The 121,896-nt window shown below is 42.0% G+C and overlaps 1 long non-coding RNA gene and 1 pseudogene across 1 annotated transcript; both read right to left on the bottom strand.

Moving 5' to 3' along the window:
* Nucleotides 1-51,676: 51,676 nt before the first annotated feature.
* Nucleotides 51,677-111,844, bottom strand: LOC139021221 (uncharacterized). Its single transcript, XR_011473412.1, has 3 exons — nucleotides 111,786-111,844; nucleotides 111,091-111,145; nucleotides 51,677-51,826 (listed from the first exon to the last, which is right to left on the bottom strand). It is a non-coding gene; the product is annotated as an uncharacterized lncRNA (long non-coding RNA).
* LOC139021359 (U2 spliceosomal RNA) lies at nucleotides 108,808-108,932 on the bottom strand (annotated as a pseudogene).
* Nucleotides 111,845-121,896: the final 10,052 nt, after the last annotated feature.

Below are 121,896 nucleotides of genomic sequence, written 5' to 3' on the forward strand. Positions count from 1 at the left end.
TATTGAAGAGTAATGATCCCGATGTCTGCTTCTCCATGTTGATGACATGCTATAGGGATTTAACTCTTGTTTATATCAATTATCCTGTGATAACATTGGTTTGGTTCTACTTACTTCACCTAAAGTCACAGAACCTATTGACAACATTAAGTGAGGACTTACATATATGTATATATGGAAGTTTATGGGGAATTGTGGCAAATACTCTGAATGAGATCACCCAATAGTCCTTCCCTTCTCCCTTAGCTCTGTAGAGTAAAATCCTGTGGTACCATGATGCACCCACAATCACAACTAATACTTGGCTCTCATATTTTCCCCAGTTCCCCCCTGAAGGTTGATGTTCTTTACTTCTTCCAGGGAAGAGATGTGGCTAGGGAGTGACTGAGATTTCCTCAGTTCAGTGGATGGTGTGCTAAATACTACTAATGTTTCACTGTTGTTTCATAACAGTGCAGATAGACTCAAAAATATTGCTTTTCTTAACCTCAAAGCAATACAATCCTGCATTTTATGCAGTTACATTTTGGACCTCACTAATCAAATTAGAGCTAAGTTTTACCTCAGTCACTTCTTCAGCCTCCCTAGGTTTGGTCATGTGACATAGTTCTAACCAATCAGACCTAAACATCAATCTGTTGGGAAGGTTTAGGAAAAAGCATCTTTTCTTTTTAAAAAAGAGGCATATGCCCTGACCGGTTTGGCTCAGTGATTATAGCATCAGCCAGAGGACCAAAGCATCATGGGTTTGATTCCCAAACCTTGGTTGCAGGTTCTTTCCCCGGCCCCATTGGGGGCACAAGTAGGGGGGTGCAACCAATTGACGTGTCTCTCTCATATCAGTGTTTCTCTCTCTCTACCTCTCTCTCTCTTCCCCTCTCTTCTCCCTTCCACTCTCTCTAAAAATCAATGAAAAAAATATCCTCACTCCTTAGGTGAGGATTTAAAAAACACATACATACATACATACATACATACATAAAATAAAACAGAGGCATATGCAGCTGCTGCCATCCACCCTCTCCCCTACCCCCACATCCCTTCTATTGCAGACTTGGAAGAGGATTTGCTGCTGTAGCTGGGGTGGCCAACTCACCAGCAAAGGCAGAAAGATAAGAAAACTGCAGAGGCAGCAGGCCTGACATAACTGAGCTGCTGTGCTGAAGCCAGCAGCTGCCTACCCCAGAATTCAAATTATGCAAGAAGAATAAACATTTATATATTTAAGTCACTCTTAGTCAGAGTTTCTGTTACTTGCAGCCAAAATTATTACTGATTAAAACAGAGATGGACTGGCTTTCCTGCTGAAGTGGGTGTAAAGGTATGAGGATTGCATTTTGGTATTCTACTTTGTAGAATTGTGGAAGAAAAAATATATAAATATTCAGATCCCTAGTATAAAGTCAAACATCTCAACTACTTACAGATGAGTAACCCAAGGCTCAGGGACAGAAGTGATTTGCCTATGGCTCCATATGTGATGGGGACTAGCCTTGGGTAAAGGGTTAATACATTCACACATTTTTTATGTTGCAAATGAGGCTGAGAATGGTAAATACAGACTTCTCCCAATTCCCAGCTCTATAACTTTGATTGTCTTACTCTCAACTTAGCTTTCAATTCACTAGACTTATTTTATCTCAATTTGCCTCCCACTTAGCCAAAAGCATCTCCCACAACCAAAAGTTATATATCAGTTTCATTACTTTTTCCTGTCATAAAGCAATACCGACATTCCTCCACAAGAACCCTGTGAAACAGCTGTTTCAATTAAGTGCTTCTCAGGTATTTGAAGAAAATTCTAATGGTGGTAATGGTTATACGCTGTATATGAGATCTGATTCCTTGCTCTATCCTTTTCTTTTCTATTACAAAAACCATTCACCCCACAAGCAAGCTCACACTATTCTTAACAGTGTATTCTTGGAAACAAATCTGCCGAGAAAGATGGCCAAGAAATGGCACTTGATATAATAAAAAATATATATCTAACCATTAAAGATAGTCCTATAGCTGGAGTGTTTAGCTTTGGTAGTGGGAGGGGGGGAACGTGTTATCTCTATCTCTCTCTCTCTCTCTTTCCATAGACTACAGCGGTACATTTTTCTAATTATGTTCCCATTGAGTGGCCTCAACAAAGCTGCATCCTGTTGTAGCTCAGTCCCCAAAGTGCTGGAGAAAACTTTATGCTACTAAATTGCCACAGCAAAAGTGATGGAAGTCATTAATAGCTCTGATAATGCAGTCATTAAGGTTTGTATTTCGGCTTAGGGAGATTGTTTCTAATGAAACAATGGTTTACTAAACTGCAACCATTAACCATATCACACAGGATGAATCTCTACCTGTGGACACTGTCTGGTACAGTCATTGGGAGTAGAGTTGGCAGTGAGGCATGCCTCAAGTATTTGGAAGTGATGACCTTGTATCACAAATCGAGTACTAAGTCAACACGAAAGGATTAGAGCCAATATATGAAAGGGGGGGTCCCATACCAGTAAACTATTAGGGGAACAAAGATATTATAAATCCTTAGAAGTGATGTCAATCAGGAGAGGAGATGTTCATCAGAAAAAGAGATGGTCTGAAACGGAAGCATAGGCCAAAAGAGTAGCAATGGCATGTGTTGAATCACCTAGCCAGATTTGACCAGGGGAGAGGAGTCTTACCCAGCAGACCTGCAGCATCACAATTTTTTAAATTTATTGGGTGACATTGCTTAATAATATTATATAAATTTCAAATATACATCAATTCTATAATACATCACCAGTATGTTTTATTGTGTGCTCACCACCAAAGTCACCATATATGGCAAATGCCATTTTTGCATTTCGATTTGAAGTTACCAAATCAGAATAATTTTGTGAAAGAACAAAAAAATAGCTTCTTTAGATTCACTTGCTGAAGCCATCTATTCCACCATTAATTTTCAAAAACAGAGGATTTATCAACTTTTGAAAGTGGATCATTTCTTGCTCCATGTACTGAAGAATGGGCAAGAACAATGGACAAGGCACGATGGTGTAGAGTTTGGACTGTGGTCTGTGAATTCTAATGCCTGAGTTTACATTTTGGCTTCACCTCACTCCCCTCCTCTGCCAAAGCACAGCCTTGAACTATATAAGATCTTAAGTCCCTTCCAGGGCTAACATTCTGTGATGCCCAGAGGAAAGGGAGGAAAATGCTGTCTAGAGTGAGCACTGGCTTTGGCCCTTTCTGCAACTTAATTCCTCACACCCCCAGGAAGTTTGCAAATGAGTCCTGAGGTGATTGAGCATGTGCATGTATCAGGCCTCCCTAATTAATACCCCAGCCATTCCTTCATGCCAAAGTAAGCTTTGCACTGATGTTGCAACATGTGTGGGTAGGGAAGGAAATGACTAATTTGTATCATTTGGAGAGGAAACTCTTGTCACTTGATGTTGTCCTTAAACTGAGAGGGTCTCACCTCCTGCTGAAGATGTCTACAGGGTTGTCATTCTCCCATCCAAGTACTAACCAGGCCGACCCTGCTTAGCTTCCGAGATCAGATGAGATCGGGCGCATTCAGGGTGGTATGGCCGTAGACAGGGTTGTCATTCTCAATGTTGTTATTTATGCTGGTCGCCCACCACAGATTTGGAGACTTCCACGGGTTGCAGGATCACTATGCAGCACAGATCTATTGAAGCTAATGGCAGCTGGGTAAGAACCTAAAGCAATTGCAGAGGTGCTGTGAAAGGGAAAGAAAATTGAGATGGATGGTGAATGTGGGAGGTTTGGATGGACCAAGAAGCCTCAACAGGGATCTCGAGCAGAGATGCCTCACTGACAGAACCTATGGAGATAAGTACCTACGCCCACAGTGGCACCTGCAGGGTTCACTTGCAAAGGTAATAGCAACATTTTCTGTCCAATCTTGTTAGGAGAAACATTCCAACCCCAAACAGTAGAAATCACATCTCAGAAGCTTCGTCAGCAGAGAAATACCTACCATATATTAACATGTCTTGCTCTACATGGCAAATGAAAAATTAACCCAAGCCCAGCAAACAGCTAATCTTTAAGCAGAGCCATACATTATGAATTCATTTTTTTTCTTGGCACTTAGGAAATAAGGAAAGTATTGAAAAGGAGGCCTTGCCTGAGACATGCATGACACTGAGGTGTAATGAACTTGACTGAGACAAAGGCCGCCCTGAATTTGCAGAACATCACAGGTATAGATATACAAACATATATGCATATACATAACAAGGACAACAAGTGCTTAAAGAAAAAGCTGTTTTCCCAGCATGGAAAAAAATAATTTCTCAGCATGAAAAGCAAACAAAGAGCTCCTTGCAGAAATAAAACTGCTATGCTTATTCTTGTAAGTATCAGATAATAAGTACAACCACCTACCATATTTTAAGGCAGAGATGATTATGATGATTGGAGTTTAGAGTTTTCTGGGATAATGAAAGCAAGCATTCAGTGGACCATCTGGTCAGTAGATGGCTTCTGGCCCAAGCTGACTGCACCTAAGTTGATGGGAAATCCTTTTATAGATTTTGCTGCTGTTTCACGTTGTAGCAAATAAGGACCCATGATGGCAAGAGCATAATATTTTGGAATGGGACATAATGACAACCTGCAGATTGAAGGGGGGTGGCTTTCATTTTGGAAAAGATGCTTACAACCCACCATATTCAAAGTGGAGGTGGCAGATGGGGAAAAGGGGACTAGGTTCCTCGCCTGCAGGGTTCAATGAATGGACAGGGCTGCTTTGCCAACGAGCTGATAACTCCAGATAACTTGGCAGGCTTCTACCAGAGTCATCGCTAAGAGGGCATGAAAAAAAAAAACAGAGTGCAGATTTTAATATGGAGGGGAGGGGATTTTATGTCTAATATGAAAAACAATCATAAGTGATTGGGTTGTGGACATCAGTCCTTTGTAATATTTTTACATGCATCACTTTTTAACAAATACACAGACCTCATCAGTGCTTCCTACAAAGGCATGTTTCCTTCTGTCACTCTGAACTTCAGGAAAGAAAAACTCCACTCAGGATACTTTGCTTTGTCTAAAGTACAAACTTCGGCTCATCTCATCTCATTCATTACATGGTAAGAATCATTATGCTGCTTATGTAGATTTGTTTCTAATTCAACCAACGACAGCTCTGAAATCTAGCAGTCTCAGAGGTCTATCAGAAATATTGTTGTATTAACTATATTCTTCTTGCCATGATTAAACCACACAGTATTTTGAGTGACTATCTCTCAGTGTGATCATCAGCTATGAAAAAAGATGTAGGAATGTAAAGGCATTTTCAAGTCTCTTTCTAGGAGGAGTGCATTTCATTTTTCAAAGAGACTCAGTATTTTACAGCTGGAGGCACCACAAATTATCTAATTTAACTTCTTTATTCTACAAATGAAGATGAAATTCAGTTATGAGATATATAAGTAGAAATGTTATTGAGCTATTCTCCTTCCCTCGTATAGTGTTCCTTTTAAAATGTCTTATCAAAGTAGTACTTGATCATTAAAATAGTATAGAAGATTATCAATAAAAACAATAGGAGCCAAATTCCACCCCTGTCCAAACCAAAGTCTGCTAACTACTTAACTTTAAATAATATGCTAATAACTAGATTCTTTAATTCCTTGATTTTAAAAATTATTAAATGACTTGTCGTTAAAAATATAACTACCCACTTCAACTACCCTTTTTCTACTTCAAAATTTTATAGTATTGTTACTATTATTAAAACATCTAGTAATATTTTGTAGCATTAAATGATATACTAAGATATCATGTCTTATTTCATCTATGTGTTACAGTTTTTCTTGATTCTCTACATATAAGATGAGGATGTGCCTATCCAAATCTCTGTCCTTCCAAACACCAATTCCTGTCCTCAGATGCTTATGTTTGCACTATATTCTGTAACCATAATTATTTGTAGGTCTTTGATGTTTCTAATGAATTGATTTTTAGAAAACCAGTGACAGACAATGTTGTTGTTTCTTTGCTCCCATGGAGCCAAGTATTTCTAGGATTACATTTCATTTCTATGGTTCCTGCTGAGGAGACAACCACGTACCACACTAAGAAGGATGTTTCAAGAATCTAGGTCAATAGAATCTCACCCTGCATCCAGGTCTCAACATCATGTCACATTTTAGTTTGCTTCGTATTTTCACGATTACTTTCTCATTAGGCTTTTGTTTTTCCTGGAGTTAGTAATCATATTTTCTTTTTCAGAGAAGTACATGTGTTCTTTATTGTATTCCTTAGACTTTTCTTTCTAATGCTTAGAAATCATTCCATTTTTCTTCTTGAGGATATTCTTAGTTAGTTGACTTCCTTTATAAAACATATCCATTGCTTTCAAGGCCTACTGAAATGTCTTTCAACTATGATTTCATTTCATTGGACTCTGTATCATTCAGTGTCCAGGCCAAAAAACAAAACCAGAAACCACTTCAGATAATTAAAGCAGTGCGGACTGAAATACCTTTTGAAGTAATTCATTACTAAAGCACTGGAAGGACAGAAAGAGCACAAGGAAGAAGGTGGTATTACCTAGAGATAGTAACTGCAGTGGGAGCTCCTGAATCCACACTCCCCTCTGCCACCAAGAAGCCCACAACCTCTAATACCTTGATGCTCCAGGAACATATACTGCATGGGTGCTGTTGGAAGTCATACCAGTGTGGCTGGCCCACTTGTGTTAAAGCTACTGAAGTCACTGCCAGAATCAGAAGGTCTTCTACCTTCCCCTATATTTTCATTTCATTCAAAATCCTTCCATTGGATGAAACAAACCAGAACCCAGCTGTCAATGAAGACTCAAAAGGTAATTTTCAACAGAGGATCAGTGTAGGGCTCAGAGTCACATACAGTATCTGGGATAGACTTTTGGGTTAGTTCCACCATTTTTTGATGGCTTACATATTTCACTTCTTATAGTTTAAAAATGTTTAATTCCTTAACTAATTCCTCAGAAAATATGCCTGGAAGGTATATGTACTGAGTCTTTGCATGTTGGGAAATGTTTGATAGTTTGGTTAAGTATAGAATTCTAGGTTCAGAATAATTTTCACTTAAAACTGTAAGACATTGATCTGTTGTCTTCTAGAATCCTATATACCTCTCTTGAGAAATCAGTTACAAGTCTGGTCCTCATTTCAGAGTTTTTAACTGTTTTTTCTCCGGGGGAGGGAGGTATAGCAATCCCTCAAAATCAATTTTTCGTCAAACTATATCCTAAATATATTCAATTATTTCTGTCTCTCAGGAGAGATCTGCCATCACCCTGGAATAGAACAATAAATTTCTCAATTGGATTATGGCAATAGCCTCCTAACTGCTCTGTTTCCACTCTTGGCCCCACCTCCCAAGAATATATTATCCACAGAGCAGCCAGAGTTACCTTTTAGAAATGTAAGTCAGTTAATGTCATCCTTCCAATTCAAAAGATTTTGTGGCTTCCTGTATCAATGATCTTTAGATATAGGACAAATCAGCCCCAAACTCGGTAGTCTGAAACAACAAATATTTTAATTTCTCTGGCAATTTTGTGGGTCAGTGGGAAGTACTTCTGGCCTGGTTGAGACTGTTTGAACCCTGATGATCAAAGATGGCCTCACTCAGATGTCTGGCAGTTGGCAGATTAATTGGTCTGGAGGGGTGAAGATGACATCTAAGTTGAAGTAGCTCATCCTTGCTCCATGTGGCACTGCATCTTCTAGTAGACCAGCTTCACTGCTTCACATGGCAGTCTCAGGATTCCCTAGGCGTCCGAAGAGAGCAAGCCCAATGTACAAGTGCTCTTCAGGTTCCTGCAGGCTTCATACCTACTAATGTCCCATCTCCTGAAGCAAATCACCTGGCCAAAGTTTCACTAGTTAAAGAAATACATGGTAACTGGGGTCCGTGTAGATCTAAGAAATCATGTGGCAGTCAAATGCCATAAAACATCATTCTATCAAAGAATGGACACTTCCTTTACTAAAGATTTTTCCAGACAACTCTAACCTTCGTTACTTGGGTAATCCATTACTGCATATCTCCTGTGTGCCAAGGGCTGAAGATATAATTATCACTAAGACATAGTCTCTGGTTTAAGGAGGCCATTGGAGTGAGACAGATACACCCAAGTAATCTGTGGTTAAGATAATTTAAGGAACCTACCTGAATGGAATAAGACACATGTGCCAGCTGAAAGAGCTCACCACCTCACAGTTTATGAGAACTGGCAAGCCCACAAGTAGACAAACTTTGGCACAATTTTTGAATTTTATATATAGAAAAACCTTTAAGTACAGTATAAGGAAAATTAAAACCAGGAGTCATCAAAGGAGAAAAACATCAGGTTGACCTCAGTTTTTTCTATATTATATGCAAGAATTCATGGGAGCATGAAAAGGTTGAGACCTAAGAATTTTTTCCCAAATTGTTTCTGTCTTTAAAGAGAAAAAGTCTTCAGATTTACAAGGGCTTTAAGAGAAAAATTCCTTGATTATGCACTCTTCTTGGTGGAGAAATGAAATCATATTAGGAATTCTGGAATGGAGAATTTACGTTATAAAAAAATGTGAAGGTCATTCCTTCCTAGTTCGCCTATAAAGACAAGAATCCATTTTGATTATATTTATTTATTGTCAACCAGGTAGACACTGTGGCCTGCAGCAATGGTGTGGCGGGCCCTGTATTCAGCTGTTCTTTATTTCTGTTTCTGCTCTTTTTCCTGGAAGAAGAAACATTTCATTAGCTATATTCTTCCTTTCATCCTTCAGAGGGCTTATCTTAGCATACTTGATGAATACTTGAAATCAGTGGTGCAGCCCTTCCAAAACGGATAAACTATTTATATGGTTTAGACACTGCTAGGATGACTAATTAACAACTTATTTATTGTTACACTAATGCAGAATTACATTCATTCATTCATGTTTCAATTTATTCAACAGATAGATATTAAGTGCTCCTATTTGCCAGACATTGTGTTACCCACTGAGGGTGAAATGGTGAAAATAACAGAGAATTCCTTGCTTCATAATATTTATGACTGTAAGATAAGAAAAATATCTGAAAGTCCATTTTTATTGCTAATGATTTTAAGCACCTTCAGAGTTTACATTTTTACAAACACATGTTGAATGATCTCAGCAATTAAAGATTTGGGTTGAGAAATATTTTCTGTTACCAAATGTTCTTCATCATATTTCTACCTAAGACTCATGAATGTTTTTATGCAAAAACAAATGTATAGGAAAAAAATGGCAGTGAGAAAAACTGCTATAATAGTTGTTAACTCTGGAAGAGGAAAAATAGGGGTTGTTTTTTTCCTTTGACTTTCTCAATTCACAGAATCATCTATAATCAGCATACATTACCTTTATATTAGTACTAGTGGCCCGGTGCACGAAATTCATGCAAATTAAAAGTGAATTAATTAGAGGAAATATTTTAATATTGCTATTTGACCTTTCTCTATAATAGAAGTGTCAGAGATGAAAGAAAATTAGTAAAATGTTTATGAAAATCTCCCTCCTGTTAGAGTCTGGGGCATGCCGCGGGACCTAGAGTCAAGTCCCCTCCCACCACCGGCAAGTGCTTTGAAAACACAGAAGACCCAGACCCACCCTCATTGGGTGAGACCCAGACCTGGCCAGCCCCACCCATGTCAAGCCCCTCCGGGCAGGGGGCATGGCCTGAGGTCTCCTGTCAAGCCCCTCGGGGTCGGGGGCGCAGCCTGAGGTCTCCCAGCCGGGCACCAGGGTGGGGGGCACAGCTGAGGTCCCCTGTCAAGCCCCACAGGGCAAGGGGTGCAGCCGGAGGTCCCTCGCCCGGGCCAGGCGTCATGCAGCCTTAGTTCCAAGCTGTTCGGTTGTGACATTATGGTGTCCCGGCTAATTTGCATATTCCTCTATTATATAGATAGACTAGAGGCCCGGTGCACAAAAATTTGTGCACTCGGGGGGGGGGGGGAGGGGCGGGAAGGGGGTCCCTCAGCCCATCCTGTGCCCTCTCACAGTCTGGGACCCCTCAGGAGATAATGACCTGCTGGCTTAGGCCTGCTCCCAGGAGGCAGAGGGCAGGCCCAATCCCTAGGTGCAGCCCCTGGTTGGGCTCAGAGCAGGGCTGATTGGGGAGTTGGGGCGCTACCCCCTGTCATGCACAGAGCAGGGTGGATCGGGAGGTTGCGATGCCACCCCTAGTCAAGCTCAGGGTAGAGCCAATGGGGGGTGGGGCACCGCCCTCTGTCACACTCAAGGCAGGGTCGATAGGGAAGTTGCGGCGCCACCCCCTGTCACACACAGAGCAGGGCCAATCGGGGTTGAGGAGCTCCCCCCTGTCACGCACAGAGCAGGGCCAATCAGGGGGTTGAGGAGCTCCCCCCGTCACTCACAGAGTAGGGCCGATAGGGGAGTTGGGGCATCGCCCCCTGACACACACACAGCAGGGCTGATCAGAGGGTTGGGGCGCTGCCCCCTGTCATGCACAGAGCAGGGCCCATCAGGGAGGTTGGAGCTCCGTACCCTGTCACACACAGAGCAGGGCCGGTGGGGGTGGGGGGGGTTAGGGTGCCGCCCTCTATCACCCACAGAGCAGGGCCGATCAGGGGGTTAGGGCACTGCACCCTGTCACACACAGAGCCGCAGGGCAATCAGGGGGCTGGGGAGCTCCCCCCTATCAGGCACAGAACTGGGCTGATCAGGGGGTTGGGGTGCCTTCCCCTGTCAGGAACAGAGCAGGGCGGATAGGGAGGTTGTGGCCCCGCCCCCTGTCACACACAGAGCCGCAGGGCGATCAGGGGGTTTGGGCGCTGCCCCCTGTCATGCTGATCCCGGTGCCGGGAGCCTCGCGGCTCCGCTGATCCCGGTGCTGGGAGGCATAGTACCTTTTTACTATATAGAATAGAGGCCTGGTGCATGGGTGGGGGCCGGCTGGTTTGCCCTGAAGGGTGTCCTGGATCAGGGTGGGGGTCCCCACTGGGGTGCCTGGCCAGTCTGGGTGAGGGGCTGAGGGCCGTTTTCTGGCTGGCGAGTGACTGAAGCTCCCAACCGCTCCTTTTTTTCTTTTTCTTTTTTTTTATTCTGGGCCAGCTTTAGCTCTGAGGCCTCGGCTGCTGAAAGCCAGTTTCTGGCCTTTGTTTTTCCTTCTGTATTCGATACAATGTTGCGGTCTGGCTGGCTGAAGCCCAGCTGACTAAAAGCTGGTTTCTGGGGTTTTGTTTAGCTTCTATATTTGCAACATAGTTGCTTAGAGTTGCAGTTGAGAGGCCGGCAAGTGAGGCGGGGAACGTTGGAGTCCGCCATCACTGGAGCAAGCAAGCCTCCCTGTTCGCTTCAGTGCATGGCTGCCAGCCGCCATCTTGGCTGACAGTTTATTTGCATAAGGATATGCTGATTAGCCAATGGGAAGGGTAGCAGTCATATGCTAATTACCATGTTTCTCTTTTATTAGTGTAGATATTAGTGAAGGTAACTCTAGCTCCTGGTACAGTGGGAAAATAAGTGGCTCATCACAACAAAAGTTCGTTCTTGCTTGAATCACACTCCACTGAGGTTGGGCATGATTGGGGACAACTCCTTCAGGTGTGATACAAGGCCTAGACCCTCTCCACTTTGTGGCTCTGTCATCTTCAACAAGGACATCCCCAGTGTTTGGGGGTTGTTGTGCCCACAGGGAGTTGTTATGGCCAGGGGTGGGGAACATCCAGCCCACAGGCTGTAGAAGGCCCATGAAATCATTTGTTCTGGACCTGCCAAGGCATTAGGTGCAAGTTAATTAAATGTTTGACCAAACATAGCAAGCTAATATTTAAGTTGATAATTTTGTATGACCCTCAAATGATGTTATAAATATCCAAATGGCCCTTGGTAGAAAAATGTTCCCCACCCCGGATCTAGATCTAGAACAGACATATGCCACTTCCATCCACAACCCATTGGCCAGAACTCAGTCACATGGCTAACACCAAACTCCAAAGGAGACTGAGAAATGTAGTCAATTTTGTGTTCCAGGAGGAAAGAGGAAATCAATTTTGGTGAACATGAAGCAGTCTCTACCATAGATGGTAATACTGTATTTAAAAATAATAGTAATAATAATGTCAAAGGCAATATATTTAAGCATTCTAAACTTAATCACACCCTTTGTCTTAGAAATCTTACTTCTAGAAGTCCTTTTCTGTTGGATATTCTCCACTAGGTCCTCCAGATTCATTCTCCACCCTTTTTCCCCCTACATTACAGGCTCCCTAGTAGTCTGACTTTTGTTTGGGTTCAGCCAATGGAAAGTACCAGCAGGTGATCAGAGACTGGGGGGAGTGAAAGCAGGACTATATAGTATGTGCCCTCCATAGACCTCAAAAGGTCACCTGTTAGAGGTGGTTGCATTCCTCTAATGCAGGTCACAACTTCTATTGAGAGGGGTCCCCTGCAGCTCCAGCCACCTTCACAGCCTCATTTACACCTCTGTCTCTCAGTTCACTTCCTCTCTTTGCACCTTTCCACCTGGGAATGATGGTCCCAGCTGTTTACCGGCTCTGACTGGTCTGTGTTAACGCTGCCCACATTTTTCCAAATAGTCCTCAGTTACCCCGTGTACATGTGCCTTCTGTTTCTTTTCTGAACATCAACTAATAGACCATCATAGAGAAATAATCAGAATTTTGAGATAAACATGTTCACAGCAACATTTAAAATAGCAAATTTTTGGACTAGGTGTCTAATCATTAGGAAGTATTAAATACATTATAATCAATCTATGATAGAAAAAATATACTAATATGAAAGTTTTCACTACCTTTTTCTATCTCTCACTACAGTAACCCTGTCTCTGTCCCAGGAAAATTCTGCTCAAATCTCTTCCTTGTCCTTACTGTCCTCCCTCCTTCATCTTATCTAATAAAAGAGAAGCATGCAAATTGACTGTACCTCTGATACACTCAGAAGCCACACCCACCAGCCAATCAGGGGCGAGTATGCAAATAAACCCAACCAAGATGGTGACGGCCATGGAGCTGGAGCAAACAGGAGGCTTGGGTTGCCCCTGCCAACGGAGGAAGCCAAGCTTCCCACCTGCCCTGGCCGGTTGTGGGCTCTGCTCAAGGCTACAAAGTTTCAATTATAGAAGACAAATAAATCCCAGATACCTGCTTCCAGCCGCTGTAGCCTCTGCTCAAGGAGGGTCTGGGAGCCTGGCTTGCCCAGGGCCGTGGCCAGCCTGCAAACTGCCATCAGCCATCACCCAGGCTGGCCAGGCACCGCAGTGGGAACCCCCACCCTAAAGGGGGTGTGGCCTGCCTGAAAACAGCCATCAGCCCCTCACCCAGTCTGGCCACACCCTCATGGAGTGAGGGTCACCGCTGGGGTTTTGGCCAGCCTGAAAACAGCCATCAGCCTCTCACCAAGGCTGGCCAGGCACCCCAGAGGGACCCCCATCCTGAAGGAGATGTGGCCAGCCTGAACACGGCCCTTAGCCCCTCACCCAGGCTGGCCAGGCACCCCCAGCGGGAACCCTCACCCCATGGGGGCGTGGCTGGCCTGCAAACCACCACAAGCTCCTTGCCCAGGCTGCCCCACACCCCAAGGGAACCCCCACCCTGATCCGGGACACCCTTCAGGGTAAACCAGCCGGCCCTCACCCATGCACCAGGCCTCTATCTATACTAATAAAAGGGTAATATGCTAATTAGACTGGGAGACCTTCCAGGAGAACTTCTGGACGTTCTTCTGGACAAAGCCATGGTAGCAGGGCTAAGGTAGAGGTGGTTAGAGGCCAAGAGGGAGGGAAGTTGTGGGTGATCAGGCTGGTGGGGGGTGGGGCTGTTGGGGGTAAGCAGACCAGCAGGGAGGCCAGTTGGGGGCAAGCAGGTCATCAGTGGGGGTCAGTTGGAGGTGATCAGGACAGCGGGGGGGGGGGGGCAGTTGGGGACGAGCAGGCCAGTGGGGAGGGAAGGTGGGGGCGAGCAGGCCAGCAGAGGGGGCAGTTGGGGGTTATCAGGCTGGCGGGGGGTGGGGGCACTTGGGGGCAAGCAGGCCGGCACCTAGGGGCAGTTGGGGGAGAGCAGGCCGGCAGGCAGAGTGGTTAGGGGCAATCAGGCAGGCAGGCAGGCAGGTGAGCAGTTAGAAGCCAGCAGTCCCGGATTGTGAGAGAGATGTCCAACTGCCGTTTTAGGCCCGACCCCTGTAAAGGGATCCTTCGAGGGATCCCAGATTGGAGAGGGTGCAGGCTGGGCTGAGGAACACCCCTCCCCTGTGCATGAATTTTGTGCACTGGGCCACTAGTCCTCATATATTTTTTATCAGGGTGAGTTACTGAGTTATGTGTGGGGGTTGGGGCCTGGGGGGCTACTACATCTAAAGAAGTGGAGGCAATAGCTTGAAAAAAAGAGAAGAAGAAAAATTATACCAGTGAGGGGAATATTGGGAGCAAAAAGGGGGAAAGAAGATGTGAGGAGATGAATGGGCAAAGAATTTTGCCACATGTGTTTCTCTTTGTAAACCCACTCCTTCAAGGAAACTTACAATAAATATCTTCATCATTCACAATACTCACTGTAACTTCTGAGATGAGGTTTCTGTTTCTTTGAGGTTTGTTGATTCCTCACTACATACCCTGTGAGAAATTAATTACTTGTGTATTTCCTTCCATGCTTTTTGATACATCTGCATATTCAGGGTGAGGGAACTGAAACACAGAAAGTTTGTCTGGGTTTTGTAAGCCCATTGTGTTCACATCACCCATCCCTATGATATAATGTTATATTGAAAATCAGCACATTGTGTGTAGTTTTGTCTTTTTAAATTATGTTTTTTTTCTGCTTGTAAGACTAAAGTGTTTTAAATCTGAAAACACTGTGGAGGGAGGAAAAGAGAAAAAGAGAGAGAACTAAAGAATAAAAAGGAACACAATGGATAACCATAGCATTCATTCACAAATAAATATTAAATTGGGCTGCAGCAATGGACAAAACAAAATGCCTCCATCTATAGAAAAAACATCCTAGTGGGAGAGCAGATAATGAGACAAAAAGTAACAGGAAGTAACATGAGATAATGCTATGAAGAGGAGTGAAGCATGGGGATGGAGGGTGAATGGGGGCTGTGTTAGATGAGATATTCCAAGAATGTATCCCTATTGAGTAACATTTGACCAGAGACCTAAGGAGCCCACTTTTGAAAGATGAATGAAGTCAGAGAGCAGGCCAGGAGACTAAAGGGGAAAGAGCATTTCAGCAAAGAAAACAATAAGTACATGACCCTGAGGCAAGAGCATGAGGGACACATTATTGTAAGTGGCAGGACTTCCTTATTTTCTAAGGCTGAATAATATTATATATATATATAATATATATTATATATATATATCACATTTTGTTTATCCATTCATTTATTGATGGATACCAGGTTGTTTTCATATTTTAGCTACTGTGAATAATGCTGCAATGAACATGGGAGTGCAGATATCTCTTCAAGATAGTGGCTTTATTTCCTTTGGATATATACATAGTAGTGGGAATGGCTAGATTGCGTGGTAGTTCTCTTCTTAATTATTGAGAAACCTTCACACTCTTTTCCATCATGACTGTACCAATTTACATTTTCACCAACAGCAAAGGGGGTCCCTTTTCTTCACATCCTTACTAACACTTGGTATATCTTGTTTTGTGTATTTTTTGTTGTTGTTGTTATGATAGCCATCCTAACAAGTGTGTGGTGCTATCTCGTTGTGGTTTTGATTTGCATTTCCCTGACATTTAGTGATGCTGAGCACCTTTTCATGTACCTGTTGGCCATTTGTATGTCTTCTTTGGAAAAATAAGTTTTTATTTAAGTCCTTTGCCCATTTTTTAATCTGTTTGTTTTGCCTTGAGATGTAGGAATTTTTTACATATGTGGGATATTAATTCCTTATTAGATATTTGTGACAACATGAATGGAAGCAAAAAGGACGTTGTGTTAAGTGAAGTAAGCTAGATACAAAAAGATAAATATCACATGGTTTCCTTTACATGTGTGAAATCTGAAGGAAAAAAAACAACAGACCCATAGTAACAGAGGCTGGGGAGGGTGAGGAGAAAGGGAAGATATTAATCAAAGGGTACAAACTTTCAGTTATAAGATGAATAAGCTCTGGAGACCTGATACATGGCATGGTAACTATAGCTACTAAGAATGTACTGTATACTTGAAATTTGCTAGGAGAGTAGATCTCAAGTTCTCAAGTGTTTTCACCACACACATGCATACACACAATGGCAACTATGGGAGATGATGGATATATTAATTACTTTGCTTGTGGTAAGCATTTTGCAATGTGAACATAAATTGAAATACCATGTGTATACCTTAAATACATATAATTTCTATTAGAAAAAAAAACATACAGGACAGACTTGATAAGCTGCAAGAGGTCACACTTGCTGGAGCTCCCATAAGTGGGGAAGAGCAGACAGAATGTGTCAGAAGAACAGCAGGGGTCACATCAGCCTGGCAGGCCACTGCAGGAATTTGGATTACATTACAAACGTAATGGGTGCCATTACATGTTTTTGAACAGAGGATTGATTGATAGGCTTCACATTTTAAATGGCTCACTCTATCTGCTATATGGAGAATATTGGTAACCTCTTAGTTTTATTTTTTGGGGTGTTTTTTGTTTTCTTTGTTTTTCTTTTTTATTAATAACACATTTTTGCTTGTAAAACAAAAAAAGTACCATTTATAAAGATAAAAAAACAATTGTATTAGTTATTTATCGCTGCTAACAAATTACCCTAAAACTCAGCTGCTAAAATTCACAAATGTTTACTATCTCACATTTTCTGTGGATCAAGAATCCCAGAGTGGTTTAGCTGAGTGTCTCTAGCTCAAGGTCACACAAGATGTACTCATTTCAAGCCTCGATTGGGGGAAGATCTGATTCTGAGCTCTCTCACATGGCTACTGAATGGCTTCAATCCTCCCTGGCTGAGGACTGGAGATATCATTTCTTCCCCAACTGGCACTTCCTTCCCCCAGAGTGAGAGTATCCAAGAGGGAAAGAGAGTCTCTAAAACAGAAGCCACAATCTTTTCATAATATAATCTCATGAGGGATATCCCATCACTTCTGCCATATTCTAGTCATTGGGAGTTACCAGGTCAAGCCCATAGTCAAGAGGAGGAGTTACCAAGGTTATGAGTATCAGAAGGTGGAGAACATTGGGGACCATCTTGGAGGGGCCACCACAAAAGCCATGTCCTTCAAGCTCCTTACTTTACAGAAGTAGAAACCCATGTGGCTATAAACCTGGACTCTACTACTGCCTTGAGGCCCTCACAGGATGGTTGGGATGACACTTCTGTAAGGGCTTTGAAAATAGTTTCCAAAGGGCTTATTCTTCTTTTCTCATAGACTCATTCCCTTGGTGTCCAATCCAGATCTGGTCTGCATTCTTCTTCATGCCGTCTAATGATTTGCCTTTCATGCATTTGTTATGCTATTTTTTTCTAGAGTGAAAAATCTTCCCGTATTAACAAAGAAATGACAATAGGAAGGAAAAAAGCAGAGTGACACTTCTCGAGGTTCAGGGTAAGCTTTCTATTTAACTGTTTACCTCCCAGTAACAGAAGTTCTGATGACCCACAAAGATCGGCACATGTAGCAGAGATGAGGGCAACAGAACTGTATGTTAGGTAGGGCCAATGGAAAGTGGAATGTTAGATATTTATGTATCTGGCATTTGTTCTGTCTCATTCCATAGTTATCCAAATTTGATTATAAACCTTCTTTGTCTCTAAACTCTGTATTCAAGGTCCACCATTAAATAATTTCATGTGGAAAATGCTCCTCCATTGACGGCAACTTAACAACAGTCACAAAAACAACCTTAAAATTCAATCTTGCCTAAATTCTGTCATGCTGCTCCACACAAAAAAATTCCTTAGACTACAACTTCTAGTTCAAGATAGAACAATAAATGTGATACATCACATAAACAAATTGAAAGAAAAAAACCACATGGTCATATCAATTGATGCAGAAAAAGCATTCGACAAAATCCAACACCCATTTTTGATAAAAACTCTCAGAAAGGTGGGAATAGAAGGATCATACCTCAACATAATAAAAGCCATATATGACAGGCCCACAGCCAACATCATACTCAATGGACAAAAACTAACACCATTTCCCCTAAGAACAGGAACAAGACAGGGATGCCCACTCTCACCACTCCTGTTCAACATAGTACTGGAAGTATTAGCCATTGCAATTAGGCAAGAAGAAGAAATAAAAGGCATCCAAATTGGAAAAGAGGAAGTAAAACTGTCCTTATTTGCAGATGACATGATATTATACATACAAAACCCTAGAGACTCCATCAAAAAGCTACTAGACTTAATACATGAATTTGGCAATGTAGCAGGATACAAAATTAACCCCAAGAAATCCGAGGCATTTCTATACACCAATAGTGAACTTTCAGAAAGGGAGATCAGAAAAACAATCCCATTTACCATCACACCAAAAAAATTAAGATACCTAGGAATAAACTTAACTAAAGAGGTTAAAGACCTCTACTCAGAAAACTACAGGACGTTGAAAAAAGAGATAGAGGAAGACATAAACAGATCGAAGAACATACCATGTTCTTGGATTGGTAGAATCAACATCATTAAAATGTCCATACTACCCAAAGCAATCTATACATTCAACGCACTTCCCATTAAAATACCAATGGCCTTCTTCAAAGATCTAGAACGAACTCTCCAAAAATTCATCTGGAATAAAAAAAGACCCCGAATAGCTGCAACGATCCTGAGAAAGAACAAAGTAGGTGGGATCTCAATGCCAGATATCAAGCTGTATTACAAAGCCACTGTTCTCAAAACTGCCTGGTACTGGCACAAGAACAGACATATAGATCAGTGGAATAGAATAGAGAGTCCAGAAATTAGCCCGAACCAATATGCTCAATTAATTTTTGACAAAGGAGGCATGAACATACAATGGAGCCAAGATAGTCTCTTCAATAAATGGTGTTGGGAAAATTGGACAGACATATGCAAGAAAATGAAACTAGACCACCAACTTACACCATACACAAGAATAAACTCAAAATGGATAAAGGACTTAAATGTACGACAGGAAACCATAAAAATTCTAGAAGAATACAAAGGCAACAAAATCTCAGACATATGCCAAAACAATTTCTTCACTGATACAGCTCCTAGGGCAGTTGAAACTAAAGAGAAAATGAACAAATGGGACTACATCAAAATAAAAAGCTTCTGCACAGCAAAAGAAACCATCAACAAAACAACAAGAAAACCCACCTCGTGGGAAAACATATTTGCCAACGTCATATCTGATAAGGGCTTAATCTCCAAAATTTATAGGGAACTCATACAACTTAACAAAAAGAAGATAAACAATCCAATCAAAAAATGGGCAAAGGATCTAAATAGACACCTTTCAAAAGAGGACATTCAGAAAGCCAAGAGACATATGAAAACATGCTCAAAGTCACTAATCATCCGAGAGATGCAAATCAAAACAACAATGAGGTACCATCTCACACCTGTCAGAATGGCCATCATCAACAAATCAACAAACGACAAGTGCTGGAGAGGATGTGGAGAAAAAGGAACACTTGTGCACTGCTGGTGGGAATGCAGACTGGTGCAGCCACTATGGAAGGCAGTATGGAGGTTCCTCAAAAAATTGGAAATGGAACTCCCATTTGACCCTGTGATCCCACTTCTAGGAATATATCCCAAGAAACCAGAAACACCAATCAGAAAGGATATATGCACCCAGATGTTCATAGCAGCACAATTCACCATAGCTAAGATCTGGAAACAGCCTAAGTGCCCATCAGTAGATGAATGGATTAGAAAACTGTGGTACATCTACACGATGGAATACTATGCTGCTGTTAAAAAGAAGGAACTCCTACCATTTGCAACATCATGGATGGAACTGGAGAGCATTATGCTAAGTGAAACAAGTCAGTCAATGAAGGAAAAATACCACATGATCTCACTCATTCATGGATAATAAAGACCATTACAAACTTTTGAACAATAATAGATACAGAGGCAGAGCTGCCTCAAACTGATTGTCAAACTGCAGTGGGAAGGCCAGAGAGAGTTGGGGGGCAGGAGGGAGGGGAGTAAGAGATCAACCGAAGGACTTGTATGCATGCATATAAGCATAACTAATGGACATAAGACACTGGGGGGTAAGGGAGGGTAGGGGTTTGTCAAGGGCGGGGGGGAAAAAAGGACACTTATGTAATACCCTTTGTACTACTTTAAGCGAAAAATAAAAAAATAAATAAATAAATAAATAAATAAAAAAGATAGAATATCTGACTCTGGGCAATTTTTGAAGATCTACATGCTTGCCTACTGCACCCTGACTTCCCTTTCTGGGCTTCCTCCCATCCCAGCGACTTCTTCATTTTCAGCATCTTCTGCCAAGTACTACTACTTTACTCTATACTTGTTTTTTTATCTGATTTCTCTGAGGCAGAAATTTGTTCATACTCAAGTACTACTTTAGCCTAGTATTTGCAGACACCATTTCTTCCCTCATATAATTACCATTTGGAAGGGTTTTTTAACAGTTAGAGGAATTCTTAGGTAGCCAGCAGATGGCTATAGGGGGTGTGGAAGAAAGGGAGCCCCCAAAATTACAATAGATATACTTGTTAGAGCCAAAAATTAAGCAAGAGTAAATCTCTTTAGGGTGAATGAATTAGGAGGGAGGTGTCAGAATGGACTGCCCATTATCTGAATCACTTGTGCATATATTAGCATTAATTAATACATACATGAATATGTTCTATATTAATTTGTGTTGTTGAAATATATGTGGGCAGACCATCTGCCTAAGGGCATGTGGGAAGCTTTCCCAGAATTCTCTCAGTTTCCATGAACTAAAGAGTTTAGCCCTATGTCTTCTGTCCATGTTGGGGCAACAGATGTGTCAGCTACTCAGACAATTAGGTAAAGACTTGCTTACAGAGAAGAAGGCTAAGACAGGAAAACAATGGTGTCAGAACCTATTCTATGTAAATCAGAGGTGAGTGATGTTTGCCAAATATTTAGTGCATACTCTGTACCAGGCACTAAATAAGCCATGATCTTATTTAATGAATCTAGGAGGGAGAAGAAGCTACAGTTTATTGGTTGAGGAAGTGATCTCAGACACTTGACATATATTACCTCATTTAGTCCTCCACAATGGCCCTGAAGGTAAGTGACTTAAACCAGTTTTACAGAGAAGAAAAGAGAGGCCCAGAAAATTTAATACGTCTAAAGTCATAGAAACAGGATTTGTGTTCATGTTTGGCTCATTCCAGAAACTCTGCTCTTAGAGGATGCATATTAGCTCTTACATGAAGAGACCCTGAGGTCAAAAAGGCTAAGTCCTCAGGAATCCTTCCCTAGAGTGAGAGAGGGAGACAAAAATCAACAGAGGCTGGGGGAGAAAGAGAAGAGAGGGAACCGAAGGAGGAGGCTAGTGGGCCAATATGAAGAGAGAAAACAAAGAATAAAAAGAGGAAGGAAATGAACTACAGGAAAGGAATAGGGAACAGAAGTGACCACAAAATAGGGGAGAAATTTGCAGTTTTTCAAGAGAGAAATAATAAAAAAACAATTTAAGAGTCCTATTTCTGAACAATGTAAAAGTTACTTGTTTTGATCTTTTAACTAAAAAGAAGTAATGACCATAGAAGGGAAAAGGAAGGAACTAATACTTGTTGAATGTCTTCTATCAAGGCCCCTGCTAGCCTGTGGGTTTGGAGAAAATGAGGTAAAGACATCTTCTCTCAGTGGAAGCAGTTCCACAAGCACCAGGCTTGGTGAGTTGACTTCAATCCCCTCTTGTTCCCTCATCTGGGAAACACCTAGAGCAGTGGTAGGCAAACTGCGGCCCCTTGAGTGTGGCTCTTCCACAAAATTCCATGTGCGGGCATGCATGTACAGTGCGATTGAAACTTCATGGCCACACTCAAGGGGCCGAAGAGCCGCATGTGTCTTAAGAGCCGCAGTTTGCTGACCACTGACCTAGAGTAACGTGCAGGATGGCTCTCCCTATGGTATGCTTGGCCTTGACTTACATGATCACATTATTATAATACAACAACATTTACTCCCATATTGTGGATTAGGAATCTGAGGCCCAAAAGGATTAAACCTTACACCACAGAGATGAGCGTGCAAGCACACATGCGCGTGCGCACACATACACACTAATATCTGAAAGTCACACAGAGAACAAATCCACTAAAATAGTGTTAGTTGCAAGTAATTTGAAAGCTCAATAAATAATAAAGTAATTTATTAGCTGATCTAACTAAACACTCCTGAAATAGTGTAGGCTTCAGGTTAGGATTGACCAAGGGATGGATTGATTTTTCTACAATTCTCAGTTATATCCTCACTCCTTTGCAGTTCCAAAAGGCACTTACACTGCACTGCTTAGAGCATATCTTCTAGTATTGCTCAAAGCATCAGAAGAAAGCTTATTTTCCAGGAGTTCCTAACAAATTTCTCCTTCATTCTTAATTGGTCCAAATTGGGTCACATGTTTATTCTAAAACTAATAATTGTGGCCAGGGGATAGGATTATGCTCTACATACCTAATCTCTAGAACCTGGTGGAGCATGTGTTTCTCCAAAAGGATAATGGCTAAGGAATTAAGTACCAGAATGAAATGAAAGGTATTGCTGAAAAAAGGAATGCGTAGTTGGGAGGGCAACCTGTATGTCCACAACAGCAAGTGTGGTCAATTTTATGTTATTATTTAATTATTTTCACCCCTTCACTAACTCCGTGGGGGGAGTAAACCTTCTGACTCCCATTGAACCTGGGCTTAAGCCTGTGATTTACTCTTCCCTGGCCTTGACTTTGAGTTTGGTCACATGACTTGTTTTGCCAAATGGAATGTTAGAATATATGACGCAAGCACAGTCAGATCTATCCTCCTGTACTTCTGTACTTCTGCCATCACCATATGACATAAACCAGGTAGCCCCCTGGTCCAAGAGGTGACAGACATGTGGAGCAAACTAGGACCTCATCAGTAGCTTGGAGGCAAGTTCAGGGAGGAGGCCCAGCCTGGATCAGTCAATTCCCAGCTGACCTGGGCCTATGAGCAAGAATGAATAGCTGTTGTACTAAGCTGTTGAATTTCGGAGAGTTTTAGGATGTAGCATTATTGTGGCAAGAGCTTACTGAGAGAACAATTACGTCAAATCTGATCTGTGTTATTTTCTTATATGACAGCACAGACCATCACACTGTCTATGTTTTCTCTTCTTGGCTGCAGCCTAGCCTGGGTCTCAGCTGAAAATGAAGGCTGCGACTTTATCCTCCATTTTCAGCCTCATGAAAACATCTGATCTAGTGAGTGGGCTTTTGAAAATCCTTCTAGAGAGCTCGCTCGCTAGCACACCATGTTAGCTGGTCAGTTTCATCAGGCAGAATCACACAGCCATCATTTCCAAATCCTGCCGAGCAAAACCTTGCAGTATTGAAATGGCTGCACCTCAGAATGTCATGTGATTTCTGTATCATAGGAATTTGAGAAACAGATGGTGAACACAGACGACAGCGCCGGTTGCACTGTGTGTATGGGGCAAAGGGGAAAGAGTGAACAGGGGGTGAGAATTGAGCAAATTCTGGAGGAGCACTGGAGGGAAGGAGAATGGCTGAGAGCTGGTCTTCATTCTGAAAATACAACCACAGGTTGCAAGAAGTTGGGAAAGGAAAACAACTGACATGCAGTTGCAGTGGGGAGGAGAAGAGGCAAAAAAAATGTGTTTTGTTTCTAAAGCAAGGAGGATTGTATGTTTAAGCAGTTGTTTTTTAATCATACCAGAAAAATAGGCAGCAAAATTAATCAATTCACCTGTGCTTGACCTTTAGGCAGGTGGGTGTGTTGCTTGGGGAAATATGCAGGGTCAGAAGAGCTGATGATGGAATGAATGTACAGGAACCAGACTCAGATGAATAACACTGCACACCCCACATTCACCACGCCACCAGCGAGCACCCTGCTCCCCAGAAACCCCCTTGCGTTTTGAAGGGGGCGGGGGCAATTTGTGTGGACGTCTCAGATGGCTGATCTCCTAATTCGATCATGAAATGTATTTCCCCTGGAGCTGGCATTTATAGCTGAATCCTGGCACAGCTCCTGAAATGTTGCATCTGCACCACTAAACTGAGGTTACTTGTAGTTCATTAATATGCAAGCGGGGCCGTGAAATCATTCCTGTTTCTGACAGGAGTTCTTACATGCCTTTCTGGAATGCTTCATTTTTGAAGTGGTCTGGCACCAAGACTTTCCTTGTCTTCTTTTAATCAGCTCCATCTTGTCACTACATAAAGAGTTAAACACACACACACACACACACACACACACACACACACACACACGCTTTCTGGAAATCTCAGGGAAGAGGCAGTGTATCTTTCTTTCTCTTTTCTTTCCTCTCTCATTTTTTTGGCATCTCCCAGCCCCCTCCATGAACACATCAAAGTAAGAAGTGACATGCAGTGCCCTGGAGCTCTTAGCAACATGCTTTTAGGTTTGGAAAATTTCATTTTCTACCTTATGATGATTACATGAGGAGAGATGAAATGCTCGCTTTGAGGTTTATTTGAGAAAGAGATGTAATAAATGCTGTGGCTTCCCACTGAATGAAGCAAATCCATTCCGGCCATGTGGGGGATATTAAAAATTACATATGTGTGTGCATGCACACAGCCTGTGTGACTTCAGTGGCATTTGTGGTCCTAGATACTGAGAAAGGAGATCTTGGGTGGCTTCTTTCAGAAAATGCTGAATAAAGTTTTTCATTTTATTCAGCTCTAAATGCATTTGATTTTGAACGAAAATGGGTTCCCACCCTGTTTGAGCTATAGCAATCCTCTTTAAACCAGTCCCCCACCCACACCAACAAACACACACACACACACACACACACACACACACACACACGACTATAAGATTCACACAGACTAATATAGCTTGCAGATTCCCTTAGCTGAAACCTACAAGTATGCCAGCCTGCTGAAGAATTAATACAGGTCCCTTTTCCAGAAAGTTAATTTTTTTTTTTCAAAATACTGCAGCAGGGCAGAGGACATTTGTGTTTTGTTCTGGTATCATGTTTTTTTGTTTTTGTTTTTTTGTTTTGGTCGATGTTTTTTGTTTTTTGTTTTTGCTTTTGCCTGGGGAATTTCTCTATTAGCTGGGAGCTGAATAGGAAATGATAACCTCATCTTGCTTAGAAACAGAGTCAGCAAAGGTAGAGAAATGTCTTCATGGCTTCAGCCCCATGCCACTTACTAGTAGTAGGAAAAGATGCAAGAAAGAAATCGAGTATTCACTGAGTAAACCATTTTCCAGCACACAGAAGCATGCAATCTCTGGCTCCATTCAAAGCTCTCACATCACACATGCCGCTCTTTGTTCAGCCCACAGCTGGACCACACGGGTTGTAAGATGCAGGATTTGCACAAACTTCACCCATTAGCTGTGGCAGGACACCCTCCATAGAGTCAGTCTTCAACCACTCTCCAGGTCAGTTCTTCAGCTTCTCTTAATCATATTAGTCATTTGAGTTTGGAGTAGAACTATGAAATTTTTGCTTGGGCTGCAGAAACAAGAGAAATTCTGATCCTTTTTCATAAATAACCTAAGATCCAGCTATTCAATAACAAGTAATTTTTGTTTACACTCATTTTTAAGGAAATAAGAAATTGCTTTGATTGAATGTTTACTATGTGCTCTCAGATGGATTTCCTGCCCTTATTCTGATGAACTCTATATTTAAAGGAAGACGACAACTTGTAAATATTTTTAAATGTTCAATTTTTTAAAGTTTTTAGTTAAGCCCCACACTCCCTTTGAGGCAGGTACTATTCTTATTCCTACTTTACAAAGGAAGAAAATACAATTCCCCCTCAGAGTCTATACAATTCCTCCAAGGACATGTGTGGATGGAGGCAGTGGAGATTCAAATCCTGGGCTTCTGACTCCAGAGCCCATGCTGTCAGGCGTGTGCTATACTGCCTCCTGCTGGTAGGAGGTTCGTGGGGTCCCAGGGTTCTTCTGTTCCCATCTTCAGCACAGATACTGCAATTTCAATCTACCAATTCATCCCCTCCATAGGTTGCAAGCCCCTGGAGTTTTCTTAAGCATTTGTTCCCCAATATCTGACACTTCAGAACTGCTTGATAAATGTTTGTTGAGTGAAATAAAAAATAAACTAATAGGCAAAGAATGTCAGAGCATTTAAACACGATTGAGTGGAGAATATGTGTTTTTCTTTGGAGGGGTGGAATTAAGCCTCTAGTGTGAAAATAAGAGATGGAAAGAGTCAGGGAGTTAGACTCAAGTGAGGGAAAGGAAAAAGATTTTATGTTAATTTGACTCTTTCTCAATGCATTCTGCCACCATTGTTGGGAACGTCATTGTTAGTAGGGGGCGGGGCAGGGGGGGGGGGGCAGAGAATGTATCCATGCATTTGGAATGCTTATTGATCTTCCAAATGGAAAGGGCCATGAAATGGGTTATAGTTCTGTGTGTACTTCTCACTAGCTGAGTAAGTGAGGAGTAAACTGGGACAAGTTATTTACCTTCTTTGGGCTTCAGTTTCTTAGTCTACCAAGTGAGAAAAGTGGATTTAAGGGTCCCTTTAGCCTTGTAGAAAAGTAGGGGCATATCATTATACTAGAGGTCCGATGCACGAAATTCATACAAGGGGCTCGGCCCTCGCAGCCCTGGCTGCCTTGGCTGCTTTGGCCCTCGCAGCCCCTGCCCACTGGTCGTTTTGGAAGGTTGTTCTGGAAGGTTGTTCCGTCGTCTGGTCTAATTAGCATATTAGCTCTTTATTATATAGGATTATAAAGTGGTTGCAAGCATTTTGCAAATATGGCATGTGGATAACTGTTATTATTATCAATTATAAAAAACTAGAGGCCCGATGCACAAAAATTTGTGCACTCGGGGCGGGGGTAGGGGTTCCCCAGCCCGGCCTGTGCCCTCTCGAAGTCTGGGACCCCTCGGGAGATAACGACCTGCTGGCTTAGGCCTGCTCCCGGGTGGCAGAGGGCAGGCCCAATTCCTAAGTGCAGCCCCTGGTCAGGCTCAGAGCAGGGCCGATTGGGGAGCTGGGGCGCCGCCCCATCATGCACAGAGCAGGGCAGATCGGGAGGTTGCAATTCCACCCTCAGTCACGCTCAGGGTAGGGCCAATTGGGGGGTTGGGGCACCGCCCCCTGTCACACTCAAGGCAGGGTCGATGGGGAGGTTGCGGCGCCACCCCCTGTCACGCACAGAGCAGGGCCCATCAGGGAGTTGGGGCTCTGTACCCTGTCACGCACAGAGCAGGGCTGATCAGGGGGTTGAGGAGCTCCCCGCTGTGACTCACAGAGTAGGGCCGATAGGGGAGTTGGGGCGCTGCCCCCTGTCACACACAGAGCAGGGCGGATCAGGGGGTTGGGGCGCTGCACCCTGTCACACTCAGGGCAGGGCCAATGGGGAGGTTATGGCTCTACCCTGTCACACACAAAGCAAGGCCCGTGGAGGGGGGTTGGGGCGCCACCCTCTATCACCCACAGAGCAGGGCCGATCAGGGGGTTGGGGCGCCGCCACTGTCACACTCGGGGCAGGGCTGATGGAGAGGTTATGGCTCTACCCTGTCACACACAGAGCCACAGGGCGATCAGGGGTTTTGGGCGCTGCCCCCTGTCACGCTGATCCTGGTGCCGGGAGGCCTCGCTGCTCTGCTGATCCCGGTGCTGGGAGGCATATTACCCTTTTACTTTATAGAATAGAGGCCTGGTGCACGGGTGGGAGCCGGCTGGTTTGCCCTGAAGGGTGTCCTGGATCAGGGTGGGGGTCCCCACTGGGGTGCTAGGCCAGTCTGGGTGAGAGGCTGAGGGCTGTTTTCCGGAAGGGAGTGACTGAAGCTTCCAACCGCTCCTTGTTTTCTTTTTTTTTTTTTTAATTCTGGGCCAGCTTTAGCTCTGAGGCCTCGCTGCTGAAAACATCGATACAATGTTGCTAAAGCCCGGCTGACTGAAAGCCGGTTTCTGGGCTTTTGTTTAGCTTCTTATTTGCAACATAGTACATAGTTGCTTAGAGTTGCAGTTGAGAGGCCGGCAAGTGAGGCGGGGAACGTTGGAGTCCGCAGTCACTAAAGCAAGTGAGCCTCATGTTTGCTTCCAGCTGCCTGGCTGCCGGCCGCCATCTTGGCTGACAGTTAATTTGCATATACTCACTGATTAGCCAATGAAAAAGGTAGCGGTCGTACGCTAATTACCATGTTTCTCTTTTATTAGTGTAGATAATGCATCTTTGAATGCTTTTTATGAACCAGGCTCTCTCTATATATTTATTCCTGCCCATTTTTATGAAAGCAAAAATAATGGTTCAAAAAAATTGTATAATGTGCTCAGGCTCACATAGCTAGTGGATGGCTGATCTGGGATTTGAATTCAGGTCAGTCTGTCTCTGAAGTCCACATGAAGGCACATCGGGGATCCTATGCTACTACAATGCCCCTCAGAGAAACCTGCCATCATTTTTAATCAAAAAACCCTAATGAGTACCCAACTCCCATGTGGGATCCTGGCCTACCCAGAGCTGACAGTCCCCAAGAGAAGCTCCTCAGGGGTCCCTTTGGACCATAAGAGAACACTGAGCAATGCTCCCACTGCCCGGCCTCCCCAGCAGCTGCCACACCTGCTGTGTTTGAGACCAGCAGCAGACTGAGGCAAAAGGAGCAAACTGTTCCCCAGAAACCAGCCCTTCCTGCTCCTCTCCTCACTAATTCAGGGAAGCATCACATGACTTCACTGTCTCTAAGGCAGTCACTTGCCCATTCACTCACTACTTATTGGCAAAAATTTCTTCTGACTAGATGCCATCAGATCTTTTTTCTTCTCTGTCTACTCTCTTCCAAATTTAAAATTTGCTTCCATTATTCTATCAAAGACATCAATAACAATTCAATACAGATCATAAGAGCTTTTAAATGAATCATTCTTTGGCTTTGATTATTACATTCTAAAGGTATTTAAATGAACTCTTTAAAGAATGCCAATAACCATAGTTTTTTATGAATAGTTAAATCTCCTGCACATATATATGTATATCTACATATAAATATACATCTATGTCTACATACAAGGATTTGTAAATGCCATATGTATGCATGTATATACACCCATGTGGTAAGGTAAGTGCCAATATCTGCATGTAGGTATATATCTTAATCACACATGCAGAAAAGTTGATCTTGTTTTTGGAGAGGTAGACTGGGCCAATCACTTGCTTATTTGCTCACAGATTGAATTCCCCACCCTTGTTCTGCCCTGCTATGTTTTTAAAGGGAATGACAACTTGTAAATATTTTTAGATATTTATCTTTTAAATAGTTAAAATATTCATTTGTGCCAAACTGTTACAGTTGTTGGGCCTAGAACAGGGGTGGGCAAACTTTTTGACTCAAGGGCCACAATGGGTTCTTAAACTGGACCAGAGGGCCGGAACAAAAGCATGGATGGAGTGTTTGTGCGAACTAATATAAATTCAACGTAAACATCATTACATAAAAGGGTAAGGTCTTTTTTTTTTAGTTTTATTCATTTCAAATGGGCCGGATCAAGCCTGCGGGCCGTAGTTTGCCCACAGCTGGCCTAGAACAACAACGACAAAAAAGTAACTAGGGGCCTAGTCTTGGGATAAGAGGTTCAAAGGAGCTTAACCACATTTCCTAAAGTATCCACAGCTGACCCTGTTACATTTACCTTCGGAGTAAAGGCTACTTAAGCTTCTACCTACTAGATCAGTTGGGAAGGGTAACCAACTTACAGAACAGAATAGAGCTTGCATTACACAGGGTCCAGTCAAGCAAACAGAACCCACACGAGGTTATTCAATAGTGGGGATTTAATATCAGCAACTGTTTACAAAGGTGTTTAAAAAGCCAAAGGAGCAAACAGTGAGGCAATGGAGAATTAAAAGCTCTAAGAGTTCAACCAAGTGTGACATGCAAACTGGTTAAAGCCTAAAAACAAAGAATACCCAAGTTCACACAATTAGCCCGAGCTTTGAGATGAGTAAATACTAACAGTACTTGGGAATTTCCTGGATGGTCAAAGAGAGGAGCTCACCAGTGGAAGATGGTCACAGGTAGCTGGGGCCAACAGGGAAGGTGACCCAGTGGTTGTGGAGCTGTGGAGGGGACCCAGATATGGCCACTCATCCCTGGATGGACAAAGAGAGGAGCCCACCAGTGGAAGATGCTCACAGGCAGCTGGGGCCAACAGGGAGGGTGACTCAGTGGTTGTGGAGGGGACCCAGACATGGCCACTAGAAGTAGAGAGAGAGAAGGGAAGAAATGCCTTAGCTTCTCCTCTCCTCTCATCCTCCAATCTCTGACTAGAACCTAGCATTGAACAAACCACAACAAAATCAAGGGATCCCTAGAACCGTATTTTGCAAGGGTCAGCACTCTGAAATATAGAGCAGGGATGGCAAGTTGAGGGAATGTAGCCAAGCACAAGTGGAAAATGACTGATCCTAATTTCATCACTCAAAAACTAATTAAGACCTTTTTTAATAATTGAGATTTATATCTAGGTATAGATACTTATGCAATATATATATATATATATATATATATATATATATATATATATACACACACACAGATATCTCTATATATAAAAGGCTAATATGCAAAGTGTCCCCTCAGGAGTTCAACCGGGAGACTGGGAGTTCGATCGCTCACTGTGATGTGCACTGACTAACAGGGGGTGGTGCAGAAGGAAGGAAGGCCCTGGCCAGCAGCTGGCAGCCGGGAAAGGAAGGCCCCAGCCGGCAGCCCCCCGATCGGCCTGATCGCTGGCCAGGCCTGGAGACCCTACCTGTGCACAAATTTTATGCACCAGGCCTCTAGTGTGTGTGTGTGTGTGTGTGTGTGTGTGTATATATATATATATATATAGTCTATCTATATATAGATTGTTGGTCCATGTGACTTTCAGTGCCTTCCCTCAGAAGGAAGAATTTTTAATTCAGGACTCTGCAAGTGTGTGACTTGCTTTGATCAATGAAATATGAGCAGAAGTAGTATGTGCTGTGTCTGAACAGAAGCCATAAGAGCCATCCCATGGCTCCATTATGTTTTCTTCTCTCTGCATGAAATACGTAATGTCTCAGATTGGATAACAGGACCAAATTATGTATTATCCAAGATGGAACACTGCATTCATTACACTTTTTTCAAACACAATTGAACCCCATTGTTTTAAATTAAGCTGTGCTTCACCTGATGTCTGGGGTTTGAAGGAAAACATTGTGCATATGACTTGAAAATATAACTAACATCCTGTTTAAATGTCAATTTATCCTGTTTCTCAACTTTTCAGGCTCTTGATGGACATAAACAAATAGAGGGAGACAAAAAAAATGGTGCTTGGGAATTTCCTAGAAGTAATCTTAAAAGAAAAATATTGAAAAGAAAAATCTGGTCATGTGGCCCCCTTGCTTTAAACCTCCACTGGCTCCCTTTTGTATACACCCTTCCCAGAAAATTTTAAAAAAGCAGACTCCTTTCTTCATATTAATTTTGTGTTCTGCTATTTTACAAAATTCATTTCTCAGTTCCAGTAATTTTTTGGTAGAGTCTTTAGGGTTCCTATATATATCGCACATCATCTGCCAATATGACAGGTTTAATTTCTAATTGAGATATTTTGATTTCTTCTTCTTGTCTTATTGCTGTGGCTGGAGCTTCCTGGACTATGTTGAATAAGAGGAGTGAAAGCAGACATCCCTTTGTCTTGTTCCTGTTCTTAAGGAAAAAACTTTTAGTTTTGGCCCATTCAGTATGATGTTGGCTGTGGGTTTGTCATATATGGCCTTTATTTTGTTAAGGTCTGATCCCATTATTCTCACTTTGATAAGAACTTTTACCATAAATAGATGCTGGATTTTATCAAATGCTTTTCCTGCAACTATTGATATGATCATGTAATTTTTATCCTTCATTTTTGTTCATGTGGTATATCACTTTTATTGCTTTGTGAATATTACACCAACTTTGCATCTCCAGAATGAATCCCACTTGATCATGGTGTATGATCTTTTTAATGTACTGTTCTGGTTTGCTAATATTTTGTTGAGAATTTTAATATCTATGTTCATCAAGGATATCCTATATAATAAAAGCCTAATATGCTTAGTATCCGGTCATTTGTTCAACCAATCAAAGCATAATATGCTAATTATATGGTAAGGCCGCTCAACCACTTGCTATGACATGCACTGACCACCAGGAGGCAGGCAGTCGACTGGTCGACCAGTCGCTATGACGTGCACTGACCACCAGGGGGCAGATGCTCCAACCAGTAGGTTAGCTTTTTATTGGGGTCTGGCCAATTGGGACTGAGTGAGACAGGCCAGACATGCCCTGGAGCCCTCCCAAGGTCCCTCCCTGGCTGGCCAACCTCCCACATCCCTCCCCGGCCCCAATAGTGCACCAGTGGAGGGAATGAAAATGATGCAGGCCTGGCCTGCACCCTCTCACAATCCGGGACCCCTTGGGGGATGTTGGAGAGCCTGTTTTGTCCTGATCCCGGGGGCCAGGCAGAGGGACCCCACTAGTGCACGAATTTGTGCACTGGGCCTCTATTAGGCCTATAATGTTCTTTGTAGTGGCTTTATCTGGTTTTGGAATTAGTATAATGCTGGCCTTATAAAACGAGCTTGGGTGTCTTCCCTCCTCTTGAAATTTTTGGAATAGTTTTAGAAGGATAGGTGTTAGTTCTTCTTTGAATGTTTGGTAAATTTTGCCTGTGTAGCCATTCAATATAAGACTTGTGTTTGCTGGGAGCTTTTTGATTACTGCTTTAATTTCATTAATTATAATTGGTCTATTCAGATTTTCTGATCCTTCCTGATTAAGTTTTGGAAGATTGTATATTTCTAGAAATTTATCCATTTTCACCCAGATTGTCCAATTTGTTGATATATAGTTGTTTATAATATTTTTGTACAGTCCTTCATATTTCTGTGGTTAATTGTTACTTCTTCATTTTTTATTTTATTTATTGGGATCATCTCTCTTTGGTTAAAGATTTGTCAGACTTGTTTCTTTTTTCAAATAACCAGCTTTTGATTTCATTGATCTTTTGTGTGTTTTTTTCTAGTCTCTAGCTCATTTATTTCCACTCAAATCTTTATTATTTTTTTCCTTTTAGTTACTCTGGGCTCTGTTCAATGTTTTTGTTGTTGTTGTTGTTTTCGGTGTAGGGTTAGATTGTTTATTTAAGTTTTTTCTTGTTTCTTGAGATAGGCCTGTAATGGTATGAATTTTCCTCTCGGGACTGCTTTCACTGTGTCCCATAGATTTGGGGGTTGTTGTGTGTTCATTTTCATTGTATCCAGAAAACTTCAGATTTTGTTCCTGATCTCATTTTTAATCCATTCATTGTTTAATATTGTGTTATTTAGCATCCATGTGTTTGAGTGCTTTTGAGGGTTGTTTTTTTTATTGTAATTGATTCCTAGTTTCATACCATTGTGGTCAGAGAAGATGCTTGGTATGACTTCAATCCTTTTTAATTTATTAAGGCTTATCTTGTGTCCTAGTATGTGGTCTATCTTAGAGAATGTTCCATGTACACTTAAAAAGAATATATATTCTGCTGCTTTTGGATGAAATGTTCTGTAAAAATCAATTAAATCCATCCTGTCCAGTGTGTCATTTAAGGTCACTATTGCCTTGTTAATTTTTTTTCTGGAAGATTTTTCCATTGATTTCAGTGAGATGTTAAAATCCCCAACTATGACTAGATTGCTGTCAATCTCTCCCTTAATTTTTTCTTTATATATTTACGTGCTGCTATGTTGGGTACATGTATGTTCACAAAGGTGAATATTTTATCCTCTTATTGGACTGATACCTTTATTATTGTGTAACTAGAGGCCCAGTGCACGAAATTCGTGCACTCAGGGGGTCCCTCATCCCAGCCTGCTCCCTTTCGCAGTCCAGGAGCCCTCAGGGGATGACTGATTGTCAGCTTAGGCCCACAGGGAGTGGGCCTAAGCTGTCAGTCGGACATCCTTAGCACTGCTGCGGAGGCAAGAGAGGCTCCCATCACTGCCTCTGCGCTTGCCAGCCATGAGCCCAGCTTCTGGCTGAGTGGTGCTCCCCCTGTGGGAGCACACTGACCACCAGGGTCAGCTCCTTCATTGAGCATCTGCCCCCTGGTGGTCAGTGCACATCATAGCAACCACCGTTCGGTCGATATGCATATTAGCTTTTTATAATATAGGATATTCTTTTTTGTTTCTTGTTATGGCATTTGTTTTAGTCTATTTTGTCTGATATAAGAATTGCTACTTTTATACACCAGAAATGAAGCATAAGAACGAGAAATTAAGAAGACACTCACATTTACTATTATAACAAAAGAAAAATAAGGTACCTAGACATAAATTGAACCAAGGAGCTAAAATACCCGTACTTGGAAAATTATAGGACACTGAAGAAAGAAACTGAGGAAGATACAAATAAGCTTATACTTTGTTCATGGGTAGGAAAAATTTACATCATTAAAATGTCCATACTGCCTAAAGCAATCTATATATTCAATGCAATTTCTATTAAAATAACAATTGCATATCTAATAGAGCTAGAACAAATATTCCAAAAATTTATATGGAACCACAAAAGGCCTCAAATAGCCACAGCAATCTTTAGAAAGAAGAACAAAGTTAGAGGTATCATACTCTCTAATATCAAACTATACTATGGGCCATGTAATTAAAACAGCATGGTACTGGCATCAGAACAGACATACAGATCAATGGATCAGAATAGAGAGCTCAGAAATAAACCCATACCTTTATGAGCAATTAATATTTGACAAAGGAGGGAAGGCCATACAATGGGGTGAAGACAATCTATTCAAAAAATGGTATTGGCAAAGTTGGACAGATATATGCAATAAAATGAAACTAGACCACCTTCTTATATCATATGCAGGAATAACTCAGAATGGATAAAGACTTAAATGTTAGACTCAAAACCATAAACATTCTAAAGAGAAACATAGGCAACAAAATCTCGGACATTTCTCATAGCAATATTTCTGCTGATATATCTCCCAAGGCAAGGGAGAAAAAAGGAAAAAAGAAAAAAATGGGACTATATTGAACTAAAAAGCTTTTTTACAGCAAAAAAAAATCATTAACAAAATTAAAAGGCAACCACTGAATGGGAGAACATTTTTGCCAGTGATATATCTGGTTAGGAGTTAATATTCAAACTATTTTAAAAAACGTTTGCAACTCAACAGCAAGAAAACAAACAATGGAATTTAAAAATGGGAAAAGGATCTGAATAGACTTCTTCTCCAAAGAATACATGCAGATGGTCAGTAGACAAATGAAAAGATGTTCAAAGTCACTAACCATCAGAGAAATGCAAATTAAAACCACAATGAAATAGCACCTCACACCTTTCAGAATGGCTGTTATCAGTAAATCAACAAACAACAAGTGCTGATGAGGAGGTGGAAAAAAGGAAACCCTAGTGTACTCTTGGTAGGAATGCAGACTGGTGCAGTCACTGTGGAAAACAATATGGAGTTTCCTCAAAAAATTAAAAATGGAACTGCCTTATGACCCAGCAATTCTACTTTGGGGAATATATCTGAAGAAACATGAAACTAATGTGAAGTAATATGTGCACCTTTATGATCATTGCAGTGTATTTCATAATAGCCACGCTCTAGAAACAGCCTTAGTGCCCATTGTAGATAAGTGGATAAAAAAGCTGTGATACATCACGATGGAATACTACTTGGCTTTTAAAAAGAAGGAAATCTTACCTTTTGTGATAGCATGAATGGACCTGGAGAGTATTGTGCTAAGTGAAATAAGCCAGTCAGAGAAAGGCGAACACCATATGATAAAACTTATATGTGGAATCTAGTGAACAAAATAGTTTAAACAACAATATAGAAATGGAAACATAGATACAGAGAACAGTCTGACAGGTGTCAGAGGGGAGGAGAGTTGGGATGGGAAGGGCTGGGTGAAAAAAAAGAAGGGATTATATTATATATAACACAAAGACACAGAAAACAAACAGTTTGGTGATAGCTAGAGGGAAAGAGGGTTGGGGGAGTGGAAGAGGGCAAATTAGGCATAAATAAGGACAGAAAGAGACTTTACTTTGGGTATTGGGTGCATGATGCAGCATGTAGATGATGTTTTGTTGAGTTATACCCTTGAAACCTATATGGTTTTGTTAATCAATGTCACCCCGATACTCAATAAGAAAAAGCACAGTGCTTTACTTGGCATAAAATCTAACCCCAGTTTATCTGTCCAGCTCTATTTCTGCCCAGTGCACCATATATTATTACAGAAGACTTTTCACTATTACTAGATTGTTGATGCCGAGTTACATGCCTTTTACATGTTACTCCCTCTACTCCTAGAGTTTCCTCTTCAACCCTACTTCTCCATGCTCCTTTTGGCAAAATCCTACTCATAGTTCAAATTCAGGTCCAGATGTCCCCTCCTCTGTGAAGTCTTCCTGAAGGAGCCCTCCCCATGTTGCTCACTGCAGCCCTCGCCACACTCCACTGGCATGACTGTCTCCTCCTCCGGACCATAGCATCCTTAGAACCACATCATCTTCATCTTTCTATGTCAAAATTTATTACAGAGTTCAGTAGTTCAGTGTATTACAGGTCTTCTCTATATATCTGTTGAGTGAGTAAACAAGTTAATGAAGAATTTCCCTGTTTACTTTCACGTGCTGTTCAGAAATCATGGGAATCCCTGGAATCTATTGAGAATTCCAGACACCCCGGTGTTAAATTCCAGGTACTTACTTATTCTAATTATAGATATAATACTTTATGATGCCATGTATAGTTGAGTTTGATCTATTTCATGTAGAGTACTACATGAAATTTAGAGCTAGAAAGCATCAGAGACAAGACAGTCCCCTTCAGAGAAAGGGGTGTATTGGGTGGGAAGAAGTTAAGTGAGAAGGCCATGGAGTGAGGGATCCTCGAACCAACCAAGTGTTCTTTTTGTTCTACTATACTTGATTATGTGACTAGTCACATAAAAATAAATATAAAGAGAAAATAAAACATGGAAAATAATCATATTTGATAATAATCAAATAAATGCAAATTCAGTTTCACTTGTAAAGGTTTACACCTGCTAAATTTTAACAAAATTTAGTCCAAGGCTGAAGTGAAATTAGATCTTTATATACTTCTAAAAGCATGTAAATTGGTATAGTCTTTTTGCAAAGTAATGAGAAAATACAGAACAAGAATCATAATGCTCACACTGTATTGACTCTGTATCTAAAGCACTAGGAATTAATTCTATGAAATATTTTAGCACTACTAAAAAACTGTTTGTAAGAAAGTATTTATTGCAGCACTGTCTAGTGAGAGCAATCTTAGTATCCAACAAAATGGGATGTCATATTAAAACGGTGGAAAAAATTTGTTGTCATCAAACATTATAATTATGCAGCCTACATATAAACATGGAAAATATATAATATGAATTAGATATAGTAGAAATCAAAATAGTATGTGTATTATGATAGAAACTCTATAAAAACACTCTTACTGAAAGGCATTGGAAAGCAATTTTTAAGAGTTGTGATGCTGTAGGGTTATGGTTTTTCTGTTCTTATCAACATTTTTTAATGTTGCTATGACATATTTTCTCTAATAAGAAGCAGGTGGAAAATAAGTACATTCACCAGTGGGAATTGGAGGGGTACAAAGGGACTCAATAAAGCAGATGAATCACATGTGCTTTTGTCCCAAGTACCCTTACCCTGCTGTGGTGGGAATGGACAGCGAGGTCAAGAAGTGTGTCGTCTACAGGAAATCTGTTTAATTTGCAGGAAGTAGAGGATGAGGGAAAACTTACTGATGAAGTTTCACTTGATTTTGCTCAGGGGGAAGAATATGGTTAGACTGAAGCTGCCTTCATATCTAAGTGAGAACACTGCTTTTCTTGGCTTTCTGCTGTCTAGTCATCAATCAGCTATTTCTCAGGAAAGCACTGATCTTTTGAAACTTTACTTATTTACTTCATTGAATCCTCATAACAGTTTGGTGATGTGACTACTATAGGACTTTTTTTATTTGACAAGGGCAGATTCTGGGGCGTGCTTGCAAATCCCTTTCTGTTGAGTCACACCCTAGGCCAGGGGTGGGCAACCCCTGGCACGCGTGCCAAACATGGCACGCCAGTAACTTTTGCTGGCACACGAAACCCTCTCTTATAATCTTCCATTTACAATTTTTTTCTTAATATCGACTTTTTTATTTTTCAGATAAATTCAGTGTAGGTGCATCTTAGATAAATAAATAATTTTACATGACAAGTTATCTTAAAGACCATAGACATGGCTGACTTTGAAATGCAGTTGATTGAATATCAGAGTAGCTCAATTTGGAAGCAGAAATTTATGGACCTTAGAGTTGACTTGGAAAACATTGAAAAAAAGCGATTAGAGACAGGAGTACCAAAGAGAAGTGTCAAAAACGAACTATTGAGGACTTGGAATGCCATTCCAGAAAATTTTTTCTGTTTAAAAAACTTTGCTACAACGTTACTCTCCATGTTTCATCCACATACGCTTGTGAATCTTTGTTCTCAGTGATGAATTTTGTTAAGTCTCCTAATAGGAGTAGCCTGATGGATATCTCTGAAGGCCACGAAATATAAACCTGATGTAAAATCTCTGTCATCAGTGATGCAGCAGCAAAAGTCCCACTGATAATATCAAACGGAGTCATAAACTTTTCTGTCGGACTATCAGTGTACATGTATACATTAAAAAATAAATGTATTTTTCCTCATCATATACTGTGTTTTTGTCGCTTGAATTAATTTTATTATTTCTTCAAGGTTCTTCACATACGTACACTTTAAGAGATATCAAGTAGGAGTAACGCGTTCTCAAGAAATTAGGGTTGGCACGCAGAAGAATTTTGAGTCAGAGATTTTGCTGGTTTTGGCACGCACTCACAAAAAGGTTGCCCACCCCTGCCCTAGGCCCAGTGGATGCATTGACAGGTGTGAGTTCTCGCTGCCTGAGACAGCTGTAAAAGAACCTGGGTCACTTGCCTACCCGCTACAGGTGTAGCAGTCTATTAGGCACTTTATTATTTTTTTAAAATATATTTTATTGATTTTTTACAGAAAGGAAGGGAGAGGAATAGAGAGAGAGCTAGAAACATCGATGAGAGAGAAACATCGATCAGCTGCCTCCTGCACACTCCCCACTGGGGATGTGCCCGCAACCAAGGTACATGCCCCTGGCCGGAACCGAACCCCGGACCCTTGAGTGCACAGGCCGACGCTCTATCCACTGAGGCAAACTGGTCAGGGCCTATTAGGCACTTTACATGTTATCTCATTAAATCACAACATGAGATGGGTACATAGCATAGTCCCCATTGCAACTCCATAGCTCAAATCGCAAGGTCACAGGTCACTTAGGTGTTCCTAGGCTAAACCTGAAGCCTTGGGAGGCCTCAGGACTTCCCTGGTGCTTGGACTTCTTTGCAGTTGTTCTCCAAGGAGGAGCAATTGGCATTTAGGGACAGAGTGCTTTTTGGTGCAGGACTGTCTGACAGATTATAAAAGCTCTGACACTGGTCACTAAAGGCTATGACAACCACAAATGCCCCACACTTCCAAGTCCTCTCTGAGGTGCGGGTGGGTGGGTGCCACCTCCACTTGAGAAGTGTTAAGCTATTCATACTCATTCCACCAATAAATGTTTATCAAGTGTCTTCCCCATGCCAGGCACTCTGCTGGCACAGGAAGCATTCAGTGGGAAAGTATGGCATTTAAAGTGGTGCCATAAAATGCAACAGACCAACATGCTGTGAACACAGAGAGGAAACTGTCTAACTGCCTAGGGTGTCCAGGCCAATCTTGGTGACCTGTCACCATGGAGTGACTCCAGGAGAGTTTCAGATTTGCTGTTCAAAGACCATTCACATGCCCTATCTGAATCTTAATTATTATTTTACTCCAGCCTCTGTGCTAATTCCCACTAAGAATTAATTGCTTGGTATGAAAAATGGAAGCCACAGTAGGATCTGTCCTTCCTACCTCACAGAGTCGATTTGGGAGAAAGCACCGCTATGTATGTTGGGTAATGTAGCAGGGATTCGAGTCCGGGCCCAATTTGTTTTCTCGGCTGGGGATCAGGCATGTCTGGAAATGTCTGATGACTTGGTGGAACCGGCAGCCTACTGGCCTCTATTTTAAAGAATTTGGTTTCCCTGGATTCTCATCTGAGCCCTGTGGAGAGAGAGGTCATTTGCAGAGGTTAAGGAGACTGTTGTCACAGTGTTCTGTGAGAAGAAAAGGCTCAAGCAATGCTACCTGGGTACCCAGAAAACAAAGTGAGGCCCAGAGCTGGGGGCTGGGAGGGCTGGGGTGTGGCAGGAAACCCTTTCTCCATCTCTGCCCTACACAGCAGGTCTTAGGTCCTTGAGGACTGCTGAGTCCCCAGTTCTGCCAGAGCCTTTAGTGCAGATGTCGGGCCCCTTGTGGCAGCAGTAACCGTGAGGAGATGACCACCTCTGAAAGCTTCCCAGGCAGGAAACATCAGCCAGGAGGGCCAGGAGCAAAACAGTAAAAGGCAACTGACAAGTAAACAGGCGAGATAACCCTACACACCCTCAGAATACTCACTGAGGTTTGGCTCCCGGAGAGGGTATTTATTAGCTAATGAAATGTGATCTATTGCTGTTAACGTGGCCAAAGTTGTACCCACAGGCTAGGAAAACTTGGGTTACTGCTATTTGTTACCATAATAACACTAGAGGCCCGGTGCACAAAAATTTGTGCACTCGGGGGGGGGGGGGGGTCCCCCCAGCCCAGTCTGTGCCCTCTCGAAGTCTGGGACCCCTTGGGAGATAACGACCTGCTGGCTTAGGCCTGCTTCTGGGTGGCAGAGGGCAGGCCCAATCCCTAGGTGCAGTCCCTGGTCAGGCTCAGAGCAGGGCCGATTGGGGAGTTGGGGCGCCGCCCCGTCATGCACAGAGCAGGGCGGATCGGGAGGTTGTGATGCCACCCTCAGTCACGCTCAGGGTAGGGCCAATTGGGGGGTTGGGGCACCACCCCCTGTCACACTCAAGGCAGGGTCGATGGGGAGGTTGTGGCGCCACCCCCTGTCATGCACAGAGCAGGGCCGATCAGGGGGTTGGGGCGCTGCCCCCTGTCACGCACAGAGCAGGGCGGATCAGAGGGTTGGAGCGCTGCACCCTGTCACACTCAGGGCAGGGCCAATGGGGAGGTTATGGCTCTACCCTGTCACACACAGAGCAAGGCCCGTGGAGGGGGGTTGGGGCGCCACCCTCTATCACCCACAGAGCAGGGCCGATCAGGGGGTTGGGGCGCTGCCACTGTCACACTCGGGGCAGGGCTGATGGAGAGGTTATGGCTCTACCCTGTCACACACAGAGCAGGGCCCGTGGGGTGGGGGGAGGGGGAGGTTGGGGTGCCGCACCCTGTCACACACAGAGTAGGGCCAATCAGGGGGTTGGTGCGCCGCACCCTGTCAAACACAGAGCCGAAGGGCAATCAGGGGATTGGGGAGCTCCCCCTTATCAGGCACAGAGCAGGGCAGATAGGGAGGTTGTGGCCCCGCCCCCTGTCACACAGAGCCGCAGGGCGATCAGGGGGTTTGGGCACTGCCCCCTGTCACGCTGATCCTGGTGCCGGGAGGCATATTACCCTTTTACTATATAGAATAGAGGCCTGGTGCATGGGTGGGGGCCAGCTGGTTTGCCCTGAAGGGTGTCCTGGATCAGGGTGGGGGTCCCCACTGGGGTGCCTGGCCAGTCTGGGTGAGGGGCTGAGGGCTGTTTTCCTGAAGGGAGTGACTGAAGCTTCCAACCGCTCCTTGTTTTCTTTCTTTTTTTTTTTTTATTCTGGGCCAGCTTTAGCTCTGAGGCCTCGCTGCTGAAAACATTGATACAATGTTGCTAAAACCCGGCTGAATGAAAGCCGGTTTCTGGAGTTTTGTTTAACTTCTTATTTGCAACATAGTACATAGTTGCTTAGAGTTGCAACTGAGAGGCCGGCAAGTTAGGCGGGGAACGTTGGAGTCCGCAGTCACTGGAGCAAGCAAACCTCCCTGCTCGCTTCAGTGCCTGGCTGCCGGCTGCCATCTTGGCTGACAGTTAATTTGCATATACTCACTGATTAGCCAATGAAGAGGGTAGCGGTCGTACGCTAATTACCATGTTTCTCTTTTATTAGTGTAGATAGGGCACACTGGCAGTAGGAGAGAAGATGGCTGTCCAAAGGCCAGCTCCCAGCATACATCGCATGCCTTCCCAGGCCCATGACGGGGAGGCACTGAGGTGGAAGCCACTGCCATGGAAACCTGGGTTTGGAATAGCCTTCCTCCCGATGGACAGGATACTGGAGAGAGTAGTTTCCCCCCAAACCACCTCACTCTTAGGAAAAGCAAAATGACTCTTTAGGAATGTTTCCTAAAAGTGATGGTACCTGGGAATTAGTACTTGACTCTGAATTTCATGCAGATTCATGAAACAGTGACTCTGGACAGCTCATGATGCTAAGGGGGTGGCACTGAATCTCACCTCTAGAAACTTCCCAGGGGTTGTAAGAGCTAATACATGGTTGAACAGCTCTACACTAAGTAGGTGATTGAAAAACATCCCCCTTTCCTATAATGAACTTAATTTTCCTACTGTGGCAGTCCCTATTTTCACAAGATGGTGACTTTATCTCCCATCCTGCATGCTCCTCTTACAGCGTGACTCCGACGTTCCTCCCATTGAATGAGGGGTCTGCGTCCCCTCCCCTAGAGTCTGGGTGAATCTCTGTGACTGTCTTAGATATAGAGTTCTGTGGAAGTGGAGCTCTGTGACTTTGAGGCTAGAGGATCACAACTCCATGCACTTCTGCCCTGCTGTCTTGGAGCTCCGTCCCTATGCACTGAAGAAACCCAAGCAGGTATGAAGAGGCTCCTATGGAGAGAAACCAAGGCTCCCAGCCCCCATCCAGCTGAGCTTCCAGACAATGGCCAGCACTGACCAGCCAGCCATGTGTGTGAGGAACCCTGAAAGTGGATCCTCCAACTTTGGTTGCAATCATTTCTTCATGTTGCAAACATACTGTTGTAGCTCTACCCTGGCTGTTCATGATTAGGTCCACCTTTGGTCTGCACCATTTTGTTTTTTACAAAACTCGAGGCCCGATGCACAAAATTCATGCAAGGCGGGGGAGGGAGGGTCCCTCAGCCCGGCCTGCGCCCTCTCGCAATCTGGGACCCCTCACTCCTAACTGCCCACCTGCTCGCTCCTAACTGCCTGCCTGCTCGCTCCTTACCACTTGGCTCACTGCTCCTTAGCGCTGCCGCAGAGGCAGGAGAGGCTCCTGCCACTGCCCCGTGCTCGTCAACCGTGAGCCTGACTTCTGGCTGAGCGGTGCTCTTGTTGTGGGAGCACACTGACCACCAGGGGGCAGCTCCTGTGTTGAGCATCTGCCCCCTGGTGGTCAGTGCATGTGATAACAACTGGTTGTTTTGGTCATTCCGCCATAATGGTCGCTGGGCTTTTATATATATAGACTAGTGACACAGTGCACAACGTTCTGCACATTGAAAGGAAATTAATTAGAAGGTGGCCAGTGGGGCAGGACTGGGTGAGATGGGCCAGACATGCCCTGGAGCCAACTTTCCATGGTCTCTCCCTGGCATCTGCAGAGTGAGCGGGGTCCCTCCGGCAGGTGGGGACCCTCAGCTTGGCCTGCGGGAACCGGGCCAAAACTGGCTCTCTGACATCCCCCGAGGGGTTCTGGAGTGCAAGAGGGAACTCTGCAAAGTTGCTCTCGAACAGGGTGTGGAACGCAAATGCAAGTGTGCAGTAAACCAGATTCGGGGCTGACAGTACCCCAGCAGCAACATAACCCATAGCCGAAGGTGGAATTGCGCGGCCCTGCGAGAAATCGGGCTCCCTCCTCTCTGGTTCCGGGCTGCATCACCCAAGAACCACTGCTGCCAAGTCACTGCAGCTCGGCAGCTTCTGCGTTGAGCGTCTGCCCCCTGGTGGTCAGTGCACATCATAGTGACCGATCAGAAGGTCGGACACTTAGCATATTAGCCTTTTATATATATATAGATAGAATGATTTTCTTTCTAAATCCTACCAGTTTATGCTTTAGAATTTGTTTCATTACAAATTATTAAATTTTGTTAATGCTGGCCCTTCTTGAGGGAAAATAGCAGAACTTTAGAAACACAAGACATCACTTGGATGCTCATACTCTGAACACTCTTCTAAAATTATCAAAGACGTGAAGAGTTTGGCTTTTCTCTAAAGGTACCACACCCTAGGACTAGAAAATGGTCCTTTGTGTTGGCCTGTTGTGTTGGGGTGGGCGATAGACAGAAGGGGGTGTGAATTTTCATTTATCATCCAAGTTCCCTTCACCTCATTTTATATTGTCAGAAAGATATGTCCTTGTCTTACACTCATTTAAAACATACTCGCCTCAATCATGTCCCCAATTTTAACTTTGTGAAGTAGGGAATAAAAAAAGAAAGGTCTGCTGTTACACTAATTTTACTTATTCTCACCTCATTTCAAAACCACGTGACTCTCCCTGCTGCATTTCCACCAGCCATTTTCTTCTGCAACCTGTAGGTTTCCTGCAGAGAGAGGACAATGGGCAAGTTAAGTGAGAGAGCTGATTTTCAAGGCTTTTCTCCTTTTGCTCTAATTTACAGGAAATCATGGGAAGACAAGCAAAACTCCACATCACTGAAAGATTCGTTGTGATGTGAGGGGAAAAATGAATAAACAGAATATATTTTATATTAGTAAGACCAAATATATTTGATGGCAATAGTTTGCTTGTGCCTTGGATATTATTAGTAAAAATGCCTTTTAACTGAAAGAATATGTGTTTTTATTTCAGAATAGTAGCCCGGTGCACAGATTCATGCACATTGAAAGGAAATTAATTAGAAGGAATATTTTAATATCGCTATTCACCCTTTGTCTATAATAGAAGTGTCAACCAAATTCATGATCGACAATGACAGATCGAAACACACACATGTGATTGGCGCCAGTGCGAGCTTTATTATATGTATCGCACATGTCAACTTAGCCTTTTATATATATAGAATAAACTTGCTTAATTAGACCTGCTTTCTGATGTAGCTAAACTTTTTCCAGCCCAGTAAAACACCCCAACTTCTCTTTCAGGTAATTGTCAGCAACACAGCAGTAAATATCAACATGAAGCTGATTATTATTATAGATCATGCAGGGAGAACCGAGGGTAAAATATTTAACTGCAGCAGTGTTTGACTATATTCTGTGCAGTGACAAAACCTGAAGTCATTTTTCAAGGTCCACCATTTCTTCTTTTCAGTCAGGTCAATTGTCTAAACTTTCTAAATCTCCATTTTCCGGCTAATGAAAAGAAAATAGGATTCCACCAAGTCTCCTATCTACCTACTCCAGGACTTCTGTGAGGATCAAATGAGATGAGGCACAGGAAAATACTTCACAGACATTTTGTTAAGGTGTGAAATGTTTGCACCTGGCTATAAAGCAAGTCGTGTGCCTGAGCTGAAGATACTGCAAGGAAGCTAGTCATCGCTAGGGAGAGGAAGCCAGGCATTGCTATGTGGTGTCATTACCCGGTGCCCACAGCAACTGTTTCCAGGCTGGGCTAGGCTGTGGGCTGCATTTTGCGCCATGGGGTCTTGGCAGCATCAGCTGTGATTTGGTGGGGTGTCACTCTGGAGTGGTGGCGGGGCCTATGTCCCACTTGGGGGAAGCCGAGTGTTGCTTTGTGGGCGCCAGGTCCACAGCACCGTTACTCTGTAAATGGCCAATGTGCATCATGGCAACTCCTGCATTGAGCATCTATTCCCTGGTGGTCAGTTCATGTCATAGTGACCAGTCAGACGGTCAGACACTTAGCATATTAGCCTTTTATATGTATAGATAGTACCTCCGTTCTTTTGTATGTTCTTTTAACTGTTTCAACTAAGATTATGTTATACTGCGTGAAATAGAAAACCAAAATAAAAGAAGTTTAAACCTACAAAGCTTTAGTCTTTCATATAAAAGACATCCAGAAATGAGCAGTCCAGGGCTGGTAGGACAGCATTACAAAGATCAGGACTCCAGACATCTTCTATCTTTCTGCTTTACCATGCTGGTGCCCCAGCATCTTGTATGGGATCCTGGCAGTCAGAGGTGAAAAGGCAAAGGAAAACCCATACAGCACCCAGCTTAAAGGGTCTCTCTTTAACAGGACTGCCTAGACAGTCCATACAACTGTCAGTTTACATCTCCATGGCCAGAATGTAATCCCATGATCATCCCTAGCTGCAAGGAATCTGGGAAGAGATTAGCACCATAGCATATAAAGGTCCCTTCCTTCTCTGATTTCCTCCAGTGCTTATTTGCACTATATGATCCAAGACCAACTATAGCTTCTTCTGTTGTTCTGGTCCCACGAGCATGCAGAGGTCTTTACTGAGATGTCGAGCTCCTTGGGATAATTACCACAACCCTTTTATGTACCCTTTACAGTTCCTGGTATGAAGCTAGAACACATTGCCATACCCCCAAATTGTAGAAGTTCTATTTCTCATTAACAGAGGAGAGTGCATTTTGGATAGGTAACTATTAATCTGATACAATATCTTCAATGTCTGATAATTCACTCATCATGTATATTACATTTTAATTTAATACAATTGAGTAAATATATTTAGAGTCACTCTTCTGTTCCAGCTCCAAACCAAGAACTCTTATAAAGTATGGTAAAAGCATGTCATACAGTCATACCCTCAAGGAGCTTCCTTTCAGTAAGGAGCTCTGCTTGCTCATGAAACACAGGAAATAGAAGACTATAAACAGCCTTATACCAGATAGTGCAGATATTAAGCATTGGAGGAAATTGGAGAAGAGAGGACCCCTAAGAGCTGTGGTGCTATTCTTTTTCTGAAGGAGATAGAACCGGCAGTGGGAACCGAAAAATACAATGGACATAGTGTTAGTTAATTTTATGTATCAACTTGACTGGGCCTCAGGGCACCCAGATATTTAGTTAGACATTAGTGTCTGTGAGATTGTTTCCACTGATTCAGTATTTGAATCAGCAGACTGAGCAAAGCCGATGGCCCTCCCCAATGTCTGTTGACCTCATCCGATCCTTTAGGCCTGAATAGAACAAAAAGGCTGAGTAAATGAGAATTCTCTCTCCTACTCTTTCAAGCTGGGACATTGGTTCTCTCCTGCTTTAGGATTTAGACTGAGATTGGAATTTACACCACTGATTCTCCTGGTTCTCAGGCCGAAGACCTAGCTGGAAATGTACCATCAGCTCTCCTCAGTCTCTAGCTTGCTGACTGTAGATCTTTGGGCCTCTTAGTCATCATATTCGCATTCTTTGCAGAATCCTGACAATACAAGTATGCAGCAAAACTTTCAGCACACTGAGCATCTTCTAAGCCTCAGGCACAGTGATAGGCACAGAAATACAAAGCTGAAAAATACATGCCCGTTTTTGAAGTAAGTTATAGACTACTACTGGGAAAGAAGAGAAAAGACCTCCCAGGGTGATGCCATGTGAAAGTACTGTGGAGGAAGGATGCTCGGAGCACTGCAGGATCCTGAGCTCAGCTGGAGGGCAGAGTGTCCCAACGGGACAGGGAATACATGTCTCAGAAAACGTCCCACAGAAGGGATGGTGGCCATGTGTGGATGTAGAGTGTAGACTTGAAGGAGGATATTTGTTTTTGATTTTGTTGTGTGTGTGTGTGTGTGTGTGTGTGTGTGTGTGTGTTTGAGAGCCTATTCTGTTATTAAGTCTGGGAAAATGTGCTGAGAACGAGAGATTGAAAGTACTGGAGTGAGGAAAAATAATGGGTGAAAAAAGAAGGCAGGAAGAGAGGGGATTCAGAGCTCATGGGAAGAGCTTAGCCCACATTCAGAATGAGAAGTGTTGGCAAGGTGTTTGGGCACAAGGCTTAGAGCTAAAGGGACCTCTCCAGGTTCCTCTGGTGTGGCAGTCCCAGATTCTCAGCATGGAAAAGGAGGCACGGAACCTGGGGGAGAGCCTAGGGAGAGACTGGCTGTGTCATCTGGGTCCTGTGCCACCTTTCACAGGCACTTGATCATGACCTACGGAGGCTGTCTTGGGATCAGAACCCAGGGGAGCCCCTCAGGGACCCACAGGGCCTCCTTTCCCTCTCTCATCTTTCCTGTAATGTCTCTCTGTTCACCCACTGCTAGGTGTGAGACTGTCTCCTCTCCTCTCTCCTACATTCACTTCACTCACTTTGTAGTCTCACAAGCCCAGTGGGTTCACTCTTATCATCCAGTTGTGTGGGTCAGTTTGCCAACCATTTGTTACCACTGACCTGAGTGGTACAATGCATTCTGGGGCCCTGAATGCTGAGCCCAGCTCTCCCCCTGTGAGTCCACAGATGCCAGCACCTGTGAAAGTCACAAAGAGGGCATGGAAGTTCCAAATTGCTCCCGAACCCGTGCCATAAAGCTTCTCTGCATATGTACTGCCTGTTGGCCCAGAGCAATGGAAAAGGTACAAAGGGTCACAAAGGGATTCAAAATATTCAAATGCTACATAATTTCAGGTTGGAGTGGTTTGATTTGTAATAGATGCAGTAAGTGTGCCATTTATTTCCAACTCTTAATTTATTAACTTTTTCTTCCCAAGATAAATGTGATTACATTACTTATTTATACTATGTACATTACATTAGAAGGAAAAAATGCATCAGGGTAAAAAAAAATCATATACAGTTTTTTAAAATTAGTGTTTCCTTATCGAGTGCTAATAACAGCTGAAATTATTAAAAAGGAAGAATCTTAAATATGTAACTCACCTTCAGAGCTTGGTGCTGCTTGTTTATTTTTACACATGTTTCTAAATTTGACAGACAATCTAGAAATATAATCTCTACTCACTTTCAATTCCTGATTTTTATACCAGTACTGTGGTTTTCTGTTGTGGTCTATGACATATCAAGAAAGGCAGCATGACATAGATGAGAAAAAAAATGGGAACCTTGAACCTGCATGTATTTTTTAGTTTAAAAGACAAGTGTGTCTTTTACTAGTTGGGGGTTGGGTTTATACAATTAAAGAGCCATTGGAATTTCAGTTTTTTAACTTGCAAATACAGTGATGAATTTACTGGATGCTCATTATGAACCTGGCATTAAGCTAAGCACTTTACTATGTTATCACCTTTAATCTTGATAGCAATCTGATTAAACAGTAGCTATCAGTATTATTTTCTCCATTTTGCAGACGGACAAGGTGAGACTTGGATTAGCTAAATTGCCCACGGATATTCAACAGATAAGCCAGGGGCCAAAACTATGCCTCTGACTCTAAAGCAGTGGTTCTCAACCTTCTGGCCCTTTAAATACAGTTCCTCATGTTGTGACCCAACCATAAAATTATTTTTGTTGCTACTTCATAACTGTAATGTTGCTACTGTTATGAATCGTAATGTAAATATCTGATAATGAGGATGGTCTTAGGCGACCCCTGTGAAAGGGTTGTTCAACCGCCAAAGGGGTGGCGACCTACAGGTTGAGAACCGCTGCTCTAAAGACTACCCTCCTAACCATTGTCCCACACTGTCTGGTCTGTAGATCCGCTCCAGTCCCAATACTAGGACCTGCATGGTAAATGTCATCTCTAAATTAAGATGAAGAAATAGCTGTTAGAGAAATATCACATCCCCAAAGGCAAGACCATTAAGTGTGATAGTCCTTCAGCTCCCCTCCCTGCTCCTGGCCCCATTTCCTTCCTTGCTGAGGATTTTTAGCATCAGGCCCTCTAGTCCTCAGGGGAAGCAGCCCTCTGTTGATGGACTGGTAGGAAGGGCCATGATGCTCAACTTCATTTATGCCCTCCTCATCCCAAAAGCATTTAAAGGGGACTTACCAATTTACATGACATGTTGCCCTGTTCCTTTACCTTTCATATGGTTACATATATTATCTCATTCAAACCTCCCAACAACACTGATGAAAATGAACTTCAGAGACTTTAAGCAATAGGCTCAAGTCAGCAGGGTATTTATAGTAGTACAAGGGGAATTTAGCTGCAAACTCACCACATCTGTTAGTCATACTTCTTAATTATAATGATTTCTCCTGAGTGTTTAAAGGATACATGAATACAGTAAGAAACAAGCATTTAATTATGTGGTCAAGGCATCCCCTAGCTTGGAAGCCTCTTACGGAAGCCCATCATTGATGACCTCTAGCATGACATATGCAGGCTTTGCCACCTGTCCCCAACCTGAACTTTCCAGGTCCATCCTCTGCACTGCCTAGCCACACGGCCGCACTCAGGCCCTGTCAGAGCAGCTGCCACTGCGGAACACAGTATCACTTCATCCATTCAGGCTCCCCTCATATCATTACTTCATGGAACTCCTCTTGTGCCCTGCCTCCTTCTCTACCTAGAAAACACCACCTACTCTTTCAAAGCCCAGCACAATTATTCCCCTCTCAGCACAATTATTCCCCTCTCAGGAAAGTTGCCCCCAAATTCCTCCCTCACCAAAAAGGAGCATGCAACACTTTGTAAAGGTAGACCATACTTCACCATAATTGTTTGCTTACATATCTTTTTTTCTACTAGAATGAGGGTTTCAAGGCCAGCAACCTCACATTCATATTAACGCCCACCTCCTGACTACATAGAGGTACCTACAAATGGGTTTGGTGGGTTTTGTTAATTGCTTTTTTGCTAAATATGTTGAGTGTCTACTATGTACCAGAACATTTATTAAAATGCTTTGCCTGTAGTAATACATTCAATGCTCAGAATAACCCTATAGGGTGGGTTCTGTCATTTTCCTGTCTTTACAAATGAGGAAACTGTAAAAACAACTTTGAAAGGTAAAACCGCTCTCCCCAGGTCACAGAGGCAAAACCCACAGCAGGCAGGGGTCTTCAGGGCCCATTCCCTTGGCAACTCTGCTACAGTGACCCTATGTGTTGGTTAAAGGTGTTAAATGAATGAACAGCCACCCAAAGCTGTCACAATGTTCAAAATGTGTTTAGTTTGATCCTATACCTAAAAGGAAGGAGATTGGGGAAGCTCAGTAGTAAGAGAGGCTGATTTCCCAGTTTCACCAGGAGCAAAACTACATTCTCTTTGCAGAAAGAGCATTGCTGCATTTCACATCTCCATGGTCTCCTCACAAAGGTGAAAGGACACAGTCTGATTGTGTCGTATCTTCACCATAGTTGGGATGGAAGCTACTTTTCCTTTCAAAGGCCATGTATGCATCTTATACCACCTATAATTAGCTATAGAACCCATCGTTGATTTTCCTCTTTACCTGGTTATCCTGAAGGTAGCATTTAGGGTAGAAAAGAAGGAATTGGAAAGCAATCTCCCCAGGAATCCAAAGGAAGGTGGGTAAGTAGAGAAACCTGGTGAATTTCCTCCAGGTACCTCCTGATAGGAGCACAGGGGTAGGGACCATTTTCTGTTTCTTAAAGTTGCACAGTGAAGATTGCACCTTAGGATTGATTCTGCAACGGAACGATGTACCACTGCAGAGCAGACTGGGAGGCTGAATCCAGATGAGTTTCCTCTCCTCTTCCATGTCCCTGAGAGCACCCGTTGTATTTTCCATCCAAGTCAATAGATACTTGGGGACCTCAAGCATGGCGGTGTTGTCTGTGGGAGAAACAGAGTTGAGCCTCCCTGAAGTAGAGCCTCACAGAATCACACCATTGCACAGAGGAGTATAATACTGAGGAAAATAAACAGGGAAAGGAGCAATAGAAGGTATAATAATGATATACAGCAAAGAATAAATGCCTACAAAATATCAGGTGCTTTTCATATAATATTTAATTTAATTCATAAAAACCCTGCAAGGCTGGTGTGGTGGCCCATTGTACAATTGAAGAACCTAAGGCCCAACTATGTTAAGTAATTTGTCCAAGTTCACCAAGTTCCTCACTGCCAGAACCAGGATTTGAATCTAGGTCTGTCTTTTACAGCTTTGATGTTTTTCTATTTCACCAGGCTGCCTTTAAAAAATCATATAAAAGGCAAATAAGTGATTGATGTTGTTCTTCCTCAAGGACATGAAAGAAATGTACAAACAGCACAGTTGTTTTCTGTAGTGAAATCTTTTAATTATGACCCAGTTCACAGTACTGCAGTGATAAGCCGATTGTGAGCTCACCTGAAGTCAAAGCCCCTCACAGCAAGTTCAGTGGCAACAATTCAGCTCTCTTTCTATTAGCAAATAGGGAACCCGGGGAAGGTATGTTTTATCCAACTTAGACCAAAATGTGAGAGTGAGGCATTTATAAGGATGCCAGCAGGAAGGGAAAGAAAAGGAAAAGGTAGAGTTTGCAACTTGTTATCTTTAAAACTTCGTTTCCGCATCTACTATTATTACCTTTCTGAAATAAGCTACATTCTTTTTGAGGGCTGTTTTAGGGAACATTTACAGGGAGTGGGAGACCCAGAATGAACAGGTTAGCGGGTTGTGTGGCTGGGAGCATTCGTCCAACCTGACGGTTCAGAACCATTTCCATGGCCCAATGAGGAGCCCATGTGTCAGGTGATACTCATGATTCACTAGTGGATGCTTTTCATAAGTAATGACCTAACTCATCTCATTTGTTTCCCAATGTAGATGATGGTTTCTGTCATTACTTTCAATGATTTATTTACCCTTCATCATTTTTAATCTTTGAACATTATCAGTGTCTATAAAACACTGAAATCATCTGACCCCAAATATTCTGAGCTTTTTTTCTTTTAAGAGGCTCTGAAGCAGACAACAGCCTCACAGAACTTTAGTTTACTACCTTGTTGTCTTCTGTATTACATTAGATATAATATATAATACCTGAAATATATGTGTGTGTATCTGTAGGTGTGTATATAAATATATGTGATACACACACACAGATAAACAAGTTAGGAAAATTCTGGGGCGGGGAGATGGGGACAAAACACTGGAATTTGAGCAAAGGCTTCCCCAGTTCTACCTTCATTCCTCAGTAGATGATAGAGGAGAACATGCTTGAAGATTCCAAGTTAAAGAATGTTCCAGAAAGTATAAGAGGAAGACAGGATGATTTAAAAAAAAAAGGAGGAATGTTCTGGAAGAAACTATTTCCAGGAAATCCAATAAAAGACTGTGTTTTAATGAAGTTCAGTATTCCCACTCGGTCACTCTTGACAACAGTACATCCCTTTTTGAATCAATTTCTCTGTAAGGACATGACTGCCAACCTACCTCATCACGTACAAGAGCAAGACCATGGAATTCACTGACTCATTTCTTCAATATTTAGTGAGAACTTACCATTGTTATCCTTTGCTCATCACTACACTCCTAGTTCTGAGCAATAAAAATACAGGATCAAGCAAAGGGTAAAATAATTTATTCCTCAAGATTAATAGTTACTTTATTGATTATGCCCATTTGTCACTAATATGGGAATAACTTCTGACTCTTACTGGTAGGATAATTTATTCACTTGAGAAGTTTTGGAATTGTATCCTCCGGCCCTAAACAACAAGTATATCCCATAAGTCTAATAAGAAATAAAGACACATTAACTTATGTTCCTCAAAATCCCCATGTGTAACAGAAGGAAATTTGGTGTACTGTGCTGTCTCATTAAGGAAAATGGAAGAGATGGTGATTTACTGTGACAAGGTAAATATCCAAAGATAAATGCTAAAATTATAATATGTATTCAAATTTGCCCCATAGGAAGTTTAGTGGATATGTTCTGGGTATCTGTCTCATACTCTAGAGCAGTGGTTCTCAACCTGTGGGTTGCGACCCCTCTGGCTGTCAAACGACCCTTTCACAGGGGTCACCTAAGACCATCCTGCATATCAGATATTTACATTACGATTCATAACAGTAGCAACATTACAGTTATGAAGTAGCAATGAAAATAATTTTATGGTTGGGTCACAACATGAGGAACTGTATTTAAAGGGCCAGAAGGTTGAGAACCACTGCTCTAGAGGAAGTTAGTGGCTAGTTAATTTTGTACATTTGAAAAAGAAAGGAGGTGGTGGACAGGGTCCCAGTGACTGATAGGGCACTTGCAAGTCTGAAAGATCTGAGAGAAATTCAGACAACTTTGTAGTTGTCGTGGAGCATTGCGACGTTGCTGTAGTTTCATCTCAGCAACTGGCACTCTTAACACACAGGGAGTGTGTCATTTGATCCCTAAGTAAAAATGGGAGAGAAACAGCTCTGCTGAGGGGGACTCTTAGCAGAAGCTCTGAGCCTACTGACAGTCAGTTGTGCCCTTGAAATCCAGGACAAGATCAACACTAAGCGTTTGAGGTTGGCTCTCAAATGGAGGGGCAGGTATGTAGCAAGAATATTTGAGATATTCTTTAAAGCAAGATGGTATAGTTGCTTACTCATCTCAGGTTTTAATCTGCAGCTCCGTTGCCCTCTGGATCAGAGCTCAATGAGAGTAGATGAAGTCAAAAGCTAGATGCCTGAGCCACTCTTTCCTATATAAGGAGACTACCAAGTTCAAAGTATAGCATTTTGAGTTTAGGGTTAGGGGGGCAAGATATTTTGGAAAGGTAACTCTTGATATGAAATAATACCCACCAGAGGTTCTTGGGAGCAGCTGGTCCATACCAGTGCCCCCGAGCAACCACACGCTTGGAGAATAATGTGGGTATGGATGTGAAGCTGGGTGCTGACACTCATCATGTTCGTAATTACTATATTTCTCATCTCCATTTCCATGGGCCGAGCATAAAGTGTGCAGGAAAGCAACTGCCTATATGTGCTTCTATTTACTCAAGTTTACAGCCCCTGTGCAATACTGATTAATCCTCCCTTCTCCATGACACCGAGGCAGTGGCATTCTAATGCCATCTTTATTATTGTTCGGCAGATCCCATACTACTGCATACAGAAATAGTGTAAATCATGGAACTAGTGTTTGAGGTCCATAAAATGCAAGGTTATGAATATTTCATTACTATACATTTTATTTCCCTGTCTATTCTGCATCTCCCAAAATGTTGTTTGTTTATTTATTGGCTCACTCACTGTTCACCAGGAATACTTAATTCTTAATCTAAGGTATGGACTAGAGCGCCAACCCCTGCCTTGTGGCCTGAGCTATGTTTGAAAGGACTGAGAGATGTTCAGTTTTGTTTTTTATTTTCTTATTCAACACACAAATACTTGACTGCCAGGTGACCTCACTAATAGGAATTTCAGCTTCTTTGCCATAATTTCATTGACGTTTCTCCTGTGAACTATGTATTTAAATTTTTCTCAACACCCCATTGTGTTCATCTTTGGCTGAAGTAAGCAGTTAGACTTCTGCTGCGGATCTCGGTGGTGAAAGACACATTGTCAAAGCGCAATGAGCCCCTCTCCCTGCGCTGGTACGAATGATTTGTATGAATCAGCTGGTCCTACAAAAGATGCAGCCATTATCACCTGCTTCTGATTTTTCCTGGAACCACAAAATTCATATTAGTAAAGAGCCAGAGGGATTCAATCTTAGCAAAAATCAGAACCCGAGTGCCCTGCATTAAGGCGCTAACTTCTCTCCCGCCATAGGGCATAGCAGATATTAATACAGCTCTTTGGTACAGGCTGCAAAATATATAAAATGTCATAATTATATCTGCACTTCAGCAAGGAAACAATTTCCCCCCTTTCTTCACTGTCATCAGCATAATAGCAGCCTATGGGATTTGTATTTTCTGGCTGTGAGCCCTTTTATGGGCTGTAGAAAAAAAATATACCAGCAGGTTAGTTTCACGGCTCTGAGAAGGCTTCATGACAGAAATATTGCTTTTAATGTTACCGTCGCTTTCTAGCTTGTAACCCACTCTCTCTGGGTGGAGAGGCTCCTTGCCGAGGCGGCATCACTTATGTTTTTCTGAGACACCTCTGGGTTTCCTTTCTTGCTCATCTCACCCACCTGCATAGGCAATAGCCAGCTCTCAGATGCACGCTAGGTTCTCTACAGGGAGGGGCTAGTCTGAGGGGAGCGAAGTCAGAGGAGGCAGGTCTCCCAGACTCCTCTTGGAGACATGCAAGAACACAAGAAAGATGCATCTGAATGAATTTTCACATCCCATTTGTTTTGCTAGCCAAGACAAATATCACAGCTGATATCTAACATTTGAAAAGCAGGCCAAATAAAATGATGAATTCGTAAGTCCAAGGACAGAATAATAGAAGGAAAATATATTATAGAGAATGATGCCCATGTCAATCTCAAAGAGAAGGAGAAAAGCTGAAATGGAAATGGGGGCGGGAGGGAGTGTACCATAGCAACCTTAAAATTTAAAAGCCTCCTGTAGTTATGCCAAATATTAATTAATGTTCCCCAAGACCTCTATGGTACTATTACTTCAGAAACAGGTATCTTCAGACCATGTGACATTCTTTTTGTTATAACCCACATTAACGGCATCATAGATTGAACACCAGGCTAACTGTCCCCTCTGTAATTATTGGTAATAATTTTCTGAGCACATTTATATCCCCCATCATCATCTGTGATGAGGCTAATCCAGTCCTTTCTGCATGAACTGTTATAATACTCAAAGCAGCAGGATGGAATATTAGCAAGCTTGGGTTTACCGGTGGAAAACCTAATGTGGCTAGAGATGGAATTTGTTCCAATCAGCCATACAGACACACCTGTAACACTTTCCGAGGCAACTCACTCAAGTGAGCATGTCTCAGAAGAGCGGCCTGTCAGTCACAGCAAGCCATCCTGAGCACAGTTCCACGGAACTAAGAAAATATCCTTTAGTCAAGAGGCAGCTCTTTAATGAGAGGTGAGGTGATCTGAATTCTGTTGTCATCTTGGCGACAGACACTTATGTGGTAATGTTCTGTTGGCCCTATGTGACTCGGTTTCATAAGTGGTAAAAGGTGGAGTATAGCCTTTCTATATTAAAGGAAATCCTCTCGGAATAAATGCAATTTGAAAATCTGCAAGTGGCCCAGAGATCCCTAAAGACAGAGTTTCTCTGTTGTGTTTTAAAGCTAAGCGAACAAACCAATCATTTCTCAAGCAACAAATTATTATTTAAATAGAATTGTTCATGATGTTCTATAAAAGGAATTAAGAAAAGGGATGGCCTGGTAATTACTGAAAAGGACTCAGTTGTAAAATAAAAAAACTGTCATACTTGTTAGACCCTTCTTGAACTTTATGATTCTAATGAGGAGACCACAGTTGTGCCCACATTTAATTTTAAAAAATGCAGCGTATGAAAATTCAAATTTACAAACCAGATCAATTAATGAGCGATTATTCACACTATAAAAGGAGTTATCGCTTTACAAATGGATTCCCTGCAGGGTTCCATTTTAATAACAGCTCTCTCCGTGTTAGGAGTCACTGCGAATTAAAAGTCAATCAGAAGTGAAGATTAAGCGCCTCTGAAATGAACATGTATGTCAACAGGAAATCATTGTAGAGTTACAAAAATTCACATTACATACATCTTTGCAAAGACACAATTTTTTTCTGTGAGCCTTTATTAAGCACCTACTACAAACTCAGCTGGTCCTGAAGAGTCACTGCCAAGGGATCTCAGAGTGAATGAAAAGTGCCTGCCTTTGGGACATCCACAGTGTGACTGCTGCAGTGTGGTATGAAGGGGGTACCATTAGCATTTTGGGGGCTGAGACAATGCTTTCTTAGGGAAGTCAGTCCTGCACATTGTCAATTCCCATTCACTAAATGCCTAGGAAGCTCCGCTGTCATTGTACCAACCACAAAATGCCCTGACACATTCCCAGCACCTTCTGGGCCACCCACCGGCACACCCCATTGAGAACCTCTGTGACGGAAAGTCGGCTTGAACCTTCAGACTCAGTGCTGGAGGACATCTTAGAAGCCAGCAGTTCAATGTTTCTTTGTGGGGAGGAGAAAATTGAAGCCAAAAGAAATGAAGTAGCAAGTCCCCTAGTGCCCACTCTGTTAAACCCCTTTGGAGAAAGTGAGATTTGATGTCTAGTATCTGACAGGTATCTGAACTCAACTTTTTTCTTCCTCAAATTCTCTCCACATTTTTCATGTTTTGCCTTTTTCATTTCTGCCCTTTTCCCTCATTTCCAGGAAAGGAGCATTCTTACTCTCTTTTAAGTTCAGCTTCCATCTGTTCCCTAGAATCTCTCTTTCCAGGGGCTTTGCTTCTTCCAATTGAAAGATTTTAGAACAGGAAGGGTGAAAGTGGAAATCTAGCCCAGTGAGTCCAATGGTCCTGTGGAGGAAGTTCTCTAACAAAGTAAGGAAAATCCTCCACTAGGGGCTTAAGGAGGAGAGAGTGTTTGAGGCCTCTGTGGGGGGCTTGATAGGGTATAAACAAGATGAATAAGATAAATTCTTTTTTATTGTACTTGGTTCTACTGGGCTTCAGCCGATGAGACAGCACAAAAACGTAACTGACCTAATCAGCACTTTTTTTTGGCAGCTTTCAGCAGTCTAAGCATGTGAGAAGAGAAAGCCTTTGGAAGTCACCCGTCACTGATGAATTGTTGGACGTAAAGACAATAAGGGATTCGGATACACATCACTGAAAAGGCTGGCCATGTGGTCTGTGCTTAGAGAGGCAAAGTGACACAACAGGTGACCTGGATCGTTCCCAGTGGAAAGCTTCAAGGAGCAGGAAGGCATTGGACATGGTAACCCTGGTGGTGGGAGAGTGGGAGAAAGGGCGGTGGGCGTTTCCAAGGGAGCAGCCAGAGTTTCAGATCTCAAGCATGCAGCAGTTTCTTGTCCTTGTGCTGTCTCTGGTATGGGCAGCTGGTGTGGTAGAGGCCAAGTGGGAATGAAGTTATTAAGAAAAATGTCAAAGCCCTTAAAAGTGGTCTGGAAAGAGAGAATAAGATAGGTGCTGAAGTCGTTTTGTAAAGTAAATGGGAGTGAATTTGAAAAAAAAGACTCAAATTTCCATTAAAATGCCTCTGGGACAAAAGATTACAAGAAGATATGTAACAACTCTCAACTGTCTTCATATTAGTATAATGCATTTGGGAAATTTAAAATAAGGCTTCATTTACTAACTGAATTTATATTGATGTCATGACTACCCAATCGATGGTAGGTATTTTGGATATAGTGTTCTCAGTATAAACAATGTGAATATCAACCCTGTGTCAAACACTTTACGAAGCACTGTTTTGCAATTGGGAATCAACAGGTACCTGCCCGTAAGGTATGTACAGCCCAGTGACTGTTACAGAGCTAATCCTATATAATAAAAGCCTAAAATGCAAATCGACTGAACAGCAAAACGACAGGTGGAACTACTGTTCGCTATGACACACACTGACCACCAAGGGGCAAACGCTCAATGCAGGAGCTGCCCCCAGCCCACAGGCCCCAGGCCAGCCAAGGCAGGTGCCAGCAGGGCCTCTCAATCACCCCACCGTTCACCCCGCAGAGGGAGACCGGTGGTGGCGGTGGGGAGCGGGGCGGCGCTAGGCTGGCCAGAGCGGGTGCCAGCAGGGGCCCCTCAATCGCCCCGCAGGTTGCCTCACAGATTGGCCCTGATCACCAGCCAGACCTAGGGACCCTTCCCGTGCACAATTTTTGTGCATCGGGCCTCTAGTGTAGGTATATGCTCATAGAACACAGCCCAGCCCAGTCTCTAGAGTCAAGGAAGTCTTCCTAGAGGAGGCAACATCTAAGCTGGGACTTGAAAGATAGAGTTAAAAAGTCAAAGGAGATAAGAGACAGGTGTAGGCAAAGGGAACAGGAACAAAGGCTTGGAGGCAGAAAGGAGCAGTCCACACAGAAGGAATGAAAGGTATGAGGGTAATAGGAAGTTAGACTGGGAGGGAGGAAGTAAGTGCTAAATAAGCAAGGACCTTATGAATCACTTTAAGGAGCTGTCATTTCGTCCTGAGAGCATAGGAAGAAATGAAGAGGTTTTTACACTGGAGGAATGACAAGATCAGAACTCATTTTAGAAAGCTCATTCTCATTGCCATTTAGAGAGAGCATTAGTTTGAAGAGAGTAGGCCTAGATATATAAACTCCAGTTCTTTTAAGTGATTATACAAGGACTTCTGGCTTATGCAAACAGAAAGGCAAGGGCACAAATCTCAGCCATTTGAGCAGTTGGTTGGGTGGAGGGAGTAGGAAGACGATGGTCCTATTTGAGGCATGTTGAGTTTGAGGTGCCAAAGTGAGTATGGTCAGTTGGCAGATGTGAGGTCAGATCAGGGAAGGGATATGGGCTGGAGATGGGGATATAGGCATCCCTCATGTAACTGACACTCTGGGAAAGAAAGAGACCCACCAGAGACAGTGAGAAGAGGGTGTGGCAGGAATCCTGCCTAATTCTGTGTGTAACAACCACTGTAGGAATTTGGGCAAAAGACTATGCTGGTTCCACAGTCTAAAATACGGTGGCAGTGGAGGTGAAAGGATATGGGTGGTTTGGGGCAGCAGTCGCCAACTGGTGGTCCATGAGGTCCGAAAGGTTGGCGACCGCTGGTTTGGGGAATGTTATAGAGGTGGTTCCAAACTCTCCATCTGTGATGTCCCAGGATACCTTTAGTTACAATAAATGCTTGGCTGACCCAAGAACTTTGAGAAGTAATTTTTGTGTGTGTGATTTCTATTTAGGGAATGGTGAAGCCAGTTTAGGTAGCCCCAAACAGAGGACACTGCTAATTAGCAGCAAAATTCACTGCTGCCGCTAAACAAAGGGAATTTTCTGTAACATACCGTACAGTATTTTAGGGGCAAAGGCTACGATCTTTGTAGTGTATGCAAGTTTTGAAGGTGTAAGCAGTAAACAGATGGATAATTTTATAGCAAAGTCAAATATTCGTTGACCCCCACACAATGTATCTCAGTCTAATTTGATAATTGGCTCTTCCTCACGGTCCTCTAGTTGGCCAAAAATCTGGTTCTCTCGATCTTCTCAATGGCTGTAAGGGAGAGACTCTGCATTCAGGAAAGCCCGGATATACCATCTCCATTTTTGAGCAAAGGCACCGTCCACATCGCTTCCTAAAATCTAGGTTGCCGGATCTCTCTTCCCTGGGTTTTATCCTTAGCAATTCTATTTTTTCTGACTTATTTTCTGTGTTCTCGTCTGAAAAATGGGGATTATGATGTCTGCCTGTCTCCTAAAGTTAAGAGGCTCCAATGGGAGACAGTAAACACAAATACCTTGCATGCTACAGAACTTCATGGAAATGTTACTTTTTTGAAGTTTTTTGTTTTTTTTAAGGTAGTACCTTGCCTAGTGTATCACTAGAAAACCAACAATGATTGCATGGAATGTTAGCTGGGCTTTGAAATGTATAGGAAATATAAAATTTGACTTACAATTTTGTCACACAGATGCCTCTGATAACTGATATTTGCAGAATAATTAAAGATTCTCTAACATTTATTTCAGGTTACATTCTCAGGAAGCTATACACCTGAACCATGAATACTTGGCTCCAGGTAAAATGTCTTCTCTGAATTATTTTAGTAATGTAAGGCTACTACAGTTCAGAATTATCTAAGAAATGGCCATTTCTGCCTCATTTCTAAAGTTTCCATTGAAAACATTTGTCCATTCTTCCGTTCATTGTTTATAAAGATGTTCACAACAAATTTTCGCAAAAACTTAATACTAGGATTAATTCAGTGCCTCATTGTTTACAATTATGGTTCTACCTGTGTTGTAATGATCACTTATGTATTGTCTCACTCTTTCTTTATTTTTCCCTTGGTTTATCAAAAGGCTTACATGTGATCTGGAACTGGCCAGCTGACAAGGACTTAGGTAGACTGGGACCAGCTGCTCATTGTCTCTGTTTATAGAATGTCTGCTCCTTTGCTTGGCACATCACTCTCATCTTCTGCTTACTCATGACTTCCACATGTAACCTACCTGGCCCAGGTGCTACCTCATGACCTTGCTTCAGCTCCCACGGCCATCACTAACTGGACAAATTCTTTCTTCCCTGCCGTTCAGGTTCCTGAGGGAAGGGCTGTGCTTGCTCCGCCGAGCACATGCACATCTGTTTGGGCAGAGCCCTCACGCCAGGCCCAGCTTGCTTGCTGGCAGACAGAGCCAGGCCACCTGGATCCAGCCAGGACAGGATGGAGCTGCCGACCAGACATGCTGCGCAGGCAGCTTCCTGCACTGAGGTTTGCTCTTTACCTTCCTTTCTACTTTTATTTTGTTTGTGTGTTTGTCCTCTTACAGGACATAGGAAGTTTATAATGTCAACCTTTAAGCTTTTTGGGGGTTAAAGATATTTTTTTAATAAGCTAATATACAGGGGTGGGCAAAAGTTTACAGTTGTGAGTATGCAAAACAGAGTTTATTCTTACATTATTAATTACTAGAGGCCCGGTGCACAAAAATTTGTGCACTAGGGGTAGAGGGGGGGTCCCTCAGCCCGGCCTGTGCCCTCTCGCAGTCTGGGACCCCTCCCGCCCCCTGTCACACACAGAGCCGCAGAGCGATCAGGGGTTTGGGCACTGCCCCCTGTCACGCTGATCCCGGTGCTGGGAGGCATATTACCCTTTTACTATATAGGATAGAGGCCTGGTGCATGGGTAGGGGCTGGCTGGTTTGCCCTGAAGGGTGTCCTGGATCAGGGTGGGGGTCCCCACTAGGGTGCCTGGCCAGCCTGGATGAGGGGATGATGGCTGTTTGCAGCTGGTCACACACCCTTCAGGGTGGGGGTCCCCACTGGGGTGCCTGGCCAGTCTGGGTGAGGGGCTGAGGGCCGTTTTCAGGCTGATGGGTGACTGAAGCTCCCAACCGCTCCTTTTTTTCTTTTTTTTTTTATTCTGGGCCAAGGCCTCTGCTGCTGAAAGCAGGTATCTGGTTTGTTTCGGTTCTATAATCGAAACACTGTATCATCTCCAGCTCTGAGATCCCGGTGGGCTGAAAGCTGGTTTCTGGGGTTTTGTTTAGCTTCTATATTTGTTACAATGTTTCAAACTGCCAGCTCAGAGGCCGGCAAGGCAGGAGGCAGGTGGGGAACGTTGGAGGCCTCCGGCACTGAAGCAAGCAAGCCTCATGTTCGCTTCCAGCTGCCTGGCTGCCGGCCGCCATCTTGGTTGGCAGTTAATTTGCATATCGCCCTGATTAGCCAATGGGAAGGGTAGCGGTTGCATGCTAATTACCATGTTTCGCTTTTATTAGATAGGAGGATATTATTTTCCATACAAACAACTGTAAACCTACTTTTGCCCACCACTATATTGCCTTGGAAACCTGTTCAAGCAAACACCAAATCGACCTTATGACTTGTTTCTGTTATAACAAAAGGCCTCTGCAGCATACCCACAAATGGTGGGGCACCTGTAGCTTTCAGTGGTGGCAGCACGATGCTGAGTGACACATTGTCTGTGCCCTTCCCTTTCCAAAGTGGGCCCTTAAAGTCCTGGGAGGTGGGTGCACGTGGTGGTGGGTGCGGTCAGATGGTCCTGGCTCTCAAAGATGACCCTGAAATTTTCAGGAATTTTGTGAGTTGCTTCTTAAATACAGCCATTATTAAAATTAACCTCAGCATTAAATAACTCACATTAAAAACAAAAGTAATAAATATTTAAAACCCATCACTCCCTTACCATTTACTACATTTACTCTCATCCCTGCTTTTGAGGTTCCTGACACCCATCAAATGTTACAAAATATTGTGCTCCTGTGCGTCTCCCCCAAACTCCATGTTCAGTGGCATCGTGTTGGCATCTGAAATTCCAATGAGAGTATTTACGCCATGGCAATAGACATCTGCTACACAGCTTCCCTTCCTGGACAGCCGGTTGTTAAACATTTACCAACATATCACTGGGCATCTGTTTTACAAACTGAAAGTAAAACTTTTAAGTTTACTCAAATTTGCAATTTGGGGGTTGATAAAGAATACTTTTTAAAAGTTTGGGAATCATTGCTCTCACCCTGAGTTATCTACCAGTCCATTAACTTTCATCAATAACACAAGCATTGAAACCTTTATGTATCACCTCCACCTGTTAACAGTCCTCTCACTTAGAAAATCACAGAATGCAATCTTTTTTGGAAGGGGGTGGAGAAAGGTCTCTGAAGCTTATACATACATACCAACAGATATGCACCCGTACAAAATACCCAACTTAGAATAGTGGTACACGAACCTAATGAAGGTGTTTCAGCTTCTTGAAACAATCAGAACTTGCATTTAAATTCAGATGTTTTGCTCTCTCATCTACTACACATATTCTTGAATACAAATGAAGTATACTAACTTTTTACTCTACATTTTTAATGCATGATGACCTCATTAACCACCAAACAAATTAATCCTAATTATAAGCTTTTGGAACATTACTGTATAAATAGAACATGTGAGAGAATAGCTGGTTGAATCTCTCATTAATGTATTTTGTCACTTAAAAAATTTCCAAACTGGTTGAATATTTCAAGTTCTATTGTAAGACAACTAGACAGAGTGATGGCAAATAGGAAAAAAAAATGACCTAATCAGACTTGAAAAATATATGGACAATCTGAGGGAGGCAGGATCTCTGTGAGTCTGGCAAATGGCAAGGTGGGCCTGCCATAAGTCGATTTGTATAATGAGCTAAGGAGCTTTCCAGGCAGATCTCATTCGAACGTAAAAGAACTGAGCACAAGCTCGGTCAGGAACAGAGCCAGGGAGAGGTGATTGTGAATACATCAGAGCATCTGTCACTTGGATTAGCTCCTGGCCTAGTCCCCCACCCTGTGTCTGAGTCCTGAGGCGAGCAGCAGTGGTAGCTTGCCAAAACAGCAGCTCGGCCCATCAGGCATTTCCGTGCCCCTGGTATGGTGACTGGGATGGACAGATGTGTCACTATCTAGTGGAAGAGGTAGTGGTAGACATCACACCTGATTCACACACCAAGCACAGAACTCAGGGAGCCCTAGCAGAAGAACAGAAACAAGAGTGATGCATGGGAACTAACACGGAACCCAGGAAGGACTTGCAGAAGCCTAGGGCTTCGCATTAGTGGTGGTGACAAGAGCTTGTAAAAAAGAGTTGCATCCTTTCCTGTCCTGTTGGGAGATTCCTGTTGCAGATACCACTAGCACAAAGCCGAGAGCACATTCTCACCAGCTGCCCAGCAGTATCACCTGAGGCCGTGGAGGTGCTTACCATGCTCATGGGATGTGCTGGTCATTGGGTTACTTCCTCAAAGAAAAAGAAAGCCATTTTGCTAGCTTCTGTGGAGTCCCTGGAGGTACATGAAAATGCTCACCATTCTAGTTGTGATGCAGCAAGAGTTCCTACTTTCTGGGCAGGGCTGCCAACATGAAGAGCTCTTTCATTGGAGAATTTGGGTGGCACCTTGGGTACCTGAAGCAGGAGCCACGCTGGCTCCTTGAATGATACGCTCTTTTACCTAAGAGACATGGGGATGACCTGCCTTCCCTCAGTGAATTGCTAAGACTGTTGGGAGGGCAGAGACCATGGAAAATCTAGGCTGGCTCCCAGAGGATATAATCAGGATGGAGAAATGAGCCACTCCTACCAACACCTGTCAGGGCAGCACAAACAATGTCTTTGTGCAAATTACGAAATAAAGGCAGCCTCCCTGGTGGCCAAGTTGCAAGGAGACATGCCTTTCACAGGCTGACAGCCCTTTACTGGGGCACAACTTGACAAGCAGGGCATAGGTCCCCAATCCCTCCATGCATTTGTGCATTGCACAAACACACAACTCTCTGGGGAAGCCCATCGGGACAGAGCATGGCATGAGAGTGGGAGTTCACTGAATTCACCCTGTGGTGAGAACCAGGAATAAACCTGGAATGGCTGTGCTTTTGGAGGTTTGAGCCAGAGGTTTTGCTTGAACTGAAACAAAGAATGTGTGGCTGGAGCAATAGCCTGGGGAATTGGCCCTTCCATCTGCCAGACAGTATATGCAGCAATGCTTTGCAGCTCCAAATAGCTGCCAATCATAAAGGACACAAAGCGCCCCCACCCCCCAAAAAAAAAAAACTTTTTAGAACCAGAAAGTGTCATATCCATGCCTGTAAAAAATCATTACAGGCCTGGAAGTGACCCTGAAATTGATGGAGGTCATCTCTTCTCAGGAAAGGCTAAGAAGTCCAATCTTATATTCCATGTGTTGCACCAGGGATCTAAGTGAGGGGACAGCCTGCCTCATGCATTGCTGGGTTCCATTGCACCAGCCACCGGTGAACCCAGAGGAGAATGAGACTTTGACAGAGATGACAGAGCTACACAGGGAGTAACAAATTAGAGAAAGTTATGTCCACTCTGGGGATCAGCCTAGTCTGGATATATGGGGAAATGAGAAACAATGGGCTTATCAAACTTGTATCTGCATGACTCCAAAGACAGAGATCAATTTAGGGCAGCAGTTTTCAACCTTTTGCATCTCTTGGCACACATAAACTAGTTACTAAAATTCTGCAGCACACCAAAAAGTATATTTTTTGCCTATCTGACCACAAAAAGAGGTATAATTTTGATTCATTCACACCAAACAGCTATTGTTGTGTTGGCTGTTGTCATTTTTTTTTATTTGACAATCTAAGGGGAAAGAGATCAGTGCCCCTGACTCAATAGTCAGGATTGCAGGTTTTAAAAATGGGTTTATTTGTGAGCATACGTTCCCTGCCACTGGGGACCTCCAGAGAGGACTGGCGGGAAGGTGGGAATCCTGTGGGGGCCTGATATCCAGCATGCACAGCCACAGAGCCAGCCAAACCCAAGTGATTGTAGAGGCTTACTTCTGAGGAAACATGTGTTTTCTGACAATTCGGAGAATAGGTAAAAACTAACACTGTATCCATAATCAGACATGACTTTCAATTTCCTAAAAGGTGTACCTTTTTTAGCTCAAACTCTGAAATCTAAAGATATGCAGACTACTTAAATAAAAATGCATCATTCCTTGCCTACTATGATCAGGCCTACTTCTCATTGGCTTTATCTGCCCCCTGAATATGCCAAACTTGTGCTTAACTGAAGGTCTTTGCATTCGCTGTTCTGTCTTTCTAGAATGTTCTTCCTCAAATTCAGATCTCAGCTTACGTTCCTCTTCCTCAGAGAGGCCTTCTCTGACTATACTGTTTTTTAACCCATCCCTCCACCTATACAGGCTACCCTTTTAGTCCATCAGCAACACTAAACCTATCTGTGTATTGTATCAAAACTCTGATCCTCAAAATTGAGCCTGCTTTTAAACTATTTGTAACTGGAGCCTCTGCTTCAAACAGAATTCATGTCTCTCACTTATATTTTAGTAACTTTGCATACCCATGGGGATTGTGTCTAATGTTTTCCAAGTCCTTTCAGGTGGCTAGTTTGACACCAAATGAGCTTCATAGAGGGCTTGATCGTTGTCATTGGAGAGTTGTAAGAATAGAATAGGTAACTGTTGTGTTAGATGAGGTGTCGCAGCTCTTAGAAGCTAGGGACAGACACCACTGCAACCCTCGAGGTGTGCTCCAGCAAGGTGACTTTTCTCCCTTTTAATAATGAGTCCTCCCAAACTGTCTTAACAAACTAAATTATCTTGAGGGGGAAAAAACTATATTAATCAATAATATATAAAAATACTAGTAATCATTAGAAATACGACAGAGTAGATATCCAGTGACTTTGGGGGATATTTCCGATGAGTTTGGCACTTTAAAAAATGTTGCTGCTTTTCCTTTTTTATGTAAATTGTCCCATTGTAACTAGCATGGGGTATTCTGAAATTTATTTACTGCCGTTTTGCTATATTGTCCAACAGATTGTTTCTAGTACCTTCTGATGTGTGGCAGCTGTGTTTTAACAATTCCAAGAGTACCATATGAAAGTAATCAAAGACATTAACACACTAGTGTCTGCAGCTCTGGAGGTAGTTCCTGAACGTGGTACTGCTGGGCCAGGCGATGTTGTACATAAATTACTTTTGTTGTTGTTTTAGCATGCTGAAGGGTTCTCTAAATATATGTAGAACCATAACATGTGTGTATTTGTGGATCCCTGTTTTCATAGACATAGCTATCTACAAAAGGCAAGTGTACTAAAATCTGCATTCAAGTGCCTTTGTTACAGAGCATAGAATATATAACACATTAATCTGTGCAAAGTGATTTCTCAGATTCCCCAAGGAGGAAACAGTTAAAGTTTAGTGTTTTCTCTGATATAGTGTACCCTGGGTAGCGTAGTAACGGCTAACTACATAACATTTCTAATGTAAGCAGTTATTGGGAAATGTTTCGCATACAGCGTTTTATTATAGTAAGATTGCACTGTACTTAAATATCCCTGGATCCTCTCCAAAGTCAAAGAATGTAGTTAGGTTCCGAATATGCTCATTCAGCAATTGTGTCTTTTAATAAATGAGTAATTTGAAAAGGGTTGTTTTGTTTACCATAGAAGGCGGGGGAAAATAGAGTAACCTGAAGAAAGTATACTTTCAAAGTATTGTTGTCTGTCAATAAAACAATATATTGAACAATCTCAAAAAAAGGCATAATAATAATCGCATTGTATTACCTCACTGATCACCAATTCACGTATCTCATACAAGCCAAGGTATCTAAGGGTGAAGCTTAAAAATTAGGGTCCTAAATGCAGCAGATTCTGTCCTAAAATTGTATTTTAAGATTTACTAGTAAGTCTAACTTTTCACATATCCAATTTCACAACACTCTTGCAATCTTTATCCAAAAAAAGTAAACTCTTTCATTATTTGACTATATTCCAGTATTTCCGTGGACAAGTTATTATATATAAATATAGATACAGATATAGATTTAGAGAGGACACCTAACTTTCCTCTCCAGTGTACTCACATCACTTTCCTGGATAGATGGAGTAGTCTTTCGAAACGTGCTTTGAGTCAGGGGCTCAGTGGTAGTTGTCCAGAGCCAGCATTTATTTGACATTCCATTTCTCCCCAGTGACCACCACTGACAGAGCCCCAGCATGTCTGGCCCATGTAGAACTTTCACTCTTAATTAGAATAGTGACACCAAAAGCTTTTAATGATTCCCCGAATGCCATTATAAAGCACAGGGTAAATGTGAGAGCTGGGGGCCATCTTGGGGGAATAAGTAAAATTTGGAAGTAACATTTTCCGCACTGCTTCATCCGTGGCCTTCCTTTAGCCTCCCACAGGACTCTGCTAGGCACTGGGCCACATCTAGCCTTAACTCCTTGCTGAAGGAATCTATGGAATATGAAACACTAGAATAGTACATTTTTCCAATTAAAAAAAAAATTAAACTTTCAACTTTATCACTCTGATTCCTGGCTTTCCTCTGGATTCAATTTTCTTAACTTTCTTACCCAGATAAATATGTAGAAACCATTTTTTTAAATTGTCCCCTCTCCCCTAGCACCTTGAAAAGCTTAGGAATTATCAATCCTCAATGGAGTCTGCATTTATTGAGCACTTACCACAGGCAAATGGAAATATGGAAGATTTGTTTTTAATCTAGACTTAATCCCTGTCCTTATAGTTGTTATGAATGTGGTCTAATAGAGAGACAAGATGGATTGATTGAAGAGTTAAGGATTATCCTACAATGCAGAAACCTTGCCATCTACCTCTCTCATTTCTAAGCCTGTCTTTTCAAGTGAAGAAAATTAGAGACAGTTCCTGAAAAGTTGTCATTTGGATCAGCCACTTTCATTTACTTCACAAATTCTTTTGAGGATATTTAGCATAAGCAAGGTAGGAGAGATGCACAGAATGAAGAAATCAAGCACTCGCCTCCAAGAGCTCCCTCTCCAGTGGGAGGGCTGAGTGTGTAATGGAAGGGACTTTCAACTGGCAAAACAAAAAAAGCTAAGCAAAGGCCACATACAAGATGGGCACTTGTATAGCATGCTTGGAAATACAGAAGCTGACTGATCTGCAAGGAGAAATAATGAGAGAAGAGATAGACGAGGGACTAGAAATAGAAGATAGCCTGAAAAGAAAATCTTGATCCAAATTATGGGACTTTGAATTCCAGGCTAAGGTTTGAACATTGAATCCTAAGCAATAAAAGGCCTCTGGAGGCTTTGGGGGGACAGTAAGCAATGTGGTCAAATATCTCTCTTTTCTGTGTACCGCTGAGGTGGTATTCCATTTAAAAACTCAGAAATTATTTGGAAGACTTTTGACAGCATTGCCAATATCACCCACATTTTTTGAGAACAAGCAAAACTACCAAAACAGAAAAGGCAGAATGACATTTAAAACCTGTATTTCCCCCCCTTTGAGAGGCTATGTGTAGAGCATGGTTAGTCTGCACACAGTCATAGATTAGGAAAGGTTTGTGTTGTTTGTCCCCCACCCATCCTACCATCAGCCCTCCTTCAGACCCCACATCTCCCATATTCATCTTGTACCCCAATCCAGCAGGAAAAAGGGAACTAGCTCTCATCCACCTAGCCATTAGTGGGATGAACTAATGTTTTAATGGAGGTAAAGGGCAGGGTATTATATAAAATTAGTGTTAGAATAAGTGGAAGGCTTCCTTTGGCTGTGATTCTTGAGGGGCAGATTTAATTGTTTTGCCCTTTTCTTCCCCACCAATACAAACTCCATCTGATTGCTTATCCATAAAATTCCTGAGGAAAAAAAGCTCTTTTAGTGCCATGGTTGTATTTTAAATTACAAATAGCCAAGGGAGAGAAAAATCTTGAACTAAATTTATATTAAGATGTAAATGACCAATAGTGTAGAATAGTGTATCCGTCAGGTTCCCAGCAGGAAATAGATGGCTTGCTCAAATTAGGATCATTCCAGGAGAATTTAATAAAGAGACTATTTACAGAGTTCTGAGGAAGCCACAAGGTTAGTGCAGCACCCTGGGCTAATAAAAACACAGCTGTTACCAGTCCTAGGTACAAGAGAGGAGGGGAAGGAGCAATTACTGGAACCCAAAATGAGAGAGTCATGCAGAGAAGACTGTCATGAGAGGAGCTGAGACCGTTAGATAAGGGGCACCACTGGCCCAATGTGACACTACAGAGAGAAACCAGAGGAACAAATACCCTGATCTCACTTTTCTCCCTTCCTTCCATCATTCTCCAGAAAGTGGGCTGAAGTCAACCAGAGCTGGAGGGCAAAGGAGTCTGTTGATGAAGTTCTTGTGAGTCAGCTTTCTTGTGCAGAACCAGGTAGAAATGAATACAAAGTATATTTGGATTGGGTCAATGGGACACCCAGCGCTAAGAGGGAGAGAGAAAGAGAAAGTAAAAGCAACAAGCCTGGGGTGGTGGTGGGAGATGTTAGAGAAGGAAAAACTACAACTTACAGGTCAAGAGAATTGGCCTGGTTCTTGAAAACACACACACACACACACACACACACACACACACACACTCACACTCTCACACACACACACACACCTTCAAACTCAAAAAACATAATGTTGAGACATCCTTGTTTCTTCTAAAGTTGAAGGAAAACATTTTCAGTCACTTCTAATTCCACAAGATAGCCACCCTTCTTTCTAGGAGGAAAAGGAGCTCATGGACATCCAGACACAAATGAGATCTTAAAGCAGAGACACAGTTCACTATGAAGTGCATAGATAGTCTTACTTTATTAGCCAGTTGGGAGAGCACATAAAGAACAACAGATGGAACAAAACATTTCTTCCTTCTTCCCTTAAGACTGCCTTTTGGGGAGTGTAAAGTCAGACTCAGTTGGAAACCCAGGAGTTCTTGGAGTCTCTCCAACATTCTTCTCTTTTGTGCCCCTCAGTCTTTCCATCCACTAGGGTCCCACTTCTTTAAGTCAAAGCTCTAGAGATCCTCATGCCTGCTTCTATTCTTGGAAGATGTTTTAAAATGTTTGTTTTAGGCCTGGCCAGTTTGGCTCAGTGGATAGAGTGTTGGCCTGCAGACTAAAGGGTCCTGGGTTTGATTCTGATCAAGGGCATGTATTTCCATTTCAGGCTCCATCCCCTGGCTGTGCAGGAGGCAACCAATCAATGTGTCTCTCTCACATTACGTCAATGTTTCTCTCCCTTCCTCTCACTCTTTCTGAATATCAATGGAAATATTAACAACAACAACCAAAAAAAATATCTATTCTGTACCTCTTTATTTTTCCCCAGGGATAAGATCAGATTCTTAGGCCTCAAGTATCTACAAGAGAAAAGTTTCTCTTACTAACAAAGAATATAAAGGCACTGTTACACTAAAAGAACCTCTTCCCACCTGTATGCATCTCACCAACCCCCACTTGTATTACACCCCACCTCTTCCCAAAAGGAGTAAAAAGGCCAAAGGAATCTAAATGTTCCTTTTGTCCCACTAACTTTAAGAAATTCCTTTTCCTGATTGTAGTTGGACAGTGAGTGGGTTCCTTGGTTGATTTGACTGTGTTCTAAAATATGTTCATTTTTCTTGTATATAACTAAATTATCTTTTTATTTCTAAACTTGTATTTGGTTATCTGTAGCTGCATAGGACTTTACCAAAATGTGGTGCTTGAAACAGTGTATTAACTTTCACAATTTTATGGGTTGTCTGGGTGCTTCTTGTTTGAGATTTCTCATGCAGTTATCTGAAGTCTCCACTCAGCTGGCTGATGGCAAACGCACATGGCTGGATGTTGATGCTGGCTTGGCTGAGAGATGAGCTGAGGCCTTTGTCTAGAACACCTGCCCATGGCTTCCCTATGTCGCTTTCCTGCCTCACAAAAGGGCAGCTAAGTTCTGAAAGGGAATGAGTCTCCTGAGACCCAGGCAGAGACTGCCAACTTCTTATAATCTAGTGAGAGGAGTCCCAGCGTGGCACTTCTACCTCAGACCCATCCCCAAGATCTCCCAGGTTCCAGGGGAAAGGAATTAGACTGTACCGCCCACTCAATGTGAGGAGCAGCATGCACCTACAAAGAGGGGAGGAATACTAGTATGATAGCCACATTGGAAACCAACACAGAATTTCATCTCTTCGTCTGTGTTTCCTAATGAAATCACAATCAGATATTTGTGCTATCATTATCCAACAGTCTGCCCAAATAGTGAATGCAGAGGGAGAAGGCCAAGCCAACAGTCTCAACCAGGGGCTAAACCAAGCCAAAGCAGCAGCTGGGCTCCGAGGTGCCCATGCATCTATGTCTAGCCCTTGGACTCTGGGGGATTTCCATGCCTTCTAATTTTACTCCAGATGAGTGCAGAGTTAAGAAGAATTAAACTGCAGTTGTTACATATCCATTTTAGAATCTCCTACCCCCTGACAGATTCAGAGAGGGGAACTGAGCTGGCAAGTTTACCTCAAGAATTCAGAAGTGAATGCAATAGAGCCAGACAGAAATGGTCCCTCCTCAATCACAGTTTGAGAAAGATAGATGGGTTTCTTTCCATGGCAGACTTCTCTGTCCCCTCCAGAGGATATCCTCTGGAGTATACGGACAGACCAATTATTACTAATCCCACTCTGTCACATATGGCCTCGTGATCTTGAACTAGTCACTTTCCAATGTTCTCATCTGCCATAATGAGGGGAATAGGTATTTCAGAGATGCTAGAGGATCAAGATTAATGAGGTGTATGAAAATGTTGTGAACAGTAAAGCCCTAGGTATAGGTAAAGTATTTTTAAGAGAGTTGCCTAAATCAGGGCAAACTTTCCCTGTAAAGGGCCAGATCATAAATGTTTTCAGCTAAGTGGACCCCATGGTCTCTGTTGCAACTATTCAATTCCACTGTTATAGTGAGTGTGAAACCAGCCTTAGATCAAAAAAAATGGTAACTAATGGGTGTGGCCAGATCTGGCCCTCTGCCATGGTTTGCCAACCTCAGTTCTAACTTATGATTTCACCTGGGGGGAAAAATGGGTAGAAAAGTCAGAACAAATAAACTTTTAATAATCTATTTTTACAGAGGCAGAGCTGCCTCAAACTGATTGTCAAACTGCAGTGGGAAGGCCAGAGAGAGTGGGGGGACAAGAGGGAGGGGAGTAAGAGATCAACCGAAGGACTTGTATGCATGCATATAAGCATAACTAATGGACATAAGACACTGGGGGGTAAGGGAGGGTAGGGGTTTGTCAAGGGCGGGGGGGAAAAAGGACACTTATGTAATACCCTTTGTAATACTTTAAGCGAAAAATAAAATAAAAATAAAAAAAATAATCTATTTTATTTATACTTACTGTGGTTCAGATACTGAACAAAGTGAATTACAGATGTAAAGAAGGTAAAAATACTGTTTGATACTAACAGTAGACACCAGCTTTCCTCTTAGAAAGAGGACAGAAAGAGAAGATATCCTGGCAAGTGCCTGGGAGTAGAAAGTGAGTACATGGGACCTTGGAGTAAGGAGATATAGTGCATCTGAGAAAGGAGGAATAACATTGCATTTGTTCCAGACAGGAATTGAAATGACAGCAGCAGTCTACATAATTCTCATGTAGCGTTACGATATGAACCTCCAAATCCTTAGTAGGTTTATTTAACTTATGAAATATTTAGAATGAGTGTTGTTTTGTTTTGCTTTGTTTTAGAAACCAGTGAAGCAACTGGGGCCTCCTACCTGACTCATTTGGAGCAGACCCTCAGTATCATACCAGAATCTTGGAGTTTAGAAGCAAAGAAAATAGTATGAGTAAGTCCCCAAAACCCCTAGAAATCACAGTGAGGTCTTTGAACTGTCACAAGCCATGGAGATGGGGTGCAAAAGCATTTAGTGAGATGTCCTCCCCTCCATGCACGAATTTCATGCCCCAGGCCTCTAGTATCTAGTATGTATGTGTGTGTGTGTGTGTGTGTGTGTGTGTGTGTGTGTGTATATACATATATATATATATATATATATATACTAATTCTATCAACCACCTATGAAGTAGGTGTATTACTAAGTTTTGCAGCTAAAGAAATTGAGAGGTAGAGAGACTAAAAATATTTGCCTAATGAAGTATGTAAGAAGAACTACAATAAAAACAAAGGCAGTATAGCTTGTTGTCCATGCTCATTGCCACTATGAGATACTAATGTGAATAACTGCATATGATGCCTGGATTATATAATGGCAGCCATGCTGTGACAGTGAAGAGAGCTGAGCTGATATGCTGGGGATAGCAGAGTAAGAAGAGAAAAATCCTGGATTTTTGGCATTGTGTTGAAACACTGACCTTAGCTTTATCTTCTTATTAGGTAAAATAATATATTTTCATTATTGTTTAACCAATTTTGAATTGGAGTCATCAGTTGCAGCTAAACACATCCCAGGTAAACTAACACAGACATGCTGTTGGGTGTTGTATGTCCAAGCAAAATGACTGGCTTTCTTCTGAAATAGCAATATACTATCCATAGAAATATGTCAAGGATTCTAAAAGGGGATTACAACTTGAGGACAGTAAGTTAAACCAAACAATCTAAGAGCCTTCCAGGTTGCTGATTTCCCTGTCAAGTAGGGTCATTAAAATAGAAAATAGTAAGATACACCTGAACATGTTTCTAGAGAAAATGTAAATATTTGGAAAATAAAAGAAGAAAAAATAAATTCGTAGAAATATGGTAGATCCCATGGTTCCATGAAGGAACTGAAACAAAAAGTAACTTGGAGATGTAAGATAAGCCAAACTTAATTTGGGGGTGTGCTTCCTCAGTTACATCCTTAAAAATCATGCCAACCAAACTCCTAAGCCTCTATGCCAACTACCTACATACCTCGTTTCCCTTTCCTCAGCTTCTAAAAGATCACAAGGCCTCCTTCCTAATTTCTTTGAAAACTGTTGTTCTTTGGCATTTACCCCCCAGCTGAACTGGGACTCCTCAAACAGTGGTCACTCATAACTTCTTAACTTGCAAATCTCACAGCATGTTTTTAGTCCTTTTTTTTTTTTTAATTAAATCTTTATTGTTCAGATTATTACATTAGTTACTCTTTTTTCCCACCATAACTCCCCTCCACCCAGTTCCAACCCCACCCTCTGCCCTCACTCCCCACCCACTGTCCTCATCCATAGGTGCACGATTGTTGTCTAATCTCTTCACTCACCCCCACACCCCTTTCTCCCCCCCCCCAAGAATAGTCAGTCCATTCCCTTTCTATGTCCCTGATTCTATTACAATCACCAGTTCATCAGATTATTTATTCACTTGATTTTTAGATTCACTTGTTGATAGATGTGTATTTGTTGTTCATAATTTGTATCTTTACCTTTTTCTTCTTCCTCTTCTTACAGGATACCTTTCAGCATTTCATATAATACTGGTTTGGTGGTGATGAACTCCTTTAGCTTTTTCTTATTTGTGAAGCTCTTTATCTGGCCTTCACTTCTGAATGATAGCTTTGCTGGATAAAGTAGTCTTGGTTGTAGGTTCTTGGTATTCATCACTTTTAATATTTCTTGCCATTCCCTTCTGGCCTGCAAAGTTTCTGTTGAGAAATCAGCTGACAGTCGTATGGGTACTCCCTTGTAGGTAACTGATTTTCTTTCTCTTGCTGCTTTTAGGATTCTCTCTTTGTCTTTTGCTCTTGGCATTTTAATTATGATGTGTCTTGGTGTGGTCCTCTTTGGATTCCTTTTGTTTGGGGTTCTCTGCGCTTCCTGGACTTGGAAGTCTATTCCTTTCACCAGGTAGGGGAAGTTTTCTGTCATTATTTCTTCAAATAGGTTTTCAATATCTTGCTCTCTCTCATCTTCTGGCACCCCTATAATTCGGATGTTGGTACGCTTGAAGCTGTCCCAGAGGCTCCTTACACTATCTTCATATTTTCGGATTCTTTTTTCATTTTGCTTTTCCGGTTGGGTGTTTTTTGCTTCTTCGTATTTCAAATCTTTGACTTGATCCTTGCGACCCTCTGGTGTGCTGTTGGGAGTCTGTATAATATTCTTTATTTCAGTCAGTGTATGCTTAATTTCTAGTTGGTCCTTTATCACAACATCAAGGGTCTCATTAGATTTCTTGAGGATCTCACTACATTTATCGGCGGTCTTATCAGTCTTTTCGAGCTCTTCTAAACAGTTCTTTAAAGACCTTAAAAGTGTGGTTTTGAACTCTATATCCAACAGTTTGCTTTCCTCCAATTCTGTCGTTTGTGTCCTGTTTCTTTGTCTCGGCATTTTTTTATGCTTCGCTGTGTCGATAGAGTGCCTTTCTGTGCTAAGTGTCCCAATTACCTAAGGTAGACACTCTTGGTGCACCCCCTTGTGGGCTTTGTGCACAGTCTTGTTGTGGTTAAGCCTTGATTGTTGTAGTTATCACTGTGAGGAATTGACCTCCAGGTCAATTGGCTGTGAGAATCAGCTGTGTCTGCGGTGGGAGAACTTCTGTGCTGGAGACACCCCTCTGGGGCTAGACTTGCTTCGATGGGGCTTTGGTGCTCACTGAGTCTGCCTCCTGAGTGTGTCTTTTATGGTTCCACGGAGCTTAAAGCTGGATGGTCCCACTCTGACCTCTGGGCTTCCTGGCTCCTGGATCTCTAGGGAGGTGCTAATCTAGCCTTTGCCTGAGGCTATCCAGCAAAAGCCTCCCTGCAGGGCTTGGGCGGGGCGGGTCCCACGGGATCAACAAGGCGGGGTTAGCAATTATGGCTGCTCTCAGTCTTGCCCTCAGAGGCTCTGCTTCTCAGTGTCCCAGTAGTCGCTGCAAGCCCCACGGAGAGAAAGCTGCCCTAGGGTTCTGAGCGATGCCAGACAGTCCCGCTTCTCCCGTATGAGTCTGGGTCCTTAGAGACTCGCCCGGAACTGGAGCTCAGAGCCTGAGACTCCCTCCTGATTGAAAACAACCGCGCCCTCAGCCTCCAGCCCGCTCCACATGCACTCCGAACCTTAGTATTTTACTTCAGCACTGCGCCTCCTCTGAGCCTCGGTATGCTTTTCTCTTTCCTCCTAGTTGTAGAACATCCACTCAGCCAGCTTTCCTGTGGTTCTGGATGATGTCCGTTCCGTCTTTTAGTTGTATTTTTGAAGTGGTTGTTCGAGGCAGCAAACTCCCGTGTTTACCTATGCCGCCATCTTGGTTTCTCCTGTTTTTAGTCCTTAACCCATCCTATTTCTTTGTGGCATTTGGCCTCAACTTTAACCTCTTGCCCCACCTCATCAACTCCTACTATGCATGCCCAGTTCTATTTCAACAGCCTATAGTTTTCTCCTAACCTCCAGACTCCTATTTACAACTCTCTTCCAGACAGCTTCTGTATATGCCATGAAAACAGGAATCATCTTGATTCCACCGTCCCATTCTACCTCCACATCTCTTTATCTCTTGTCAATTCCCAAACCACAAAACATGACTTTCATTTGTCCCTGATCTATTTCCGTTGCTAAACTCCAGGCCTTCATCCCTCATCTAGGTTCCCAAATGGCCCTCCCTCAAATTCCATGCTGACCACCAGAGAGTAAGTCTGAACCACAGGTCTGGTGATTTTTTTTACTCTTTTCACTTTGGATGATTCCTCATTGGTTGGATGGTCATTGCCTTCAGAATAACACCGATTTTTCTTAAGGTGTCACTCCAACTGCTCCATCCTACCTGTCAGCCTCAACAGCAACTGTTTCCACCATGCACCCTATGGTTTACATGTGCGAAATCACCTGCTTTCCCATCTTTGTGCTGTTTCTTTGGGTGAGTTGTTCCCATCTACCATTCTTTGGCCTGGCAAATTCATCATATCTCAAGGCACAGCTCAGATTGTACCTTTTCCATTTGTCTTGCTCACCACCAGGCAGACTTTTAGCTCCCCATCTGTTTCTGTAAATGTATCTCCATCCAAGCATGGGGAAAGCAGGAGCGGCCTGGATAATGCAATGCATCACCACTCCAGCTCCATAGAAGTCCCAAGGCCCGAGGACCTAACCACAGCTGAGCTAACATGGCCCTTTCTGGACATCTATTGATTTGAAACCAGAGAGAGCTGCCACTGAATCCCTCTGACATTAAGTTAAGGGGAAAAATTATTATCCAGAAAGGAATAAACTCAGCCCAGCCTCAGATGGTGGCAAAGAGCAGAATCAGTGGAACAACTGTTTAAAGATATTTTTATAAGAAAAAGTTGTGACCCAATAATTTTATGCCTAAACACATCTTTTATGTGTGTGCAAAAATTTCAGAATTCTGAAGGCTAAAACAAAAATGCCACCCAAATGTTTGTCTTGAAAAATCTAAGGGAGGAAACAAAACTAGAACTTATGAACTAAAAAGTTGAGTAATTGCCCTAACCGGTTTGGCTCAGTGGATAGAGTGTCAGTCTGCAGACTCAAGGGTCCCAGGTTTGATTCCGGTCAAGGGCATGTACCTTGGTTGCTGCTCGAGCACATCCCCAGGAGGGAGTGTGCAGGAGGCAGCTGATCAATGTTTCTCTCTCATCGATGTTTCTAACTCTCTATCCCTCTCCCTTCCTCTCTGTAAAAAAATCAATAAAATATATTTTTTTTAAAAGTTGAGTAATTAAGACTAATGGTAATCCGGAATTATTTTTATCAAAATTAAACACAAATAATTAATTTTGATAGGAAAGATAAATAAAAATAATAACTTAATAACATTGATATGGTTAAAAGCCACAGAAGACAAAACAAAAGACAAAGGTTCCCTAGCAGCACAAAGTGTAGTTGTCTGGTTCACTTACTGTATCTCCAGGAAAGAGTATAGCACCAAGTGTATAGTAGGCAGTTAAATGTCCAACTAATGAATCTAAGCCAAAACAATTTGGACATCCTTCATTATTCCATCCAGGGCCTTCAACCTGGAATAATACCTGGACTGATTTACAATCAATCAATCACAGCTCCTTGGAACAGTGCTTACTTTACCCTGACGTTCTTTTACGTCCAGTTTCATAGTAGCACTGCCATCACCATTACCACCTTATGCCAGGACTGTCACAGTAAAACCAGAGGTATTCTCCCCATCTCCTTTCTCTGGCTCTGTAATCTGTCTCCAAGCAACTTGTTCAGCCCACTCTTCCCCAAATTATTAAATCCAAACCCTCTACCCTGGCACTGAATTTTTTAGAGTCCAAATCCAGGATTCCTTTCTGGCCTGTTTCACAACTTTCCAAAGGAAATATTCTTTTTTAGCCAAGATGGTCTACTCATACTTCTTTACTATGCATTCCCTGCTAGGAGCTTTTTAAAAAAATGCTTATTGAATTTATTGGGGTGACATTGGTTAATAAAATTACATAGGTTTCAGGTATACAATTCTATATTGCTATTTCCCCAACGTACAGTGGTTTTTTTCTCTCATATCTGCCTATCAAAACCTACCCATTCCTCATGACTTGTCTCATCCCACTCTTTCAATGAAATATGGTACCTCACTAATCCGACAGAATTCATCATTGACTCATTCTGGGGATAGCCAGTGATCTCTCCTCTGAACTCTCATGATAGGTACCATCTATAATGCCCATCACTTACTGTGTATGTTCCTCTGAACATATATCCTTTGCATATGTGTTGTACATGAGAATAAGTGATCAAGTTAGGATGGCCTGAGACTAGAACCTCTCTCTACACATAGTAATGATGTAACATTAGGCAATGTTCTTCTCTCTCTGGGCCCCAGTGTCTTTATCTATAAACTAGAGGCCCGGTGCACAAAAATTTGTGCACTCGGGGGGGGGGGGGCCCTCAGCCCAGCCTGCGCCCATTCACAGTCCAGGACCCCTTGGGGGATGTCCACCTATTGACTTAGGCCCACTCCCCGGGGGATCAGGCCTAAGCTTGCAGTCAGAAATCCTTCTGGCAGCCAGGGAGCCCTCAGGGGATGTCCAACTAAAGGCTTAGGCCCCCAAAGGATCAGGTCTAAACCTTTAGTTGGACATTCTTAGTGCTGCTACGGAGGTGGGAGAGGCTCCTGCCACCACCTCTGCGCTGGCCAGCCATGAGCCAGCTTCTGGCTGAGTGGCACTCCTCATATGGAAGTGCACTGACCACCAGGGGGCAGCTCCTGCATTGAGCATATGCCCCCTGGTGGCCAGTGTGCATCATAGCAACCGGCCATTCTGTTGTTCAGTCAGTGTGCATATTAGCCTTTTATTATTATTATATAGGATGTCCCTATTTCCCCCCTTTTGCTTCCTCTACCCAGCTCTTGCCCCCCCCACTTCTCTCTGGCCATCACCATACTGTTTTCTGTGTCCATGGGTTGTGCATATATTTTCTTTGGGGCTGGGCTGCCTCGCCGCCCAGGGTCTTAAGAGCATTTTTTTTTACAAATGAACAGTGAGGAGTCACGCACACCTTTTTTTTTTTTTAACTTTTTAACATGAGGCACAAAAAAAGATTCTCTTCGCGTGCACTATTTTATAGCTACAGGCTGAGGGGAGAATGGCTTCCAGGGAGCAGCCTCGAGGCAGTCACGGCCCCCACCACCTAGGACGGAGGAAGGGGAGGCTACAAAATGGCCTCTTCCGAGCTCAGACAGACGCCTGCTCCGGGGGCTGCCCTGGACGTTCCCTGTGCCTGTGGCCCAAAAGCGGGCTGAGCCCTTGAGGGAACCTTCTGCCCCAAGCCTTCTGTCTTTTCAGGGCTAAAGTCTCACTCTTCCTATCGACCAAGTGTAGCAGCTGCTTAAATCTAAGGGGTGACCCCAGAACCAAACCTCGTCTGTGCCATGAATCTGAGGCCTGGCTGCCCAGGGGGTGGGCATGACTTTAACAGCCAAGATGAGGGGAAGGGAATAAACTATGTGCAACTACAACATCTGAAGTAATATTTACATTTGAAAACCTGGGCCGGGAAGCTTGGAACAGCCTCCCGGCTGGGCGACCTGCCCTTTTCCTTCACTTGCCTGAAGCCGCACCTCCTCTACATCGGGCTCCTCTCCTGCCCCTCGAATCCTGAGGGGAACACCCGACCTCAGCACCAGTCTCTCTGGACATAGCGCCGCCCCGCTCTGAGCCACGCCCCCACCTCTCTGTACACAAACATGGTGCCGCCTTGTGCTTAGCCATGCCCCCTGCCTTTCCATATAGAAAATGGCGCCTCCCACCTTGGGCTTAAGCCTCCAGGTGAAGAGCTGCCTCCCGCTTCCTGACACGGGGCAGGCAGCCCTGGCCCCTGGGTCTCCTTCTGGGGCCTGGCTGCGTCGCCCCTCGGGGACCAGATCACGTCCCCAGGCGGTGACGCAGCCCGGCCTCTGGCCCCGCCTCTGGGTCTTCTCAGATCACTGATGATCGGTGATCTGAGAAGCCGGGTGGGGCAGGGAAGAGGTGGACATCTGCCTCTTCCCTGCCCCACCCGGCTTCTCCGATTGCTGGCTCAGGGAGGGCAAAGGCGGCCCAGTTCTCCTGCCACCCGGCTCTTGGCTGCCACCTGGGTTTCTGATCACCGTCAGCGGCAGGTGGCTTCTTCTGTCCTTCCCCTTTCGCCTCCCAGCATTGCGCCTATGTATGCAAATTAACCGCCATCTTTGTTGGCAGTTAATATGCATATCACCCTGATTAGCCAATGGGAAGCGTAGTGAAGGTACGGTCAATTACCCTTTTTGTCTTTTATTAGATAGAAAGGATACCTACCTTATAGGGTTGAGATGGTTAAAGTAAATCACATACTTTAAAAGTCTCTTAGCAGGATCATTTGGAACATAGAGTACTCAGCAATATTGGTATCTCTAGAGCCCCTTCGTTACAGTTGGCACTATATTCTTATATACACTATCTATATATATGAAAGGCTAAGTGACCGACTGTCCATTCGACCAATCGACCGGCGGGTACATATGACTCACACTGGCTATATATATATATATATATATATATATATATATATATAAAAGGCTAAGTGGCCCTAGCTGGTTTGGCTCAGTGGATAGAGCGTCGGCCTATGGACTGAAGGCTCCCAGGTTCGATTTTGGTCAAGGGCTCATGCCTGGGTTGTGGGCTCAATCCCCAGTGTGGGGTGTGCAGGAGGCAGTCGATCAATGAGTTTCTCATATCATTGATGTTTCTATCTCTCTCTCCCTCTCCCTTCCTCTCTGAAATCAATAAAAATATATTTTTAAAAATAAAATAAAAAATAAAAGGCTGAGTGACCGACTGTACGTCCACACATCCAACCATCCGACGGGTACATATGACACACACTGGCAATTTAAAAATAAATGTTGACTCGCGCATGTGCGATACATATAAAACTCTCGGAATGGATATTATCAAAATCCCCCATGAAATGATTTGCAATGGATCTATTATAGAAGCTACCTTTGGAAATAGTATATCTATAGATAATATTAAAAATATATCTAAACGTGCGATTCTTTGTCCTAAAACTGAGCACATTCATAAATTAAATGCAATTTTGGATATACTCAATGGAGATTTTCACACCTATTTGAATGATAATTCCATCGATTCAGGGGATAATGCCTAAAAGGAAAATTTTCCCATCAAATTTCTTAATAGTATTACTCCTTTGGGAATACCATGTCATAAATTAAAATTGAAAGTAGGTGCAATCATCATGCTACTAAGAAATCTTAATAGTAAATGGGATCTTTGTAATGTACTAGATGTGTTATCAAAAGATTGCGACCTGCCCTAACTGGTTTGGCTCAGTGGATAGAGCATCAGCCTGCAGACTCAAGGGTCCCAGGTTCGATTCCCGTCAAGGGCATATAACTTGGTTGCGGGCACATCCCCAGTAGGGGGTGTGCAAGAGGCAGCTGGTCGATGTTTCTCTCTCATCGATGTTTCTAACTCTCTAGCCCTCTCCCTTCCTCTCTGTAAAAAATCAATAAAATATTTATTTTTTAAAAAAAGGTTTCGACCTAACATAATCGAAGTATTGCCAGGATCTGCGGAAGGAGAGGTTGTTCTGATTCCAAGAATTGATTTGTCCCCATCTGACCCTGGCCTCCAATTTAAATTAATTCAAAGACAGTTTCCCGTGATGCCAGCATTTTCAATGACTATTAATAAATCACAAGGACAAATTCTAGACAGAGAAGTAATATTCCTACCTGAACCCGTTTTCAGACATGGTCAGTTATATGTTGCTTTCTCTCGAGTTTGAAGAGCATGTGACGTTAAAGTTGTAAATACTTTATCACAAAGGAAATTAGTCAAGCACTCTGAAAGTGTTTTTACTCTTAATGTTGTATACAGGGAGATATTAGAATAAGTTTAATCAATTTATCATTGTTTTTATCAATGTTTTTATATCATATTTTTGTTGTTTTTATATAATGCGTTTGTTATTTATTAATTTATATATTATTTTAATATACATTTTACTAATTTTCTTTCATCTCTGACACTTCTATTATAGCAAAAGGGCAAATAGTGTTATTCAAATATTTCTTCTAATTAATTTCCTTTCAATGTGCACGAATCCGTGCACCAAGCCACTAGTATTCTTCCAAATTCTTTTTTTTTTTTTTTTTCCAAATTCTTATACGTTTCATATTCTTATATTCTTGTGTAATTCATCATATTGAAATAGTTATTGATTCATTGGTGAATTGATAAGGGTTAGTGTTGGATATTAATACAGACTTTCCACTGAGGATTTTAGGAGCAGAGAGTAGGTGCTGTTCTCTGAAAGAAAGTTGTTGGGGGAGTATCTGAAAGAATGACAAACAGGTAATGTGATTAGAGTCCTATATTGGATTACTTTATCTTTGATGACATGTGTTGTAAAGGACTTTTGTCATTAAAACTATACTGATAGCCCTGTAGCTCACTGGTTAGAGCATCAGCCCAGTCAGGGAAGGCCCATGGGTTCGATTCCCAGTCAAGAACACATACCTAGGTTTTGGGTTTGCTCCCCAACCCCAGGTCAAGGCATGTACGGAAGGCAACCAATCAATGTCTCTCTCACTTCAATGTTTCTCTCTCTCTCCCTCTCTTTTTCTCTCCTCCCTCCCTCCCTCCCTCCCACTCTCTTTGAAAAGCAATGGAAAAAATACCCTCTAGTGAGGATTAACAAAATATAATAATAAAACAATACTGATAAATGGAATACGTTGCTTACAAAAAAATCCTCACTGTGTAGCCTTGGACAAGTAGCTTAACTTCTCTAAGCCTGCCTCCCCACTTAAAATGGTATTAAACCAGATGACCCCTATGGTCCCTTGGAATGCTATGAGGATATAGTTACTTTGCTGTGGAATACCAAGATTATACTGTCTCCTTTATCTGTCATTTATATTGCATTCCTAAGAAATATTCTTTGCCGAAACCGGTTTGGCTCAGTGGATAGAGCGTCGGCCTTCGGACTGGAGGGTCCCAGGTTCGATTCCGGTCAAGGGCATGTACCTGGGTTGCGGGCACATCCCCAGTGGGAGATGTGCAGGAGGCAGCTGGTCGATGTTTCTCTCTCATCGATGTTTCTAACTCTCTATCTCTCTCCCTTCCTCTTTGTAAAAAATCAATAAAATATATTTAAAAAAAAAAAAAAGAAAGAAATATTCTTTACCTAAGCAACAAATATGAAATGATTTATTTCAAATTATAAAACAACAGTTCTACCAGTTGTTGATTTAGGTTGTGATTCAATTATTATTAAAACCCCCAATTTTTTACTCACTCTGAAAAAGTATAATGCCTCATATTTTAACAATAAGTGATAAGAATGCTTAGTCTCACTTTACTTTGAAAAAAAGGAAGATTATTATAAACATGTTAACATAAGAAACATTCGAACCTGTAAAGAATTTTTGTGAGTTTATTTGAGCCACACTGTTGACAATTGCCAGGAAGCAGAATCTCTACGTATTGAGATTATGCTCCTAAGAATGGCAGTTTCCAACCTAGTTTTATCAATTACCATCAAAGAAGGAGACTTAAGTGGGTTACATGAAATCCATTGGTGATAGATTAGGGAGGTGGGAGAAAGCAAAGAGGGGAAACCTCTGGGATTAGATAAAAAGTAAGATGATAGACACATGCTTCTTTTACATAGGTGGGTACAGGACAGTTAACAGTCAACAATTACATGGTAACAATAACAATGAGGTAATTTGTGGGCTCCACCCTGGTGCATTGTTTGTGCCCTGGGGTGTCCAGAAAAAGGGAAGTTACAAGTTACCCTGACATTCCAAATGCATGTTATCATGGATGCAAAAAGACAGTAGGCTCAGTTAAGATCAAAGTTGATCTTTGTCAGGGAAGATACCAGCCTAGTACATGACTACCCACTCTAAACTGCTTTTTAATTTAAAAAGTATTAATTTCAGACCATCCTTTGTGGTTACTTTAGGTTTCTGAGTTTGTAAGGCCGCCACACAGGCCTTTCCTGAGCTAGTCAGGTTAGCATGTGGCCCCCTTTCATCCACAGACATGTTAGGTAACTTACTCAAAGTGAACAACTAGCTTATTGGCCAAAATAAAGACAGCCCATGGGTTCTCTGGTTTCTACTTCTTAATTTTACTAACTGCTACACGTGCCCTTTGAGTCCAATTAGAATTGTGTTTTACTCTGGCAATTGTCAAGTATGGCAAAGTTCAAGTTAGATATTATTACTTTTTAGTAAGTAATACAAAAAATCTTTGCTATTGGGTTTCATGCCCCGACTTGACAGGTGATGTTGTATTTAAAACACACATACATATTTCAGCAAATCAACATCCATGCCTGTGAAAGTGAGGGCTTGTCTCCACTTGTGTTCAACATAGATTTGTTAGCATCTGGGGGAGGGAGTAATAAATTGATATGTATTTCCCATCACCCTTATTTCAGTGCTCCCTTAAAGAACCCGTGGAAGACCAGCTTCAGGCCACCACCCATGGCTGTGGCTACCCATTCAGCAGTTCGTGGGGTGGGAACTGCAGACAGTCTCCGGTAGCAGCCTGAATCCCCAAGCCTCAGTGGGGAACTGCTGAACAAGTAGCTTGGATGTGCCAACCTTCAGAAAGTCTGCAACCCCAAGTTCAGCTGCACTGGACTCAGGAGCTGGCATCCCATTTACCCGGAAGCCTTGGCCACTGCCTTGTCAGCAGAAACTTGATCTTCCTTTTACCTCTCATCTGTCTCTCTGCAGAAGGATTCAGGTACGAATTCCCATGGGCACTGGTGTGAGATATGCTCTGCTTATGCAGGACTGCCCGCCCCAGGATTCCCCCACATCAGACCCACCGGTGGCCCCCTAATGTACAAGGTGGCAGTGTCCACATAGCCCAAGAGTACCTGTGCCAAGAGCCACTGGTCCACGTAAATTGCCCCTGTGAGAGGCGGGTGGCCTGCCCTGGGATGGCAATCCCCCAGAATTGGGCTCTCAGCAAGCTGCTTGGGGCTTCCAGGTGTCAATTGTTCAGCCATGGGAAAGCCTCTTGTGGCAACGGCAAACCTGGCCACAGCCCATTGACGAGTGTTCCTGGGGGATGAGATGTGACATCATCTGGGTTTTCAATGGCAACAAAGCCCCAAACTGCCATTGGAAGCAGAAGCATCACTTAGGTTCTCTGGAGATGTATGAGGTTTCCTTTTATAGATACACTGTTGCTTCTAAAAGTCAAGCAGCAAAAAAATTGAGAGGATCTCCCTCCTTCACCCACAGGACACAAGGGCTCTGGACGTTGTGGAGGTTTCCTTAAGTTTATTCAGGAATAAGGGCCACACCATCTGAACCCTCCTGGGAAGCGTGGAAAGGCTTCGATTTGTTTTTACTCACTTTACTTGTACAATTCTCCCAGCAGGGTTGAGAGAAACCTGAGGCTCTCACTGAGGTAGAGGACCAGACAAATCAATTTGACGGGGACCATGTGCCCTCAGCTTCAGGGATAGAAATTGTTTGGTTATACGTAGAGGCTCAAAGGACCCCACCCCCATTCATGAGATCCTTGCCTATCAGGATGTAAGTATATCTTAAACCCAGCAGCCGGGATCATTTTTGAATCGATTAAAATCCTATCTGTCCCTGGAGATTTCTGGATCAGAATGCAGGAGGGGGGAGTGTTGCCCTCCTTTGATTTCCCTCCGTAGTTAAGAGTCAGATCATCAGCTTGCCTGGGAAATCAAGGATTTGGCTCGCTTCTCTCTCCTCTCCTACCATGTGCTGGGCGCAGGGGCAAGTGATGAAAGAGGAATGGGGCGGACTGCAGCTCCATCAGTCACAGATGTTGGCTCACTGCTGCTCGGCCTTCTCTCTCCCTCGCCACCCTCTCCTCCTGCCAAAGTGAGCGTGTTGCATCAGGAGGGCATGAAGCTGTGCGTGACCCTTCCTTGGGCTGGACACTGTCATCTGGCCAGATAAATGAACAGGCTGGGAAACCCAGCTGGGGCTGGTTGTACTTTGCCCACGTCTGTTACAGCATATGGTGCATTCACTTGGAGTGACTGACGGAGCTATTTAACTCTGCAGTTTGTTTGTCTGACGCCCCCACCCAAATACCACGCATGTGCTAATGCAAGAAGGCACTGGTGAGCAGTCTCAGCTTGGTTTCAACGCGTGGATTTCATTAGAGGAACACGTTCACGTTGGATTTGAACTCCACAGTTCCCAAGATGGCCGAGACAAATAGAAGCATTTGGAGATGTGCCCCTTAATAGGCCCGATCATTTTATACAGAGAGAACTTGAGGCAGAAAGATTAAGGGGCTCCCTTGTCCCCCCTCCCGCCAAAGACTTACACAGCCAGCTGGTATAAGGATTATAGCTAGAACCCGCTGCCCCCAACTTCCAGCCCAGCGCTCTTTTAAGCCCACATGTTCACATGTTCAGTTTCACTTCATCTTCACAATCTGGCCCCTCAGAACTTTTCCTAGAATTGAACTTCTGAGCTTAAAATGGTTTCATGCCCACTTTTGGGCAGGGAGAGACCAGAGGCCTCAAAGTGGTGTGATCAAGTTTGCCAATATTTACACCCTAGGATAATCTGCATAAATGTCATAAATAATGCAAATTCCTACCAAGTGAGTTAACCATAAGCTCCACGGTCTTTTGAGAAACCCATGTTATGCAATCACCCTGGCAAAGTTACCAACGCAAGGGAGTACCGGAGGTAACCACTGATTGCAGCCACTGCCATCGACCATTTTAAGTGTGACTATTTTTAAAATACTGTATGCCTCATTAAGCTGTGCTCTGAAAAGGAGAAATTTGCTTTAACGGCATTGTTTTTGAATTGCTGAGAGAAGAATCTATCAACCACAAGGTGCCCTGCTGCTGAACTCAGCCAAAAAGCTGTTAATAACTCCAGCAGATGTTTCAGCTTTTTAGGCCAATAGACTCCCTCTCTCCCCGCCCTCCCTTTTCCCGAATCCGATGCCAATATGACTGAACAGTTTCTGTGGTTGCCACCGCAGCGGCCGGCTGTGAGGGCCAGTGGTGCAAGTGCTGCTGAGGAATGATTCTCTCAACCACCAGTGGCCACAGAGCCTCAGCCCTTTCAGGTCAGAGCATTATTGCTTTTCCCGTTAGAAATTTAAATCTTCAGAGGGGGGAGGAAGGTAAGGGCACAGAATCAGGGTTTCTCTTTTGTTGTCTGCCTTCGTCAGCAGTCATTCAGTTTCACTTGCTGTGGTTTCTCCCAACACTAAAAGTCCATTTCTTGGACTAATCAGAGTGTTGGGCTTGCTAGCTAGAGGGTCATTAATATGGTCAGTCCTCCATGTCCTCAATAGGTTCTGTGACTTTAAGTGAAGCTACGTATAACAAAACAATTGCACTGTAGGCTCATTGATATAAAGAAGAGTTAAGTTCCTACAGCATTTCATCAGTATTATAACAAAGCAACATAGAATGAAACGTTATTTGAGGGGCTGCTCTACCCTAGTATCCCCATCGGTGGAGGGAGAGAACGCTGGGTTAGCAGCTTTACAAAGGGGCCTCTGAGTGATGCAAGTTTGTGTGGTTGTTTGCCTGCTACCATGAGGCTCAGAAGTCCCTGACCTGAGCAGTTGTGCAATATTAGAATAGTGTATTATAAATACAGGTACATCCCTGTGAGACAGGTAGAATATGAGGGCATACAGGGCCACCGCAAGGATTTGTCAACATCTCTGGACTGGGATAAACCTGACATCTTAGCCAGAAATAAAATCTATGTTTCAAGGTTTTCCAAATGAGATGAAATTAGAAAAAGAAAAAAGAGAAAAAGGGTGATTCTCTCTCCCTCCCCCCACACTCCCATCCCCACCTCCTACTCACTCATTTTGGAGAGAATGCTTTAAGACACCCCAGTGACAGCAGGGTGACCAAGAAAACACAGGTGCACCACGTTTATGGAATATCACATTGGCTAGGAACACATCTGAACTGCGCATTTATACATATCATCGCACAGAGACTTGCCATTTCCAAAGGCAGAAAAAATTGAGAGGCAGAATTAAGTTCATAAATATTTTGTTTCCTTATTTTAATGCAACACAAAGGCAGAATATCCAAGACTCTGTGGGCCTCTATTGTCAGCTTCAACATTTGCCAACCATAGTAATCCAACCCCAAAATCTCTGCTTCATGCCATATTGGCCATAAAAAGTAAGCACCTTTTCACCACCATGCTACTTACATCCTCTCAGCACTGTGTGTTGGAAGGAAAACTTGTGATGGAAGTCTTTTTTCTTCCCAACCAGATAAAGCATTAGATTCCATTGTGACTTGGTCCACATCCTCTCCAGTGCACATGCAGAGTACTCATTAATGCTAATGGAATTTGCACATATGTATTGAAGGGAAAATATAGCTGCCTGTGCCTGTATATTCTTCATTTTTCTCATCATACTGAGCACAGCACTATACACTTGGGAGCTCAATGGCATCTATATCTTCCCATTTTGAAACATAAGTTACTCAAATTAAAAATTATTCCATTCATTCTCAAATCTGATGTTCCCACCAGCAAATGGGGTGGGCATTTCTGCCTAGATTACTATGATTTCGAGACGCCAATACCAGATGATGACTCTTTAGTAAAATAAACAACCAATGTTATAACAATAAAGCAGGCTAAAAAAAAAAGTACCACAAAACTCCCTACTGAATCAGTAGAGAATATACTCTATTATTAAAAATTCCATATTAAATTAACCATAGGAGTGAAAACACAAGATGAAGAAAAGAGAATTGAAAATACAGTAATCATTGCTGAGATTCCAGGCCTGCCAGCAGTGCATATTGATAACAGGCAATAATAAACTATGTGGAGATGTCCGAGGCCCATGTAAATCCAGAGCATACACTTCATTTAGGTCTTGAACTTTGCCTGAAATCTCATCCTGCACGTGATGATTACCAAGCTATTTTGTTCTTATTTCCAGTCCGAGTAAAATAGACAATAAAGAAAAGATGCTTCTATACTATTTCTATGATGGATGTTCATGACCAAAATAACTTCACCATCTGATGTATTTCACAGTTTTAAGTTAAAACAGACCTAGTATAATATGCTTGTACATCTGGCTCAGGTGCTTCATTTGCCATATGTTTGTGAAATAATCCAAGGAGATGTTACAATTGTACCTTCCCCTGGGGACCTGAATATAATGTGCCTACAAAGAGTTACCTAATTATTCATTCCTGCCAGCAACATCCTCACCTAATAATAAGGGGATGCTTAGAATGAGACAATAGTGCTTTCAATCTTGAGGGATGTCAGTGCCACTTATTGTTTCAAAAACAGAAAGTCTTTTGCATTTTTTTGAATAAGAAAAAGATCCTTTGCCTCTTATAGCAAATAAAATACTCTGCAGGGGGTATATTTGGTATTCTTATGGGGGCAAATTCTGCAGTGCTGTTGGAGACAGGGCTCCCTTGAGACTCATTGGAGCCGGAGCCGGAGCCGCAAAGGAAATGAGTGACCCAAAAGTTGATGGTCCCTAAGAATTGGCTGCTCCAGTAATATTTCACATTTATGAAGAACTTTATAATTGCAAATCACTTTCATGTACATTTAATTCTATAACAACTTTGTGAAGCAGATAAAAAAAGGACATACCTTTATTTAGCCTTGTCAATTGTCTTGCTGATTCTTTATAGCACTAATTAGCCAGAACTGTGAGCATCTTTTAAAAAATTCTTTCAATTCTTTTAGTCTTGACCAATGAGCACCACTTGCCTGCCATAAAGCAGTCCTCACTTTGCACCATTGACAGCATTTTTTTCCCTCTTTTCCTGCTACTTGCAGACTTTTATCCCATGATATTCATTCTCTCTCTCTCTCTCTCTCTCTCTCTCTCGGATTCTCTCTTAATTCAAAATGAATAATTTTACTTTCTTTCAAGGGTAAAAAAAGGAGGATAAATTAGTTTAATGGTTAAAATATAGGCAGAACATGAACATACAAATTTAAATAAAGCTCTAGGCCAGGTCAAAAGTCAAATGGATAAATAATGCTCTAGGTCCAGCTTTATCGACCATTAAGTCAATTTAAAAGAATGTGGGAAAGATGAAGATATCATCCAGTAAACTTCTAATAAGAGTGTTAATGGTAACAAATGATATGAAGGTTGTACCTCCATAGGACTAGGCAAAAAGACCCTAAGTAGCCAGATTAGGAAAGGTTCTTTTTGCCTGGAATAGGAATTTTAGGATGAGAGAGAGAAGGATGGGAGATTTGCCTCAGGTTACCTCGCATGTAAATGAGTGTTCAGTGCCCCCTCACCTGCCTCCAAGGTGCTGGTTCAAAACAACAGGCAACTGGAAATCATCCCTTAGTTCTACTTTTCTAGTAAATCTTAACAGTTTTGACTGCTCATTATATGATATTTTCTGTACATTTGTTCCCCATGAGAGGAAGACAGAGTTATTATGAGGAAGTAATTGAATATTAGTCTCTTGTTGGGATGAGAGAAATTAAAGAGAATATTCATAGAAAAGTGTGACAAATCACATTGGCAAATAAAACTCCACAGTGTTCCCTGTCCCTTCACACTGAAACCAGGTGGAGACGGCTGTACTAGTTTAAAGGGGCCTGTGTGTCCTTGGCGTTGGTATATGATGGGTCTCAAATGGATGTCTGAAAATTCCATGGGAGTTAAAGGATCTAGTGTCAGGAATACTGAAACCCATCTCCTTGAAGGAGTCTATCTCAGAAAGTATAAGCACAGACCTCACCTAATCCCTTTCCCAACATCTACTTCAGTACATTCATTGGAATAATTACACTCTAGTGGCCAAGAGCATCAAGCACAATCACAACTGTGATCTAGAGTTCTTAAAAATGAATACATGTACCCATAGTGGCTGGGAAAACACATTCATATTATAGTACAAATTGTGGTCAGGATACATCCCTGTCTATCTCAAGAGTCATATGTATAATCAAATGAACAGTCCTGATTTTAATTTTGGCAGGGCAAGCTTTGAAATTCCCTAGGGAAAATTTTCACACTCATTGCAATTATATACTTTAAGAAATACATACATTTTCTCCATTCACTGAATGTTTATTGAGTGCCTACCAGTATACTACATGCTACAGATACAAAGTTGAGAAAATGAGGTCTTGCTCTCAAGTCATTTAAACAAGTAGAAAGTCAGAATTGTAAAGAAGCAAAGACTGTGAGATTTACCACATTGAATGATCCACAACGTTAAGTAGCAGATTAAGAGAACACATTTCAGTCTGTCCTGGAAAACTTCCCTGAGGAATAAGAAACATGAATAGGTGTTTTCCAGGCAGACAATGATTTTAAATTTTGTATGCTGTGAGTCATGAGATGCCAATGACCAACTCTGGGGTTACTATGAAAGGGGATATGGAAATAGGAATTGAAGTCTGGGCAAATGTCGAGGATTGTATTGCAGTAGTTAAGGGAGTTGATGGACCTAATCAACTGGAACTGTAGCCCGATTAGATATGAGAGAGAAGCAAGGAGAAGAATATATTGGATGTGTTGTTTAGAATGTGAGAAAGGAGTCAAAGGCTCCCAGACTGTTGGCTTGGGAAACTGGACGAAGGGTCTAAACACTCACTCATATAAAGAACATAGGAGTGAGAGCAGTAGCTGGGATGGACACAAAAGCAGAGATGCTGTGTTCAATCTGGACGTGTTGAGTTTGCAGTGCTGGTGGGGTATGCAGATGAAAATACTCAGAAAACAGTTGGAGATATGGGACTAGAGCTCAGGGTATGCATCTGGATGTAAAGCATTGGTAGGAACAAGATCCCCCAAAGTAAATCAAGTGGAAAAAGAAGATACTGACATTGGAGGGGAGGGCCAAGAAACGGAAACCAATCAAGGCACCAGAAGAAGAGCAACTGAGGCAGAGATAAACCAGGAGAGAGAGAGAGAAATGTCATGGAAGGCAAAGCCAAAACTCCAAGAATAGGTGAACAGTCAGCAGGACAAGTCAGGTAACTCAAATGCTGTTCATTTGGGTTAGTGCAGTGGTTCTCAACCTTCTGGCCCTTTAAATACAGTTCCTCATGTTGTGATCCAACCATAAAATTACTTTCGTTGCTACTTCATAACTGTAATGTTGCTACTGTTATGAATCGTAATGTAAATATCTGATATGCAGGATGGTCTTAGGCGACCCCTGTGAAAGGGTCGTTCGACTGCCAAAGAGGTCGCAACCCACAGGTTGAGAACCACTGGGTTAGTGGATAAAGCAGGACAGTCTCAATGCAGTGAGACGGGTAGAGCCAGGGTGTGTGGACTAAAAAGTGAACAAGTGCTGTGGAGTCACAGAGGGTAAAATCTAGGTTGCACTTTGTAAAAGAAGAGCTCCAATGAAAAAAGCATGAGAATGTTTCAAAAAAAATATTCATTAAATATGTGGTTTTTGTTGTTCATTTGTTTTTTAAATAAAAGGGATAAACACATATTTTATACTGAGGGGAATAACCAATAGAGCATTAAAGGTACAAAGGACATTATTCATAACGTAAATTTCCTAAGGAGTCATGGTGGAATAATGTCCATTGTATCAGTGGCTGGAGTTGCCTTTGATAGGAAAATTGTCTTGCTAGAATGAGAACAAGGAAAGAATGGGTGAGGATGCAGGCAGGGGCTCATGAGATCATGGGTGGGAAAATGAAGGAATCCATTCTTGATTGTGCTAATCCTTAACTTAGAAACAAGGTCACCCCCCAAAAAGAAGATTGAAAGCTTTGAAGAGTGGTAAGGGCTTGGAATAGCAGTGAGGGGAAAGGGAGAAGCTCTTGTAATAGGACTTCTGAGTAGCCGTGAAGGCACAACTGAAATTAGTTTCACTCCAGATTTATAATCTCCATTCTATATGGTTGTGATTTTTCTTTTCCTCCAGCAGAGCAGTGCTCAAGGAATGTTTACTGCTAAGGAGGCCCTATGGAGGATTGCTTGAAGGACATGAAGTCCATCCATCTCTCCAGGTAGTTTAGATTCTATCTCAAGATCAAGGCAAGCCATATCACCTCTGCTTTTTGTGCCTATCCCCAATTACTGCTCTCCCTCCTATGTTCTTTGTTCTTGAACCATATTGTTTGGGCTTCTTTTACTTTCACTCGCTTTGATTGAATTGCTTGTTGGCATTGGGCCTCATCTTGTGTGGAGGGACCCAGTGGAAACAGCCATATAGGCCTGTCAGCATTGTTAGCATCGTGGGGGATGTTAAGAAAGGCACTAGCCTCTGAACCATTCATGTTCCACTTATGAGCCATTTCCCTTAGACCCAAATGCCAGGAAACAATTGGTTGTTCATGAGTAATGACAATGTGTTTATGTGTTCACCTGGAATAAAGCCAAGGATGGCCAGGCGTGTCATCTTGAAATTAGAATGCTGAGGTTTAAATCCAGCAGCTGTCACCTATTATTATCTGGTCGACCTTAAGACTCTTAACTTCTCTGCGCCTCAATGTTTTCATCTATAAAATAATGAAAATAACTGTACCTACTTCATAAGGCTGCAGCCTTATGAGTGAGAATTAAGTGAGACACATAATGTACAACTGTTTAGCACTGTGTCTGACAAATCACGAGTTCTCAATAAATATTAGCCATTATTGTTATTATGATTATCTTACAGCTGCTCTCTTTGGTTTTGTTTGTGTGTTTTGCCATCATCCTCAGTGTAGCAAGCATTTGTATGTAATTTGCTTCTGGTTTTCACTTGTTATTGTTTGCTTTTGTTCTTTCCCCAAACTTCACTTCTTCGTTATCTGGTATTTACCTGGCGTCATTTTGGAATGAGGCAGTATATACGGAAGGAAGTCTTTTACCAATCAGTGACTATGAAAACTATCCTGTCTATTTTTGTCCCTGTTTTAGAAAAAGTTTCAAAGATGATAAAAAAGTCTTGGAACTTTCTTCTCCCACGTTTGTATCCAGAAATGCCAAGTTTCCTTGAAGTCTATTTCACCTGATACTTATTTTTCTTAGAACCATTCTTGATCAGCCCCTACTTTGCCCTAACTCAGCCTTTGTTCCAATATTTCTCACTGTAAATAGACAACATATTACTTCAGTTGCAGAGAGAGTTGGATGATTGTAGCTTGTGGTAGGATGAGGACTGAATTTGGGAGTCGAAGGGCCTGGGTTTGGATGCCGGCTCTGCCACTTACTAGTTCCTTGACATTGGGACTCTGACCTAGGTTCTTTCATCTGCTCAGTGGGGTTAACAATATGGACCGCAGAGTGTGGTTTTGAGACAAAAAGAAGGCGCTCAGCAAAAATTGGTCAAATCTGCATCTAGTACAAAAGATGGTATTCAAATAGCCATTGAAACTTGTACTTGAAAAAATTGGGCCAAATATATCAGTCTTTTAAAATATATTTGAAAACAACCTAAATGTATTTTTTTTATTGAACTTAATTATTTGAAGTAACATTTACTAGCCATTTAGGAATATTTAGTCAAAAGTCAAAAGAATAGTCTTTCTTTAAGACTATTCAAGAAATTTTCATTTTGATATCAGAATATTGACTTGACCTGTAATGTCATCAGAGAAACATGAAAATTATCCCAGGTCATAAGCTTTACTTTCAACTAAAGAAACAATCTGTGAACCCTGAGGTACAAATTAGTCTGCTTTATCTCCTGGCTTTGTTTTTGTTTTATTTTTCTTATTGCATTTGTTGCTGCCTAGACCAGTAAGTATGTGCAGATGAAAGGCAGCTTTTGTTTTATTTTAACTCATGGTATGTGAGTGTGGGGTGTTTTATCCCAGGTGTTAATAACAAAAGGATAGCAAATGGGTTTAGGCCAGTTCTTCAAGGAAACAAGAGGACTTGTTTCCCTGCCCGCCCCCCCCCCCCCCCCCACACACACACACACACACTCCTCTTTCAGGCCCAAAGTTGAAACCAGAGGACCTGTGTTGGTGGGCCACTCCCACCACCACAGAACATCCCTGAGCAATGCATGTCGGACAGCACAAAGAGAGCCCAAGTACAATGGTGGGTCTTCAAAGGGGCTCATTTGTTATATTGCTCAGTGCCCCACAGAGTTGCTCCAAGCTCATAACCGCCACTGATTTCAAAGAGAGCTCTGAACTTGCATACGCTCCACAAGGTGCAGCACAGGATGAGAAATAGGCTGAGTAGCTTGAAGCTACGTTCAGACATTTTTTTAATGTTCATAAATGTCTTTGGCACCATCACTTTCACATAGAAACCCACTTACCTCCCACCGCAAAGTGTGAAATGAAGCAGTCGGCAAGCCTAGGTAGGGGATGGTCTAGAAATTGGGCTAAATCTTAAAACTGCATGAAGACTGAAAATAGGATTCAGCACTTACTAAACCACTTCTAAGGGCAGGTCACCTCACCATGACACTGCTCTGTGAGATACTGTCTATGCCACCTTTAAAGGGTTATGACAGTAAAATGCGGTCATCTCAGTGGCTTCCAAATGAGCCTGGGGTTAAACGGAGGGGCTCTAGCTCCAAGGCATCTCAAGGTAGATGGTCTGCAGGGAAGGAGAGAGCACTGTCTCAGCTGGGGCTTGACTGAGACTCAACTGGCACATTTCTGGGAAATCTCAAGATAGGGACTGCTGTTTCCTACCACACTTCTCTGCCTCTGGAGATGCTGTAGGCCCCTCCGTGGTCCAGGGGGTTTGTGGAAAACAGATTAGAATCTATCAAAGACTTTCTCCTTGACCACCTGTAAAAAGATTAGCCATCTTCCCCAAGTCGGTTCCTATGGCTCCCTTGTCACCAAAACAAGGAGAAAGGGATCCCTTAGGGACTCAGAAATCACTTTAAATACCAGAAAGCTTTTGGTTAGATAATTCTCTAGGGTGCCCCCTGGACAACTTTGAGCACCTTGCTTTTGGAAGAATGAAAGAAAAAAAAAAGTGTCCTGTTCAAATTCACTGTTGAATAAACATTCATGAAATCTTGGGCAAGGCATTATATTGGGCATCATCTTTAGTAGGAAACAGAAAGTTATTTATTTGGGAAAAAGGGAATTAAATAATGAGACATTAGATGTGGTTTCCAGAAATCCAGAGGTTCCCTCTGCAAGTTTGAAACTACACAGTTTATTGTTTAATTGTTCTTTGAGAAAATACTGCTAAGAATTTATCTGCTATAAGTTCTCACTATTGATTTATTCCTTCAACCAGTGCTTGCTGAGCACCTGCTGTGTGCAGACGCAGTGGACAAAGCAGGCAGAAGTCCCTGCCCTCTGGGAGTTTTTGTCCAAATGGCGAAGACATATGATAACAATCAGTAAGAAAACTTTTGAATGTCTGAGATGATGATAAGTGCTATGGAGAAAATGAGCAGGAATGAGGGCCAGGATTGACAGGGTGGGATGGGTGTGCAATTTGAGGTGCAGTGGTGGTGTGCAGTGTCCTTTGAGTAAACAATTGGGGAGGAGCTTTACCTCTAGACACTTGCTTTTTTATTGTTGCTGCTGTTGTTAGTGTGAATATTATTAGAAAGTTACTCAGAATTACCTAGAAGTCTTTCTGAAACTTAAATGATAAAGCCAGCTTGCCAAAGCTGCCCTGCTCTCGGGTCCAGTTTGGCTGTGTCGTGGCATGACTGTGAGGTAAGCTCCATGGAAAACGGCATTGCATTTGGTATTGTGTTCTGTACACAATGAGTGCTCAATAAATGCTGTTCACTTCTACATAAGATCCATGGTCTTCCATCAGATCTTATTTTTTTTTTTTCTCAAAAAGAACTTGTCCATGGTTTTGTCTTTCTTCCAGGGACCTGTGAGTACATATAGACATGTGAGGCATCACAGGTAGTTTCTGGAAATTTATCAAGCTACATCTACTGATGGCAACATCCCTAAATTTCCCAATCATCATTGTAAACACCTTTGACTAATCTGGCTCCACCTACTGTGAAGCTTGTTGTCCTTAAGCACTCGATCCAAACGCCAATGGGTTGCCTCCCTTCCATCCACTACATCTCCTTATCTCTAAGAGGAGACGGCCACCTCTTACCCCTAAAACACAATGTATTTCTATACTTTCTCCCTTCCTTCTTTACTTAATCTCTCCTTTCCTTCCTTATCAGTGTTGTGCCAGGCATTTTGCATTCCCATAGGCCCTATCTTAACTACACTAAAAAAAAGAATTCCTCATATAGGCACTGTTAGATGCCCTGAAAAGAACAGTGTAGGATGGAAAGACATGAAAATCAGTAGTAGTATTTATTAGAGAAAATCTCTCAGTAGAATATATGAATGCTGCTGCTGCTAATGGCATTACCTTCTACCCGTCCAAGAGTTTACAAGTCCTTTTACCTATATAGTATCTCATACAATCCTCTACATTTTTACTTCTCAAAGTGTGGTCTATGATTAGCGGCACTGGCATCTCCTGGAAGTGGCTAGGAATGCAGAATCCCAGGCTCCTCTCCTCCTGAGCCAGACTCTGCATTTTAACAAGACCAGGTGCTTTGTACACACATTGGAATTGGAGAAGCTCTACTCTAAATAGTCCTGTGAGTAAATCAGAAATCCCCTAGCCCCGTGGTTGGCAAACCGCGGCTCGCGAGCCACATGCGGCTCTTTGGCCCCTTGAGGGTGGCTCTTCCACAAAATACCACGTGCGGGCGCGCACATACAGTGCGATTGAAACTTTGTGGCCCATGCGCAGAAGTCGGAATTTTGTGGAAGAGCCACCCTCAAGGGGCCAAAGAGCCGCATGTGGCTCGCGAGCCGCGGTTTGCCGAGCCACAGTTTGCCAACCGCTGCCCTAGCCTATTTCACAGATTAAAAAATCAAACAAAACTGAGGTTCACAGATGTTTACTTAGTTAATAGGTAACAAGACTTAGAGTCAAAAATCAATATTCTTTCCACTACACCGTGCCCCCTCTTTGGATGCTCTTGGAAGAAACTGTTGCATGCTTCTTTTGGGGTCTAACATTACCAAGCCCAGTATTTCAATGGAGATCTGAACAGTAATTACAGCCTCATATTGTCCCCTGGTGGTAGGCAGGCAAATGCTAATCTCCAGCTTAATTATATATTCCTTATGTAAGATGATCTTGCTGCTGCTTGTCTAAAAAGTCCAAGGTTAATTACATGAAAGAAGTTTCATATTTAGAAATATCTCTAATCCCTTCAATTCCTTATCAAGGAAGGAGATGTTTCTGGCTAACAGTTTTTGAAGTTTCAATTGCACATGTTCTTTCCTAAGCAGGCTCTTACGTGTTTCATCTGGGCCTCTTGAAGGGAAAGCGAAAGGCAGCTAACACATGGCAAGTACCTCTTTGTACACCAAGCTCAGTGCTCTGCACGCATCATCTCATGATTCTCAGACCTAAGGATTGGTTATTACCCTATCTTACAGATGTGGAAGCTGAAATTCAAAGGTGACACACGTGGCAATGTTGGGAATCAAGTCAGATTCTGTCCCACCACGCTGGCTTCTTCACAGAAGTAAGTCTTGCCTGCATTAGCATGAAAGGTGACAAAAGGTAAGAGACAGGACTATCATTACCTTCTGTCTTCTACCACCACTGATGATGCAGCAGGTACTACCCATCATATTTTCCAAAAGAAAAAAGTGGTTATCAAACTTTTCCTGGTTTCAAGGGCAAAATGAAGTAACTGGAGTAAAATCAAAGCAGAGAGGAGACAGCTGGAGGGCTATAAGCTAAATATGCAGAACCTCCCAAAGGGACCAAAATAAATCTGCCCAGGAGTATTACTGGGCAATAGACTCTGAAACGCTCACATCAACACCATTCAAATTGGCTAAAATCCAGTCACATGATCTAAGCAAGGCTCTCAAAACTGTGTTGAATTACAGAGAAGCAGAGGAATCTCACCGTATTCTTTAAAATTGGAGAAGGATGAATAGATTTCTCAAGCTGGTCGAGCTGAGAAAGTCATCTCCTGGGCTCTCTAATATTCAAGTTCTCAAAACTGCAGCTATCTCAGCTCACACACATGGACTGGAATGTCCTCCTAAGTTACTCTTGGGAAATGCAGGGGCAGGCCCTGTGGAAGTCTCTCTTAAAGAATTAAATAGAATATTATAACTCCTCAGATTTTAATATATGCTACAACTGTTGTGCTGGCTTGGCGTTTAAGGATGCAAACTTTCCCATCTCTGCTAGGAACATGACACTATAAAAGGGACTACTGTAATTAGGAATGAAACTGTGCAGTCCTCATTAACCAGAAAAGCACTTTCTAAACCCAGGGAGGCTCTACTGTTATTCCAAGAAATGCCAGGAAAATGGTGTCACAAGAGCCCAATAAAGATTTTGGGTCAACTTGTGCTCACTGGGAGGGACTGGGGTTGATGTGAAATGACTTCAAAAGGCCAAGAACAACAAATACTTCCAGCAGGAGAGATCTAAGCAGGGAAAAGGATCCAGAACCCTACTCAGCTCAATGTTGTTTCGAGTTTCATTATTACTTAAGTCTTGATTACCCAAATTCATTTGGCCTTGATGCCTGGTGAGAGAGCCTGCCCTTATTAGCCAAGGACACTGTGGTCGCTGGTTGCAGGCTCCTGCTCTCCTGGTCTCATGTGACCAGATGAATGCTTTCTGAATGGAGGCTGGGAGTGATAAGTCCCTGATGGCTCAAAATAGCTGAGCATGTTTATTAAAAAACAGGCACAAGCTGGTCTCAAAGATGATTGCAGGCTTTACTCTAGTTCTTTAATCTCCACATCCATTTCTGTCCGGCCAGAAGCATCTACACTGGGGCCTCACTGTGGCACCAGTCACAGCAAGAGGGGAGTGCATTGTGAGCCTGTGCTTTTTTCTACCTGTCTGAGACGGCTTGGTCCCTCAAATCACAGACCAGCCATGTTATAAGGGGCTCAATCGTGAGGAGGAAGACAAGAACCTTCTGAAGGAATTATATTTATTTATGTTTCTGCATAGATATTTGTGATGTGTCTGTTTCCTGGAAAAGCCCCATCATTAGATAGATTGCAAAGAGCAGAATATCTAGCTGTTGTTCTCTCTTTTAGCTGAAGTTCTTACCACCCATGTTCCAAAAACCAATTAAGTTATGGCTCATTTAGAACAAAAGGACAATGGACCAGATCTGGGCTCCACTCTCTGCTTGGTCACTAACCAGTTCCGTGGCTCTAGGCAAATTAGCTCTCCACTGGGACTCCATTGCTTTGTCTTGTAATCATCACAGCTGTATTTATTAAACACTTTCTGTGAGGTAGGGGTTATGCCAAGTACTTTAACTAGGTTACCTCGTTGAAACCTCACAAAATTCCCCAGGTAGGTTCTATTATACCTCCATTTTACAGATGAGGAAACCGAGGTACAGAAAAGGCTAACACAAAGGGCCACCAGCACCATTTGGGTGTGAAAGAGCCAGGATTTGACCAAGTTCTCTGAGCCTATGCTCTAAACCCCAAGGCTACATGTTTCTCCAATGGCCCCACTCCTCCAGCCCAAGGCTTTCTTGCTCCTGAAATTCCTAGTTGTACTTGGAGATAATTTAACTTAACTCACAGAGAATATCCATGCTGCCATGTGTCATTCAATTTTTTAATTTTTTCATGTTTTTTGTTTTTCAATATTGTTTCCTCGACCAAATAAGATGTCTGAATGAATCTGTGAAAAGACCACTTCCTCTAGGATTATGATTTCTGCCCTTTTCACATTCTTTCCTTTATAAATGGAGATAATGGTGCCTGGCTTATAGCATTGTTGTGAGGCACCAAGCAAAATGGCTGTAAGGTGAAAAGCACGGTATGAACAGAATTTATTTACTATTATTTTAAAATATCAGCTCTTTCAGGGAAGGTTTTTATATAATGTATTCTTTATAGCATATAACCCTGTGCCCTCAATGTTGTGGGATGCTAAAGTAGATGTGTTGATCTTTACTTTGATGGCCATTATCAACTTTAAAAAATAATTATTTTTATATTGAGGTATAAGTAACATTATGTTAGTTTCAAGTGTATCACATAATGATTCAATATTTGTATACACTTCAAAATGTTCCTCACAGTAAGTCTAGTTACCATGCATACAATACATAGTTACAAATGTGTTTTTCTTGTGATGAGAAGTTTTAAAATCTATTCTCTTAGCAACTTTCAAATATACAATTCAGCATTATTAACTATGGTCACATGCTGTACATCACATCCCCACCACATTTATTTTCTAACTGGAAGTTTGTATCTTTTGATCCCTTTTACACATTTTACCCCTCCCCCACACTCCCTTAACTTGGCAACCACCAGTTTGTTCTCTGTATCTATGAGCATGGCTTGTTTGTTTGTTATAAATTCCACATTTAAGTGAAATCGTAGGGTATTTGTTTTTATCTGACTTATCTGACTTATTTCACTTAGAATAATGTCCTCAAGGAGACCCATCCATGTTGTCCCAAGTAGCAAAATTCCTTTATTTTTTTCTTTTGGTAATCCTCACCCAACACTCTCTCTCTCTCTCTCTCTCTCTCTCTCTCTCTATATATATATATATATATATATATATATATGGCTGAATAGTATTCTATTACACACATATACACACACTGATATATACTGCATCTTCTTTATTCATCTGTTGATTGGCACTTAAGTTGTTTTCGTATCTTTTTATTGTAAATAATCATGTAATGAACATGGAAGTACATGTATATTTTTGAATTATTGTTTTTGGTTGTCTTCGGATAAATACCAGAAGTGGAATTGCTGGATCATATAGTAGCTGTATTTTTAACATTTTGAGGAACTTCAATATTGTTTTCCACAGTGACTGCACCAATTTATATTCCCACCAGCAGTGAATGAAGGTTCCCTTTTCTCCACATCTTTGCAGTACTTGTTATTTCTTGTCTTTTTTGATGACAGCCATCCTAACAGGTGTGAGGTGATATCTCATTGTGGTTTGTATTTCCCTGATCAGTGATACTGAGCATCTTTTATGTGTCTGTTGGCTATCTGTATGTCTTCTTTTGAAAAATGTCTATTCAGGTTCTCTGCTTATTTTTCAATCAATTTTTTATTTTATCTTTTTGCTCTTGAGTTGAATGAGTTCTCTATATACTTTGGATATTAACCCTTTATCAGATATATAATTTCAAATATTTTCTCCTGTTTAATAGTTTGCCTTTGAATTTTGTTTATTATTTCCTTTGCTGTACAGAAGCTTTTCCATTTGATGTAGTTCTACTTGTTTATTTTTTATTTTGTTGCCTTTGTTTTTGGAGTCAGAGCCAAAATTCATTGCCAAGACCTATAACAAGGAGCTTACTGCCTCCTTTCTTTTCTAGAAAGTGTATGGTGTCGGGTCTTACATTCAAGTCTTAAACCATTACAGTTAATTTTTGTGGGCTGTGTACGATAGTAGTCTAGTCTCATACTTTCACATGTGACTAGCCAGTTTTCCCAGAACCGTTTATTGAAGAGTCTGTCTTTACCCCATTATATATTTTTACCTTCTTTGTCATAGATTAATTGACCATATAAAGTATGGGTTTATTTCTGGGCTCTCTGTTCCGTTACATTGATCTGTGTGTCTGTTTTTATGCCAATATCATACTATTTTGATCACTATAGCTTTGTAGTATAGTATTAGGTCAGGGAGTATGATGCCTTCAACTTTTTTTTTCAAGATTGCTTTGTCAATTTAGGGCCATTTGTGATTCCATAGAAATTTTAGGATTGTTCTATTTTTATGAAAAATGGCTTTGAATATTGTAAAGATTGCATTGAATCTGTAGATTGCTTTGGGTAGTGTAAGCATTTTAACATTATTAATTCTTCCAATTCATAAGCATAAAATGTCTTTCCATTTATTTATATCTTCATCAATTTTTTTCATCAGTGTCTTATAGTTTTCAATATATAGGGCTTTCATCTTTTTGGTTAAATTTATTTTTAGGTATTTTATTCTCTTTGATGCAGTTGTAAATGGGATTGTTTTCTTAATTTCTCTTTATGATAGTTCATTGTTGGTGTATATTGATTCTGTATCCTGCAATTTTACTGAATTTGTTTATTTCTAACAGTTCCTGCTGAAGTCTTTAGAGTTTTCTATATATAACATCATTTTATCTGAAAATATGGTCAGTTTTACTTCTTTTTTTCCAATTTGGATGCTTTCTATTTTTCTTTTCTTGCCATATTGCTCTGGTTATACCTTCCAATGCTATGTTGAATAACAGTGGTGAGTATAGGCATCCTTGTCTTGTTCCTGATCTTAGAGAAAACGCTTTCACATTTTAACTTTGAGTCTGATGTTAGCTATGAGTTTTAAAAAGAATTCTTAAGTGCATTTTTATTTACCTTTTCACTGTAAATTGATATAGCAGAAAGCACATTTTAATGATGATGATAAATCAAAGAGAACTAACATTTTGGGGAACCTAAATTTGTCTTATGTGTTACTTCCCTGAATTTCTACCCGATCGCTATGAGAAAGATGTAAGAAAACTGAGATACAGACACATTAGGTCACTTCCATAAGACACATAGATTTTTCACTGAGACCTAGGATTGAAGCAGAGGTTTAACTGTCTCCAAAGACTAGAGTTTTCATCATGTTGTACTGCAGATAAATTTTCTCTAAGATTTTTGGGCTTAAAAGTCTGTATGCATATTGTTTGTGCACCATTTGTTATAGTAAAATATCTAACTTAATTGTCAACATTTTCATAATCAATATTATGGTGATAGACCATATAACATAAAGCAAAGAATCTTAAAAGTACACTTTGGAAAAGACCCTTAAATCAGCAAGTTCAACAACCAATCCATTGCTTTTCCAGCTTCTGCTTGGACACTCCTACAATGTGGAACTCACTGTCTCCAGTGGCAAACAATTTCATCTTTGAACACTTAGAAACTATTATTACTAGATCTCCCTCAGGCATCTCAAACTTAAGATGCTCGAAACTTAATTCATAAAGTAGTTTCATAATTTTGTTTATAGTTAATTGGAGATCTGGGCTTACCAGAGGAGAGTGAATACTAAGAAAAGAAACATTATCCCATCAATAATTAACTACAGATTATATTTTAAACATTCATTCACGTTTTCATTACTAAGGCCAAGGAAAAAGGCCAGTAAAAATTGTTACCCTATCTCCTAGGGATTTCCCAAGATCATCTTGTCAGAGTTTAGTGGAACACTGTGTTAAAGGACAATTATATTAGCAGTCAAGAATCCCAGCAAGAAGCTGATGGTGCATTCAAATGGAACTTGAACTTCTGGTCAAGATTGTAACTTAGGTAAATGTAGTACTTGAACCCATTTACAACTACATAGAAATTACAACTAACTTCAGAATAATGATCATTCAGAACCACCTGAAATCTAGCTGAATGGAAGTCCTACAACTATGGATTTAAAGAAGCCTTATGGAGACTGGTAGAAGGGGTGGGGAGACATGGAATGGGCTGGTCCCACACTCATGTATGGTGAATCAAAATTTTGAGGGATATCTCAGCTGCAATGGTCCCTTCTGAAGAGCAAGGGGGTTCCAGCTCCACAACAGGCCACCCAGCCCAGGATTCCAGAACCAGGAGGAGATATCCTTTATAACTTCTGGCTATAAAAACCAGTGGGGATTGTGGCTGAGTGACACAGAGGCTGTGGGAGTCCCAGGCAGCTCCACTTAAAGGGCCCGTGTTTGGGCTTACTCAGGCTCACTCCCTCTGAGCTCCAGTGCACTGGGGCAGCAGCTTGAAAGGAACCAGGAGCATACAGGGAGCAACTGAATTGTCTGGCATTAGAGTGAGAGCTGGGAGTGGGTGTCAGCTGTCAGCTTTCTGACAGACAAAAGTGCTGGTAGAGGCTATTGTTTCTTTTCTGAGACACCCCCACCACAGAACCAGCAGGCAGGCACCATATCTAAGTCTCCATTATCCTGGTTCACACTGTTTGCCCCACCCTGGTGATTCCCTGAGATCTTGCCCCACCCAAGCCATTTCCAGTGGCTTTTCTATAAAAATAGCCTCTCTTGCCTCAAGCTTTAGGCTTCCCTAAAATCTCTCAAACAAGCAGCATTTGACCTCTGCATACCCCATATCTCTTGCTAAGTGGCCCCAGGCCAGGCACTAGCTGCAGCTGGCCTTGGTTCACTGCTTGGCTTCTCCTGGGCACCTCCAAGACCAGCACAAGTAGCAGCCATCTACCAACTGCTCTGTAGCTTGTGCCCAGTGGCCCCAGGAAGGGCACAAGCAGTGGCTGACCTTGCACCTCCCAGGAGGCCCCAGAGCTAGTGCACCCAGTGGGCAGCTTCAGACCATGTTGGATTACATCTCTACCACCTCCACAAGTGATACACTCCAGGGGCGGACTGGGAGAGTACCAAAGCCCCACTGAAGCAAGTCCTGCTCCAAAGTATTGGCTCCTGCATAGCAGTTCCTCTACTATAGTCACAGCCGGTCCTCACAGCCAATTATCCTGGGGGTCAATCCCTCCCAGTGATGTCATTAAAGACAGCACTAAAAGCACTAAAGACACAACTACAATAGGACATGTGAATAGGAAAAATTTCCAGAAAAAGAACTAAATGAAATGAAGGCAAGTTTAAAACAGATACCAAGTTTAAAACAATAGTTGTAAGGATACTCAAGGAACTTAGTGAGAACTTCAACTTCAGCATGAAAAAGGGCATAGAAACCATAAAAAAAGAACCAGTCAAAAATGAAGGCTACACTAACTGAAATGAATAATTTACTGACAGACCATAGGGAATCAACCATAGAGTAGATGAAGCTGAGAATCAAATCAGTGATTTGGAATATAAGGAAGCAAAAATAAACAGAACAGCTAAAAGAAAAAGAATCCCCCCAAAATGAAGATAGTGTAGGGAGCCTCTGGAACAACTTAGCATACCAACATTCACACCATGGGGGGCGGGGTGCCAGAAGGAGACGAGAGAGGACAAGAAATTGAAAGCCTATTTGAAAAAATAAGAAAATAAGGACAGAAAACTTCCCTACCTGGTGAAGGAAATAGACATACAAGTCTAGGAAGAGAGTCCCAAACAAGAGGAACCCAATGGGCCCACACTAAGACACATCATAGTTAAAATGCCAAGAGTGAAAGACAAAGAGAGACTCTTAAAAGCAGCAAGAGAAAAGTAGTTAGTTACTTAAAGGGAGCTGCCATAGACTGTCAGCTAATTTCTTAATAGAAACTTTGCAGGCCAGAAGGAAGTGGCAAGAAATATTCAAAGTGATGAAAAGCAAGGACCTACAATCAAGGTTACTCTACCCAGCAAAGCTATCATTTAGAATTGAAGGAGAACATTTTGATAGTTGCCAGATGGGAGGGAGTTTGGGAGGGTGGGTGAACAAGGTGAAGGGATTGAGAAGAAGATTGGTAGTTACAGAATAGTCATGGAGATGTAAAGTACAGCATAGGGAATATAGTAATAATATTCTAATAACTATGTATTGTGTCAGATGGGTGTGATAATTATTTGAATGACCACTTAGTAAGTTATATAATATCTAATCATTTGAGTGTTCACCTGAAACTAATATAATATTGTATGTCAACTGTAATTGCAAAGTTTAAAAAGATTTTTAAACTGATAAGAACAGATACTACACTTGATCTTAGCCAAAAGGCCGAGAAGCGATAAAAAGATTTTTAAAAAATGGAACTTGAGGCATATTAATGGAGGGACATTTACAAAGATATAGGCAGGATTCAGGGAAATCCCCAGAGTATTAGTATGGTGAAAGATCCCAAGACTGGCAATAGTGGAGAGCTATTAGTATCTGTGGATCTGAGAGAGTGAGAGAAAGGAGCAGGTATCAGAACCTAGAAAACTAACCATAGAAAATGACCCCCCTCCCAGAGAAAAACCGTGGCCTGAGGTGGAGATATTCAGCCAATTGGAAGTTCAACAGAGGAATGGGCATCCTGACCTCATTTCTCCGCCCCCCCCCCCCCCCCCCGCCCGCCACCACACACACACACACAGAGTTCCTGTGGATGGGTCAGAGTTTCATCTGCTAGACAGAAGAAAACTGGAAGACAAAAGACGAAGGACCTTACTAATGCAGTTCAGGAACAAATGTCCACCTCCTTTGGGACACAAAGCTAGGCACAGAAGAGTAAAGAGTAGATTGGAGAGACAGATGGGGAATTCTAGCCCCACAATATTCCATACATCTCCATATATTCTCTGAGTCTTATTTTTCCTTCTTACTCCTTTCTTGCCAGTTTCTCCCACCATCTTCTCCCATTTCTTTCTACTTCTACTAAATCACCAACAGGAAAGGCGCTAACTTCAAAGTAGCCTTAGGTCATGGAAGGAAATGATCATCTACTAGATTTCACTTACATGTGGAATCTAATGAACAAAATAAAGAAACAAAATAGAAACAGACCCATAGATACAGACAACAGACTGACAGCTGTCAGAAGGGAGGGGGACTTGTAGGGGCTGGGTGAAATAGGTGAAGAAATTAAGTAAAAAAACAACAATCATGGACACAAACAACAGTATGGTGATTACCAGAAGGAAAGGGCAGTGGGGACAAGGTGAAGAAGGTAAATGGAGGATAAATGGTGACAGAAGACTAGACTTTGGATGGTGAGCACATAATGCAATGTGCAGATGATGTATTATTGAATTGTACACTTGAAACATAATTTTATTGACCAATGTAACTCCAATAAATTCAATTTATTTATTTATTTCTTCAGTTGCTTGTACTTTTGGTGCATACCTAAGAAAACATTGCCAAATCCAAGGTTCTAAACATGTACCCCTATGTTTTCTTTCCATGTGATTCTTTTGAGATTTAAAATTCTACTATTCCAAATATTATTGAACATCTGTTAGAGGCAAAAAACAATAGTTCAGGGAGAAGTGGCCTATTGACTAGAGAGATGCTTTCCAATCCTAGAAGTTCCTTGTAAGATGACTTCATTGTGAAAAAAATGTGGAGAGAGACCTTTTGACAATCATGTCACAGAATTTCAGTAGGCTCTGCAGTCTCTGATCTCATCTTGGAAACCAAGCCCTGTATCTCAGCACAAAAACGAGAGCAATGGCAAAACCATAATTCAAGGGATTTTGAAAACTATGAACATGGGATCAAGATGGTGTATGACAGAAATTCAATATTCATAGCTTTTTTTTAATAACATACATGCTTTTAATGAAGATCAGCAATTAAAAATAATGAAAACCCCAGAAAATAACAAGTGCAGGCTAGGATGTGGAGAAATTGTAACCCCTGTGCACTGCTGGTGGCAACATAAAAATGGTACACAAAAGAAAACATATGGTTAATGAAAACAGCATGGTGGTTCCTCAAAGATTAAAAAATAGAATTACCATATGTCCCAGCAATTCCACTTATGGGTGCATCACCAAAAGAATTGAAAATGGGGGCTAGAGCAGATATTTGCACATCCATGTTCCTAGTGGTATTATTATAGCCAAAAAGTGGAAGCCACCCAAATGTTCATCAATGGATAAACAAATGTACAAAATGTAGTAGGTACATGCAATGGAATATTATTCAGCTTTGAAAAGGAAGGAAATCCTGTTAAATGCATGAATGAAGCTTAAGGTCATTATGCTAAGTGAAATAAGCCATTCCCAAAATGTCAAATGCTCTATGATTCCTTCTATGTTAGGTACCTAGGATAATCATATCTAGAGAAAGAGAAAGTAGAAGGGTGGTTGCCAGATGCTGGGGGAGGGGGAGAAATGGTAGGCAAAAAATTGGGAGAGACTTCCATTTTCTCAAAGTAGTAACCATTCAAGTGGGCACTTACATGGATTGTAGCCTCAATGTTTCGCTGTTTCCTGCGTTCCTCCCGTTGAAGCTGACTTTAGGCAGAGCATTCGGGAGAGAAATAACAAATGAATAGCAACAGGAGGAAAGGAACAATGGAGAAAATGACTAAGAAGAAAATAAAATTTGCAAAAGTAAAATTAAAAACCATCCTATGCATGGGAGAAGCAAATGAGGGATTCAGAAGTTGTAATCGAGAGAGTAACAAAACAGCTGAGCAAAAAATAAGACATCCTAGAGAAAAATGCTGGGGTCTGGGAGTCGCAGCTGATGAACAGAGCTATTGGCTGGTCATCTTTTGGTTTATACTTTGAAGCCAATCTGTTTTGTATATGTAGCAAATATTTATTGTCCGAGTGTTAGTTCTGATGAAATACCGAGCAAATTTTATAAATGAAAGTCATGGAAATACCCACAGAAGTCAAAAAGCAGAAAGTCATACTGTTCAGAGTCATGTATTTGGGGGTATTTTAAAATATAAATTCTTATTTATTTTTGTGTGAGGAAGAACACCAGGGAATAACATTATTTTGATGGAATACAATTCATATTCCTCCCCATTAACAGGCAGTAAGTTATTGCATCCAAATAAACTTTCATATCTACTTATTTAAGTACTTAGCCTTTCTTAAGATGAGTTTTCAGGGAAAATTTTTCAGTTGGGTTTATACTTACTGTTTATAACCTCTTTTCCTTACTGGTATGTGGCTTTTAACCAGTCTTCTGATTCTTAGAATGCTCCTAAAAAAGATGAATTAAGGAAAAGGAAAGGAAATTTTTTAAAAAGTTGATGAGGCTGCTTGGTGATAGTGAACATAAAACATGTCTTTAGGAAGATGTTGCAATGAATTAAAATCAAGGCAACTGCTTTTTTTCAATAGTACTTGCTATTTCTATCCTCCATTTTAGAAGACAAACTAAAATGGTATAAAAAAATAGCTAATATTCATCAAACTAAGTATATGATGTTCCAGGGCCAGTTCTAAGTGTTTTGCATGTGTTAACTTATTTAATCTTAACAACAATCCTACAAGTAAGGTACCCTGTCAGAATCCATTATCAAATTGGCTTGCATTTTGTGAGCCTGTTGGTAGCTTGAAATCAGCCATTGTGGGAGTATTTACACCATAGATACCGACATATGATACAAATCAAGGCTTTGAAAAGGAGAGCCAGTTGTTAAATATTTTCTAGAATATCACTGCTACTGTCCTTCTTTCACAGGTTGGGGAAACCGGAACACAGAAAAGTTAGGTAAATTTTTCATGATCACATAGCCAGTAGTTGGTAGGGTTAAAACTGTATGCTAGGCAGTACCACTTGAGAGCCCAAGCTTTTAACCATCATACCATACTCTTTATGATAATGACTGAAGTACATTGACTTGACTTACAAAGCCTAAGGTTCTCATTTAGACTGTTCTATTATCCACTGTTTGAGTTATGAGTCTCAAGACATTTTATAATAGAGACTAGAGGCTCGGTGCATGAAAATCCGTGCACTGGGAGAGTGGGGTCCCTCAGCCTGGCCTGAGCCCTCTCACAGTCCAGGAGTCCTCAGGGGATGGCCTACTGTCCTAAGCTGCAGTCCGGCCTCCCTCAGCAGGAGGCGACCGGACGGGCGATCAGGGGACAGCGCTGCCCCCATCATTCTGCCACTGCCACCACTGGGCCAATCGGGACAGCGCCGCCGACATCACCCCGCCACAGCCGCCGCAGGCCCCCTCTGTGGAAGGCGACCAGACAGGTGATCAGGGGATGGTGCCAGCTCACCCCATCGCCCCTCCACCGCCGCTGGTCACTGCCCCCACCCTCCCATCGCCATTCCCTCCCTCTGCCCACTGGCATGTGTCTTGGCTGGCCTGGCGCTGCCTGCTTGCCAGCCCCGCCCCCCGCCAACTGGTCATTCTGCCATTCAGTCGATTTGCATATTCTGCTTTTATTATATAGGATGTTTCACATTTTTAAAAAAATATATTTTATTGATTTTTTACAGAGAGGAAGGGAGAGGGATAGAGAGTTAGAAACATTGATGAGAGAGAAACATTGATCAGCTGCCTCCTGCACACTCCCTACTGGGGATGTGCCTGCAACCAAGGTACATGCCCTTGACTGGAATTGAACCTGAGACCCTTGAGTCCGTAGGCTGATGCTCTATCCACTGAGCCAAACCGGTTAGGGCGGATGTTTCACATTTATCTTGCTATATCATAAAACAGATTAGGTGAAAATGCAAAATAATCCTTGATCATGTCCTTCCTTACTTCCTTTTTTCCAAACTTTGATTATGTCTTTGCTATTGGAATAGAATGTATATAAATCTCCTAGGACTTTTGGCAGTATTTAAGGAGGACTAGAGTGAATTTCCTCCCTCATGCTCCCATATTACTTTCCTCATTATTGCAGAAAGCAGAACAGCTGTGCTGACAGTGGGCATCATAATCATCATTAATAAATGTTTCTTGAGCATGTTCTTTGTGCTGAGCCACGAGGCACAGAGAGGTACAAGATATGGGCTTAGAATATGGCCAACAAGTGGTTCAGGCAACAAGTAGAAAATGTTCAACATAGAAAAGAGAGTAATCATGATGAGTGGGGCAGCTAGAGGAGCTTCTCTGGGGGAGGAAATAGCTCCTGAGCCAAAGAGTCAAAGGGACAACAGTGCGGTGATTGTGATGATGGGTGGAGGTGGTAGAGGGCACAGAGCGATAAAATATGATGGAATAAAATTAAACTGTATTTTAAAAATAGAAATTGTGAGTGGGAAAAAATGAAAAGAAAAAGATTCAAAGGGAAAGTGAGCATTATAGGTAGACAGAATGGCTTGAAGGAAGGTGCTGGGGCTATTATCACTTTGTTTATGGAATCACAAGTCATATAGCTTGGCTGAAGGAGAAGCATGGGGCTGGAAAGGATAGGCTACTGTTTGAGTGGGACATTTGACCTTAATTAAGGTGCCTGGGCTTCATTTTTTGAACAATACGAATCACCCAAGGTTCTTCAGCACATGAAAGCTGCGTAAAGCCATGCTGTGAATAAGATTAAAGTTAGCCAGGTATGTAGAATGAACTGGAAGAGAGAGTTACTAGAAACAGAGATAATAGTAAAACAATAATCTATTATGAAAGCTTTTGCAACATGGAAAATCATTATGGAATAATTAGAATTGAAAGCAAGATACAATTAGAATTGCAAGCTGTTATTACAATGGCACAAAACATATGCAATGGGAAAGACTAAGAAGAAATACAACTAAATCATTAGTTTTGGGTTAGGCTGGTAGAGTTATGGATAGTTGTGTGTTTTTTTATTCCCATCTCCCCATTCCCTTTGGCAACCATCAGCTCTATAATTATGGGTTGGTTTCTGTTCTGTCTTGCTTATTCATTTGCTTTGGTGCGTGTTTTTTAGAGTCCACATATGAGTGAAATCATATGGCATTTGTCTTTCTCTGTCTGACTTATTTCACTCAGCATAACACCCTCTAGGTCTATCCATGCTGTCACAAATGGCAAGATGTCATTCTTTTTTATTGCTGAGTAATACTCCATTACAATGGAATATATGATTTTTCACTAATTTTATATACAATAGCATATTATGCTTTAGGCATAGTAAGACAAAAGGAAAACCATTCAAATGTGGATGGCTTTGGGGCAGCTGGAGTTACAAGATTAAATTTTGGGAAAGTAGTGAAGATTTAACACCCTGTTTTGTAAGCCATGAAAGAGACTGAGAATTCTGATAGAAAATTCAAAGTAAGAAGGGCTGAGCAAGAAGACTTGAGCCTTGAGGATCTGCCCAAGAAGGTGCAGAAGAGGAGGAGGAAGTGAAGGCCATGGAAGGGATTGAGCATCATTTGCCTGAGAAGGAGGAGTGTTAAGGCTTGTTAAGACAAGGAGACGAATGCAAGTTTGAACTTTATAAAGTAGTTGACTTCTGAGAGTTAGAACAAAAAAATGAAGACTGAGAAAAGCCAATGTTTTACAATTTCTTGGACTGATTGAGCTGAAAACAATAACAATAGCTTCATTTTGTTGAGTATTTCCTCTGTATTGGCACCATGATACATGTATTATATCTTTGTCTTTTATAATTCTCATAGCAGTGCCTCGTGTTAGGTGCCATTATTATATTATCCCATTTTATAAATGAGGAAACTGAGACAGAGCATTTAAGATGGAAGAAATCAGAAATTATTTGGCACAAATTGTCCCATTTTATCCGTGAAATTTAAAGGATTCATAAGATAAAGTCACATGACTTGTCCAAGGCAGAACCCATCTGAAGAAGAGGAGCTCACATTGAAGGGAGGTTATACACTTAAATTTTCCTTTGATGATGGCCAACCCACCTCCAGTGTTACTGAGCTCTGCAGCGGTATTTCCTCATATTTACTTTCTATGTTTCCCAATACTATATAAATCATCTAAATGTACAAATTTTGATGGTAATGCCACTCAGTTTTACTTGAATGCTCCAAGAGCTTTCCTATTTCATTATTAGCAGCATTTGTATAAGATATCATATATATGGCAATGTGTTTAAGTCTGCTATGCATCTATCACTACAGGGGGAATTTTTTCCTGGATCGGGGCAGGGTGGATGTTATTCAGGAGAAAGTGAAAGTTGTGATCATTTAGTAGAACACTGATTAAAAGTGTAATATTATATATAAATATATATATATATATTAGTGACCCAGTGCATGGATTCATGCACATTGAAAGGAAATTAATTAGAAGATGGCTGGCGGGGCAGGACTGGGTGAGATGGGCTGGACATGCCCTGGAGCCAACCTCCTGTGGTCCCTCCCTGCCCAGCCGCACCTGGGGTGGTGCCATGGCTCAAAGGGCATCTTGAGAGTGAGCAGGATCCCTCTGGCAGGTGGGGTCCCTCGGCCTGGCCTATGGGGATCAGGCCAAAACCAGCTCTCCAACATCCCCTGGGGGGTCCTGGAGTTTAAGAGGGCACTCTGCAAAGTTGCTGTCATACAGGGTGTGGAACGCAAATGCAAGTGTGCAGTAAACCAGATTCTGGGCCCACAGTGCCTTAGCAACAATGTAACCCACAGCCAAAGGTGGAATCGCAAGGCCATACAAGGAATTGGGCTCCCTCCTCTCTGGTTTTGGGGTGCGTCACCCAAGAACCACCGCTGTCAAGTCACTGCAGCTTGGCAGCTCCTACATTGAGTGTCTGCCCCCTGGTGGTCAGTGCACATCATAGCTACCAGTCGGATGGTTGGACACAGCATATTAGCCTTTTATATATATAGATTGTTCAGTGCTACAAAAAAAAGGTGTTTAGGTTATAAATGGCCTAACTGATCTTTGCTTTCAATGTTTATGTTAATAGAATATTAGAAGGAGATAGTATCTAAACAGTTTTACCCAGTTTTCAAAAATACCTTGAATACACTAATTAACATAGTACAATATCCTTGTAAATGGCTAGTGACCAACAAATCCATCATTAGTCTACTAAAACCTTGGGCCCTAGAAGTATTACTAGCAAAATTTCATAGTCTAAACTCTCACCAAGGTGGGAAATTTTATAGATTTGCTGTCAGCATAATATGTGACCTGATATGCAAAAATATGATCATGACCTAAAATGTTCTTATTACTAATTTGAATTAGGGCAGTATGTCTATTTTACTACATTTCTAAAAGTCTAAAACTATTGCATATGCAATTTTATATGTATTTATATATTATTAATATATTATTATATCCATTATTAAAAAGATGGTCCAAGTATGGAACCCAATGGAAATTTTTATTTTACTAAAATTTATATAATCTATAAACTCCTGAAAGTGCATCTTCTATTGGCCCAAAGAGTGTTTTTCAACTCATGGTGAATTATGAGTCATGGGGCAGGGAGTACAACATAAAAAGAGAAATAGAATAGAAGGCATTGCTCTTAGTAAGAGTAAGCACTGTTTTAGGAAACTTTGTTTTAGTTACTGTGTTTGTTGTCCCTCAGATCCTCTCCTCCCTCTTCTGCTCAACCCTAAGTGGGAATGACCTTTGTGGGCTGTGATTCCCAGGCTCTTGTGTCAGCTGCAGTCAGCCCCTGGGAGGCACTGGCCAGAGACAGGACCACTGAAGGACAGGAGGGAAGGAGAAGACAGGGTATTTCCCCCTTCTCTTTCTGCTTCTAGCTTCATCTCTAACAACAGCTGTTTCTCCACCTTGGCTCTAACGCTGAGGACCATCATGGTTTCAGATTCATTAGGAGAGCCTGGCCTCTGGGCTCTGCTAATCCCTGCCTCATCCCTTGGTTCCTCTGGTTTAGGGGTAATAGTGACTTCTTACTGTTGTTACTCTCAGTTCCATATTCTCAGCTCTTCTATCACCTATATAACCAATTCCCTAAATTAAATTCCTTCTGTTTTCCTGGTTGGACCCTGACTGATACAGTTCACTGTGTACCTAAGTGTGTGTATATTGGGTCATGATATAGAATACATTTCGTTCTGAGAGTATTTGTTAGAATAGTTTGAAAGCCAAAGTCTATGAAAATAAATTTGATAGCATGTAATGAATGGTGCTGGGCCCATTCCTTGGGCATTGATGGCTATTACTGAGCTAAAGAACATGAGCTTGGAGACTTTTTTATTTTATGTTAAGGGAAACAGAGTAGCAGAGTAGAGGGTGTGCTGACTGGGAGTGAGGAGACCAAGATTCTAACCTTGGTGGGTGGCCACAGGCAGTCATTCAACCATGTGTTCAAGCCAATTACATTTAGTTATGTGCATGGAGACAGAGGTTATGAGATTGGTGTGCATTTTTAAAGCAGTGACTTATAAAAGTTATAGTGCTACCATTCCAAGAAAGATATATAGTCCATGACAGCTCAAACCAGTAATACTAGCATTTGAAGGCTGTTTAAAAGAATAGTCACTAATCTAGATTATTATATTTTGCTTTCACTATTTTTTTAAAACATATATTTATTGATTTCAGAGAGGAAAGGAGAGGGAGAGAGAGATAGAAACATCAATGGTGAGGGAAATCATTCATCAGCTGCCTCCTGCACAACCCACACTGAGAATTGAGTCCACAACCGGGGCATATGCCCTGACCGGGAATCAAACTGTGACCTCTTGGTTCATAGGTTGACGTTCAACCACTGAGCCATGGTGGCCCGACTTGTTTTCACCATTTAATTATGTTCTTCATTTGATAAATAGTCATTTATTATGTTAGCATTAGAAATAATAGCTCACCATTTTGGTCTTAAGTTCTTAGGAAAACAATAAACATTGATATAGGCCATAGGACCTGCAGAATATCAAGTAATGGTGGTTGCAGTCATTAAAGTCAGTAAATAAAATCACACCATAAAACTGAGGTGTCATATAAAGACAAATGCCCCTGATAGGTGGGCATATTTTTAAAGTAGTTCAACAAAATATAGCTAAAGTGTGAAATGTCAAGCTCTTTAAGATTCAGACATTCCCCCCAACTCTAAGTCCTAAGTATTAAACAAACAAAAAATGTTATATGTTATGATCTTCTTTTCCCTTATCAGCAAATACCTTAGCACCCCTCCCTTCATATTTAAAGAAAGTCTGTTACCAAAAGGCACCAAATAGTCTTCATAAAAGTAAAATTCCAACAGAATCACAATGTCTCTGTTAAGATAAACAATTTAATATGCACAATTCCAGGCTTTTCCTTTATGCCCAGCACTCACTGAAGTCAGTGACTGTTCAGCTGAGTTTATCTGAAGGGGAGATAAAAGCTTCCTGCCCAGCACTAAACCTTGTCCCATGCAGAATGCAGACGTTTGCAACCCTTTCCCAAACTTCTTGTTCTTGTTGTACCTATCCATCACTTTCTGTGATGAAACCTGAACTAAAGCCATATTGTTGTGGAATGTATTGTATCCCTACCTGTGGAGACACTGACTCCCCTTCCTCCACCAAAAGCAGATGATTTATCTCAATTTCCTTAAAGGGTCATCTGATGTAATTGTAGTGATTATTTCTGGTTTTACATGTTTCTGGCTTTTTGTCTGCTCTCCTCTTGAATTTGCATAAAACTATAAGCATGTGAAAATGACTGAAATAAGACAATAGCAGATTGCACTTTTTTTGTACTGAACTTGAAGTAAGAATCTGGTGAGAGATGACATGCAAGTAGAACTAGAAATGGTCTCCCACAATAAAAGACTGAAATGGTAACTGAAAAGATAAGTCCAGTAACAGCTGAAGGTGGTTTAAAGTAAAAGGCTGCAAGAAAACCCAATAAAACAACGTGAGAGACAGATACAGTGTATCCTGCTGCTGTGGCATTTGATTGTGGGCCTTGGGGATGACATGGTGTCACATGGGGACAGAAGCATATCATCATTCCGAGAAACATAGTAAAATGGCCTGCCAAACAAAAGTTAAAATATTTGAGCAATTTCTGACGAAAAAAGTTTAGACACTGAATTCAAGTTCTTATTCCTAAAGTACCACTGCCCCAAAATGTGTCAAAGCCTCAAAGACATGTTAATGACAACATTTATAAAATTCTTTCTTGTCTAGACAACATACATATAATAGAGTACTATTGAGAAAATCCTTCAGAAGGAAATTATCCTCATAAAGGCTATCTCCAGAGACAAATGCAGCCTTCCTTTGGACAGTCAGAATGCACTTAAACTATCTAGACATATATTGAGTTCTGTAGGGTTTTGTTTTTTTTAATGGTATACATGTTTGGACATATAAAATGGACAGATTGTTTTATAAAGGTCACAAAAAGATTAATTTCTTATCAGAAAAATGCCTTGCATCATTAATGCTCTAACACCTCTTTATCAGTAATTCTTACCCTGTTGGAAAAAGATCCCTTGAAAATCTGATGAGATGTATGGACTGTCTGTGCAGCAAGTCAAATTAACATGATCACAGAATTCCTAACAGTGTTACGGGATTCTCAGTGCTCCAAAGATCACTTATACTCCACCCTCACCTGCCCCATGATGGGTGGAGAACCCATTGTATTGATGACAAGTTATTGGGCAGTTTTTAAATGAGCAACAGAGATCACTCTGAGTCCGGAGTTTTAAGTTAAAAATTCTGTTTTCACCATTTAGTCACCTCCAAGTTTCTTGATGACATTCCCTGTGCAGTTTAAAGGGAGGGAAATAGACCATGATTTATCAGTATTAATAGTAATATAAAACATACACAATTCCTGGCCAGTGTGGCTCAGTTGGTTGAGTGTAATCCTGTGCACTGAAAGGTCGCTGGTTCAGGGCACATGCCCAGGTTGCAGGTTTGCTCTCTGGTTGGGGTGTGTGCAGGAGGCAGTGGATCAATGTTTTCACTCTTGCATTGATGTTTCTCTCTCTGTCTCCCTCTCCCTTCCTCTCTCTCTAAAATCAATAAAAATGTATTTTTTTAAAAAAAACACACACAACGTAGCCCTAGTCAGTTTGGCTCAGTGGATAGAGCATTGGCTTGAGGACTGAAAGGTTCTGGGTTTGATTCTGGTCAAATGCACCTGCCTGGGTTGCCGGCTCAATCCCCAGTGGAGGGTGTGTAGGAGGCAGCCGATCAATGATTCTCTCTCATCATTGATGTTTCTATCTCTCTATTCCTCTCTGAAATCAATTAAAAAATAAAAACCACACAACATAGAAGTTATAAAAGAATGAGATAAAATGATAGAAAAATTATTTATTTTCTAGGCATTTTATTTTTTAAATCTTGTTGGACTTATTGGGGTGACATCTATACTAATAAAAGGGTAATATGCTAATTAGACTGAACATCTTCCTGATGTCCTTCCGGACAAAGCCATGGTGACAGAGGCTGAGGCAGAAGCAGTTAGGGGCAATCAGGTCAGCAGGGGAGGGCAGTTAGGGGTGATCAGGCTGGCAGGGGAGCAGTTAGGGGCATCAGGCTGGCATGCAGAGTGGTTAGGGGTGATCAGGCAAGCAGGCAAGCAAGTGGTTAGGAGCCAATGGTCCCGGATTGCAAGAGGGATGTCCGACTGCCGGTTTAGACCCAATCCTGCCATCAGACATCCCCAGAGGGGTTCCGGATTGGAGAGGGTGCAGGCTGGGCTGAGGGACTCTCCCCACTTCTCCTCCCCTCCCCCCATTCAAGAATTTCATGCACTGGGCATCTAGTTAGTTAATAAAATGATACAAGTTTTGCCCTGGTGGGTTTGGTTCAGTGATTAGAGCATTGGCACGTAGACTGAAAGGTTGAGGGTTTGATTCCTGGTCAAGGCCACATACTTCAGTTGCAGGCTCGATCCCCAGCACCAGTCGGCACGTGCAGGAGGCAACTAATTGATGTAACTCTCTCACATTGATCTCTATCTGTCTCTCCCCCTCCCTTCTACTATCTCTTTAAAAAATTAATGGAAAAATATTCTTAGGTGAGAATTAACAAAAAATAATAATATATGTTTTAAGTGTACAATTCTACAATATATCATCTGTATATTGTATTGTGTGTCTACCACCCAAGGCAAGTCTTCTGTCATCATTTATCCCCCCTTTACTCTCTTCCACCTCCCCCAACCCCCTTTCCCTCTTGTAATCACCATACTATTGTCAGTGTCTATGAGGGGTTTTTTTGCCTTAATCCCTTATCTATTTCACCAAGCTCCTAAACCCCACATCTCTGAGAGCTATCAGTTTGTTTTCTCTATAAGTCTGTTTCTATTTCTTTTTTTATTTTGTTCATTAGATTCCATATCTAAGTTAAATCATATGGTATTTGTCTTACTTTGACTGGCTGATTTCACTTAGCATAATACTCTCCAGGTTCA

This window comes from Myotis yumanensis, unplaced genomic scaffold (genome assembly GCF_028538775.1).
Source record: "Myotis yumanensis isolate MYYU_CA2020_CCGP unplaced genomic scaffold, mMyoYum1.0.hap1 SCAF_12, whole genome shotgun sequence".
NCBI classification, from domain to species: domain Eukaryota; kingdom Metazoa; phylum Chordata; class Mammalia; order Chiroptera; family Vespertilionidae; genus Myotis; species Myotis yumanensis.